The sequence below is a fragment of the Podarcis vaucheri genome (genome assembly GCF_965113315.1).
Source record: "Podarcis vaucheri genome assembly, chromosome: 16".
Lineage (NCBI taxonomy): Eukaryota > Metazoa > Chordata > Lepidosauria > Squamata > Lacertidae > Podarcis > Podarcis vaucheri.
In genome coordinates, this window is record NC_138754.1 from 38,793,080 (window position 1) to 38,902,350 (window position 109,271).

Below are 109,271 nucleotides of genomic sequence, written 5' to 3' on the forward strand. Positions count from 1 at the left end.
AATTAAAAAATAAAGTGAGAGATTGGCTTCATTATTATCAGATAATGGAGGCTTATAACCTGGATAAAAAAGTTGGCTTCCAGGTGGAAAAATCTAAACTGAAAACAGAACTGTTAGAACCCAAAACCAAGATTTTGTCAAAAATGTATAACTTGCTGTTGAAATGGAATACTCAGGATGAAACGGTTAAATCCGTTATGATTAAATGGGCACAAGATGTTGGACATAATATTATGTTTGCTGACTGGGAACAATTGTGGACCACCGGGATGAAATTTACAGCATGTAATGCCTTAAGAGAAAATATTATGAAAATGATATATAGGTGGTACATGACCCCAGTCAAGCTTGCAAAAATTTATCATTTGCCCAATAATAAATGTTGGAAATGTAAAGAAACTGAAGGTACATTCTTTCACCTTTGGTGGACGTGCCCAAAGATTAAGGCTTTCTGGGAAATGATATATAATGAACTGAAAAAGGTATTTAAATATACCTTCCTGAAAAAACCAGAGGCCTTTCTCTTGGGCATTGTCGGCCAATCGGTGTTAAAGAATGATAGAACTTTCTTTTTGTATGCAACGACAGCAGCAAGAATACTTATTGCAAAGTATTGGAAGATGCAAGATTTGCCCACTTTGGAAGAATGGCAGATGAAGCTGATTGACTGTATGGGACTGGTAGAAATGACTGACAGAATCCGTGACCAGGGAGAAGAGTCGGCGGAAGAAGATTGGAAAAAAATTAAGGACTATCTACAAAAATACTGCAAAATTAAGGAATGTTGAATGATGTTGGTTTGAAATTAAGCGGTTTCTAGCTGTAATGGTAAAGGGAATTTGACCTTTGAGATAAGGATTTGCTGTATAATAATTTGAAATGGGTATACAAGAAGGGCAGGTATGAGGAGGTCGGGGAAATATGTTATGAGAAAATAAGTTGTGAAATTTATGTGTTTTTTGTTTTTTATGTTTGCTTTTTTCTTTTTGTTTGTAAAAATTGGAAACTCTAATAAATATTTTTTTTTAAAAAAAGACAAGGGAACCCTAACCGTAACATTACCCCAATTTAACCCTACCCCTACCCCTACCCCTACCCTACGCTAAACCTAAGCCTAAGACTAAGCCTAAGACTAAACCTAACCCGCCTAACAACTCTCTGTCCCCTTAACCACCTACAGTTCCCAGAATCCCTGAGGGGAAGCCATTCCTGTTCAAAGCGTCTTCATAGCACTTCCAATGGACGGTGCACCTAATGTGGCCTAATGTTTCCTCCCTCATTTTCTTCTCTCTCCCCACTGCCCCATCACTTGCAATGCAGCAGATGTCCGCCTGCAGTCTTCCTTCAAAGCTCCTTCTCTCAGGTACGGCCACGGCCTTGTCCATTGTTCGCTGCCAGTATTTTACATTCATTTCTCCGTTGTAAATAGGGACGTCCTGCGCTTCTCTTCATGACTTTGGACTTGGGGAAAACCTCACCGGCTCCGGACATCCCTGTAAGGCAAAGGCAAACAGGTGAGTGGGATGGCCCCCATCCAACAGCGTCCCCCCAGACTCCTCCTCTGTTTGGCTGCCTGTTAACAAACAAGGCTTCCAAACCACTTTGCATCCATCTCAGCCAGCATAGCCTCACGGCATCCACTAGCCTGAACGCAAACTCTCCCAACAACCACCCACCAGCTGCAGCCTTGCCAGGTCCATTGCCAGATATCAACCAGCTTCAGAGCTGAATATCCGTCGCCTTCTGGTAGCGATCCCACCAGCAAGTCAACTTTGTACTTGCCTTCTCCTTGCTCCACAGCATCCCAGCACCAGGCGATTGCCTCCTTCCGCTTGTCAGCTTGCTGCCACGGGGCAGGAGGCCACCAGGGCTGAGTGCCACAGAGCTGCCCATTTCTCTCTGGGGAGGGCAACTGCCGAGGCTTGTGCCTTGACCCACATTTATACCCCCTCAGCTGCCAAATGTGTTTGTGGCATCACAGTCAGCCCACAGACAATGGCAGCAGCTGGGGAGGCATCACCATCACACCCTCAGCCCTCCCAATGGGGGGGGGGGCGCAGCTCAGCAGCCAAAACACTGCCTCACATCCATCAGTGAAGGACACCTAGGGGCCACTGGGAGGCAGGGAGCACATGACGTGGTTTTGCGGGGATGGCAGTTGTCAGCACCAGGCCAAGGGCTGATCCTGCCCTGAGGGGTGGCACTTACCTGACATCAGGGTTGCGAAGAGCAAGGCGCATGGTGCACAGGCTGGTCCCTCCGATTCCAATCAAGACGAACAGAGGAATCAGCTGTGATAAACCGAACGTTTTGAGATCAAAAGCCAAAGTTGACAACCGGAATAAGTCGTCTAAGACATTGTGCGTGGGAGAGGTCAACTACGAATGACACCAGATTCAGGTGGAAGGCCATGTTGATCTGTCATAGTCATAATAAATAACAAGATGAAAAGAACTTTTTAAATAATTCCAGTGGCACCTTAAAGATCAACTCAATATAAGTTTTCAAGGTATGAGCTTTTGTGTGTAATACACACTTCGTCAGATACTTCAGCCTTATAACTGTTGAGGAATGTTATGGCCAGTTGGTTCCACAGGGAAGGGCAAGGGATTCTTAAAGGGATAGATGACCAAAATTAGCTTCTAACTGCATTCTATACAGGATCTTAAAGTAGCTGTCTTATTGCAGAAGAATTTTAGAAATACACTTGAAAGAGAAGTTGCTGAATTACAACTCATTACCAAACAAAAAACTATGGAGAGACCTGGTCTGAATGGATATATTGGAAAGCATGCCTTGGTTTAAGAACTCTTTGGTGTAAGAACAGACTTCTGGAATGGATTAAGTTCGTAAACCAAGGTACCACTGTAGATGTTTGATGGCCACGTTGTCATTTATGATCTAGTTGAGTTTTGATGACACTCAGAGTCCCTTCCAACTCTACAAATCTGTGATTCCATGACTCTACAGAAATCGAAATTAAGATTAAAAAAGAAGAAGCTAGGATAGCATGTACGAATCAAACTGAAATTTGAATCACGATTAAGAATTTGACAATTATACAGTGGTACCTCGGGTTAAGTACTTAATTCATTCTGGAGGTCCGTACTTAACCTGAAACTGTTCTTAACCTGAAGCACCACTTTAGCTAATGGGGCCTCCTGCTGCCGCCGCGCCGCTGGAGCACGATTTCTGTTCTTATCCTCAAGCAAAGTTCTTAACCTGAAGCACTATTTCTGGGTTAGCGGAGTATGTAACCTGAAGCGTATGTAACCTGAAGTGTATGTAACCCGAGGTACCACTGTACTGAGTTGTGGGAGGATACTAGGATGAAAATGAGCTTCGCTTTTCCCCTGTAGGTGCTACTTCGCGTGTCTTCTCCAGCGTTCTGATTTAATTTTGCCCAGAGATGGAAATGGTGGTTTCTTCCTCTCAGAATCAGTTCCTTGAAATCGTAGGGCTGGGGTGGGGGTTCGGGGATAAGGGCATTTTAGGCTCTGACGGAAGGGGGCATTTTGGTGCTTATCTGCTGTGGGGGGAGTCCAGGCGCCACCCTCACATTCCAGCTCATTGAGGGGAGGGGGAACCCCTAAGGATGTGGAGTAGGCTGGTACCTTCCTCCTGGCCTCTGAACTTTCTCATATTATCAGGACATCTGGCCTCAAAGCCGTCATGATTCCTCACATTATCAGCACATCAAAGCCAGTCACTTCCTTCAGCATTACTGACATGCTACTGATTCAAGGTGAGGAATAAGAAGAAAATATTCTCCGAACTTGGTGTGTTGCCAGTTGGAAACTTTTGGTGTGTGGAAAAGCATGAGCTAAATTTGAATTTAGGACACACACACCCCTCCATAACTCCCAGTGCATTGCATGAACTTAGAATGAATTATTTTGTTTGAATGAAGTACTAGTAGTACTGAATGGGTGTGAAAATCTCTGAACTATACCTGAAAGCAGTCCCCAGCATTGATGGATGACCCAAATGGGAATTGAATTTATTGGGGGGGGGGGGAGCACTGCACATATTTACACCTGGAAGTCTTCAGTGGAGAGGGTGCAGAATATCACACTCCAAAAGTGTCTCTCATTAGCTTCAGGAAGTCGGAGTCCAAAGCAGCCGTCAATTCTGGCTCCCCATCTCCCAGTGCCGCCTCAGCCGCTGCCAGCCAGAGCCATAGAGTTCTGACCTGCCCAGCAGCTCATGGAGGGCTGCTTTTGCTCTCCTCCTTCTTTCCAGCACACCTTTCTCCAAAAACTCAAGCCTCCTGTAAAACAACACTTTCCCCCCTCTGGGCACAGCCTGCCTGCTCACCTGTTTTCATACTCATGGAAGCTGGAATTCTACACCTTTCTCCACCCTTTGATAACCTTGGGAATCTCTGTTTTGCACTGATCCCATCACCTCCTGGCAAATAGAAGGGGAAGAAATGGAGGCAGTGAGAGATATTCCTTTCTTGGGCTCCATGATCACTGCAGATGGTGACAGCAGTCACAAAATTAAAAGACGCCTGCTTCTTGGGAGAAAAGCAATGACAAACCTAGACAGCATCTTAAAAAGCAGAGATATCACCTTGCCAACAAAGGCCCGTATAGTTAAAGCTATGGTTTTCCCAGTAGTGATGTATGGAAGTGAGAGCTGGACCATAAAGAAGGCTGATCGCCGAGGAATTGATGCTTTCGAATTCTGGTGCTGGAGGAGATTCGAGAGAGTCCCATGGACTGCAAGAAGATCAAGCCTATCCATTCATAAGGAAATCAGCCCTGAGTGCTCACTGGAAGGACAGATCCTGAAGCTGAGGCTCCAGTACTTTGGCCACCTCATGAGAAGAGAAGACTCCCTGGGAAAGACCCTGATGTTGGGAAAGATTGAGGGCACAAGGAGAAGAGGACGAGATGGTTGGACAGTGTTCTTGAAGCTACTAACATGAGTTTGACCAAACTGCGGGAGGCAGTGGAAGACAGGATTGCCTGGCGTGCTTTGGTCCAGGGGGTCACAAAGAGTCGGACACGACTAAACAACAACAAAAGGACTTTGATGTGCTCATGACCAACAATCCACACCTTTGTCTGCCAATGGCCTTTCCCAGGCTAGCTATGTGAACTGGCTGGGCTTGTGATCCTAAACTTTAATGCAAAAGTGGCTGGTGACATGGATTTCCATTTTAAAACAATCTAAGTCAAGATGCATTGAGGGAAACAGAGTCTGTTTTGGGAGAGCCAGCATGGTCCCAGTTGCGAACAAGCAGGGTCCTCAGGGCTGGCGACAAAGGTTGGCACAACTGGGCCTCTCCCAGCAGGGCAGGGGACACTGCCAAGAGCGCCTGGCCCTCCTTCTCTTCACCACTGACTGCACCTGGCTTCAGTGGTGTAGTTCCCTTTCGCTCTGGTCTAGATAATGGTGGTGGTGGAGAGGGAGAGCAGTGGTTGCTGCTGCCTGCCTGGTCATTGTCTTCCTGGATGGCAAGCAGGGGTGACAACTTGAATAAAACATTGGGGGGGCAGGTAAGCTCTACCCTGCATCATCATCATCATCATCAAATTTTATTTGTATCCCGCCCTCCCTGGCCAAAGCCAGGCTCAGAGCGGCTAACAAGAAGTGAAAATAGCATGGTGCACATAAAATCACATAGTCAAATAATTAAAATACATTCTAAAATCAATTCAGAATCAAATTCATGGCAACCATTGGGCTAGAGGTCTATGAGGATTACAGAAGGAGAGAGGGGGTCAGACTGTGCTTGGCCAAAGGCCTGGTGGAACAGCTCTGTCTTGCAGGCCCTACGGAAAGATGTCAAGTCCTGCAGGGCCCTAGTCTCTTTTGACAGAGCGTTCCACCAGATCGGGGCCATGGCTGAAAAGGCCCTGGCTCTGGTTGAGGCTTGCCTAACCTCCCTGTGGCCCAGGATCTCCAAGATGTTTTTACTTGAAGACCATAAGGTCCTGTGTGGGACATACCAGGAGAGGCAGTCCCGTTGGTACGAGGGTCCTAGGCCACATAATCGCTCACAAGACTTGGTGCATGCCCATTAACTCTGAGGGTGGTGGCCCTTTCAAATATTTGGGGGGGGGGCTGAAGGGACCTCATCCCCCAGGAGTTGGTTCCTATGATGGCAAGCTGGGTGTGTGTGTTGCAATGAGGAGGAAGTTGGCCACAATGGGAGTGAGAGGCACTGAGAGGGCGTGGTGGGTTCCCTGCCCAAGTTCTCTCCAAAACTTGCAGCTGCCACTGGAGAAACTGAGGCCAGATGCCCAGCGAAGCCACAGATTGCCTGGGTAGGGAGGGCCATCCTTTCAACACCCACCTGCTCAAATCAGAAAAGCACCACTCTAAACCAAACAGGAAAGTTAGAAAAAGGAAACTAACGATTACAAACGCAATAGGAAATGATCCTAATCAGCTTTGACTTCCCTGGTCACTGTAGCAGCAGGTCGCTTGCAGGGAAAGACCCCGGTCCTCTTTCAAGAGAAAGGAATCCTCTCAGCCCCCACGTAAGATCTTCCACACTTTTGGTGGTGCTGAGTCAAAACTCCCATCTCTTCAACATGTATAAATTGGACACTATGGCTGATCCAGAAAGACACAGAAGCGCGACACTCAACAGCAAAATTGGAGAGGATTGCTCAATCAGTCATGCAAAGTCACAAAGGTGAGCACAGTATATTTTTTATTACTTATATATCATAGATGTATGCATGTATGCCATATTATTATTATTATTAATAATAATACAAAAAATAAGATCTGGAGAGGGATGAAGAAGGCAGCATTGCAGTGTTAATGTCCGCATTTGAAATGAAGCAATGGATGGTGACAAAATATTTCAGAAATATTTCATGTGGATGTTTTTATTTTATTTTATTTCAATGTAAGGGGTCACGGAAGTTGTTCCATTATATTACATGTCAAGAATGATAACTGTATAAGGGGGAATGAGGAGGCAATTGGCACCAACAGCTCTAAAAGAGCTTCATCAAAGGGGAAAATTATTGGTGACCTGATTTTCTGGCAAATATGGCTTCTTCAACTGATCACGGAGATAGAGAGCAAAGCTCTCCAAGTGTTCTGCCTTTAAGGAACTCTTCCCGCATCAACTTGCCTTTCCCAGAAGGCCATGCACGCTTTGGAGGATGGTGGGTGCTGGGGGGGGAGGGACGAAGCCCTGCAGCCCTTAAGCTAGCCAGCTGCCCACAGATGTGTTGGGGGACCTGTCCTGTGGCCAGGAGCAATCTGTCCAGTCATCTTCTGAGAGTGACGCTTTCACCTCAGGCAGAAACATGTTTTCTCTGGCCCTGCAATGTTGAATTGGGGGTGGGAGAAGGCGATCTTAGCCTCAGGTAGCAAAATGTCTTGGACCAGGCTTATTATTCATTTATTTATTTCATAAAATTTATATACTGCTTGACTGTAAAAAACAAAACAAAAAAAAACCCCACACCCTTCTAAACAGTTTACAAAAATAATAAAACAATCAGAAAAAAAGTTTAAAGGAGCGATTTAAAAGAATTGGAAACTAATTAAAATCAACAATAAGCTCAAAACACATGTCAACATGTCTGGTTAGGCTTATCTAAGCAAAAAGGTGAGGGTGAAGGTTTTTGCCCGGTGTCAATAAACAGGGAGTTCCAATGTTTCTGCCACACTAAAAATTGTCCTGGCTGAATGGTGAGTGCTGGACAACTACAGATGAGCAAATCTGCCCCTTTTGGCTTCTCTCCGTTTCCCATCTTTCAAGTTCAGTTCATAATTCCACATCCGTTTTGAATTTGATACACACAAAAAAGGTCTTCATGAAAATCCGCCACCAGGATCCCATGCTTGTCTCAGTTTCTCCTTATATATGCATTCCTGCAAAGCCATTTCCCCCTAGCGTAATGCATTTCTGTGTGTTGTTTTCACTCACGCATGCATTTCATGCACATGTTGTCCCAGTACACGCAATTTAATAAATGTAATAATGTGCTGTATTAATGAAAACAACAGCAATCATTTTTGCACACAAGCATTGCAAAATTCACAGAAGGGCTGGATTTCAGTTTGCATATTGTTTCGTTGAGAGCAAATTGGTAGGTCTACCTTCCTGTGCACGCCACTTTGATGACTTTGTGATGTGAAACATTTGTAAGACAAACAACAAGGGTAATAATATTAATACTCAAATACAGGATCAAATTTTCCCTCCCCCCCCCCAGCTCGCCCCTCTGCATTGTGGCCTTGTAAGTGCAGCTGTGGCCGGGAAGGGGTCTTCCCAGGAAGCCTCCCTGTGCTTGAGGACCCTTCCATTGATGAACTTCCACTCCATCCTCAGGGTCGCCATCCCCAGAGCCCAGTCTGGAAATCACTGATGTCGAACACACAGGGAAGGGCAAACCCCATACTGCCTAACTCTGCTCTTTGTTTATCTCCTCCTTTGCCCCCCTGAACAGGAATCCATGCCTTGGCCTTTGTCCTCTGCTGGGCCCTGGCACTCGCAGCTCCCCATGGAAAGCAGAAACCCTGGGACAAAGATTGTTGTGGGAAGTTGGGACACCAGGCAAAAGTACTTTTTGATGCCTATGTAAGTATGCCAAATGGATTTTTACTATTAATTAAATGTCTATACTGCCCTTCATCCGAGGATCACGGGGCAGTTTGCAATATCAAATGCTAGGAGCATTTAGCTCAGGAGCAAGGAGCCTCAGGCCCTCCAGGGATCTCCATCAGGCCCTTGGGACTCTCCCTAGGCCACGTGGCCTTCCCAGGCCCCACTCTGACTCCCCAACAAGCTCTCCCTCCAGCCCCCAGCGTGGCCACGCATTTCTGCTCCTACCACACCTGCAGCAGCAACGCCATACCCTCCAACGTTTCTCTGATGAAAATAGGGACATCGTAAGGAAAAGTGGGTGGCACTGTGGTCTAAACCACAGAGCCTCTTGGGCTTGCCGATCAGAAGGTTGGCGTTTCGAATCCCCGCAAAGGGGTGAGCTCCCGTTGCTTGGTCCCTGCTCCTGCCAACCTAGCAGTTAGAAAGCAAGTCAAAGTGCAAGTAGATAAATAGGTACCACTCCGGCAGGAAGGTAAACGGCATTTCCATGCGCTGCTCTGGTTCGCCAAAAGCTGCTTAGTCATGCTGGCCACATGACCTGGAAGCTGTACGCTGGCTCCCTGGACCAGTAAAGCAAGATGAGTGCCGCAACCCCAGAGTTGTCCACAACTGGACCTAATGGTCAGGGGTCCCTTTACCTTTACCTTTAAGGAAAAGCGAGACATCCCAGGACAAGATCAGAAACCAGGATGGCTTCTATAAATCTGGGACTCTCCCGGGAAAATAGGGGCACTTGGGAGGGTCTGCAAAACCGCTTTCTGCCCTCCTCACCAGCTCCACAGACTCCCGTTTCCACCGTGGATGGCTGTCAGGGCTCCCACTTTGCAAAGGGAGCCAAGCTGGACTCTCATCCGCAGTGACCACCCACAAGTTGAATTGCCCCCACATGTAATGCTCAGGCCTATAGGTCTATGGATCCCCAGTCAGGGCCCAACCTGACCAGCTGCTGGCGCTAGGCCTGTGTGTGCCTGTCTGAACGTGTGTTTCTGCAGCGCATTTGACTGCGTGGGCGTTGGGTGTGTGGGCCCATCTAGGGTTGCCAACCATCGTGCATCATAGAGGATTGTCCTTTACTTCAGTGTAAAATGCTATGTCCTGTATTGATTCAGTACAGGGCGCAGGTTGTCCTGCATTTCCCCCGTTTCTGCTCTGCTGCTGCACTTTCTCTTTCTCCCCGCCTCTCACTTCCTTTCCTTTCCTCTTTCCTTCTCTCTCCCTCTCCTCATCTTGCCCCCAAGGAAGAGCAAACCAGGCCAAGGCTTTCTTTCGTGTTGTCGCTTCCAGTTCCCTGCAGCTTGGGCTGGGTTAAGGTGGTTCCTCAGAGAGGAGCAGGTTCTGAGAGTCTCTAGAAACAAGCGGTTTTGTGTTGGTATCAGTGGCGTAGCGTGGGTTGTCAGCACCCGGGGCAAGGCAAGTAATTTGCGCCCCCTAACCCGTGGATTTGCGCCCCCTAACCCGTGGATTTGCACCCCCTAACCCTAACCCCCAGATGTTGCGCCCGGTGCGGCCAGCCCCCCCTGCACCCCCCACACTACGCCACTGGTTGGTGTAGCTCAGAAGTCCCAATTCTGAACACAGATATCTTCATGATGTTTGCGAGAGGAGGGTGGGGGAGTAGCTCCTTGCAAGGCTTATTCTCTCCCCCACCCCAATATTTTTATTTCTTTCAGAAATTTAACATGTGGAACAAAGCTTGTCTCCTCATCAGAATATGCCCCCACCCCATTTATTTTTTTGCCCGGCCTGCCTGTATTACTGTACAGTACTGCATGTCTGTGTTAAGTGTCATATATTTCAGCTCTGTATAGCAAAACACGAAGGACGTGGGTGGCGCTGTGGGTTAAACCACAGAGCCTAGGACTTGCCGATCAGAAGGTCGGCGGTTCGAATCCCCGCAACGGGGTGAGCTCCCGTTGCTCCGTCCCTGCTCCTGCCATCCTAGCAGTTCAAAAGCACGTCAAAGTGCAAGTAGATAAATAGGTACGCTCCGGCAGGAAGGTAAACGGCGTTTCCGTGTGCTGCTCTGGTTCGCCAGAAGCGGCTTAGTCATGCTGGCCACATGACCCGGAAGCTGTATGCTGGCTCCCTTGGCCAATAAAGCAAGATGAGCACTGCAACCCGAGTCGGTCAGGGGTCAGGGGTCCCTTTATAGCAAAACACAGGCAGATTTACAAGTGTGTGTGAGGGGGGGGGCACCCAGTTAGGTTGCAGTAGATTGGTTGCTTTGAAGTTATTTCAGCACCGGGCTGGGGGGAGGGGGGCTGTGGATTTGCCCCAATGCCCCCTCCTGCTCCACACTGTCCTGTCCTGTATTTTGCCAGAACAAAGGTGGCATCCCCTGCCTGTCCCTGGCACGCGGCCCAGAGGAGTGGCAACAGTCCTCGTAGTAAAGGTAAAGAGACCCCTGACACCAGTCACAAATGACTGTGGGGTTGCGATGCTCATCTCGCTTTACAGGCTGAGGGAGCCGGCGTTTGTCCGCAGACAGTTTTTCCAGGTCATGTGGCCAGCATGGCTAAGCCGCTTCTGGTGAAACCAGAGCAGTGCACAGAAACGCCTTTTACTTTCCCGCCAGAGCAGTACCTATTTATCTACTTGCACTTTGACATGCTTTCGAACTACTAGGTTGGCAGGAACAGGGACTGAGCAACGGGAGCTCACCCCGTCGCGGGGATTCGAACCGCCAACCTTCTGATCTGCAAGCCCTAGGCTCTGTGGTTTAGACCACGGTGCCACCTGCGTTCCACTTTGGCCCAAAAAGGTTTCCCAGCCCTGGCAGGACATGTCATTGTTAACAAGGCTCTGTCTTTGTTTTAACTTCCACAGAAGAATGATTCTGGGCCAATTGCGCTTCCCCACAACATCCGTCTCAACTTCACAGGATTGCCCAACTGCACTTTCTCAGAACCGCCGAAGGCCGAGGAAGGCTGTGCCGCCATAACAGCATTCCTTGGACTGCTGGAGCAGTTTAACAGAAGCCACGATCCCATCCTGAAGATCGCTGGCAGAGGGATTCCAACAAAGATCACGCAGCTAGCCGAATGCCGCCATTGCTTTGAGCAGCAAAACGCCAGATGCCCCGATGAAAATATTTCTTACACCAAAAATGCCTCTTTTACTAATCGGAAAATGATATATTACTATGCTTTCCAAGAGTACCAGAGTTGCATGCTAAATTTCACTAGTAAAATACAGTTTGTTTGAGAGAAAGATTTTGTAAAGGGATGGCTGCACAATAAGGAGATCAGCTGGTCACATTTTTGTATACAGAAGACATTTCCCCTGGAGAAACTAAGGGTCCTATGAGTTAAGTGTCCCTGAGCTCAGTGGGGCCGACTTCTGAGTAAGGATCTAAGGGAATCAAAACGTCATTTCAAAACACGAATAAAATGGGAAGGAGACAATTCTTTACTGTGGAAAGTCTATTCCTGCCAATAAATGTGGCTTTTTAATTTGATTTATAAACCCAAGAAATTCAACTGCAGTATGTCTAAATGTTTTTAATGCATATATTTATTCTATTTTTAAAAAAAAATCTATTTATTTTTATATTGACATTTGTGTGTGTAATTTATAAAGAGTAATTATACTAAAGAGAGGTTTATACAATAATATATATTTTATTGATCTCAGGATGAAACTGGGGGGGTGCCTTTAAATATTTAAATATATATTTAAAGTATTTGGAAGATCTGTTAATATGTATTTCTGTATTTATTTATGTATTTGTAAGCCACCTTTTAAGATTCACAACAAAATAAAATCATACTATTTAAAGTTAAATTGTATGTTTAACATTTTATAGGTTAGCATTCAAAGGTTTCTGCACTGCCTGTTATGCACAAGCCCAGCTTCCCAATGCGCCGGGAACTCACCTGGGACCTTAAAGCACCCAAGAGTTCATACCCTCCCACATTTCTCCAATGAAAGTAGGGACGTTCCCATTCTATAATGATAATTTTGCTATTTATACCCCACATATCTTACTGGGGGTCCCCAGCCACTCTAGGCAGCTTCCAACATATATAAAAACATAATACAGTGGTACCTCAGGTTAAGAACTTAATTCGTTCTGGAGGTTTGTTCTTAACCTGAAACTGTTCTTAACCTGAAGCACCACTTTGGCTAATGGGGCCTCCTGCTGCTGCCACGCCGCCAGAGCACGATTTCTGTTCTCATCCTGAAGCAAAATTCTTAACCTGAGGTACTATTTCTGGGTTAGCAGAGTCTGTAACCTGAAGCGTCTGTAACCCGAGGTACCACTGTAAAATATTAAACATGGGGGGGGCTTTCCTATACTGGGCTGCCTTCAAACAGCTTGGGGGTGGGATAATTCCATACCCTCCAACATTTCTCTAATGAAAATAGGGACGTCCTAAGGGACGCGGGTGGCGCTGTGGGTTAAACCAAAGAGCCTAGGACTTGCCAGCAAGATGGTCGGCGGTTGGAATCCCTGCGATGGGATGAGCTCCCGTTGCTCGGTCTCTGCTCCTGCCAACCTAGCTTTAAAATGGCAGGTGGGAGAACTTGCCTAAGGATTTGGGATATGTTTAGCCTGGAAAAGAGGAGACTGAGAGGAGATGCGATGGCCATCTTCAAATATCTTATGGAAGAGGGAACAAGCTTGTTTTCTCCTGCTCTGGAGGGTAGGACTCAAGCCAATGGCTGCATGTTGCGAGAAAGAAGATTCCAACTAAAGCTCAGGAAGAACTTTCAGATGGTAGGAGCTGTTTGACGGTGAATCAAAGTGGAGGATCTACAGGAGCAGCTGGTAAAAATAATACTACCACCTTCAGCTTCCATGTTTATTTTCTTTAGACCCTGTAGACCTCACTTTGGATAGTCTTACCATCTGAACTTTTTGTTTCTGACGTATCATGGTGGTTTTTTATTGGTATTAATATTTTATTGAAAGAATTTCAATTATAAAGAAATAAAAGTGTTATAGAAAAAAATAAGAAAAAAAATGTAGAAAGAAACAAGTCAAAAATAGAACGTAACATGCACACTGAGTTTGAGGGGTTTGAGGAGAGTAAACAGGACCCAGAATGACTGCAAAGGTTCCTTAATAGTCACTGGTAAAGTTGCCAGGAACATCTTCTGTTCGGGAAATTACTGGTACATTTACATATAGGTTTCACTAAATCTCTTGCAAAGGTCAAGTTTCATTCTTATTTTACAACAACTTCTTGAATCTCGGCATAAATCTTGACTTAGGTGTCTCCAGAATGGCACTATTTTGTGGGAGTCAAGTGCATAATGGAACTTGTTTTCTGCTTCTGAATACTGCTTTTTCTGTGTATTGAAGTGTTCTGTTGCCCTAATAGTGTAACAAATCCTCTACCACACACTGAACTCCGTGTGGTTTGGATATTGATGGGGGAAATGCAATGAAAAGCGTGGGATAATCTAACAGATTAACAGGAAGATGTGTAAACACCCTGGAAGCAAACCAAACCAAATGCTCAATGAAGGCTGGACAGATGAAAGCCAAATAAAGAAATCATCTAGAAGAGTCTCTAATATTTGATGGTTATAAGAAAAACACTGCTCCTTTTCCCTTATGGGGTACCCAAGGGCCCATATAGAGTCCTTTTGTAGGTTCTCTATCAGTAGGAGAAAATAACAGAGGCCAACCATAGCTGGGGTAGGAAACCTAAGGGCCGCAGGCCAGATGCAGCCCAATTGCCTTCTCAGTCTGGCCCATGGACGGTCCAAGAATCAGCGTGTTTTTACATGAGTAGAATGTGTGCTTTTATTTCAAATGCATCTCTGGGTTATTTGTGGGGCCTAGGAATTCATTCATTCTTTATTAAAGCTGTTGCAACAGGGTGCTCCCCAGAACACACAGGAGAACAAAGGTGTGCAAGCCCTTATATAGACTTTGAAACTGCCCACCCTATGTAGCTCAAGACCACTCCCCAGAAACATCATGCATACATCACAGAAGGGGTGTAGCCCAAGACCATCCCCTTTCAATATTTTAATGCTGTATTTTAATGTTGTATTTAGGTTGTAATCATTCAACTTGTTTTTATTATTGCTTGTAAGCCGCCTGAGCCGGACCTTGGCTGGGGAGGGCGGGGTATAAATAAAAAAATTAGTAGTAGTAGTAGTAGTAGTAGCAGCAGTAGTAGTATTAATACATCAGAGAAGGGGCGGACTACAACAGAAATCGGAGCGCGTTGTTTTTTCTCCTGTCTGCTAGGTTACTTGATTGGATTACCTGGGCATCCTGGCCACCCTTTTGTTTTCCTGAATCCGGGTGACAGGCTCACCCTATTCATAGCTTAAATGTGCCCTTAAGACATGATTCGTGGAAGAGACAATGGGGATATCTCCCATTTCCTTCGACCTTGCAGAGAAATATTTGAGGTCATTTTGGGAGAGAGAAAATGGTTTCAGGATTTTTCTGTGGGTTTCAGACATGTGGTTTACATATTTGTATGTGTTTGCTTGGTACATTATATATAAGACAAAATTCTTATAACAATGGTAAATTTCAAAGTTGCACACAGAAACCTGCTGGTCCTTAGAGTCCCTCAAAACTCTTGGTATTTTACTTCAGTTAGCACTAGCTTATTTGTTTTAAATTATTGTAAAGTAAGCCTTTACAATGTATCATCACTATAATGAGCTGCACAGCATGGCTTTTTTCACTCCCCATTTATCTGGCTAGCAGATCTGCAGTCATCTGCAAGCATCCTACTCACGCACACTCAAAATAAGTGTGACCTGCAGACCTGCAACTCTGAGAAAGCTCGATAGTGTTGATTTGATTATTCCGATTCTTTGTTGCTTACAAAGAAGTTGATGCAGCAAGTTTGTCTTACGGAGGAAAGTGTGGTTGCCCGCAGATTCTTCCAAGCATAAACGTGATTTATCACAAAGAGGCACAAAACCACCTTGCAGAAACTTTTTTTAAAAAACAAAACTCCAAGGCAGCAGAAGGGGGGGGAAACGCACGCAATAATACTATAGGACTGCTGGAACTGTCCAGCTTCAAAATGCTGGTGACATCGGCATGGTTAGCTTGGCTTGCTTAAAGCACTCGTCAGGGGAAAAACTGGTACTTATTCATGACATAAATTCTTAAAAGAGAAGAGTGTCGTACTTTATCGGTTTCCCCCACCCTTTTCAATTACCGTATTTTTTGCACCATAACACTCACTTTTTTCCTCCTAGAAATGCCTACGGGTGGCGGGGGGATCTGCTGCAGTCGTGAGCAGAGGATCCATGGTTCCCCTTCCTTCCCTCCTCCGTGGCTCGCTTTGCTCGCTTTGAAATAGCAAAGCGGGAGAAGACCCGCTGAGTGGGGAGGAGAGAGGGACAGAGAGCCTGCTTGCTTTAAAGGAGCAAAGCGGGAGAGGAGAGAAGCCTTCTCCTCTTATACCCCTCTTCTGCATTATTAACAGCATCCTTCTCCACCTACCCCACGCGTGTTCCTTGTCCCTTGAGTGCTTTTCCTTCCCTCCCCACTTAAAACATGGTTACAAAGCACGGATCCACATGGATCCTCAGGATTTTTGCACTGGGTCACCCCAAATTCACCATCAGATCACATAGCATGTCCATGGCTACAAGTTGCACCAAAAAAATCACGCACCCACTGTTGCCTGGGGCCGCAGGGGTGCAAAAACGTGGTTACAAAGCATGGATCCACATGGATCCTCAGGATTTTTGCATTGGGTTACTCTAAACTCACTGTCAGATCACATGTCTGTGGCCACAGCATGAACCACAAAAATCATACATTCGCTGTTTCGTTTAGAATATTTTTTTCTTGTTGTCCTCCTCTAAAAACTATGTGCGTATTATGGTCGGGTGCGTGTTATAGAGCGAAAAATACGGTAAGCCTTCCAAAAGAACTGGAAGAATTGTTGTTCATCTGCGTAAGGACATCAGAAGAATTCTGTTGGATCGGGCCCATCTAGTCCTGGCCTCCTCTTCTCAAAGTGGACAACCAGAAGTCACTGGGAAGACTGCAAGCAGGACCTAAGCGGAGCAGTCCTCTCCTCACTTGTGTTTCCTAGCAACTGGCTTTCAGATGCATGACCTCTACTACAAAGCCATCATTGCCCGCAGTCATTGATAGCCTCATCTGTGAATTTGTCTAATCTCATTTTAAAGTCATCCAAGCTGGTGGTGATTACTGCCTCCTGTGGGAGAAAGTACCGTAGTTGTAACTATTTGCTCTGTGAAGGACTCTCTTATGTTTCTTGAATCCTCCCAAGATTCGGCTACACTGGATGTTCAGGAGTTCTAATACAGTGGTACCTCGGGTTACATATGTTTCAGGTTACAGACTCCGCTAACCCAGAAATAGTGCTTCAGGTTAAGAACTTTGCTTCGGGATGAGAACAGAAATCATACTCCGGCAGCGCAGCAGCAGCAGGAGGCCCCATTAGCTAAAGTGGTGCTTCAGGTTAAGAACAGTTTCAGGTTAAGTACGGACCCTCGGAACGAATTAAGTACTTAACCTGAGGTACCACTGTACCTAAATGAAGAAAGTGGATCAAATGGTTGCAGCAGAGAGGAACTCTGGATGCATAGTTAGGGTGCATGCCCCAATCCCTAGAATTTGATGGGGGAGCAGTATCTGTTGGGATGTGAATGCTGTGACTGCACCTATAAATATTTGCACCTACAAACAGTTAAGAAACCGCTGATCACAAAATGCTTTACCTCTCCAATGCTACATCTCTGAAGCCTCACAGCTTGGAGAACTGGGCTGTGGAAGCAACAAGATATTGTGTTTTCATGGTGCTTGAGGTTGAAGAAGACGGATAGTGCATTACCTCCAGAAATCAAGCGCTCTGCCCCGAGTCCTGGAGTTTTTTAAGACCCCAGAAAAAGATTGGTTTTACACAAAAAAGCATGAGATGGGGGGTGGAGCTCATGTTATGCAGTGCAGACCTGTCTTCTCTTTGCAAAAATTTAAGCATCAAGCATTCTGTGGAACTTCTGCAAGACCTCGCCTTCAAAGAGGCTTGTCTCAGACTCAGCATCGTAAGACGCAACAGCCACAATTTAATATTGCATCTTAATGGCTTGGAGCTCTCATCACACTTTGCAGCTCCCTAATCCTCTGGATGGGGCAGAGCAGAAATATAAACCAGATGCATTATCACAGAGACTCTATTCCTCCACTGAAAGCTGACACAATACAAGACACGCCATGGAATCCTAAAAAAGAGAGAATATTTATTTTGGTTGTAAAAAAGTGCAATTGCATTGTTGAAAGAGACCAACCCAAGAGGTTGCCACGGAGCACCATTTTCATGCAACAAAAAATCTTTCACAAGGCTGAAAGGAGGGGCAGGTCTGAGATCCTCCCACAGCTCATTAAAAAGGAAAAGAAAGACAACCAATTAATTATAAAAGCTTTTATCGTTTGTAGTTGCAAAACAAGCAATTTTGCCCAGAACAATAATTGAGGAAATATACAATTATCTGTACTACTTACAACCCCATTTATTAAGCAAAATGCAACTTTATGAGCATCATTCAGATTAAAGCAAGTCCCAAAATATCCACAACCTTCCAAAGTACAATCATATGGAAACTACTTCTCTGCAACGCTGGTACCTTTTCAAAGCCATACAGAATCTTGATTGCTCACCACCTGTCTGGCTGAGGAAAATGATGGTAGAGTTCAGAAGAAAAAGGTTCACCTGAGCAAAGGGAGGCAGTGTTAAGCATCTCTGGAGTGATACCCTTAGGAGACTAGATGCCAAGGAGAATGGGTTCTTCAGCTCTTAACAGTCAGTCCAAGACACGGGTGGGGAACTTGTGCCCTGCCAAATGATGTCACTGGCCAGGCTGTCAGGGGCTGATGGGAGCTGGAGCTCACAAGTTCTCATCCCTGGTCCAAAAGGAAGTTTTTTCTCTGGTTCAGCTCATGAGGTGTGAAGACAGCTGTGATGAAACTACTAAACCAGCCTTCACGCAGCCTGGTGGCATTTATGCATTTTGGACCAACTACTCCCATCACCTCCAGCCACCATGACCAAAATTCAGTGGCAATTGGGAGCTGTAATTCAAACATCTGGAGGGCACCATGTTGGGGAAGATGGTCTTAAAGGGAAAAGGATCCTTGCCATGTTCACATCTGGGTCAACCAAGCCACTGTATGCTAAGAGAAACAGCCAAACCTTGGGACACCCAAGGAGGCTCAGGCAGAACAGAACTGTGTGCATGTGTCTATTGCAGAGCTCTTTTCCACACAAAGAACTCTCACGAACCCAACTCCATCTTTGCACTGAAGGCAAGTACCTGAGAGCAGCTTCTGAAAAGCAAAGAGGCTGACCTCTTTATGGTTTGCAGAGCAAAGATGAAATAAAAAAATTCCTTCCAGTAGCACCTTAAAGACCAACTAAGTAAGTTCTTGGTATGAGCTTTCGTGTGCATGCACACTTCTTCAGATACACTGAAACAGAAGTTGCCAGATCCTTCTATATAGTAAGAAGGTGGGGAGGGGTATTACTCAGAAGGGTGGTGGGAATGGTCTTACAGGAAAAGGCTAGGGGTGAGAAGGTGAGAAGACATAGAATTAGAATCATAGAATCATAGAGTTGGAAGAGACCACAAGGGCCATCGAGTCCAACCCCCTGCCAAGCAGGAAACACCATCAGAGCACTCCTGACATATGGTTGTCAAGCCTCTGCTTAAAGACCTCCAAAGTAGGAGACTCCACCACACTCCTTGGCAGCAAATTCCACTGTCGAACAGCTCTTACTGTCAGGAAGTTCTTCCTAATGTTTAGGTGGAATCTTCTTTCTTGTAGTTTGGATCCATTGCTCCGTGTCCGCTTCTCCGGAGCAGCAGAACACAACCTTTCTCCCTCCTCTATGTGACATCCTTTTATATATTTGAACATGGCTATCATATCACCCCTTAACCTCCTCTTCTCCAGGCTAAACATGCCCAGCTCCCTTAGCCGTTCCTCATAAGGCATCGTTTCCAGGCCTTTGACCATTTTGGTTGCCCTCCTCTGGACACGTTCCAGTTTGTCAGTGTCCTTCTTGAATTGTGGTGCCCAGAACTGGACACAGTACTCCAGGTGTGGTCTGACCAGAGCAGAATACAGTGGCACTATTACTTCCCTTGATCTAGATGCTATACTCCTATTGATGCAGCCCAGAATTGCATTGGCTTTTTTAGCTGCCGCGTCACACTGTTGGCTCATGTCAAGTTTGTGGTCAACCAAGACTCCTAGATCCTTTTCACATGTACTGCTCTCAAGCCAGGTGTCACCCATCTTGTATTTGTGCCTCTCATTTTTTTTGCCCAAGTGCAATACTTTACATTACATTTAGACCTATTACAGTCGTTAAGAGTCATCAACAGGCTCATCCGAGCTATCTGCCAATCTCCCATTCCCACCACCCTTCTGAGTAATACCCCTCCCCACCTTCTCACTATATAGAAGGATCTGGCAACTTCTGTTTCAGTGTATCTGAAGAAGTGTGCATGCACACGAAAGCTCATACCAAGAACTAACTTAGTTGGTCTTTAAGGTGCTACTGGAAGGAATTTTTTTATTTTGATTATGGCAGACCAACACGGCTACCTATCTGTAGAGTAAAGATGGTCAGTGCTCCTGGAAAAGGTGGATGTTCCGTTCTCAAGCTAAATGCTCTTGCGCACCTCAAGAGCAGAAGGTAAACTGAAAACATTTCAGCAAATGGGGAGTTTAAAAACCTCTCTTGTTTGCAGAGTGCCACAACCTGACGAGAGCAAGGGAATGACAAGGGACAGCTCCTGAAACAGAGGAACACCTGCTGCTTTCAGAGCTGTTTAGGTGTTGGACAGGCATGAAGTCTCCTGTCCAGGTACCCACAAGAGTTCGTTCTCCTGCATCAGCCTCTTTCTCAGAGTCAGGAAGTGGCAACACTTGCAAATTCTGCTTGCTCAATGTGGTCAACGGAATTTGCAGAGGCCCAGAGCCAATAGGATGATTGGAGGCGGGGATTGTGTATGTTCCCCTGCATCAATCTTTGTTCACTAGGCCAGTTTCTGGAGTTGGTTGCAGATCTTAGGAGGAGACGGCAGTGGATTTTCAAAGTATGTTTGAAGAAATGGGAGAGTAGAGGAACTTGGGGCCACAAACAGAGACGGTTCTGAGCAACTGCCCGTCCCCCACTACAGCTTGAGGTTTAGTGTCTTGGGTTTTTTTTGGCAAGAATCCTCTTCAAATACTGCTATGGCTGCCAATGTCTGAGAAAAACACTGAAATAACAGAACTGGGTGAAAGGGAGCTCATAGTTCTTTCCACACAACAACAGGTCAACTAGTGGCCCAGAGCCTATATCTGGTCCGTGCCAGGAAGCTTTTATTTTATTGTCAGGCTTGTATGAAATGATATGAGATGGTTCAGGAGCCTTCCTCACAATTTGGGGGAGAAAGGTGCTTGCTAGCTCTGCAGCCCCCTGCCTCCAATGCCACCAGAGCCAGCAGAAACCTCCCTGCCAAAAAGAAATCACCTTGTCAGCTGCTCTGCAGATGCTGGCCACTGATGCTCTACTCCAACATTAGCTGGAATTCTTGGCAGGTCACAGGACAAAACTGTTGCTACGTTTTTAGGTAGCCTGCGGTCATTCTGATGCAGAGAAAACCCAAATTTCATTGAGCAGGTGGGTTTTAAAATACTCCTCAACAGATATTGCATTGTTATGTGCACGGCTGTGGCTTCAGGGACAAGGTCCACTAAACAGGATGCTGAGGGTAACCAGAGAAAGATGACCCTCCAGAGGCAGCCCACACTGTGGAGAAAGCATGTATGGGACCAGTCCCTGTTACACCCACGTAGGAGCTGGAGGGCTGAGAGAAGAAACCAGGAGTTGGGAAAAGAGCTGGGATAGCTCAGTCAGTAGAGCATGATACTCGGGGTCAAGCCCAATGCTGGGCAAAAGATTCCTGAATTGCTGAGGATTGGACTAGATGACCCTCGTGGTCTCTTCCAATTCTATGATTCTAATCTGGTCCCTCCTCCTGCAAATGCAGCTTACTGAGAGACAGCTATGGAGGACCAGTTCCAGGGAGGAGGTAGGGCCAAGGAGGTCCTGGATTATGCAGACCCCTGGTGAATTTTTAGATTTTAAAAATGCAGACTTTTTAAAAGCACTTCAGATATTATTATTATTATTATTATTTAAAAGGAGGGTGGAGCAAAATGCAAAGTGCAGAGACAACTGGGAGAAGAAGAGTTGGGGAAGAAGAATGATTCACAGTATCAGGCCAGCCACCTGCACAGCTGCATGGAGTTCTTCTGGAACAGATGACCAGACAGACAGACAGACACCACTATTCTAAATGAAATGCAACAAGCTGAAAAGGGCCTGAAAAGAGGAAGCAGAATGGGATCTGTGCCAAATCTGCATTGTACATTCAGCAGCTATAAAATTCAAAAATACTTATTAGTAGGGCTGCAATGTTTAATCAATTAATGGGTTATATTAATCGATTAAAAAAAACCATACTTTTTGACAAGCGAAAAAATTGCAGCAGACTGAAATGCATCTGTAGCTTGTTATAAATTATAAAAACTGCAGATGACAAGCAGAATCTTAAGAGGCATTTCCTTTATACCCCACACCCCAAGCATACGTTCTTTCTAGATGTTGTCTGCATATGTCATCATCTTAGTAGAGGTAGAGGCAGGCTGTGGGATACGTGTCCCCCCCCCCCAAGCACAGCCTGCTTCTCAGGCGTAAATTCCCTCTGCTGGCCTTAAACCTTGGTTAATGTTAACCAGAGCCTGAAGTGACCTCCTGGCTTAGGAATATTATAGCTGAGCAGGGTGGTAGGAACAGAAGTGGCTTTTAAATGGCTAGAACATATCATGTTTCTAGGGACGTATTTCCTAAAGTTAAAAAGACAGTTCACATCTCTCTGGTGGCACTACGTCATTTGTGTTGGGTTTTCAGGGACAGGCTTGTGGCCTGGGGCAACCAAGAAGCCACTGAAGGTGACCAGGCAGGCAAGTTTTGTTTTGGAAGCCATTAGCATGCTATTAAGATGTGTGGGCAGGCAGGCTACTGAACTTTTTGCTGGTGGGCTAGTAACTTTTGTGAACCCCTTTGCAAGGCTAACACACAGCCTAGAGCTTAAACTAGCTGCACAGGAGTTAAAAGGTTTCTGTTTAAGAACAGAATGAGCAAAGCTTAAAGAAACACTCTCCTGTGTAAAGGGGACGGGCGTGTCAGCATATCTTGGCTTCCCAAAGGCTACAAAGCTAGAGCGGATTTCACATTAACAAAATACATCCTGCATTCTGGGTACAGCTGTGAAAACTTTTAAATTTTCACCTTTGGTTATAAATGTATTTCCCACCCCAGTCACCTGTTAAGGATCCAAAGGACTGCTTCTGATGCACCTGAACGTCTGCCAGGGTCCAGTGGGAGACAAGCAAACACTATGCCCCTTTCCCCTTCCCAAAGCCATTTCAAAATCTGCAGGGGAAGAACAGGAGAAGAGCTGGTCTAGTCCAGCATCCTGTTCCCACCGTAGCCAACCAACATAGCTTAGCTCTGGTTCAAAGGCAGTTTGCCTTTTACTACGGCAGCAGGAAGGAACTTTATGCTCTGCTCCCTGCCAATATGGGTCATGTGGGTGCATAAGTCTTAGCCAGTGAAGGCTGAAGCCAGAATCCCAAGTAGAAGGGAGACCAAAAGTCCAGTAACAAAATATAAAAGCAAGTTATATTTCACAAAGATGGAAATGCATTTCCCTTTTAACACATGGCTCTGCCCCCTCCGTCCTCCTCTCTGAGCCATGATGCCTGAGGTCAAGTTGCAGAAAAACATCAGTACTGCATATATTTTCAGTATGTTGCATTGAAGGAGTGCTTCTATTGCTGGGTGCAGATATCTCACTCTGCGTAGTTACCTGAGTTGGCTTTCCCGTTTGACCAAACCCAAGCACAGCATTTAACAATTGTCCCCCTTGGCTCCCCCCACCGCCACACATCTTTCTCGGCCAAGTGCCAAGGCCCCCCCATGTGCTGGAAGTTGAATCAACCACAAGGAGGTCTCTCTGGGCCTCGGTAAGGCTTGGGCGTCTGTCGCGGCTTGAGGTCACGCTGTTGCCTTTGGTTAGGTTTCTGTTTTGTTGAGCTTGCGCATTGCCTCGGTAGCTTGTTCTGGCAAGCGAGACGGGTCAGAGAGAATGGAGGTGGTTATGCTCAAGTGGCGAAGAGTGTTCAAAACCACTAAGGATGGGAAGAGAAGCAAAAGAAAGAAACCAAGATTATTTGCCAAAAGAAGTGATGTAAGCTCAAGGGTGCTTTGCAGTTAAATTCCAACAAAGACACAAGTGCACATACTAAGTGTGATCACAGCTGCAAAGGTGAGATTCTTGCAACGGAACAAGTCTATCATAAAAGTACTGTATTTTTCGCTCTATAAGACACACTTTTTCCCTCCTAAAAAGTAAGGGGAAATGTTGTGTGCGTCTTAGGGAGCGAATGCAGGCTGCGCAGCTATCCCAGAAGCCAGAACAGCAAGAGGGATTGTTGCTTTTGCTGCGCACCGATCCCTCTTGCTGTTCTGACTTCTGGGATAGCAACGCAAAGCCTCCTCAGGGCAGCGGGAGGAACGTTCCCCCTACTCTGAAGAGGCTTTGCGTTGCTTTCGCAGAAGCCAGAACTGCGAGAGGGATCGCTGCGCAGCGAAAGTAGCAATCCCTCTTGCTGTTCTGGCTTCTGGGATTCAGAATCTTTTTTTTCTTCTTTTCCTCCTCCAAAACCTAGGTGCGTCCTATGGTCCGGTGCGTCTTATAGGGCGAAAAATACGGTGCCCAGCTTGGGCTGTAATGGACCCTGGTGTATTTTATGCAACACAGAGGGTGTTGTACCTCACTGAACTGTGTATCACTCAAAACTATTGTGGACTGGTGGTTCCCCAGTCTGGAAGGTGGGCACACTACCTTTTCTACCGGGGGTTGAGCTCCCCGCAAAGGAGCAGCTGTACAGTCTGAGGTTGTTGCTTGATACCAACTTATCCCTAGAAGAGCAAGTGGCTCAGTCCTCTCTAAGTTGTGCCATCTTCTACCTCACCCCACATCCATTTTCTTTCCAATTACTTTTTTGTACTTCTGCCAACATTGGAGTTCCTCCAAGCATGATGATACCCTCCCTCTTCTTTAGTCTACATAAGGATCCACAATCAAAGAATGAGCTTGCTTTTGGCACACGGGATCCTGCTGTTCCATGGGGCTTCCAGTTTGGTTAGTTTCAGTAATGTAGTAGGATCCATTGTTCCCCACCATTCAATGGGTCTCGGAATGTATACATTTTTGAAAAAAATCATGTCCATCTGCTAATCCTTCAAACTCATGTTCTTACTCTCAAAAGCAATTTCCTTTTGACAACTAATTTGAGAGAAAACTTTGAATTCATAGATATTCAGAATCATTTGACCAGTATCTTGCTTTTAATCGCCTCAGATTTTGACCCAAAAAAGCCCAAAAACCCTGGGAAAACATGCGCTCCATTTGTCTGATCTCTTCTATCTCTCCCAACCACCACAGGGCAAAGAAGGAAGTAAAAAATGATCTCTGTTAGGATATCTGAATCTGCAGTGTGTATAAAGAGGTTTGGGTACTGATTCATTGTGTTCGGATTAGTGAACTTTCACATACCAAATGTTGATAAAGCAGGACCTGTGTGCATTCAAGTTGGCTTATTTTTTAAAAAGTGCAAACAGAAAAATCTCCCCCTAGTCCGGATGCTGCTAGACTAGGAACTTCCAGCTTCCGTGACCATCGGACATGCTAATTTGGGCTGATGGAAGTCGTACTCCAAATCAGACTACACCAGACTGGCTGAGTTAACAGCCTTGACTGAGACTCTTCACTGATGTTTCAGCTGCCACTATGATGCTCCAGGAGGGAATCTGTGATAAACACCCCCTTGGAAACTCCCAACTCCTTACTTACTTGGCCTCAGGACAGGCAGGGAGCAGTGCTGGTCCACCCACGCCAGTGCTGTCTGGTTCAACTCTTCTAAGCTGGTTGTAGAGACCATTCCGTTGAATGTTTCAAACAATGGGTTAATTATGATGCTGAACTGCACAGCAATGTGAGTTAAGGGGAAAGTAAATACACACTCGCATTTTTGCAACAGAAAAGCACAACAGGGACTGTTCTAGAATTCATCGTGCATCTGGCAGAGGGCAGTTCTGGCAGCTAAGTCTTGACAAAGGAAACACATTGCTTAAAATGGGGCACTGTGTGATCTGCTTTAGAAATCCCTAATGCTCATGTGCTTTCAGAACTCTGTCCAGAACCATGAGGACTAGGATAATGCTCTTTAACAAAAATTAAAATTCTGGGGTTCTTTGGAAGCCACTAAATTTTCCATTAGAGGCCTGCTCCACTTCCTCACTTGCTCTCAAAAGGCCTTCATGCCATGCAGAATTGACTCATCTGAATGCCTTTTTATCTTTGTTATGAATGGTGGCTAATCAAATAAAACTGCTACACTACACATGGAATTCACGGCTATCAGATGTGCTGTCAGCTACTGGTGGCTTTTTAATGGGGTTGAGCAAGGTGATGGGCAGATCAGTCAACAGCGAATAAAAGCCACAGGGCAGCTGAATGGAACCTGGAAGCTCAGAGGCCTGATAATTCAGAGCACCAGGCACAGGGGACAAGCCGGGGGGAAGGCTGGCAGGGTCAGTGCCTGAATGAAGAGTTCGCTGCCTCCTGCCAAAATGGGATGCTGGGCTGATGGTTCAACCCTGTATGGCACTTCTTGCACAGTCCACTACTTTGTAGTGGGGCACCCCCAATATGGGAAACGCAACACAATGAGGCTTGGCTGATGCTTACAGCAAGAGCTTTTGGATATGAGGCAAACACCCTTTTATTCTCCCAGGCCTTTTAGAACTATGCTATTTGTCCACAGAATGGATTGTTTCTACTGGACTTTAAACTCTGTAATTGATACCTTGTGCTGGTTTGGGGGCAGGAAATTGAACTGCTCATTTCAATTTATGTTTTAACGTTTGTACTTTTAGCATTTTTGAACTTGGTACAAACCACCCATAGGACTCTGTTGACTGGGCAATCAACAAATGATCTAAGCCAGGCATGGCCAAACTTGGCCCTCCAGATGTTTTGGAACTACAATTCCCATCATCCCTGACCGCTGGTCCTGTTAGCTAGAGATGATGGGAGTTGTAGTCCCAAAACATCTGGAGGGCCGAGTTTGGCCATGCCTGCTCTAAGCAAATAAATAAGAGATTACCCATTAGTTAACTTTCCAGCCATGTTTGATGCTGATGTCTCTGCAGCTGTGGCTGGACCAATCTAACTGGTAGAAGCAGGAGCTGCTTGGGAAGCTGTAAGTCAAGAAGCAGCAACTGGGGACAGCAATATTAGTTTCAGGCCAGTCCTGTACGTAGCTATGTTCAAGGCTCAGACACAAACAAGGTCTTGAAATAGAAAGAAAAGAAAAGGTCTTGAAATAGAAAGAAAAGAAAAACGCTCCCTTCCTGCCAGAGCCTTCCTGTCTGATATACATCACAGGAAATGAGAAGTTTTAATCTTAAACTGAACCCTGGAGAACCCCCTCCCATCTCTCCACTATGTCAAAGCATCAAGGCTTCCGGTGAGTTGTCTCTCCCACTGACTCAACAAAATCCTCCTGGGCTTTTAAGGGAGTTCAAAACCTAGAGAGTGCAACACATCCTGCTTGCCAAAGTGGTTTCTGGATGACATGTTGCTTTCATTTTCAGGACGGGTGACCCCTTGCCACGAAAGATGCCGGCCTACTGCCGTTTCCATTAAAAAGAACCCCAGCAACCTATAAGTCACTTTTGAAAGTAGGAAATGCTGGCAAGGCAGAGAAGGCAGGTTCACATGACCCTTAGGCTTGGGTGGATTTAAGGGACAATCTAGTGGCATGCCTTGACTGCTAAAGTTAAGCTATAAATCTGCATCCTGAAGCAAGTGGCCTTTATCGCTAACTATGCACAAGACGTGGGTGCCAACAGCTGGCTGCCCTGGAAGCTCAATGGCCCTTGGCTTGATGCAACAACGCAGTTCTAAGGGCTCTTATGTCATGCTAAGATTCTGCTCTTAATTCAGTAGCAGATCACATGCTTGGCATGCAGGTCCCAGTGGCTGCAGTTGAAGCCTTTAAAAGACACCCTCAAGGAGCTGCCTGTCTGAGTAGATAGTGCTGAGATCAGTGAACTGAGATCAGGGTCAGACCAACAACAAGGCAGCCACTCATTTGCATGTATGGGAAAAGGATACGATCCAGAACTTCCAATTCTGCAGGGTCCTGCTCCTGACGTATTCCTCAAACATGCTCCGCATCTGATCAAACCTGTGCCGTGTGATGGGAACACCCGTAGCAGGGAGCTGCTGCTGACAAGAACTGAAGAATAAAAAGAGAAAACTATGAAACGCTTCCCTCCACTGTTAGGTCTGGGGGCTTCCAGGCTGATGTTTATTGCGGGGTCTGTGCTGCTCATGCACACAAATTTTTCTGCAGTGCTCACACAACACTGCCAGCCCATATTCCCCCATCCCCTTAATCTAAACTTATTCTTTCCATAAAAAATTCAATAGGCTTAAAAAGTCTGCAGCCAATGACCCATTTGTGGTAGTTAAGTCCCCGCCTGGAAGTACCAATTGAAAGTAAAATATAAAACCAATGATCAGATAGGAATAAATAGCAAGAGATTGCTTTGTTCTGTTTTTCACCTGATCCAAACGAGGCCTTTTCAGGGGTGGCTCCTTGCTTACAGAAAATTTTCCCTTTTCAGCCATCAGAAGACCCTGCTTTTCTTCTCTGGGCTCAGAATGATTCTAACATTTTTACTGCTGTTGAGTATTATATACACTCATACCTCGGGTTGAGGCAACCCAGAAGTAACGGAGCGCGTTACTTCTAGGTGTCGCCGCTCGCGCATGCGCAGACGCTCAAAATAATGTCACGCGCATGCGCAGAAGTGGCGAAAAGCGCCGCGTGCGTGCGCAGACATGCCGTCGCTAGTTACGTTTGCTTCTGGATGCGAACAGGGCTCCAGAATGGATCCTGTTCGCATCCCGAGGTACCACTGTAATCAGATCAGTTTTAACAGTGATTGTGCCTATGCTGGTGAGTTTGAGGTGGCTCTGAGTATTCTGGCTGGGACAACCCAGCCAGAAGGGTGGGGTATAAATAAAAATTAGTAGTAGTAGTAGTAGTAGTAGTGTGGTGATTTCTTTCAACAGCTTTATTCATTTGTTTGAAAACACTTTCAGGATCCTTTCTGGGCAAATGCCCATCCAAAGTGGCTTGCAGACAAAAGAAAAAATAAAAATCGGACAAAATTTAGAACCCTTGACATAAAATTACAGAACTGGAGAGAACATTAATTGAGCCAGACAGTTACCCAGCTAACAAACATCATCCCTGCAAGGTCTCTTGAAAAAGATCAGTTTTCAGAGTATTCCGAATGCCTGCAATGTAGGAATTTGGCAGAGTCCCAATGGGAGGGAGTTCCATAGCCATGAGGCCCCCGGAGAAGGACCCCTCCCTCGTGGACACCCACCTCGCCAACCTGGAGGTGGGTGGAAGAGCAGGCACCAGGCTGGGAAGGCCAATGCAGCTGGAAACAGTTGCTGCGACAGAGAAAAGGCTTTTGGGTTGACCCAGCAGGTGGTACTACTTGAAGACAGAAGAAAGTGCTGCTACCCCTAACCCCCAGCCCATGCTTGTGTACCAGGTAGCATTTACTGGGGTGTGCACTGGGACCAGTTAAGTTTCTGCAGAAACACAGCTGTGGGAATTCACTTCCTGGATCCCTCGTTTAGTATTATTCTGACATCCTTTTGTGCCTATGCTGGCCCTGATGGGAATGGTCCCCTGTCTCTGGTAGAAAGGGAAAGAGAGAGCCCCTAAGGCTTTCAACCCTCACATGATGGCAGCATTCAGATCCTCAATCTCTTCCCGGAGGCGCTTGGCTTCTTCTTGCATCTGGGATCTCTCCTGTTGAAGCTTTGCGATATATTCCACCGTCTTCTGGAGTGTGAGGGCATGGCTGATCTGCAGCAGATACAAAAAGGCGCCCATTGTGAGTGAGCTCAGCAAACGTGAGAGTCAATGCAGTGAGGAGGGCAGAGTGTCAGTTCAAACCTGCACTCAACCAGGCAGCTGCCTAACCTTGAGTCATTCCGTCAGCTGCCCTCTCGGCCTGGCTTAAACCTCACAGGGTTGTTTTGTGGATAAAGGTGTGGGGAGAGAACTATGTTTACTGTGCCCTAAGGCTGTGTGCCTACAAAAGTTCAAGGAAAAGGAAGGAGGACGAGAAACCACTGGTGTGCGTCCATTTGTGTGTGTGCGTGCACACACACACACACACACACACACACGCACACACACACAGCCATTTCTATGCCATGATTCTGTGGGAGTGCAGGAAACTTGCAGCATGTAGAAATGGGAGGAGATTTCAGGATCCTGAGAAGCATGTAAGAAAAGCCTGCTGAATCAGGCCAATAGCCCATCTAGTCTAGCAACCTGTTCGCAGTCGCCAACCAGATGCCTGAGGGAGACCCTCTAGGTAAAGGTACCCCTGACTGTTTAGTCCAGTCATAGAATCATAGAGTTGGAAGAGACAACAAGGGCCATCGAGTCCAACCCCCTGCCCAGCAGGAAACACCATCAGAGCACTCCTGACATATGGTTGTCAAGCCTCTGCTTAAAGACCTCCAAAGAAGGAGACTTCACCACACTCCTTGGCAGCAAATTCCACTGTCGCAGATGACTCTGGGGTTGCGGCGCTCATCTCGCTTTACTGGCTGAGGAAGCCGGCATACAGCTTCCGGGTCATGCGGCCAGCATGACTAAGCCGCTTCTGGCGAAACCAGAGCAGCGCACGGAAATGCCGTTTACCGTCCTGCTGGAGCAGTACCTATTTATCTACTTGCACTTTGACGTGCTTTCGAACTGCAAGGTGGGCAGGAGCAGGGACCAAACAATGGGAGCTCACCCCGTCGCAGGGATTCGAACCGCCGACCTTCTGATCGGCAAGCCCTAGGCTCTGTGGTTTAGACCACAGCGCCACCTGCGTCCCGTTCTAGTCTAGCAACCTGTTCTCAGTCGCCAACCAGATGCCTGTGGGAGACCCTCTAGCAGAACAAAAAAACTCTCCCCCACACCCGTTTCCAGCAACTGGTAGGCCAACCATGAAGGCAGAGCACAGCCGTAATGGCCAGAAGCCATTGAAAGCATTCTCCATGAATCTGTTGAATCCTCTTTTAAAGCTATCCTTGTTGTCAGCAACCACAGTCTCCAGTGGGAGAGAGCTCCACAATTTAACTCTATGCTGTGTGAAGAAGTACTTTTATCAACAGCTTTCATTAGCAATACAAAACAAGCTTCTAGCCCTCACAGATGTAAATATATGATTCAAAGTGTGTAGGCCATGGCTGTTCAAATCACAGAAGCTAAAGGAGTGAGCCAGAATAAGATAATCAAGCGGTTAGGGCAGGGCTCCAGTTGCCTGAACAGCTCCTGCTCTTGTGACTAGCCAAACCAAAATAAATTATGTTAATGAACTGGAAGAACATGTGAAGACAAAAATCACTCCCATCCCAAATGATGCACATTTGCTGAATTTATACAGGTTGCCAGACTGTATAAGTTTATACAGAACTTCACGATTTGGTGGATGCTGCCCACAGTAGTAGGTGAGAGAGATGGAGCAGGAGATGGAGGATCCCAGCACACAGCTTACCGATTTAGAGTTTGCTGACACCAAGCTGTTCAGGGTGCTAAAGCCAATCTTGATATTGAACCTTCGCTTCTGTTCTGCTGAAATATGCTTCATCCTGCGACTCTGTACCAAGTAGAAATTGTGGGATGTAAACACAGGAGCAGTCAACGACAACATTCCTAGAGTGTACATGTTAGAACATGGGGAGGGATGTCTGTCCAGCAAGCAGGTAAACTTCCTGGGGATGGACTTCCTCCGCATGTGACCAGAGGTGGGTGTGGTCTCACCTGTGCAGGTAATGACAAAAGCACAGGGCAGGCAGCCATCTCTCTCTCTCTGCTATTTTCCTTCGATGAGGAAGCATCTAAAAATGCTCTCTTGGCTCTCAGCCAAGAGAGGAGATAAGGTCTATCTTGCAACAAGGTAGATTCTAAATATATGTAACCTTTTTAAGCCTGTCTGCCTTCTGGGATCATGTTGTGAACAGAACATGAGTAAACTCTTTTATACTTTTATAAAGACTGTGTTGTGTCTTGTATTTTAAGAGGGAACAAAGGGGAAATTACCAGAGTAATTATTATAGAGGTTCTAGCGAACCTGTGCACACGTTACCGTTGCGAACTTAAAGGGGAATGTCTATAAACTCTGCTGATATTTTGGGAACTTGTTAGCACAAGTTGGATAAGGATATAATTAGTCAATATATCCTCTCCTGCACCCCAGAACATTCCCACAGAAATGCGGCTCTTTTAGTTGCTTCCATAGATGCTGCCTTACTTTCACCATCAACCTCTACAGCGGAGCTCTGCCACAATACCAAGAAGGGCCCCTTCCCAGTGCCAACGCCAACCTCTTGGCACAACAAGGTTAATAAAAGACCAGAGACCAGCAGCTGTGAACGAGCCAAGGAGCAGCCAGGCCACAGAAAAAGGCTGGTTAGGAAGGTTCAGGGTTCGCTGGACTCCATGACAACCAGGGCGAAGACTCCAAAGCAGCCCTGTCACCCTTTTGGCTTAAGGCAGCCTTTGCCAACCTGTTGCCCTCCGGATCTCTGGCACTACAGCACCCCTTAGACTGTGCTGGGTGGCGCTGGTGGGAGCTGCAGTTCAAAACAACCGGAGGGCAGCAGGTTGGCAAAGGCTGCCTTAATGTAACTAAGACCAGGGATGTGTAAGAAAAATAGACCTTTCCCTCCACTTCCTCTGCAATCTTCATTGCACTTTTATTTCTATACTGTAAGCTCCTTGAGGCAATGACCTGCCCTCATTCTTTGTAAAATAATCCTATTACTATATAAGCAACCATCCTTCAACCTATGCCAGGCTATCACATGCAGAACAGTGGGTTCCACTAATGCTGTGACGGGTGAATAAAGGAACCACAAAAGGCCAAACCACCAACCTTGAAAGCAGTCATCTGAGGATCAGTTGCAGTTTTCCCTGAGCAGCTGTTCTGTGGGGACTGAGGGCTGGCACTGAGGTCCGAAGGGCATGGCGAGGCCTGACATTCTCGGCCTTTGAAAGAGAGAGGGGGGGGGGAGACAACCCACAATCATTCAAAGGGAATTCCTGACAACAGATTAAATGATCAAGCAGCAACCTCTCTAGGGATTTTTTTTGATACTCTGAAGAGCATTCTTTATAAAAAATCAATCTATTTTGTTTAAAATATTTTTATACCACCTTTCAAAGCAAAAGCCCTCTCAAGGTGGACAAGGAATAAAACCGTAACACAAAATATACAGATGCAAGTGCAGTCAACTAAAGGAGCAGCAGCACTAAAATACCATTTCAATGCAATGGTCTGGCTCAGACATAATGCTAAAGTGAAGTTAATGTTAACCATAGTTTCAGATGAGGTACCTGGTAGACAAACACTTAACCCTTGGTTTATTACATCGCAGTTAAAAACACCAGCCAGTTCTTGAGAGTGGTTTGAATTTGTTGCTGCTCTTTACTCTGTTGGGGAAGACTCTTTAACCAGAGTTAAGAAGAAGGACCACATTCTCACATAATCCTATGACATTAATTAAGGTTTACGAACCAACTACAAACCTTGGTTAATGAGCAACCTTTAACCTGGGCCAGTCTGATAAACCGTGCTCTGGCATTATGTGTGAACCAGGCCAATCTGGGGATCCTTGGAATGACTTCATTATTTTTTTCTGTGTGTCAGTAATAATGAACAAGTTTCCTCTAAAAAGGCCACAATAACTGTCCTTTCCTCTGCCAGTGCACAGCTCTCCCTCCCCACCTCTCTTCTCCCCCAACCTTAAACTGTCCACAACATCAATGTCTCACATTGAATATAACTAATCTGTAGAAAGGACTTTGTGATCTGAAAACAGAGATGATGTACTTTTGAAACTCAAGAAAATCTTTAATAAAAGCAATAAAAAGGCAATGAGTGACTGCTGGGTGTGATCTAGGCGCATTCTTAGCTGACTCAGAGCAGAGGGAGAGTTCACTAAGCTTGCACAGAATGAACATGAGCCTGAGAACATGTCCAAGAATCCTCTATCATTTTTCAGGAGCCCAAAGTGGATGCACAGGGGATAAACGATGCGGCAGAGTTTCCCCAAGACATAAAGCTTGAAAGCCACTTGTTCTACAGCAGCCATGTCACTTTATTTTTATTCACCAGCAGGCAGTCTGTGAGCTACAGCAGTTCCTTTCCTCTGCTCCCCATTCTCTGTTGTCCTGAGACCCCAGTCCTGGCAAGCAAGCTCTTTTAGAATACTGAGCATCTACACATGCTTGCACGCACATAGTATCCTACTAGAACTCAAGAAACAAACCAAAGTCCAACAAAGTACATGCTGTTCACACAGAAAAGTTCTATGTTCTGTCCCTGCAGTCTCCAAGCAAAGGAATCTCTGGGAAAGGTTGCTCTCTGTCCCAGATCCTGTGTAAGGCTGCTACCAATCAGAACAGCAGACAATGCCGGGCATAAGGCAGTTTCATACAGTAATGACTGCTGTGTCTGGGATGGTCCTAGCAGTCAGAATGAACACGTGTGAGAGGGAGACCTGGCCTGCCTAACGATTTATACACTTATCCAGACATTGATATCACCAAGAGCAGCTTCACAGCACTTCCCCCAGTTTGGTTAGCTGGGCCCCGACACTACCATTCAGGCTCCAGTCAAAACATTTGAGCTTATCTAGATATTTTAAAAGATTTTGCCAATTTAGCCAAAGTTAAGTCTACTTAAAAGTGTTTTCATGTTATGGTTATTTGTTTTCTTTATCTATTTATCTATTACAGTCATACCTTGGGATAAATACGCTTCAGGATAAGTATTTTCGGGTTGCGCTCCACGGCGGCCCGGAAGTAACGGAGCGCATTACTTCTGGGTTTCACCGCTCATGCATGCGCAGATGGTCAAAATGACGTCACGCGCATGCACGAAAGTGGCGAAACGCGACCCGCGCACATGCGCAGTCGTGTCTTACATTCTGTTCAGGATGAGAACGGGGCTCTGGAACGGATCCTGTTTTCATCCCGAGGTACCACTGTATTTTAAGGACCTTTTAAATCCACCCTTCATCAGTTGTTCCTGGGGTGGATTACATGTTTTAAAACAATTTAGAAAAAACAGTCCAACCAAAATAAGACTAGACCATAATCTAAATTCAATATAGAATAAAAATTCCATCACACCAATTCCTGCAGCGGATTTAATACATTGCTATGCACTCTACTATGTAATGTAATGGGCAGTATTTATTTCAGAATGTTTTAAATAAATACACAAATATGTAACTCTTTCCACCCATCATTCGTAAGTTGATTTCTGCAATTGCCTTGTGGGATATCAATCACTTCATACTTGTCAGATAGTGCCTGCAGAAGAACCATTTCAACAGATGGACACACCTTGAGGAGCAAGGCTCCCCACCACACACTGTGGCTTGAGGGCCTCTCTCTGTCTGACATGGGGCACTCATGAGTGAAACAGAGCATTGCTGCAGGAAGAGTCCAGTGCTGAAAACAGAGGCTGCAGAGCAGGCCCTCAAGTTTCCCTGGAGCTGATCAAGCGCCCTCTGAATCTTTGCAAATGCCCATGCCCAAATCCTCATGACGCACATTTGAACGCAGCAAGGGATGCTTCCATTCCAGGATTTACATTTCTTCAACTTACTGGGTGAAGGCGAGGGGACCTGTGAGCAGGTCTTGTGGGAAGGGGCCTGCTCGCCTTTCACCAGCACTTCCTGGATTGCACTGGAAGAAAAAAGATGCGGAACAGCAGCTTGGACTGGCTGGGGGCTTGGAGCCTGCTGGCCTGGGCTGCTGAGCAGAATACCGCTGTGGAATTCTGTTGCTCTGGGTGCCTGGGAACAAAATGCAGAGAGAAAAACGCAAGGCATGTCTTGTACGTTGGCACCTCCCAGCACCAGATGCCCTGCCTTCCCCCATTCCCTGCCCCAAGACAGACATTGTGCTTCTTACTCTGGCCATTCCAGAAGGTGCAATTACAACATTGGGCTGAGACATCCTTGGGGCCCAAACCCCTTCTCTTTTCAATGGCGCTGGAGTTACAATCACAGCTCTGGACTGTCCCTGAAAGGCAGCTGAAAAACACAGCAGAAGGAGGAACCAGGAGAGGAAGAACAAGAGAACCACAACCTAGGGAAGGAGCATCCTTTGATGGAGCCACATTGGGCGTTTCCATCCAGCATTTAAAAAGCACCATTTTAAATATGACATTATTCTTATGTTTTCAACATGTCCACACATAAGCTTATCCCTGGCTAATAGTGAAAATTTGTGGTTCTGGAATTAGAACAGACCTGTTGAAATCATTGAGACTATATTCCACCTACTCTAATAGTCCACCTACTCCACGAGGAAGTATTGATCTAGCCCAATGATTTTTGCCTCCTGTGCTCTGCACTGCCCTTCAGAACATGGAGAGATGGAAGTGGAAATAACTGGATTACAGTCCATGGCATGGCATGGTACACTTGATATATGGGCCAGTTTATTTTGTGACACATGTGGTCCAATCCAGTTCAAGTGTATATAGACATAGTGTGAGTAGTAACCCCGATGTGTGTCAGCACTCATCATTTTTTGGTCACACATGTACAACCTTAAGAACTGAGCTCAGGAGCAAATGGTTATTTCCATTTCTAGCAGACTAGCAGTTGGCTGCGCATGTCATTCTGCGGAATTGTTTTAGTATGTTTGTCACTTGCTACCCTGGGCTTCTTTGGGAGAAAGGGTGGGAAATTGATTAACAAACAAATCAATAACAAAGAGGAGCATCTTCAGCACACATCAGAAACCATACAGTATAACCAAGGAGCGGCCACAGGGAGTTCTCTCTTATGGGCTGCTTGCATGATCTTCTGAGGGTGGTAGAACTACCAAGAGGATTTCCCTCTGCTGATCTTAACACCTGAGAAGGTTTTAAAGGAGAGAGTTGGTCTTTCAGGTATTGGGGGCCTATGTGTGTAATTTAGACAAGTAAAGGGGTGTGTGTGTATGAAAGGAGAGCTCACCCCACAGCAGGGCGGGAGGGAAGCTCTGGTTCCTGATTGTACCTATTCCTGACTGCAAGATCTGAACACAGGCTTATGTATTTATTTATGTGAGGCACGGGGACTACAGACTAAGAACATGGGGTAGGTTTGCCATTTTGCCACAATGGTGCTCTATGGAAATCCCAACACAACGCATCTACCCCCGAATGCACCCGTTTGGAAACTAAAGCCATTACTGAAGTACCAAAACCATCACACTTCTCTAGGATAGTTGCAGTGACACTCTACATGAAAAACAAAATAGCAAATGAGTGTTTGAACCGATACGTCAGTCTTACTTATCTACTGCTTTAAAGTATGCACTTTAACATTGTGAAATCTCTGTTATTCTCAATTATCCAAAACAGTCTTTTAAAATAATACAAATAATGTCAAAATTACAAAAAGAGAAGAACAGCTCCAGCTGATTAGCTGGCACCATCCTGTGGAGAAAGCTGAGATCTTAAAAATTATCTCTTTCTGTTCAGTTCAGGCTTTCAGGCCCATTAAATAATTAAGCTTCAGAATGTATCAGAAGCAGGTCAGTAGCCTCATGTTACAAGAGGGGGAAACGAGTCACAGACTGGGAGACTTGCTTGCCCAGAGCTCTTGAATAACAAGAAGGCCAGCGGTGGCATCCAGGAGCTGTTGGAGACCCCCGGAGAGGCTCAGCGGTAAAGGCCCTGTCCCATTTTCAATGCCTGCCAGCTGCAGTTATGGGCAAGGGCAGAGAAAGGCCTCTGCAGAGACAGCTGGAGGACACTGCCCTGAGCAAGTTCGACTAATGTGGCCCCTTAGCATACGGCAGCCTGGTGGCACCAGGCACCCGCGCCTATATGGCAAAAGGAGGTTTCATAAAGGCAGCATCTAAAGATAGCCATGCCTCATGTTATCAGAGTTACAGCCCCACACTTCTTGCAGACAGCAAGAAATTGGCGAAACTTGGCCATTTTAAGAAAAGTAACAAAATTGGACTATGAAATATTTATTTTTAAAAATGACTTGCTTTACTCTTCCTGCATGACTGTGTTTACTCTTTGTTCCTTCTTCATGAACAATTTTACATAGAAGCCAGCAAAATGCATTTTTGTGGGGAGGGGGTTATGTCCCACCCCAAGTGGCTGGGCTCAGCTACTCAAGGCCCCAAGCAGCAACGCCAAGAGCACTCCTGCCTGCAGCTCAGCAGAAAAGTGGCCTCCCTGCCCCTCAAGGGCCCTCACTACTCTGTCTCTTGGCATTACAGTGGTACCTCGGGTTACAGACGCTTCAGGTTAGACTCCGCTAACCCAGAAATAGTACATTGGGTTAAAAACTTTGCTTCAGGATGAGAACAGAAATCATGTGGCGGCAGTGGGAGGCCCCATTAGCTAAAGTGGTACCAAAGGTTAAGAACAGTTTCAGGTTAAGAACGAACCTCAGAATGAATTAAGTTCTTAACCCGAGGTACCACTGTAGTTGCCCTAGTGTTATTTTTCTCCACGCCTGATGCCACGCTGTTAGTTTATAAATCTGGAACAGGAGCCAAAGTTCCATGTGACTAGTTGCACATGGCCAAGGAGGCTTTGTGTATCCTGAGAAGTGGATTACCACCCCATAATGTTGTGGGGAGTTTCATAAACTGTTCGATATGGAAGGGAGGGAGATGCCCCCGAAGAGTGGGTTCTTCCTTTCATGGCCTGCTTGTGGGATTCCTGGAGGCAACTGACTGACCTATCTATATATGGCTTTCTCATCTTTACCAAGGTCTGCTATTTAAAAGTCAAACATCTCACTGTCTCCACACAGGCCCTTTTGCACTCACCTAAAACAGTATGCTAAGTATCTGAGGAATATTTTTCAGGATGAAGGTTTGTCCCCAGACTTGCAGGGTGTCTGACACACACACACACACAGACAGACTGGCAAGCACCCAAACACCGTAACCCTTGTTTGGTAGCACTTGTGATGCCTGACTGCACCTGGCCCCAACCCAAGGGGGCATTCCAGGACCACTCACCTGGGGCAATGAAGGCATCTTTCAAGACCAAGGAGACGGTTTCTGGCTTTCGAGCAGGCACTATCTTTTGCAGCTTCTTGGACCTCGTCCCGCCACTGGCCACTGGGAGTGCAAAGGTGGGACGTGGCTGCAGCAGAGGCTGTCTTTGTGCCACGGCAGTCTGAAGGGTCAGGCTGCAAGGCACTCCTCCCCCTGGCTGCTGGGTTGCCAGGAGGCCAGCCTGGCTCTGGCTGAAGGTGGTGGCTGGGACATTGTGCGTCGGAGTGGCTGAGGCTGTGTGAGTGATCACCGAAGATTTGAGCCCAAACTTTGGGACCTCTGAAGCAGCAAACATGGACCCCTGAGAAGCCATGCCGGCATTCAGAGGCAGCGCAGTCTGCTGTGGCAGCGTCTGGGGCAGCACGCCTGGCTGAAGGAGCGGCACCAGAGCCGGGAATGGAGACAGGAACTGTGGCTGGCTGCTCAGAGGGGGTTCAGAATTGAAGTTGGAGGGCTGCAGGAAGGAGTCCGTCCCACTCCTCAGGCCAAGGCACTGGTCGGCACCAACGTCCGTTGCAGAGGGAATGATAGGGGCAGGAACTGGGGTGGTGACGAGCCCTTCGCTGAGGTTCACTGGGGGAAGCGTGTTGGGCAAAGAACCCGAAGAGAGGTCGGATGTCTGAAAAAAGAGTGGGAAGAGGCACGTTAAATGTGGCCAGATACCAGGTGGGATGTTCTATATTTCTAAACTGGTAAGTATTGGGGGAGAGAAATAGGACCCAGATCGGACTCCACTGTTGGTGTTACCCACCATCACAAGTAATTCTTACTAAATTTACATGCTCTTCCCCATTCCATTAGCCTGCGGGAGTGAATAGAGCAGAGCTAGTCAAACTGTTGCCCGTCAGATGCTGTTGGACTACAATTCCCAGCAGGCTTAGTCAGAATTACAAAAGGTAAAAGATGATGGGACTTGTAGTCCAACAACACCTAAAGGGCACCCATTTGTATTACGTCAGTTACTCAGCCTTCGACTGGGGAGATCTGGGTTCAAGTCCCTGCTTTATATGGAAACTTGTTCGGTGACCCTGGGACACTTGATCTCTTGGCCTCGCCTGCCTCACTGGATTGCTGTGTAGATAGAATGGGAGGAATGGAAGAAGGGCAGAACAAAACTGCAAGTAACAAGTAACTTGTGGTCTGAAAGAAAAACGCACACACCCCTAACTTGAGTTACAAAAATGTCCCTGCTTCATCATCTGCGCCTGCTTTTCATACTCACAGGTGATCACAGTTAGGACCAAACAGCTAGAGTCACACACACACCAGCTCATGTGGTAAGATCTATAGTTATATGAGTCCAAAATGGGCACCAACTCATTCTGAATTAAGAGAAGCCATGCTGCTTAGAGTTACCCTAAGGATATTTTATAAATTCAGATAAATAAATAAAAGTCATCTGGGAATATTTGTTCAGATAAATATGCCCAGCTGTGGTGCTGACCGGCTGACAGCCCAAAGGCATGGAGAATGCACATGAAAATCAAAGACCAGACTACCTTGACTCTAGGAAGACTTCTTAGGAAACTGCTTCTACTTAGGTGACTAAGATCTACCTCACACAGTATTATTTACTCACTAGCTGTCAGCAACTATCCAGGGTTTCAGCTGGGGGACCTTACCCAGCCTTGCAGGGAGACTAAAGCTTCCTCATGCAAAGCACACACTCTAACTGCCACAGAGCAACAATTCTTCCCCATCCTTACCTGGGAAGAATGGCTGCAGGTGTCTTCCAGGGCAGAGCTGGCAGCAGGAGTGATGGGGGTAGCATTGAAGTAACTAGGACGACTGGAAGAGAAAAGATCTGGGCAAAGATGGGGGGGAGGCAAATATTACAATCACTTCTGGATACTCCTATTCATTTTACAGCTGCACTTTGCCAAGCTGGATTTAAATAAACAGAAAACCTTTGTTACGCACCAGGAAAGAAAAAAGAAAAGAGCACCTTCCACACTAAAAACAACAATAAAGAAAGGGAATCTGCTTAATTTACATATGGAAAAGCTGTGTTTAGTAAGGAGGGACCTCTCAGAAAGACACGAGGACCCAAATACCTATTTTAATTTCATTTCAGTTTATTTATTTCAATAAATAGTTGCCCTACTTTTAATGCAAGCTATCCCAAGTAGCTTAACCACTCTTACATATTTTATTAACACTTTTACTCTGCCTTTCCAAAGGCTTACAATCCAACAATAAAAACCCAAGTAAAGGTGGTGATGACGACGACCACAATAACAACAACAGGGCCATTCTACCCCTTCAGCATTCTTCCACATGTGCAGACCAATCTAGAGAGAGGTCCACTGCCCAGTGAGGGTACTGCTGCTTTGCCTACAGACGGGTCAATATTCATACCTCTTTAACTCTGAATAGAGGAAATGATGCTAAATGAAATGCACCTCTATTCTCAGCACGGCGGTGTTGCTGGTGATGTTAATCACACCCAAATGTTGACTGCCAGTCTAAAACCAGTGGAACAGTACCTACCTCCTCTTGGAGGAACTACACCTTATAGGAACAAACTCTGGATACTCCAAAATCCAGATAGCAGAGGGCAATGCAGCAAAACATTAGCATAGCCTAATACTTTCAATATACAGCTTCATAAACGATACCAGGGGAAATCTGTGCTGGCAAACAAGAGTGTTTTAACCCCTGCAAAATTCTTACCTTGAAAAAACTCAAAAGTATCCATACAGTTTGGCTGGAGAGGGCTGAGTCCTGGCTGAATCATGTCAGCATTTCCTAAGTGTGCTGGAAAATTTCAAAGAGAAAAAGAGTGAGAAGGTGTACTGGAGAGCTTCTAGACCAGGGGGCTGGCCAGCCGCAATCAGCATGGCCAATGGTCAGGGATGATGGGAGTTGTAGTCCTGCAGCATCAGGAAAGCACCAGTTCAGCTAACCCTGTTCTTGATTTTCTGTGGTGCCCTCTAATGCTTTGCAATACAGTTCCCATAAGCCCAAGGCAGTATGGCCAATGGCCAGGGATAATAGGAATTGTAGTCCACAACATCTGGGCACTGTGTTGAATACACTTAATATGGATGACTCTGGGAAACTGAGGTTGAGGGTGGTACAGGCATCACCAATACTGCACCAGTGTGCCCAACTGCCCAAAAGCAAGGTGTGTGGGGATGGGGGGTGGGGAGCAGGAAATCTGGAGCCCAACACCTAATACCTGGAGTTTGGGTCCCCTGGGATACAGCAGCAGAGCCAGGCCAACTTCTCTGTGTTTTCTGTCTCCTATTGCTACCCTCCCCATTTGCATAACAAGAGCAACATTGTGATCTGAAAAGCTGGGAAACTGATGGCAGCATGGTACAAAACATGGTTGCTTCCCCTCCGAGGCAGCGATGATCAAACTTCCTATTTTCAGGAAACAATTTCTACACTAATGTCAGATGCTGGTAGTGGTTGCTCGTGAGTAACCAGGCAGGGCTCCAACCTGTCTTTAACAGGTTTTATTTGGTGCAAATTATTTACAGTGCAGAAACACAAAGTTCATGTCCGTTTTAGTCACTTGCAGATTCCAGGAGTGGCCCCTTCCAGTTTCTCCCCTAACAGAAGAACTTGGGACACCCCAAATCTCCGCCTCCCCTCCTTATGTTTCACCCCTCTGCGTAAGCTGGGCGACAGAAACGGCGTCTCTGCCTCCTGCCCAGCCAGGCTAGGTGAGGCACTTGGGCTCTCAGTAGGATCTTCGAGCCCTCCCCTCGCTTGGCTCCCTCCTTCCCACCACTGTGCTCCACTGGAGGTGTGGCTTTCCCCACCGCTGGACAAGGAGCTGCTCCTCAGAAGCGTTGGAGGCTCTCTGTACCCCCCTGGCCCCTCCCCTGTTCCAACGGCAGTCCCCTGACAACTACCTAATATGTCCCCCAAACCCAAGGGGTTTCTGAAGATTCGGCAGGGTGTGTGGAAGACCGCATAAAGTAGAGCAGCTCACACAGGGCATGGGAGGGTTTCCGGACACTTTCTACCACCTCACATCAAGTGAGAGCATGTCCAAGAATACTGCCAATGCTCCCCTTGTGCCTGCGTGTTTTGTGGGTGGGTTGGAAGTAATGGGTGTGGTTTGCTAGGCACAAAGAAAGCTGCCTTTCTTTCCATGGAATCAGACCACCATCTGGGTGCCTGGAACCACAGTGCCTCCCCCCAGAGCCTCTTTCACTGAACCTCTCACCAAGGACTATTCTCTGGATTAGAAACTATTCCTCTAAAGAAAATAATCTACCTTGACCTCTAGATTCAAGACAAGGTTCTACCAATTTCTCACCTTTGCCCCCTCCCCCCCCCAACTTAAGGAATGGAAAGAAACAAGTGTTTAATGTCTAAAGTGAGTGGGATTTGCCTGGAAGTTCTTCCCCTAACCTCTGACGCCGACATGGGTGGGCCTGTGATCAAGGAAGATAATCTTTAAAAATAATAATTAAAAGCTTACTGACATAAACTCATACAGAATACAATAAAAATGATGGATATGGCAAATAAAAAGAAATGTGAAACTAGAAAAAATAAAACACAGATACAGAAGAAATGTAATTCTATGTATAGTCAAGAGATAAACCTTTAAAATGTTCCAAGACAAGATGCTATGGTCTTTTTTTAAACTATCCCAATATTGGTGGCTGCCAGGAAGCACATTTGGAAATAAGACCGCAAGTTACTTCCTTGCCCACCAAAACAGGAAAGAACTTGGAAGTACTTGGAAGCCTATCCTGTGGAATTCCTTCTCCACAGATGATCCAGGAAAGGGCAAGCTTCTCTTACCTATCTCTCTGGGATTTGGCCAAGAGAGCGGCTGGTGAGACGACAGTGTGGAGAAGAGGGTGTCTGGCAGCTCTGACATAAGCATGTCTGTGCTGAAGAGGCAGTCCAGCTCCATAGGGACTGGTGTTTCCCTGCCGTATGTTTCTTTGTGCCAGAGGAACGTGTCATCATCCTGGTCAGGGGAGAGAGGGAAAAGTTAAAACAGGGCCCACTCTGGTTGTCAGTATTTGCAATTTTAGTGGGGACTGTCATGTTTTGTATTACTGTCTTTGTCTGTTTGGATTGTACGACACCTTGAGTTTCTTTGAAAATACATTTTAAAACAAAAATAATACATTAAAAGCAGCAGGAGTGTCTGGAGCTGCACCCAGCTAGCAAGGAGTCCACAAGGCATAAAACTCAGCAATTTCCTTTCTCAATTGAGAGGAGAGTCACAGATCACATTCTGCAATGAGCACTTCTTTGGCGATATGGTTTCTTTCAAGGAGACCTTGAGGCACATCTCTCAGTTAAGTCATGGGCATCCTGGTTGGCTCAGCTGCAGCTGCGAGCAAGAAAAACCCAACTCATAGTGGATTTTCTATAGAATAATCAATAGGACCATTAAAGAACTTTGGAATGCAAAATGGTGCTCAACTGTAGCAATTCAGGGATTTTTACTGGTTACAGCACCCCTCACTTCCCCTCTGACCTGCAGAATGCCCTGGTTTCACACCTAATTTTTAAGCAAAAATAAGAAGAGGAATACCTTCTTCTTAACAGTGCTGGGATTTCACTTTTTAAATACTTTCAGGCCTAACCAACAACAAACAAAACAAGAGCTAACTCAACACCTACCCGAACCAAGCTGGAGAGGTCTTCATCTTTATGTTTCTGCAACTGAAGAAGAAAAAGAGATTTTTCCCCAACAGAATTACAACACAGTTGTAGAGTTACCATGAACTGGAGCTCCTATCTGTGTGAGGGATTCTTACTGCCTTGAAGCAAAGTATTTTATCATTCAGAGCTGGTCTGCCCATGAGGTAGGGTGAGGCAGCCACAAAGAGAGGCATAAGCCCAAGAGAGGCTGATCCACCACAGGCTCTCTGCCCAGCTGGCTGCCAGCAGAGAAACAGTTCAGGCAGTGGCACCAATTTCCAGCGAGATCTGGGCCATGAACAAGAAACCCTATCTAATCCTGAAAGTGACCCTCTAGGGATGTTATTCCAAGTCTATCATGAGTTTGCATGAGTTAGGAGTGTAAAAACAGCTATCCTTGAAGTTTCCTGGGAGAAAGGAGAAGGGAAGTGAGATAAAGGAAGCAATGTCAACAACTCGACAAAGGCCTGGTTACCAGGGAAACAGGGATAGAAATGTGACATTAGAGGCTCAAAAGTCCTGGGCACCTGGGGCACCCCAACGTACTGTATTTTCCCATCTATAAGACACCCTCATGTATAAGACGCCCCTTACTATCCGTGTATAAGACGCCCCCTAATTTTTGACATTATTTTTCAGGGGGGAAACCTAGTCTTATACACAGAAAAATACGGTAATTGCGGGGGAGCAGATCACAGTATGGAGCCATGCATGTTTACCATCCTATGACCTGCAATCTTTCCTGATGTAAGTAGAAGGATGTTTATGTTTTAAGAATATTTAGATGTTTTAGGACTCTCTTTGTGTGCTTTACCTATAATTGTTGTTGTTTAGTCGTGTCCGACTCTTCGTGACCCCATGGACCAGAGCACGCCAGGCACTTCTGTCTTCCACTGCCTCCCGCAGTTTACCTATAATACCCTTGTTCTAATTCTTATTAACTGGCCGTTCAGATAGAACAACCGCATTGAGTTGAGCTCTCCCCTATTGCAATAGCTACAATTATTCTGGGTTCTTCCTGCTTACTGGACTTGAATTCATTTCCTTGGTTGCATGTTTTATTTAAAAGGTCCCTCATCTGGGTAACGAACAGTGTGGTATAGAAGCAAATTCTTACCACAGGTTGGATGACCACTTGTCGTGTATGATGCAGTTGGGATTCCTGCATTGCAAGCTAGATGACCCTCAGGGTCCCTTCCAACTCTACAGTTCAATGATACTTGGACTATTCAGGTGAACCAGGACAATTTGAGTGACAACAGAATGCACAAATCAGTACAAAATTAACATTTTATTGATTGGGGCCAGCATATTTCTACTAATACAGTTGAATTACCAACCCTTTTCATTCTTAAGCCTTCATAGGTAAGCTGAAACTTTTCCTTCCTTTCTGGAGGCAATTGAGAAGATACTGGTCTACTTCCAAATAAAACCTGGGTGTGAAAAAACATACCCTTTTTTTGAAGTAGGTTCTCCACTTGTGGTACTCTCGGATTACTACTTCTATCCGCCGTTTCCAATACTTCCCTTCTGTTGCAATAGCCTGAGGAAGAAAAATGTTTAAAAAATAAAGTGGTGGCGGCGAAGTACAGTGGGCCCATCACTTGTGCTCACTTTACACACACGATTGCAACCTTACGTGGGCACAGGGGGCAGGGAGGAATCAATAAACAAAGAGTGGGAGAAACCCATTCCCCACTCTTCATTTATTTCCCTCCCACCTACCCACTCAACAGGTTTTCCTTGTTTATTGAGCTCTGGGAAGGTTACAATTCCCAAAGAGGTTTAATAACCAATCCATTTCCCCAGGGAACTGTGGGAATTGTAGCTCTGAGGGGAATAGGGATCTCAAAATAACTCTTAGCACCCTAAACAAACTACACCACCTGGCCTCTAGCATCTGACACACCATCTGCCTGATGGCGGGACCCACCTGCCCACCCAGAACTGAAAGGAAGACTACAATCAAATATGTGCATTTGCTTATGTACTGATTTGTTGTGCTCCTTACCCCACTCTCTACCCCAGTGTCAAAACACAACAGAGAACTATGGAAAGACAGGAAGGGGCAGATAAGCAAAGGCAATTCAGGTGAAAGCAGCATAAAATGAGATTAGCCCACAGCATGAAGAGATATCCACTGTACCACAGTCACATTTTTCTCTGCCTGATGTACCTCAGGGCGCCGGTGCTCATCTACCTCCACAGAACCATCCAGGGGAGTCACAAAGTGGCACACAGGGTTCTTCCGCTTCTCCAGATCTGCAACATGAACCAGAGCATTAGCAGTGCACATCTCTAGGGGGAGCAAGTCAGGTCAGATTTGACTGCCATGCTAAGTAAGCCACAGAGCTTCCACTGTTAAAGAACCAGGGATGTGCACATGCCAGATTCTGCGCAAGTGTTAAGAAAAAAACGGCAGTGGCAGTGGGCGGCGGGCTCCGTGCCGGGAGGAGGCTGCCCAGCGAAGCCAGCTTAGCATCGCTGGGCAGCTTCACCAGGCAGCTTCCTTTCAGCGCGGAGCAGAGCCCACCACCCACTGCAGCCATACCCAGCGTATAAGACAGGGGTCTGCAACCCGCGGCTCCGGAGCCGCACGTGGCTCTTTTAGACCTTTGCCGCGGCTCCGGGGCGGATACTAGCGAGGGGAGGAGGCGCATTGTGCGCCCCGACACTCCCCACTGTGGCGGGCGCTGTACTGGCTGTGACGTCGCATGGGGGCGGTGCGTGCGTTAGTCACGCACCGTCCTGACATCACCTTCCCGCCCGCTACATTGTAAGGGGCATGTATGCTGGTCACTGCATTGAAAGGGGGCATGTACACTGGTCACTGTTTTGAAGGGGAGTGAAGAACACACACACACAAAAAGGTAACTTGTTAATTTAACATTTATTTCTATGAGGAGGAGTAATTCTGAGGGGTCAAACAAAGAAATAATAAAAAAGTGACAAAATAGTTATTTTTATAATGACGAGTTTTGCGGCTCCCAGGTTTTTTTTCTTTGGAAACGGGTCCAAGTGGCTCTTTTTGTCTTAAAGGTTGCAGACCCCTGGTATAAGACGACCCCCGACTTTTTAACCTCTTTTCTGGGGTTAAAAAGTCGTCTTATACGCTGGACTCTACGATAGTGAACAATTGAACTAGGGAGACATCATGTCTGGGGGGTTTTCAGGTTCAACCATCCCCTTTTAATTTTATTTTAAAATGAAACCTCACCATTCAATTAAAAATGTTCAAGGTTACTTTCAATAATATTAAAATAAAAAGAACAGAGATGCTATCCACAGAGAAGAGAGGAACCAAAGGAGGGGCAGATGGCCTTGTTCTCACCACGGGCAAATTCCTAGGGAACAAAGAATGGGTGAGCAGGCCTTGGCCCCGCATCCCACTGCCCTCTAAAGCATGGAGGGGGTTAGAGGAGACAGAACCTTTCCAGTGGTGGAGCCTAAACCATGGAGCTTTCTCCAAAGGGAGACTTCCCTGCCGCTGGCATTACTGGGGTTCCTAGGAAAGGCTGAGATTCTGATTTCAACTGGTATCTGACACAACGGAGAAGTTGCTCCCTCTGCCTGATTTGGCTATGGGGTGTTTCTTCCTGGTTTTGTGTGACAAGATTGCTTTGTTGAGGCTTTTATATTGCTGCTTATATTGCCTGCACACCCTGAAAGAGGACAAGGCATATGGTATGTAATAAATAAACAAAAGTCCCAGGCTGGCCACGTACTAATGTGTGGATTTTCCCAAAGCACCCAAACACATTTAGGATGGGCAGAACTTACACTGAATGTACCAAGCCCTCCAGATGGCGTTGTTGAGCCGGATTTTATCCCTACACTGAAGCTTCAGGCCTTTGAAATTCTTCCACTTGGGTGAAACCAACTTGCCGCTGCAACAAAGCAGAGAAGGTTCAGATTTAAACAACAATAATAAACAATGTATTCTGAAGCAAAACAAAGCAAAAATACAGCACACCAGGCTGACAGCTTTGAAGGCTACTTAGTGTCCTCTGCCTGGGCCTGAGTTTTAATTCTGACCAGGCCTGAAAGCAGAGCTGAAGGGGACAAGTTGTGACTCATGGGGATACTGAAACCCCTTACTATAGTCTATCTTGCTGCCAGGGCAAACCCATGTTTCTACTCCAGCCAGCCCTGCTCACATACAACTTTTTTAATTAGGCAGCAGATATTTAGATATTCTGTTCTGTTGAGGTGAATATATGCCTTAAAAGAGCCACATCCCTTTTGATCACTGTGCTAGTTTCTGGATTTGGGGTATAGTCAGTGCTATTTTTCTAGAAAAAGAGGTGCCGGAACTCACAATGAACACCTCCCTTGTTCTCCTATAGGTAAGAGTAAAGGTAAAGGACCCCTGGACAGTTAAGTTAAATCAAAGGAGACTATGGGGTTGCAGCGCTCATCTCGCTTTAGACCAAGGGAGCCAGCGTTTGTCCACAGACAGCTTTCCGGGTCATGCGGCCAGCAGGACTAAACCGCTTCTGGCGCAACAGAACACCATGACGGAAGCCAAAGCACACAGAAATGCTGTTTCCCTTCCCGCCACAGCAGTACCTATTTATCTACTTGAACTTTTTTGCGTGCTTTCGAACTGCTAGGCTGGCAAGAGCTGGGACAGAGCAACGGGAGTTCACCCCGTCACAGGGATTCAAACAGCCAACCTTATGATCAGCTAGCCCAAGAGGCTCAGTGGTTTAGACCACAGCGCCACCCACGCCAATAATGGCAATGGTGTCCACTTGAGAGGTGTCAGAATTGAGTTCCAGCTAAAAAAAGAAAAGCCCTGGATATAGTACTCTGAAGCAGTGGCTTTAAAAACTGCCTTGTATAAGCTTCCTATAAGCCTTACAAGGTCAGGCTACTGCATTTGTCATTTTAACCTAATAGATGACAGCTCTCCAGGGTCTCAAGCAGGGAGGGATTTCTCCCATCCCATCATTTTTCTTAGCTGGAGATGCCATGAGTTGAACCTGGGACCTTTGCCCACAAAGCATGTGGTTTTCTGCTGAGCTATGGCCCCTCCCTAAGGAATGCTGGAGAGTCCCATGAAAGCCCATCAGGTCTTTCTTTGTAAGGTAATTGCTAGTGAGGACAAGCTTCTCTACGAAAGGAAAGACAGCTCACCCACTACTGTGGATTACCATATTTTTCGCTCCATAAGGCGCACCGGACCATAAGGCGCACCTAGTTTTTTGGGGGGAGGGGGGGAATCAAGGGAAAAAATCTTATTCCCCCCCCCCCAGGCCCAAAGAGCAAAGAAGCCAAGACAGCGAGCGGGATCCATCCCGCTCACTGTCTTGGCTTCGTTTTTAGCCGCGTGCAACCTCTCCTGGCTGGAGAGGTTGCGCGCGGCTTTGGCAAAAGACTAGACAGCCAGCGGGATGGATCCCACTCGCTATCTTGGCTTCGTTTTTAGCCACGGGGCTGGGGCGGGGAAGCCTGAGCTTCCCCCGACCCCAGCACCCAAAACAGGTCCAGGAGCGGCGGCAAGGTTGCGAAGGTTGTGAGTTCCAGCTGCGCTCCAAAGCCTTCAGGGATAGCCGCCTGAAGCCTTTGGAGTGCAGCGGGACCTCGCGCTGCACTCCAAAGGCTTCAGGCGGCTATCCCTGAAGCCAGGTCTCCCGGCTCTCATAAAAGGAACCCAAAGCCTTTGGAGCGCAGTGCAAGGTCCTGCTGCGCTCCAAAGGCTTCAGGCAGCTATTCCTGAAGCCAGGAGAGCGAGAGGGGTCAGTGCTCACCGACCCCTCGCTCTCCAGGCTTCAGCGAAAGCAACGCGTAGCCTCCAGAATGCGGAGGGAGCGCTCCCTCTGCGCTTTGGAGGCTTCCCATTGATATCGCTGAAGCCAAGGAGCCTGCATTCGCTCCATAGGACACACACACATTTCCCCTTAATTTTTGGAGGGGGGAAAGTGCGTCCTATAGAGTGAAAAATATGGTATCTCCTGTAACTGCAAGCCATGGGGTGAGCGTTGGGATGTTCTATGACACACCCAGTTCATAAAGGGTAATGGTAAGACCCAAGAGCCTTAGAAGTTAGAACATACCCAAGAACCCTTTGCAACATGAAGGGATTCAATGGTTGATGGACAGAAGTTCCTTCTCAGCTATACTGCTGAAAGCATTTCCTGAGAGACTACCTAAAAAATGAAGCCAATGCCCTGAGAAATCAAGCCCATCCAGAATCATCTGCAACTTTAAAAACATCTTTTGCGTTTCAGGATTGGTTGGGTTCGGGAATTTTTCCTGTGTTGAAAGCTGGTGAAGATCAAGACTGAGAAAGTTTTTAAGTGCATTCCTGCAGGATGGCCTCATTACATGAGCCAAAAGTAGCCCTGAAGAGGCTATAAGGGAACTATTAACTCTGGCACAGCACAGATGGGGCATGCTTCAATCTCTCTCTCAATGCTGCCTTTCACAAGCAAATTCTGTGCAAAAAGGTTTTAAAGGTCACTGGCGCTTGCAACAGACAGCAAGCCAAGAAACAAGGAAGAAAAAAGAAATAATCACGTGGAAAACAACTTGTACGACAGAGGATAGACTTAAATATTAACCTCTTGACCATCTCGCCACACTTACCAAACACTATTGCAGATAGAGGTGAAAAAACATACTTAAAAAACGAACAGAGGAGCGTCTGTTCCAATCTGAATTTAAAATGAGGAATGTGGTCGCTAGAGCATGGAAGAGACAGAATTAAGTGACGCCAAATGACCTCAAATGATCAGTTCATTCAAAGACAGCAGAGGAAGTCCATGTTTTGCTGAACCGCAGAACAGCTGATGGGGTTCATTGAAGAACAGCTATTTTCAAACTGTTTGTCATCATGAGAGGGACTGAAATGTGCCTTGAAACATCCAGCCATGATTCTTGATGCACCGACCACTCCCTGCCCCTTAGAGCAAGGAAACCACATGTAGTAGCCATTACATGCACACACATATATGGGCAGTGACATCATTCTGAAGGAGGAAGCAAGCACATGTGGGGATTCACTGATGCTGGCTACAGTGCAGCTAGCACAAGTTACCACCACTAGCCAGAAAGCACAGAAAACTGCCTGGACAAATGAGAGGGCAGGATGCCAAGAGGCAACAAAAACTGTGCCAGGATATCCTGGGTTTCGGAAGCTGATCTAAGCCTGGGGTAGGCAACCTAAGGCCCATGAGCCACAAGCGGCCCATGGGGGTCGTTTAACCGGCTCCCGAGCCGCCCCCAAACCAAGCTGCCTGCTCAGCGAGTCCCCACATGCTGTGCTAAATCGGTGCAGTGCAACATGGGGACACGCTTCCATGGTGCCGGAAATCACATCTGAGCAGATGCAGACACTGGAAATCGTTTCTGCGCAGACGCAGACGCCATAAATCACGGCTGCGCACGCTCATGTGCGTGCACAATCCGGCCCACAGAGGGATCTCCGCTGGAGTGAACCAGCCCAGGCAAGGCAAACCTTGCCAACACCTGATCTAAGCTGATTTAAAGGATGTGTGTGTGTGTTTGTATACTGAAGACAGTGTTCAAAATCAATCTGGAAGAAAATCAATGCAACCCTAATGAGCACTACAATCGATGGTTTCCAAGAGCGGGAGATGGATGGGCTTTTGAACTGAGTTTACAAAAGCCGCATGGGATGTGGGACCCAAATGGGCCCTGCAGCTCTTGCTCCTTTGCCACCCGCCTGGCTGTATGCAACGTGATTTAGTGAAGCAACTGCAGGCATGAGAAGGCCCGCAGAGGCTTGGAAAAGCGACAGCTTTCCCTGCATCTAGTGCAGGGACAAAAGCCCTGATCTCTCACACCTGCTGGCCCAGTGACAGCTGCTTGCTTTTCCCTGGGACTGCCAGAGCTGGCATTATTCCCCAAATAATCCTGTAATGGCTCATGGCGACAACTGTGTCTGTGACGGGCTTAAGTCTAGACAGGGTGGACACGGCCACCTGGCTTCCTTTCTGGTCCACTGCTTGGGAGGGGGTGTTTGGCTTTATCTGTTTTTAAGCACTTTGAGCAGAATGGCTGATGACACATAGGACCTCTTTAATCCTTGCCATGCTTTAAAAGAAAATGCCTCGCCCGATCGGGAACACAAATTCACTAAACACGAGGCTCTCCCTCTGGGTTCATTCTCTGATGTTACATTCCATTTGAAAAAACCACACACAAGGGAGCAGCTACAATTTCTGGGTCAAAACAATGACATAGGAAATCCATAACCAGACTTCTTGCTGCCTTAATGTAAAAACTGTCTTTAACTTAAAAGTTGCGCTCTGTCATTCTGACTTAACGGGTTGGTTAACTGCATTCCTAGAAAATATCCAAAGTGAAGTTCATGCCCCTTAAACTCAAAATCAGGGTGGATAAAAATCAATGATTTTTTAAAATAAAAAAAATAAAAAAATGATATTTTTTTTTATTTAAATCAGATTTTTTTGATGTAAATCGGATTTTTAAAATAAAATGCCTTTGGGGGAAAAATATTTCTAAAGATAGCTTTCTATTTAAGTTACATTATAGTCCAAAGGCTATTCATCAGGAAATAAGGATTTGATTTAAGTTTTTCATGTGTGCTAAAACTCAGTCTAAGGTTGTTGGTTTTTTAAAAAATCGTTCAACCACATCAGTTAACAAACTGATACATATGCTATAATGTTATTGTTTTAGTTAAACAAATCGTTTAAATTGTTATTAAGGAAATGATTATTTTTCTCCTTCCAATAAAGTAAGCAGGAAAGCTGTCCAAATATAAACAGTTAACTTATTAAACCTCACAATAGTTTCATAATTATCTGTCTATGTATAGTATAACCAAATTAGTAATTTTTGATATACCGTATTTTTTGCTCTATAAGACTCACTTTTTCCCTCCTAAAAAGTAAGGGGAAATGTGTGTGCGTCTTATGGAGTGAATGCAGGCTGTGCAGCTATCCCAGAAGCCAGAACAGCAAGAGGGATTGCTGCTTTCACTGCGCAGCGATCCCTCTTGCTGTTCTGGCTTCTGAGATTCAGATATTTTTTTTCTTGTTCTCCTCCTCCAAAAACTAGGTGCGTCTTGTGGTCTGGTGCGTCTTATAGAGCGAAAAATACGGTAACTGTAAAATCTACTCTGAAAATTTATTATTCCAAAACTGAAATCTTCATTATTAAGATTATACCAGCAAGAATGAATCTTTCTGTAAAAAAAATGATTTAAATCAAGTCTTACTGACTCGTGATTTAAATCAATTTGACTTAAATCAAATCCACCCTGCTCAAAATAGGTTCCTAAATAAGATTTTAGTGACTTGCTGCTGCACATTTTACAGCCAACCCACTGACAATTGCTTTGTCAAAAGTGGGTAGTAAAAACCTGCGGAAGGAGTTTGACTGCATCGAGATGAATGTATACTGGCTTCCCCTCGCAATGATATTGTCAGGTAACTGTTTAGCTTCTTCTGTATTATGCTATTACCACAACACCTGACCTATGCAGCTCCTGTACTTGCTTCCCAGCTTCCCACCCGTTATTCCAGCCGTTGCCAACCTGATGCCCTCCAGATGGTTTGAACGAAAACCCCTGAAAGGCACCAGATTGGCAAAGGCTGCTCCATTCCATTATATAGCAATAAAATATATAGTACAATTTAAAACAAAACACAGCAACCACCAAACACACACCATCCTGCTGGACACTGAAAAGCACAGACTTGAATCATCTGCTAAAGCAACTCTTTGTCTCCTGAGATTTCCAGGGCTTTCAAAAGAGTGAATGGCCAAGGTAGACATAATTCTTCAGCTTCTTTTGTTGCCTTAAGAAGAAGAAGAAGAGTTTGGATTTGATATCCCGCCTCTCACTCCCTTTAAGGAGTCTCAAAGCGGCTAACATTCTCCTTTCCCTTCCTCCCCCACAAGAAACACTCTGTGAGGTGAGTGGGGCTGAGAGACTTCAAAGAAGTGTGACTGGCCCAAGGTCACCCAGCAGCTGCATGTGGAGGAGCGGAGACGCGAACCCGGTTCACCAGATTACGAGTCCACCGCTCTTAACCACTACACCACACTGGCTCTCTTAACCCCAATTGCCTAACATACAATGAAACTGTGGCTACAGGGGTTCAGATATTCCTGGTGTCCAATGCTCAGTTTCCTATCAAGCAATACCGGCGATGACAACCTCTGCATCATGTGCATCCAAAACAGCAGGAAAAGGTTTGTGCAACAAGGGTATCTGTGTCTCCCACTTTCACAAAGTAAAATTGCATGGGATTGTTTGGGATTGCCTTAGCCAGCAATCCCAAGACACCAATCAACAGATACGGAGGGCCCAAATATATGATACAGTGGTGCCCCGCAAGACGAATGCCTCGCAAGACGGAAAACTCGCTAGACGAAAGAGTTTTCCGTTTTGGAGGTGCTTCGCAAAACGAATTTCCTATGGGCTTGTTTCGCAAGACGACAATGTCTTGCGAGTTCCTGCTGGGTTTTTTTCCCTTCCCCCCCTTTTTCTAAGCCGCTAAGCCGCTTATCAGCTGATCCGATCAGCAGATAAGCCGCTAAAAGCTGCTAATAGCGCTAATCCACTAATCTGTCAATGGGCTTGCTTCGCAAGACGAAAAAACCGCTAGACGAAGAGAATCACAGAACGGATTCTTTTCGTCTTGCGAGGCACCACTGTATTTCAAATGCATAGCATGCAGCTTTGGCCACAGGTTTTTCTCTTGAATACAAAGCATGTGGGTGGGGGGTCCCTAGGAATGCAGAGTGTGGGGAACCCCTCCCTCTCCAGCTGCAATCTTGGTGACACCCCCAGCCCTGCATTAGCCTTGGACAGAGAGGTTGAGATATTTATTTATATTGTGGCTTTTTTCCTTTCAGGCCACAGACATGGTATAAATGACAAGCAAATGTATTTCATCAGATTTACACCCACACCATCTTCAAAGGAGCCCAAGGTGGCAAACATACCAATACTAATAACAATTAAAACGTCTAGTAAACAACTGAAGACAACCTTCCAAAAATCAGTTTAAAACTCCAAAAAAAGGCTCCAGTATGTAGTTAGGGTGGGCTAGTTAGATATTTTTCTGTATGTAAATGTTATTAGGAGTTATTAGGAAGGCTGGATTTAACAAATACTGTAATAGTAATCAAATATTGACAAACTTGTTTAAAAACAAAAGTAGCTCTACAGTCTGGATGTGTATAATGCACTCTGCTCTCTCTTGGCTGAAATCCTGGAGGGAGAGATTCAAGTTCTCAGTCCAAGTTAATGGTAGGTCAGATAATAATTAATCCCCAACCCAAGAGGCAGGCAATACTTTAATTAACCTGCATCGCATGAGGTGACTTTTTAAAGCTGCTAATTCCCAAAAGGTCGTACTGCCTCCCTTTAATCCTGTATTTCCTAAGAGCAACGTGTTCTTAAAAAAAACCCACAAACCTCTTGTGCCATTTATTTACAACCCCCCAGGGAAGATAAAACAGCACGGGAAAGATATGAAGAACATTCGATTTGAGAAAGCAAGCAGGCAAAGCTGAGTTCATAGTAAGTTCTGAAAGCAGGGAACCATCCATGGGCAAACTGGAGCAAATGCATCCTGGAAGATCAAGGAATGATCAACCTATGCAGCAGTGGAGGGAAATGTAGCTCTGCCCCCCAGCCTCAGTTTGTTCTCAGCTATCCTCCCCACCAGTATACCTGAAGGAGCGTCTCCACCCCATCATTCTGCCTGGACGCTGAGGTCCAGCGCCGAGGGCCTTCTGGCGGTTCCCTCATTGCGAGAAGCAAAGCTACAGGGAACCAGGCATAGGGCCTTCTCGGTAGTGGTGCCCGCCCTGTGGAATGCCCTTCCAGCAGATGTCAAAGCGATAAACAACTACCTGACATTCAGGAGACATCTTAAGGCAGCCCTGTTCAGGGAAGTTTTTAACGTTTGATATTTTATTGTATCTTTGGTTTCTGTGGAAGCCGCCCAGAGTGGCTGGGGAGGCCCAGCCAGATGGGCAGGGTATAAATAATAAATTATTATTATTATTATTATTACTACTACTACTACTATGGTTTTCCCAGTAATGATGTATGGAAGTGAAACCTGGACCACAAAGAAGGCTGATCGCCGAAGAATTGATGCTTTTGAATTAGGGCACTGGAGGAGACTCTTGAGAGTCCCATGGACTGCAAGAAGATCAAACCTCTCCATTCTTAAGGAAATCAGCCCTGAGTGCTCACTGGAAGGACAGATCCTGAAGCTGAGGCTCCAATACTTTGGCCACCTCATGAGAAGAGAAGACTCCCTGGAAAAGACCCTGATGTTGGGAAAGATGGAGGGCACAAGGAGAAGGGGACAACAGAGGACGAGATGGTTGGATAGTGTTCGCGAAGCTACCAGCATGAGTTTGACCAAACTGCAGGAGGCAGTGGAAGACAGGAGTGCCTGGTGTGCTCTGGTCCATGGGGTCACGAAGAGTCAGACATGACTAAACGACTAAACAACAACAACAACAACAACAACATCCCCCCCCACCTGCCCACTTTGCTACTTAGCTACCAATCCAGGGGGTGGCACTGTCAGATTCCTCTTCTTCAGCCTCAAAATTGCCCTTGTAGAACTCAGAAGGGAGGAAGATGGGAACAAATCTAGAATTTATTGACGTTACCTCTGGCTCCACCTGCTGTTGGCTTCCTGTTTTACACCTCACCAGCCCCAATGAGCACCAGCCACCACTGCTGCACAGGACACTTTTCTACTAGTGAGGCTTCCTTGTGCTACTTTGTCTTGCAAACTGAACTGCTGCTTGGTGGTCACATGTTATGGTATAATCTGACTTTTTGTACTGATGTGTTACCTGCCCTTCACCATAATGTCCCAGGGTGGGTTAACCCTTCCCCCCCCCCAGTACATCAGAGGACTGTGGTGGCTCCTATTAACTAAATCTAGGTGTCAAAGGCCAGGGAGCTGTGCCTTCAGCATACAGCAAAAGCTATACAATGAAGGTGTTAGATGCTCCTCTGTTGGGGGTGGGGGAGAGCGAATTTCACAGCTTAGGGGCTGCCACAGAGAATGCCCTCTCCCAGGCTGCCACCCTGAGGATGATGGTATAATTCCCCTAAAATTAATCTGGAATCCCTTGCCACATGCAAGAGATTACAACAGAAGTTGTTTATTACTGGGTGGCATTTGTGTCTCGTGTGACTTTCTATTTAATTTTATCAGGTAAGCACCTGCGCAGCATCGCAGCTGTACATTAGGAGCAAAGGGGGGTAAATGCTCTGTGATGCTCCACAAGGTGCAGCAACACAGCTGAGTTCATGAAACAAAAGCAATTCCTTACAGCTACACTGCAGCAAAGGTTCGTCTTCACTATTTACCCAACGGCCATGAAACAGAGGGTCAGAAATGAAAATGGCAGGCTACTATTTCCCGCCCAGAAAGCCAGCCCCAGCGTTAAAAACAACAACAACGCAGGTTTTCAGGTTTAAGAAACCTCCCACCAGTGATAATAGCACAAAGCTAAAGCACACAAGCACTAATACAGAGACAGTGAAATAGCAGAACAACAGTAACAGAACAGCTCTGAAAAGGCACAGGACAAAGAGGCCGCAGATCGCTGGCCCTTAAAGTACTACCTGCAGAACCGCAGCAGGGGGAAACTCTTGTGTAGACTGTCTCGATGACAGAATGAAAATTGATGTTTACTGCTAAACCAAACTTCAAGCAGTAAAAGAGCACATGAGCCTTGCAGATGGCTTCCCCTCTTTGCCTTGAAACAAGTGGGGAGAGTGATGCTACTGCACTTAGGTTCTGGACATCTGGGTGGCCATTCTGAGGACAGGATGCTGGACTAGAGGGACTACTGGGTTGGCTGCCTGATTCAGCAGGCTATTCTTACGTTCTTCATGTTAACTAATGCTTTCCTTCCCTGATCTGGTGCTTTCCAGTTGTGTGCTGGGCCACAACTGCCATGATACCTGAGCTGTGGTCAAGCCGGCTGGGACTAATGGAAGTTGGAGTCAAAAAATAACTGGAGGGCGCAAGATTGGGAAGAGCTGCTTAGTGCATTGCACATGCTGCTTCAGTGGACCACAGGCCCTGTGATTTGGCTGCTATATGCTCATTGCTCCTTTGCCCTTGAAAGCAACTATGCTCTGAATGACCGTGTGCATCTCATGTATGAGAATTTTCACACACCATTCCACCTTGAAGCAGACACAGACCAAGTAGCAAAGCAGTGATAATCATAGTGAAAGATTATTTCAGAAAGGGGTAGCCTGAATAAGGGAAAGGCAAAGTACTGTTGACAATACTATGCTGAATCAAAAGGCTGGGTTGTACAGTGGAGAAACCTGACTGCCACAGTTCAGACTGCAGCATGGGGTGGGGGTTAACATTTTGAAATGCTCCTCTTTGCTTATACCATTTCCAAACCTCCCAATTAATAAAAATATATCAGAAAACTAAAGCAAGAACAGCAAATGTTACAAAAATACACAGAAGAATTAGTAACACAACTTATTAAAGAATGCTTCCTGGTATCAATTCCTTCTCCTTCTGACACAAAACCTCTCAGCTTCCTGGCTCTTACCTAGGACACCACCCACTGACCTTGGCTCTCACCCAGAGCCTAAATGAGTTCAAAGATCACCCACAAGATCTCACAACAGAGAGGCGTCATGGAACGTGGTGACCTCACCCTGGGTCGCCCACAGCTTTGACCTACTCAGCACTGTCAGTTCCAAGCTACAGAAGATTTGGATTGGTGAGTTTCCCAGAGGGTCCAAAGGATGGTAAATAGGGCACCCATCCGCTTATAGTCCTCTGCACTTCTCTCCTCTTCCAGTTGTCTATTAAAAAACCCATAATAAACAAATGGCCCCTTATGCCTGACCCTACTCCCTGCTCAACCGTGCATTATTTTCACATGTTAACACCCTTAACTGCACTATAATTATAGCTGATGGTTTATTTTATAATATCTGCATTATGTAAATAATTTTTATGTTATATAATAAACATTATATATATATAGAAAGTGCAATATATTGGTTTTAAAAAGAAAACTAACTTTTACTCTTAGTATGCTAGTTTTTATAACTCTTAGTATGCTAGTTTTTATGGGCAGACATGGGGAAGTATGAAAAAGTGATTATCTCCCACCTGTAAATCTGAAGTGGTACAGTGCATTCAACCATGTTGGCATCTACATTCTGTATGTAGAAAACACAGCCAACAACTAATTGTATTCGGGCAGTGAGTCACTGGTAAATCCTTGTAAAAGATGAGTGGTATCTTTTTGTTGCGACTTATTCAATTCCTAGTTGGAACTCGGTCATAAAACCGTTAAGTGATGATACCCATATTCTGCTACACTAACCAGACTTTTAAAACAATTAATCTGAATGCACAATAATAAAACTGAGCAACTTAACACTCCTAAACCTAATTCTCAATACACATTCAGTTACCTAGCCTTTTCAGTTCAACTGAACTAAACAAACCAGTTTTGACAACGGCTCACACTTTCTCCACATTTCTTTATTGTTAAAAGAAAATTAATCTAATCTCTTTTGTGGGAAACTGGACGCGTGAATTCAGCTCTCTTCAAGCCAAAACTAACAATATTTTCTCAAACAAAGGTTCATTCAGAGCATCAGATAAGAACGCTCACTTATTGTGCTGCGGAGCAAAAAGGCAGACATGCAGGACAAAAACATTCCTGTATTGAGCCAATAAGAATTGTTATTTCCCTCCTGTCTGGGCGGCTTCAATGAAGTCCAAACTCACCCACTGACTTGTTTGTATACAGTTTTCAAAATGGCTAGAAAGCAAATCCCCAACTGCCCTTGAAAGCTTCAAGCACAGCCATCGGCTCACATCAAGGAAGGACACATTTAACTCTGGCCTAGTGCCCTATTGCCATGAAGAGGAAAGAGCTAAATTGGAGATCATATTTAAGGGTGTTTTTGCAATCTTATTCCCCTTACCAATAGGAGTGGTTGAGGTCTTGTGAGACTTGCTGAAGCCAATCAGGAGTGTGTACAGTGCATTTCATCAGTCTGTGGTGGTACTCTAGCTGTGACCCTACCTGCATAGAGACAGGCTGGCTTTGGTAATCCAGTCTCTGGTAATGTGCACAACATTGCGGCACCATAAAGACTTACATCCCCCTCCCCCCCCCCACATGTTTTTTGTTATCAGTGAGCTGCCGAGCTTCCTGTGTCAGTTACGGATATTGTTTGCTCTCCTTTTATGGTATCATGTATTTATATTGATGTTTTAATGCGTTATAAGTTGCTTGGAGACTTTTGGGTAATAAGCATCTAACAAGTCTAATAAGCAACAGCAGTGGTGATAGCTATTATTATAATAAGAAGTGACTGAAGAACCTGCAACGGGAGACTGCAACATATAACTGCAATCATCAATGCTGTGACTTGACTCAGAGCAAGAACAATTATCCCTTCGGAAACCCATATTTTAAAGCAACCTGATGAGATCAAATTGTTATTTTTTATTCCTATGGCAGAGGGAAAGCAAGGGGAGTTATGCCATATTGACACTTTATTTGGCAGTGCCATAATTTCTTCTACATATTTGACAAGCTGGTGGGGTGTAAGGATAGAGAACAGAGAGGATGCCCTGGAAGAATTTTTTATTTATCTCACTTCCTGCCTCTAAGAGAGCCAGTGTGGTGTAGTGGTTAAGAGCGGTAGTCTCGTAATCTGGTGAACCGGGTTCGCGTCTCTGCTCCTCCACATGCAGCTGCTGGATGACCTTGGGCCAGTCACACTTCTTTGAAGTCTCTCAGCCCCACTCACCTCACAGAGTGTTTGTTGTGGGGGAGGAAGGGAAAGGAGAATGTTAGCCGCTTTGAGACTCCTTCGGGTAGTGATAAAGCAGGATATCAAATCCAAACTCTTCTTCTTCTTCTTCTTCTTCTTCTTCTTCTAAAAATAACCTTTGGGATGCCTGCACCCAGTGCTTTTTTCCCACCATGAAGTTGTTATAGTAAGGGCCACACTTTTTAACAACAAAAAACAGAGGTGCTGGTACTGCGCACCCCTGAATACCCCCCAGAAAAAAGCAAAGCTGTTTTCCTTCCTTTTCTGCACTACCTTGCTAGAGCTTCATGAGTGCAGAAGAGGATGAAGGTTTAAGTGAGGTGCAACAGAAGTCTGTGCGGAGCTGGTTTAACACAGAGCACTGGACTACAAAGGAATGTTACACGAGATCAGATACAACTGGGAGCAAACTCTTGTCCTCCTTTAAGTTATCAAGGGTTCCTTTATTGCTTTTATTACGGCTGGGATGGACACGAAGAGAGGGGACGACGTAGCTCTGCCACTGTTACCATAACAAGTTGCAGTTAACATGCTCAGCTGCATTTTGCTTGCCCCACCAAAAAGGTTCAGCCAGGGGCAAGAAGACGCCAGCTGGCCACAACAAATGAGCATGGAAGACGGGACAGAGAACTGGATTGGAGTTCAAAATCCCAGTTCAACATGGGCTAAACTGGGACACACTTATTTGTCAGTTTGTAAAATTGTGACTAAAAAACGACCCAAGTCACAGGGGTGGTTGCAAGAGACATTAGACTTTAAAATGCAAAGCCAATCTGGTTTAGCAAGTACAGTGGTACCTTGGAAGTCAAACGGAATCTGTTCCGGAAGTCCGTTCGACTTCTAAAACGTTCGGAAACCAAGGCGTGGGACTGGATGCAGGAATCCGTGTTGGATGTTCGGGTTCCAAAGAACATTCGCAAACCAGAACACTCACTTCCGGATTTGCGGAGTTCGGGAACCAAAACATTCGACTCGCGAGGTACGACTGTACAAAGAAATGGAAGATTTCAGAAAATTCAGCTTCTCTCCTGCCGATGGTATTGCAAAGGCTGGGAAGATTCACCTGTCAAAATTAACTCAGCTATTTGGCTATTGCATTTCCAGGAGCCCTGTTATCCTAAAGATGCGAGAACTGTTTAACAATGTGATGTGAGTCATAATTCCGGCTGAAGTTGAAGCATTTCCAAAAATAACTGCCAAGCTGGAAGTGTCACCTTATGGTTCCTTCCAAGTATTAAAAATGACCACCCAAACCAAGTAACGGGTGCTGGCAAATAATCAAATGCTTTGGGATTCTGGAGGATTCCAAATTCTGCAAAGCCTTTAAGTCTAAGCAGCAACTCCAGGTTGAGATGATGTTTTGTTTATCAGCAGAGCTGACCAAGATGGCTCTTGTGAAGTACCTCAAAACAACCTTATTCCAATTATTTATTAGCCTGTCTCTTACCCTAGATGAACAGGAGCCTGGGGAAGGTTTACTGACTTCATAGAACAGTGAGCTGTTTACCACATACAACAGGTGGAGAAACCTGAAGCTAGGCTCTTCTGTCACCAAGGATAATGTAGCATTCCCCACACAACACGACAAGCCTATAAATACCCTGAAGACTACAAGGATCTTATTCTAAACAGTCTCCTCGGTGTTCCAGAAAAGAGCATTTTGAAGAACCAGCTCACCTCTCCCACGCTGAACCTGTCCACAATGCAAACTCTCTCACACAATACAAAAACAGTCCTTCAGTTACAGCTCAAAAGCTCATCAACAGCACCTGTTTACTGTTGAAAGCATTAAACTGAACAGAAACCAGGCAAAACATTAATCACAGAAAAAGTTAGTCTAGAATAATAATAAGTTATAATAAGTTAGGAAACCCTGTGAAAGCCAAAAGACCTCTTTCATAGCCTAAACAGGATTTGCAACAAGTTAAAATGAGATAAATTTTCAAAGTGACCTGTATCACAGCAGCCAGATTTTAAAAGTATGTCCTTGGAATGTGTTATCTGAATTCTAGAAGTTAGAAAGCAAAAGCAAACATCTCTCTTTTTAAAATTCATATCACTGGCTGCAGAAAAATCACAGCACTTGCTTACAGGGTAGCCCTTTTACGGAGGGTAAGGAATGTGTTTTAAAATGCTTTGCATGTTTGGCTTGCCTCATCATATTTGCCACTCCTGTGTTGGCCAACAAGGCCTGAAAAAGCCACGTCAGTTCCTGGTTATTTAAGGGCATGTAGCAGAGGGAGGGGTCATCCTTTTGGCACCTCTTGCTGTCCTGCAGTTTGAAGTTTCCCAATTTATCCTCAGCAGTGGATCTGGGGTGCCATTAAGGGGAGCGAAGTTTCACACTGATGGATCTGGCCTACATGGGACAATCCATCTGTGTGTTCCCAATAAGACAGGATTAAGACCAGGAAATGGCAGCAAAAAGGATTTTAAAACCATCCTAGCATGGAGATTTTTCAGTCCCCCAAACTTTTCCACGGGAAAGCTTTTGCATCACCATCTCTCTAAGCAGCACAGGAAATAGTATTTTACTGCACCAGACTCGGCTGATAAGAAAATTTATTCTTTCAGATACATAGATGTCTTCATCTAAGGCAGAGTTGCAAAGGTTTATTCATGTTGTTGTTTTTTAAATGCTTTCCAGTTCATAGCTCATGAGTTTAGCCACTACACACTTCACCAAATAGCCAGGCATTTGGAAAAAATGAGTCTACCTGGAAACAGATACAGGTTATTTTCTCCCATACCCCTGATTCATGTCAGGAGTAGAAATAATTCAGGAATGGATTGTGATGAAAAAGAACAGCTGCTGCAGGTTTATAAAAGACAATTAGGTCAGCTTGACGGCTTCTCTAGTAATGTAATGATATGCATATACATGCATAAACACACACACATCATAGGTCAAGAACAGCTGCTCCTGAGCCATTCAGAGCAACCTCTGATCATTAAAACAAAATGTATGGTGCGAATGCAATTGAAATACTCACAGTTCTGGTAACCTCACTTCAAAAAAGGATACTGTAGAGCTGGAAAAGGTTTAGAAAAGTACAACCAAAATTTTCAAGGGGATGGGGCAAATCCCCTATGCGGAAAGGGCTTATTCAAGGCTTTTTTAGTTCAGAGAAAAGACAAGAGAGAGAAAACTTGACAGAGGTGTATACAATTATCCATGATGTAGAGAAAGGGGACAGCAGAAAGTTGTTATCCCTCTCTCATAACATTCTGGAATTTGCTCCCACAAGAGGCAATGGTGGCAACCAACTTGGAGGGCCAAATTTATGGAAGATAAGGCTGTCAAGGACTACTAACCATGCTGACTATGTACTACCTCCACTGTCAAAGGCAGTATGCTTCTGAATACCACCTGCTGCAAAACACAGGGGAGCAGAGTGCTGCTGTGCTCAAGTCAGGTCAGGTCAGCGAGCTTCTCACAGGATCTAGCTATCCACTGCGAGAACAGGATGCTGGACTAAACTGGCCATTGGCCTGACCCAGCAGGCTTTTCTCATGTTCTTAAAATGAATATTTAACAGTAGAAAGTATACACATAATGTTACTGCAGTAATCATCTACCTACAGCATCTTAAGAGTTAACACAAAGCTGGCTGCCGTCTTCTTTTTCCACTCTGAGCAGCTGTACACAGCCAAAAGTCAAAGGCATCTCATCTAAACATTTATCCATATTCCGTAGACTGATGCCAAAGGAGATGAAACGAAGAAAACAATGAAAAAGAGGGACCAGCACACTGGAGAAAACATGAACCATCTCATCCAAAGACACAAACTAGCAGACAACAACAACAACAACAACTCTTCAAATAATTATTCTTTTACTGAAGACTACCGGTATATTCTCTTGCTCATATAGAATAACAGAATAATATATTTGTAGAGTTGGAAAGAACCCTGAGCGTCATCTAGTCCAACCCCCCCCCCCATAATTTGTGACAGAGGGCTTAAAAACCTCCAAGGAAGGAGAGTCCACCACCTTACAATGAACAAAAGTGTCATTCCGTAGTGTCTCTCGTGTTTTTGGGGGGTGGAAGCCATACCTGACTGACTGTATATAGTGAAGAAAACAAACCATGTTGCATAAAAAGCAGTGCTCCCCCCCCCCCACCACCACTTCAGCGTTCTTGTTGCAAAGTATTAAGTGTGTCTATAAGTATTAAGTCCAAATCTGTGTGATCCAGGTTTCAAAGAGGTCCACATCTAGGCACTTCCAATGTCTCGTGATGACTAACTTTGCAGCTGTTAACAAGTGTAAAATTAAATTCTTATTAATTAAATTCTGGGGGTTGATAATTAAGCAACACCACTTTTGGGTCCAAAATGAACTTTTGTTTTATAACCTGATTGGTCAAATGTTGAACTTTTCCCCCAAACCTTCTATCATTTATTATTTTAACTAGAATAATTTTTTATTTACATTTAAATTGCTTGGGAGAAAATGTAAGTAAAGTACTAATTGCTGCTCATTTAAAAGAAAGTTTTTGTAAATGTGTGAATGATATTTTACACCATATTAAAAAAACCACAGATTAACAAGTTGTCTCAGGATAATTGTTGATGTTGAAAAATTTACACAGATTACTTTTGAAATGTGATTCCTAGTTTTCAGTGGTTTGTGTTGCATTATATTAAACAGATGACTGGCTATATCCCAAATGAACCAAATGGAATACCAACTGGGATGCTACTGAATTATATGGAATGATGTCTAGATAGTACAAATGTTGAGACGGTAACTAACTTATTAGTAGTGGCAAAAATGTTAATTCCCAAGTACTGAAAGAAGAAAAGTAGAACCTCTGTTATCAGAATGGCTTATGGAACACAGCTATAGCGTATAAACATATCATATAAACATATGATATTTGGGTTCAGGATTTTCTACAGATATAGATAAATTTGTAAAGAAATTGTCACTATCAATTTTTTTAAAATGATATCATTAGGTGATGAAGTGCAATCTTGTTTTCATTGGTTTAATGAACTGTTTGGTTGATGGGTTAAGCAAACCAATTTTTAAAATAATGTGATGAATTATTTACAGTTTTTATTTCCCTTTTTCATTGTGTTTTCTTTTAAGAAATGTTATATTGTTTTATGTACTGTATTTCATAACCATTTTATTATTGCAAACCACTGTGGGGCCAAATGATGGGCAGTCCCTACATTTCTTAAATACGTAAATAAGTGCTACAAAGGTGTTTGGAAACTCACGTAACAGGCAGGTAGATTTGTCAAAGACAGGGCTTGGGGAAAGGCTCCCCCATTCATGCCTCTGCTGAGTGGTGAAAACCACATTTGTGGCTGGCATTCATCTAAAGAAGACATACAAATGCTCAGCAGAGACGCCTTGAAATTGCTGCTCTAAATGGAACATCAGGGCTCAGCATGAAAAGTCTCCAACCTGGAGCCATTCTTCAGCCACTGGGACAGAACGGAGTGATGAGAAGTCAAGTGCTACCTCACTTAGCACATCAGAGCAGTTCGCCTTATCAAGTGGCACTTAATTATCCTACAATGTGGCGAGTGCTGGTGAAAGGAGTGCAGTCAGTCTGCTTGTGCCCATGACTGACTCCCAGGCTGCCAGCAGAGAAGCGATGGAATCAAGCTGCAAACATCGACACCTCTGACAAGCTTGATAAAAGGAGCTGCCATTCACTTATCTGCTTAACAAAGGCCATGTAAAAGGATTATAAATACAAACTTTCCCTTTGCAGAGACACTTTGGATTTTATAAGCCTTCCAGCTAAGCAGCCAGCTTTTGATGTGGAAGCAGGGGTGCTTTTGAAAGGATTTTTGGTCTAGTACAGAGCAAAATTAAAAAATTAACAGATGCAGCTTTCGTTTGTTAGCATAGGATTGCTGGAATACCAAAGGCAAATCTTGAGCAGTATCATGCCTGACAGGCAAACTACATATTATATCAGGGGTGGGGAGCATGTGCCTCTCCAGCTGATCTGCCTGAGATGACTCCTTCCATCTCTACAGTTCTATGACCATGGTGGCAGAGACTGAGGGGAGCTAGAGTCCAACAGCATCTGGAAGGCCACAGATTCCCCACAACTGCATATAACAGCCCTCCAACTATTCTATTTCAAATGAAGAGAAAACTTGGAAGGCTGCAATTTTGAGCTAAGGAACAGCAGGTGGGCTGGAAGAACTAGGGGTTTTCCTCCCTGGCCATTTCTCCCCATTCATATATATCAGGGGTTGGCAAACCTGGGCAGGTTCATGGTCCCACAGACGTCACAGTGGGCTGGAGTGTACGCGTGCACACGAATGCGCAAATGCTATTTCCGGTGCTCCTTCCGGCACGGAGGAGGCACGCGCAGCTTCCCATTGGCTGCAGGAGCTTACTGCAACCAATGGGAAGCCAGTCAGCTTCACGGAAGGCAGACCCTGCTCTGCTCTGCACCAGTTTAGCACGGTGCACGAGAGCTGACCAAGCGGCCGGCAGGGGTCCATGGGCCAGTTAAACAACCCCCATGGCCGCATGTGGCTCATGGGCCTTAGGTTGCCAACCCCTGATATGTATGAAGGCAGCCCTGCTTAGCAAAGATTTTAATGTTTGATGTTTTATCGTGTTTCTACTATTCTGCTCAGAGCTGTCCAGAGGTGGCTGGGGAAACCCAGCCAGATGGGCAGGATATAAATATTAATTATTATTATTATTATTATTATTATTATTATTATTATTATTATTATTATTTCCTGCCAAAGAATTTTAGATGAACGTCAACAAGTGTAATTGTGCATCTGAAACCCCATGTTTTCTCTCAACTGTGGCTTTTTACAGAATGATAAGCTTTGCAAGAAACAAACTGTAGGAAAAAACTTAAGGAGAGCTCCTGTAAATGCTTCAGCAACATGAATTTTGCAAGGGATCAGCAGCAAGTGGGTGGAAGGCAGGTGGAGAAAAGAGAAGACATTTAACATCTATTTACAGGCAACTATTTGTTTTGGGTTGGTTAAGTCTGAGATGGTAAAGTTTGAGAAGTCCTTGCTTAAAGAATGCAACGCAGACCTCTCAGCCTTTGTTGACCTGCTGCTAGGGACACAGCCCATTTAGTATTGTGAACTTCTTGCCTTGGTTTGTTTTAGCATAGCAGCACAATCCACAAGCACCCTATCAAGAGCAACACTTTTCTGCCATTGGGAGAGAGAGCAGGCAGTTCTGTCAGCACACAAACAGGTACTTTCACAAAGGATTCCAACTAAGAACATATGCAGACTTTATATGAAAATGTTAGCTATCTGATTCTATACCCACTGAAGGGTCTCTCTAACTACCCATTTTGGATTTATTTCTATTAAATAAATCAAGGCATGGTGGAATGTGTTGTTATTCATCTGAGGTTGTATTTACCTAATTTTAAGACCTGCTAAGGAAGAGATGATTGTCATTATGCCCTGATACGTAAAACCACAGAATTCAAGGAGGGTGTACTTTCTTTTTTCCTTTGCAAGAAACAAACTGTAGGAAAAAACTCAAGGAACGCTCCTGTAAATGCTTCAGCAACATGAATTTTGCAAGGGATCAGCAGCATGTAGCAGACATGTAGCAGACATGTAGCAGCAGCATGTAGCAGACATGTAGCAGCAGCATGTAACAGACATGTAGCAATAACAGTCAGATTATGCTTATTCCAATTCTAATAGTAATCATCTGTGTAGCTACAGAAACCGAAGTGCCTATATTTTCACAATATGCCAGTATTGACTGAGCCCTCCTCCCAGAAGGAAATGCAAAAAAAATTGCCTGCTAATAGTTCTGGGAAATAACTATTGCACAAGCAGGAAGAAAACACTTGGAGCAGCCCCAGCAATGCAAAATGGAACTCAGCAACAGCAAACCCCGTGGTACCAGACTTTGGGGGCAGAAGTCCAAGACCCTACTTAGGGGAATGAGCAGGTGGGACCCCAAACACAGCAAGGCTGCCATTTTGGAGTAGGTGAAGTCAGCATTCAAAATTCCCCAGGCGCACTTTGCAACCAAATGAAGATGCCCGGGCCTGACATCTCCACCATCTGGGGATACATGCCTGGCCTGGGGATCCTTGGATCTTGACTGTTCTCACACAATAGCAACACATCCTGTAGAATTTTATTCATTTTATTTTATCTGCACAATCAGAATGAATTTCAGGAACCAAAAAGTTGTATTGAAAAATTTAACTTTTGAGTCGTCTGGCCAAAAAATGGGAACGAGGCATTCCATTTTGGTGACTGAAACCCTGGTTTAAGGAGCCATTTGCTGCCTAGCTTATATATCTGAGTTTCCAACAGTGGTGAAGTAATACCCACCTACTGTCTGAAGAGGGGCATTCCAATAAGGCAATCAAATCCAGAGTCTAAAATTACCTAACTGCACCATTTTCATTTACTACTGTTTTCATTTCATACTGTAGTCTGAAAACAGATGGGCTCTGGAATGATATGGAATGACAAGCTCCACTAGAAGCAAACATGTCCATTACAGCGGATATAACAGCTTCAATAAACAATGCTGTGATTCCTGTGTTACGCAACTTTTTCCTTTTCAAGCAGCCACTTCATCCACAGGGAGGATACTGCTCAGAATTTTGATGCTGTGTTCTCATGCCAGGGATTCAATCCCATCAAGCGCAGGAGGACTTGGTTCCATGTAAAAGGTAAGGTAAAGGTAAAGGACCCCTGGACGGTTAAGTCCAATCAAAGGCGACTATTGTGGCGCTCATCTCGCTTTCAGGCTGAGGGAGCCGATGTTTGTCCGCATGTGAAGTCATGTGGCCAGCAGGACTAAACCACTTGTGGTGCAACGGGACAACGGGATGAAAGCCAGAACACACAGAAACGCTGTTTACCTTCCCGCTGCAGTGGTACCTATTTATCTACTTGTACTGGCATGCTTTCAAACTGCTAGGTTGGCAGGAGCAGGGACAGAGCAACAGGAGCTCACCACCGTTGTGTGGATTCAAACCGCCAACCTTCCAATTGGCAAGCCCAAGAGGCTCAGTGGTTTAGATCACAATGCCACCTGCGTCCCCTTGGTTCCGTGTAAAGAAGCATAGAAACAGGATGTGCATGAGGTATCTAGAGTCTGCAGGCTGAAATCCTACTTTAGGATTCTCTGGATGATCGGGCTGCAAGGAATTCAGGCATGGAACTGTCAACAGCACTTCATCCTAGGCAGGATGCAAACTGATCATCCAGTGCATGTCTCTGTCCTACACAGGACCTTCTGTACATAAAGCATTTTCAACAAACGGGTGTCCAAATTGTCCATGGAGATCGCTGAATGAGATTATGCACTGTCTCTAGGAGGCTTAGCCCATTGATGAACTGCTCTTACAGAAGGACACAATTTCTGTTTAATAGAAAACAATCTTTCTGAAGCATACAATCATTTCTTCTTGTTCACTGTTGCCCCTTCTTGGACCCTAAACCACAGAAACGCAGGCCTTTTCATTTCACATGCACTATAAACAAGTCCATAGTTCCAGCTCTGTAGGAACACAGAAACAAGCCTGACCCACAGCTGGATGAGACAACTAAAGAATCCCAATCTAATGCTCTAAGCTCTTTGGTGAGAGATTGGTAGGTACAAATGTACCCAAAGTAAATAAATGCAACAATAAGGCTAATGCTTGCTTGGCACAGACTCCAACCACTGAAAGGTAGAATGATAACTTTCTCATACCCCCAAAATGTAATATGAACAGTGCAATCAACTTTCTTTCCTTTTAGTCAGATCTGCTGCTTTCTATTATCTTTTTAAAAATATTTACTACAAATAAAATGCTCTGCTAGTCTTTTAGGCTGCTTCCCAAACCACTTCCTGTGAAAAACTGCCCACTTCAGGGGTTAATGCTTTGTCTGTTAATGACAGATTAATCTCCCAGAGGTAAACTGGCTAATCAGGCAGGAAAAGTGTCAGTCAATTTTTCCAGCATTACCTTCACCTTCACCAGAAGGAGATAACAAACCACATGATCCAATGGTTGGTTTCACAGAGACCATTGTCCTTGCTTTTCTACTGCTGAATCCCCCTTCTGTACATTTTACAGGGCTGAGGTTGGTAAGCTGCTCCTTTTACAGGGTAAAAGATGCAGCATACCAAATCCAGCCTTGTTCCTAAACTGCACACAGGAAAAGGAACAAGAAGAGACTGTTCTTTTTTATCTTACCTACTAGCCCCAAGCTGTAGCAGCCTTACAAATAAGTTCACAAAAATTAAAGGTAAAGGTACCCCTGCCCGAACAGGCCAGTCTTGACAGACTCTGGGGTTTGTGCGCCCATCTCACATCTATAGGCCGGGGGCCAGCGCTGTCCGAAGACACTTCCGGGTCACGTGGCCAGCGTGACAAAGCTGCATCTGGCGAGCCAGCGCAGCACACGGAACGCCATTTACCTTCCCGCTGGTAAGCGGTACCTATTTATCTACTTGCACCCGGGGGTGCTTTCGAACTGCTAGGTTGGCAGGCGCTGGGACCGAGCAGCAGGAGCGCACCCCGCCACGGGGATTCGAACCGCCGACCTTTCGATCGGCAAGCCCTAGGCGCTGAGGCTTTTACCCACAGCGCCACCCGCGTCCCTTCACAAAAATTACCACACACAAAAAAGTCACTACAGTGGTACCTCGGGTTAAGTACTTAATTCGTTCCGGAGGTCCGTTCTTAACCTGAAACTGTTCTTAACCTGAAGCACCACTTTAGCTAATGGGGCCTCCTGCTGCTGCCATGCCGCCAGAGCACAATTTCCTGAAGCAAAATTCTTAACCCAAGGTACTATTTCTGGGTTAGCGGAGTCTGTAACCTGAAGCGTATGTAACCTGAAGCATATGTAACCTGAAGTACCACTGTAGTTCTATTATTCCATATAGTTCTAAATGCTAGTTATTTATTAACTAGAAGAAAAGGGAAAAGAGACACAATCAGCCTTTGTGATACTTCCCTACCAAACTACTTGAAAGCAATTCTTCTTTGCTCCAAGTGGCCAGCTGTATGCAAGCAAAACTATCCTACACAGCTTTCATACTGAAAACCTCCATAAAGTTGAAGACTTCAGACCAGGACTTCTAAGGCCTGGAAGACCAGATTTGTTTGTACCTGATGGGGGGGGAAATGTGATATTTTCATTCTGTTTATATATTTTATTTAAGTACAGGATTCAGCTTTGAAATCTACTTCCTTGGAAATTATGTAAGGATAAATTTTAAAAGAATAAGCATAACCTTGAAGCTTCTGTGGGCAGCAACAATTGGGCATGACAAGTTATCAACGTTCGTTTCGGAGCCATTGGCCTTTTAGCTCTGAAGAATTTGTTTCCAAATAAAAATGTAAAGGTAGCGGGGGGAGGAGTAAGAGTAAAGTAAATGTGCCTTTTTCTGCACATGTTGAACAAATAAAAAACTGACATGGTAATATTATATTACAACAATGTCAATGGTTAGTATGCAAACCTGTGAAGAGTCTACATATCCTTACCCAGTGAATGTTGATCTAATTAAAGTATTTTACCCATTTTCTAATTTCCTGGAATACGACAATAGAAGCTGCAACAGCAAAGGGTCTGTACTAAGAAACTATTGTGGCATATGCTTCTGTGGACAACAGGCCACTTCCATAAGTTGCATGAAGTGTTATCCTGAGTGATATATATATATATATGGTTTGAATTTCATTTTCTTATGACCATGGCTATAAGCAATTAGTCTTTAAGGTGCCCCAATGCTTGTTCCCGCCCTGCCCTGCCCCACCCCCAATAAGAGAATTTTCTGGGAAGTTATGCATTTCATTTTTTTAACCCACCCTCACAGCACTGAAATCAACAACAATAATCATAAATAATAATTTCACACATCATTTTAATCCAAAATTTATAGGAGCTACGTTTTGTTGATATCCTGGTCTGGGCAACCTCAACAAACAAGATTCAGAGGGCTTACACTGATTAATCCCAGTGTTAACATCATTCCTAAAATATAACCATCAGCCACACATCTATCTTAAGCAAAGTCTCCTTAACAGATAAGATCGCCTCCAAAGCACGCAAATAGATCAACAAAGTAATTTCTGCTCGCTATATGAACCTGGTACATTACTCTAACTCAGTATAGGCTTCTGTTTGCTGCATATTCTAAAAAGAGCTTACACAAATCACAAACAATATTTACACACCTGTGTTAAGAACAAGAAGGAAAAACATTCTAACAATATTTTGTGTCACTTAAACATTACTTTGCCTCTAGCACTCTTTTTCCATAATAGGAGGGAAGGAAGTAGTAACACAGTTTCTATGCATGCACAGTTTGGGTAAATCTGAAGTTAACAGAATCCGTCACAAAATATCTTGCAAGTTTTCATTTAACTGAGGGAGATTCACTGTTGCAACTGTTGTGAGACTGTGCACGCCTACAGTCACCTATCTAATCCGAATCAGTCACAATCTTTGATCCTGTTGTGATACTTTGATCTTTAGGCAGTGAAGGCAAGGAGAACAAAATGTTCCTGAAATACTTTGTAGAGGTAGATAAAATACTTTCTAGGTCTCATTACTGTAGCAGAATGAATTTAGCACACAATGCACAATTTGTGTACTACAGTACTAGCTTAGAAAAATGAAACATGTTTCTCTTCTGAAATACTAGCCCACTTGGAAACAAAATTCAGCTATAGCCCTAATGGTCCACCTGACACACTGTATTTTGGTATTATTGAAAGCAAGTTTGCTTTGTAACTCACTGCCTGGAAAGCAGCCCCACAAACTGGTCTTGAACATCAGAGCAGCACTGCTGGATCAGGCCAAAGGTCTACCTAGTCCAGCATCCCTTTCCCCATAGTGGTCAGTAAGGCAGCTATGGGAAGCCCCCAAAGGGACCATGTGTGCAACAGCACTCTCTTGCTCATGGTCCTCAGCAACTGGTATTCAGAGGTAAACTGCCTCTAATGCGGCGCACAGCCATTATGACTAGTAGCCATTGATAGCCTTATCCTTCCTGAATTTGTCTCGTCTCTTTTTAAAACCACCTCCATATCTTGTGCTTGCAATGTGTGAAGAATTGCTTTTTGTCTGCTCCGAATCTCTTGCGGGAAGAGCAACTTTTATCCACTTCCTTCACACCATGCACACAGACCTTTATAGTGGCTGCACACATTCCGTAGTTCTCTTTCTCCAGAGCCCCAAACATAAACTTTCCTTGAAAGGAAGTTCACCAGTCCCTTCGTAGCCCTTTTCCGCACCCTGTTTTTCCAGCTAGATTACTGGTTTATGCGCCAGCTCCAACTTCTGAAACAGACAGTCTAATGGCAGGCTTTAAAAAAAAGCAAGCAGACACTGTTTTAAAGTTATAAAAAGTTTGCTCATAGTAGTATGACAACAGACCTTCTGTGCAGGCAACAGAATGCTGAACAAGACAGGCGTTGGTCTACTCCAACAGGGCAGCTCCTGCGTTTGTTACCACATCCAATTAGCTTAGCACAAATTTACATTGCAATGTTGAGCAAATCATGTTCCTGAGGCAAGACGAGGAGAATTACCCAAGAAAAAACAGACTGTAATGTAAATTCCCAAAAGTTGTTTCCATTCTCTCATGGAATTCTGGACCTCTATCAATGTAGCTTTTGACATTTCAATCTCTCAATTAAAAGAATTAATGCATACAAAGGAAAAAGCATGGTAAAGAGAAAGCACACTCTTTTCTTGCAATGGGCAAAATAGGAGTGGAAACCAAAACAACATGCTGACTTGGAGGAGCTTGAGATTTTCCACCATAAACTTACTTTTATAGCTCTTTCTGCAAAGAAGATTTGCTGATAACTACTTTGGCTAATTTGGGGTCACACCCAAAGACAATTGTTGATACGTACTTGAAAACTGCTACCATGCAAAAGAAGACAGAATCTCACATTCTTTGCAACACAAATTCAGTACATTTTTTTAAACGTCTCCTGCTACACTAAATCAGCCCCCACTTGCCCCTCTCACAAGCCTTCAGAGCAGGCTTCCTCAACCTTGGCCCTCCAGGTGTTTCTGGCCTACAACTCCCATGATTCCTAGCTAGCAGGACCAGTGGTGAGGGATGATGGGAATTGTAGTCTCAAAACATCTGGAGGGCCGAGGTTAAGGAAGCCTGCTCCAGAGAATACAGGCTTCCTCTCCAGTGCAACACATCTTCCCCTCACAGTTCCTGGGTAGTTAGAGCAGGCATAGGCAAACTCGGCCCTCCAGCTGTTTTGGGACTACAACTCCCATCATCCCTAGCTAACAGGACCAGCGGTCAGGGATGATGGGAGTTGTAGTCCCAAAAAGATTTGGAGGGCCGAGTTTGCCTATGCCTGAGTTAGAGCCTTAGACTTGAATCTGAATGCCCCTACTCAAGCACAATTTGAATATGATGTTAGGACAGGCACCATCTCTATAGGTCTCCGTCCCTTACTTTTTATGACATGCATTGTTTTTATGTGTCTATATAGGGAGGGTTGTTCAGCTAATAAGGGTGAGGGGATTATGGAGCTGGGGACCATGGATTTTATGAAAGGCCCCCCATTGCCTTCTCCACTGCTCATCAACTGCCACTGCTAACGTACCTCACAGGGTTGCTATGAGGATAATCCTACCTCATAAGGGCTGAGTATGGGGCAACCATGCTCCAAGTCTTTGCAGAAAGGGTGGGATTTATTTTTTAAGTATTTATATTAATAGCATTAATCAATGGTGCAGAAGAATAGAAGCACAGGTCCATGACTTTTTTCTGAACACGGCAAATGATATCATGTGACAGAGGGCAAGGGCAATTGGCAGGCAAGGGAATGAGGTGATGATGAGGCTTCCAAGTTTTAACTACTTTTTGTAACACATTAGCACAGAGGAAGGGAGAGCATGAGAAAAATAATCAAGCCGAGACTGGACTCCAATTCCCATCAGCCCTAGCTAGAAAGAGTAACAGCTCAGGATGGTGGGGATTGCAGTCCCTGGCGTTCTTTGTACAGGCAATCACAATGTGCTCCTACGCTGAAAATTTACAACAGCATGGCATCTGGTATCCATTCATAACCAACGTTTTGATACATAAGCTCTCTATGAAGTAGTGAGCACCCTATTAATACAAAAAAGCACACTCAATCAATCAGAACAAAAAACCCCAGTAAAATCGCTTCCCAAGATTAGGACACCCCATGCCCAGTGCTTGCCCAGTGACATGGTTAACTCTTCTCCACGGGAGTTGCATGCAGGGCGGCAGCACTCTGGACTCTGCGCTGAAGGGGTGGCATTAGGAGGAGATGCTCTCACCAACCCTACCTGCCTCTTGCACCTTCTGCACACGCACCCACTCACAAGCAAGCCCCATTATCTCCAACTTTGGTGGGCCAGTAACCGTTTCTCAGCCTAGCCTACCGCACAGCTGCTCATCCAACCACTTCAATTGGCACTACTGTAGGTGCCACTTAATACTTGTTTAAGGCAGCAGCACCTAAACTCTGGAACTCCCTGCCTATTGAGATCAAGCAGGCGCTTTGATCTCTGACTGCGGAGGCTAATAAAAACATGGCTGCTTAGACAAGCCTATCTGGATGCTTAAAAGGTTGTGGTGGTTTTAATCTACTTTTAGGATTTTAACTTTTGTACGTTTTCACTGTAGCGTTGTGAGTTTTCCCTCGGTTTTACCGTTTTACCTTTCGTAAACCGCTTTGCGAAAGAAAGAAATTTAACCGTGGAGCTGTGCTGAAATCTTATGAGAGAAATAAATAAATAATCACCACCAGGTTGGGGCGCCTTGGAGAAAAGGTGGCTGGAAACTAGACAACAAACAAACCGAAGCTTGCTCCAACTAGCCAAAATAAGATCAGTAGCAGTAGTAAATAACAGACACTCCGAGGGTCCCTATTTTCCCAGATTTACAGAAGCCATCCTGATTTCTGATTTGATCCTGCAATGACCCTCTTTTCCTCAGGACATCCCTATTTTCATAAGGAAAACGTTGGAGGGTCTGGAGTTATGGGACCCCCTGAGCCAAGGCCATAAGTAACTATGCACCCTTCAGAAGGCAGGTTTCTCTCGTTTAATGTTTTATTAACATTTTATATGTGTTGGAAGCTGCCCCGAGTGGGCGGGGCATTTATTATTTATATTTATATTGTTGTTGCTGCTGCTGCTGTTATTATTATTATTATTACTATCATCCCGCCTCTTTCCATCCGATGAGGGTATGCAATGCGGGCGGCCTTCCCCGGGCGCCCCCTCCTCCTCACCTGTAGGCGAGGCTCATGCACTCGAAGAGCTTGGTGAGCGAGGCGTCGATGCTGAGGCGGCCTCCCCCGCCGCCCTCGCCCGCCGCGCCGCCTCCCCCGCCGGCCCCCGCGGCCGCGCCGAAGCGGTACGTCTGGCAGGTCTGCTCGTTGACGGTGTCGAAGTCGTAGCCCTTCTTGGGCGGGTGCTCGCTGTGCGGAGACGACACCATGAAGTGGCCCGAGTGGATGATCTGCGCCGCGACGCCCGACCGCTTGCCCGGAGCCCGACGCCGGCCCACCACTCCGCAGCGCCCGCGAGGGGCCGACACGGCGCCGCCGCCGCCGCCAACCTCGTCCTCGCTGTCCTCCGACGAGGAGAGCCCGGCCGCCTCCGCCCGCCGCGACAGGGGCGCCGCGGCCCCCGGGGAGGGAGAGGCCGCCTCCAGCCCCGGGAAGCGGCCCGCCCGGAGGAACACGCCGGCCGCCATCGCGGAGCAGCTGAAAGAGGGCCGCCGCCGCCGGCTCTGTCTGCCCCGTCAGGCCCGGCGCGGCCGAGTGGAGCTCCTCGGCCGGCCCGCCCCGCCTGGCCCCGCCTGCCGCCTCGGCCTCGGCCCGGCTGGGAAGGGGCGGAGCGGGGCGCCTGGGAGCCTCGTCGGCGGTGCGCGCCCTGCTGCTCGGCCTCGTTCCTGTCAGGCGGCGAGTCCTCGCCTCACGCGGCAAGGCGGCCGAGAGGGATTTGTTTTATTTATTAGACTTGTGTATGCCGCCCTTCCTCCGCGGGTCTCGGGGCGGCTCACAGCACACGAACACATGAGGGAAAGACGAACAAAGCAGACCCACCACCTCCCCGCCCCCAAAGCCAGCCAGAAGCACATTTGCAACGCCCAGAAAAGCGACTGTAGGTGGAAGCAGGCGGCTGGAAGCCACACTTGCCAGCTTGGGGGGGGGGGCAGCTTGAATAAATTGTTTTTTGGGGGGGTAAACTCCGCCCCACATAATCGAGCATATGAAATGGTGCACACACCCCATTTGAACGGCAAGGTCCATCAACTGTGGGGGGGGGGAGGCGGCCCCCTCAAATATTATACTGTATTGGAATTGGCTCCTATGATTGCCAGCAGCCCCACTGAAATAGGAGGACACGCAGCGTTACAACCTTTGAAGCATATTCGAAGCAATTCTTTACCGCAGAGAATCCTGGGCACTGTAGTTTTCCCCTCATGGGGTCGCAGCTCCCAGCAACCCTTAAGCAAACTACCATGCCCAGAGCTCTTTGAGGCAGGGAGGGGAGAATGTGCATGCAGAATGTGCTAACTTAGCGCCATCAATTTTAATGGGTCTGCTCAAAGTATGACTTGGCCCCATCCGCATCATACATTTAAAGCTCTGTGATTCCACATTAAAGTTACAGCTCTCTTTCTCTCCCCTCCCCGCCCCCCATAATTCTGGAAACTTTGTGAAAGGTGCTGGAAATGGTTAGGAGACCATTTCCCTCCCAGAGCTACAACTTCCAGAGTGGTTTAAGTGTCAGCCCCACGTTCCAGGAAACTGGGAAATTAGCCCAGGAAAGGAACTAGGGGTGTCCTAATCACTCTCAGCACCCTTCACTACAGCTCCCAGAATTCTCTGGGGGAACACTTTAACGTGGAATCATAGCACCTTTAATGCATGGTGTGAATGTTGCTTTAGTAAGACGCAACCCAGCCAGATTAAAAAAGACACCAGCTACAGTAAATTATAACACAGGAAGGTTGTTGGCCTAGGGCAGAAGATCCTATGCGTGGGGGCTAAGCTATCTTGCCTGGCCAAAGAATACCATCTATTTTATTTCTGCTGTGTGAATAGGTCCTGGTGCCATTATGAATGTGGAAAGTGCTTTTATTTGTAGTATTTAAATTATCGTTATTTTATTGTATTTTTTATTGTGAATCACCCTGAAGTATGCTTGTGTGAAGCATATAAAACTTATAAAACATATAAAACTTACATAAAATATAAAACTTAAATAAAATATTTAAGTGTCTCACTAGGAGTGGTGGTGTTGGCAAAGCAACCTCTTCCAGTTGTCAAGAAGTTTGTGCCACAACTCATGGGACAGTGTTCCACAGAAGTGGCCTTGTTAAGTCTATTTGCAACAAAAAGGAAAGGGACATTGTGGCTTAGAGCACCTCAAAGGATAATTTATTAAAACACTTATTTTAGTCCCCCAAAGCTTTCAACACAAAAGACTTGTCAGCCTGCCAAGGTGCCACAAGACTTTGAGTGATCTGTACCACCAACCTACAGATAGCCTTATAGGCCTGGTCAACACTGAGAACCTAGGTATGTTTACTCAGAAGTCCCATTGGGATAAATGGCTTACTATCAAGTGCTTAGACTGCAGGAAACTGCCTTAATGTAGCTAGACCACAGACCCATCTAGCTCAGTTAACCATCCACAGAATGGCACCAGCTTTTCAGACCAGGTTCCTTCCCAGCCGAACATGCCAAAGGCTGAATCTAGGACATTCTGGATGCAAATAATGTTGCTGTATGTTGCTTTCTACAGTCCTTTCCTAAAGCACGTGAAAGCTATCACACTCAAACTTTTGAATCAACTAATTTCTTATTCAAAAGATTGTTCACACAGCATTTTGTGTTGTGACTTTAAAGTTTATTTTTTTAATGAAACCATTGTACATTGTACAAACCATAGCTACTGATGGAATAAATAAGTGAAAAATGATACTGCTGTACAACACACAAAATCATTAAGATGGAAAAACAATTAGGTAATGAAATAAACCCACAAAATTCTTTACACCTTCTAGCAGGGCTTTCGATATAAAGAACATTCTAAAACATGACAATGTTTCTGTATGAAGCAAGCTACCACAAAAGCCAGTAATTTTTATGCTGCCTTACTGATTGATTGATTGGTTGTTGTTGTTGTTAAGTGCCAGCACTTTTTGGAATGTTAACAACTATTCCCCCACCCATAAGAACTCCAAAATGAACAGTTCTGCTATAAAATGTTTTGACTGTGTAAATTGCCCAGCTAGAAGGCCTCCCTCCTCACCCCATAACCCACAAAGATCATTTACCTTGCGAGCTTATGTATACAGATGTAGTTTGAGAGTAACTGAGTGTCCAAATGCCCAGTGTGTTGATAAGGAAGCACTTCTTGATATTCACGCTATTTCTAAAAAAAATGTCAGATTCAACCCACCAACCACTGATGTTGCATGACCTCCACTGAAATGAGCAGATTGCACAGCTGTGTGTGTGGTGGACACCGTCTATTGCCTGCCTGAGAATTTCCAGTCACTGAGATGCAAGATGTGTTGACTCGCTCTCTCTCCTCACCTCTTCCCCACTGCTATCAATACAGGCTTTTCCATGCAAGCCCATAAAACAAAATCCCTAAAGATGGCAGCAACCCAAGAAGCTGGACCCAGTACCAAATCTCAAAGGTTGCAAGATCCCTTCCTTGCTGGTTGAATTTAAACTATAACTTTCAAGCATTAAAAATGTGTTTTAACTGCACATCCAAATGGCCTATCAAAAGGCAGTTACAGTGTGCACGTTTTTAAATTTCTGCATACCAAAGAGAATCAAGATCCTCCTCCATCCTGATAAATGGGTGCAGACTGACACTAATGGGTGCAAGGAGTCCAATTCCATTTGCTTTTTCCAACCCCTATTTGTTGGCAGAGGATTCAAATATCTAACGTTGCAAATCAAAGCAGAGCCACTAACCACTGTGGTTATGCTGCTTTTCTTTTTCTTGAGTCATGGAATAGCAAAATGATTGCACACTTCATCAAAGGCTACTGCCACCCATCTTTCATTTGCAGGTCTCAATTCACAAGTCAAGCACAAGCAAGCCCAACTGAAAGACACTGGGAATTGTGTGACGGCAGCAGGCCTTAGGGAATGGCTGACACATAACTGAAGAAAGAAAGTACAGTAGGAATTAAGAAGCCAGTTTCATCACGAAGCTTATCAGTGTCAGTAATGCCAATAAACATTTCTACCTAATGAAAAAAATTGAGGTATTTTAGTGCTATTTATATTTTATTAAGTACAGGATTCAGCTCTGAAATTTAAAAAGCCTATCTACTTCCTTGGAAACTGTGTAAAACAAATCAAAAACACACAACCACAAAATTGAAGCTTCTACAGACAGCAACTACTGGGCATGACAACATATCAACAGTGGTTTCCAACCCACTGACATTTTAGCACTGATCAATTAAAAGCTACATAATTACAATTTTTTAAAGTTCAAAAATATATTTGTCTATGTCATAGATCAGCCAATATGTTTTCAAAAAACGAACCCTGGTTAAATATGGTTTTAATGTCCATACCGATTGCCATTTAACCAGTCATAACCCACATTTCTGAAGCAGATACACAATTCAAGGGGTGGGGAAATCAGTTTACCATTTATGTATACTGTGCAAATATAACACCTCTTTCTGATATTAAATGAATTTTGTGATCGAAGCACAAAGAGACTTTGGAGGGAGCACACTGCTTTCATGAACAATTTGCAACCAATTTTAATTTTGATGAGATGTAAAATGTTTATTTCAACATAAAAAATATATCAGCCTTGAGTGTATCGCCAGTTTCTTTGCAGCTTAACAAATGTTGTGGTGGAAGGTCAGAATTGGCACCTCCACCTCTTCTAACTTTTCTCGGAATTCATTGCAAATGCAATACAGTAGTTAAAGCTCAAGCCATTTTCACCGCTGGAGAAATCAGAAATAAAGCTTAGTAAGTGACTTTTATGCAGTGTTTTGATTGGAGGCAGGTTTGTTTTCCTTTAAAAAAAAAGGTCACCTAGTACATCCATTATAAATTAAACGCAACTACATTTACAGCTGCAGGTTGCAGTTTCATAGTTATCAAGACGCATTGCTTCCTTATGCCACCTCTGTTTTCCATTCACACACATATTTTCCCCAGCCTTCAAATGGAGGTTTAAGGGCTCAAAACCTCTTTAGATGTGCAAAACATAATAAACGAGCCCATCAAGTTCTAGTCACAATTAAGCCCCATTGGGAATGTCTTAAAATGTTACAACTAAAGCTGCACTGATTTCAAAAGGAACTAGTCACGACCGGTGATTACAAGTAGCATCAAAGCATCTGATATAGATAAGATGGTTCAGCATATTCAATGACCATGTAGCATGGATAAGATTGACACAGTGCCTCCTGCCAAGTCAAACATGCAAGAAATAAAACTGAACTTTTCGAAACTGAGAGATGTCTGAAGTTGTTATGGAAGTAACAAGACTGCATTTACAAGCTACTCTTGAAACAAAAGTAAGCCCCTCAAGTACAGTATTGCCTGGAGTATCAGTAAACTAATTGTAAAAGAACAGTACAATGAAATTCATTTCAATCAAGACTACATCTGTCATAACACATATGCCTATTTGTACCTGTATTTATAGTTGACCCACTTTTTAAAAAAGACTCTGATAAAGTTATCTAGATCTAGTACTTAAAACGCATAATTTGCTTCAATACTTTTCCAAACCAGCACCAATTTAAGTAAACAGCAGAGCATGTTCACTTTAGATATATCTGTTTTAAAAGTCTACATTATTCAGCCAAGGGGAGGCATGCCATCAGGAAATTATTCAAAGCTATGTTACTGTGTAACTTGCATGCATTTCTGTGGAGGTTGCCAGAAGAGGGTCTTGGTGGCTCAAGTTGGTGCATTAAAAATAAGTCATCCCTGTGGATGCAGAAAAATCAAGTGTCAGCTGTATGGTTCTCTCTGGACTCCAACAGTGAAAATGGCTTCCTGATTTCTCTCACAATAGCTCTTATGTTAAAATAGTAAGCACCAGGGTATAAAATAGAAACAAACAAACACAATGAAAAGTTTCCTATATGGCATTGTACAAACCGTAGGCCACTCTGCAGAGGAGAGAACTGTCAAAAACAAGTTAAAAAAATTAGCACTGGTTTTGTTTTGTTTTTGTTTTGGAACACAAGGCACACACAAAAAAAGAAAAAAGCAGACATCACATCAGAAGGATGAACTTCACATGAGAAGACCTGACCTGTACCATCCTTAAATATCTTATAATGTTAAATAGAGAATGTGATAAAATACAGCAGCAACATAATTGTAATTTTGACATTAGAAACAGTGCGTAGACCCCTCCTGAGTTGTTTACTCCAACCATTTCAGAGACAGTAACTTAAATTCTCAACGTTTTGCTTCACAGAAAAGAAAAGTTTTCAGTGTCTGAAGAGATTATGCCTTTGCTTGGTTTCTTGGATTTTTGCTTGGTAACTTGAAAAGTTTATAGGAGTTCTGTCCTCATCCAAGAGAATATACGTAAATATGGTTGTTCTATATAATTTAGCCCACTGATGTACCTTACATAAAAACTGGCCAGGAAAAATCTAGTGTCTATATTTCATCAATGTTTTGTTGAGAGGGAGCCTCTACTTTCATCTTTTTAGAAGGTGGCACTCCTTCAGAGTCCTTAACAGGAGGAGAAAGAAAAGAAGAATCAGCATCAGTACTGAATAAAAGCATAATAATGTTATTGTGCTCCAGAGGTACAAGAGAACCCCAGGAAGCAAGTGTCATGGCCACAAAGCAACACGAAAGCTGCCATCATAGTTACCCATGTAAGTCCTAGTTCCCAAAATGGCAACACACATTTACCTTATAGCCCCACCCCGTAAGATCACACACACCATGTGAGAAAACATTCTGACAATAAGAGCTCCTTGATCATGGAACAATCCCCCCTTGGGAGGTTGTGGACTCTACATCCTTGAAGGTTTCTAAGCAGAGGGTGGATGGACATCTGTCATGGATGCTTTAGCCAAGATTCCTGCATTGCATGCAGTTGGACTAGACATCTCTTGGGTCCCTTCCAGCTCTACAGTTCTATTATCCTTGCAAGACATACCAAGACAAGTAAGCACCTGGAAGACATATTTGCAGCTTGTGGACTGTTAAGGCTATATCAATTCCCAGACACATAGGGAAAGAAGGGATAATGTGAGGACTCAGAAGATAATCAAGGCTGGAGTACAACCTTCATACCTTCTGGCTGGGATTTTAGAAGAAAAGGAACATGCTGCCTTACCTTGCCATAATTTGTTCACTTCAAACTGGTGGCATTACCATCTTTCCAGCCTATTAACACTTTACGTGGAAAGGAACATACAGTCCTAAAAGGATTACCTAGCAATTTACTAGAAGGATCATCACGGTTTACTACAGAACATACTTCAAATATTTTAACAAGTTCTCCCATATTAATGACAACTTGCTGCTTAGACCAAGTGCAAAGCACAACAGCTCACTGTCAATGTTCAAGTGCAAAGATATCAAAGCATTCACAGAACTAGAAAGCATGAACACATAGATGTTAATCCAATGGACAAGACAGGTCCAACTTTCATTCACACTCTTGACGATACCTTTTCGCTTATCTATGATTTTGAATTACCTGAGAGTTTTTAGATGCATCTGTGGTTATATCATTTTCTGCCAAAGGTTGAGTTTCCACTTTCTCTGAACTATTCATGGAATTCTCCATTGAAGATTGTGAGTTCTGTTCATCAGAAGCATCTGAAAGAGTTAAGAAGGTTGCACTGAATCACCAATGTATTATAGTACTTCTCATTAGGGTTCTCACCAAATTAGAGATTATAAGTAAATTAATTTATCATCATCAAACCTTTTATTGGCATCATATACAAACCTCCATAGCAAAGTAAATTAATTTTAGTTTATTTAATCTGCATAAATTTGCATGCTGCCAAACAATAGTTTTGAAGAAAAAGATGCACTTTACTTGTTCTTAGAAGATGGATAGATACAGTGGTGCCTCGCAAGACGAAATTAATTCGTTCCGCGAGTCTTTTCGTCTTGCGATGTTTTTCGTCTTGCGAAGCACGGTCAGTTGCAACTGCGCCTCTTCAAGCGGCTTTAAGAAAAAAATGAACACACTCGCAAGACGTTTTCGTCTTGCGAAGCAAGCCCATAGGGAAATTCGTCTAGCGAAGCAACGCAAAAACCGAAAAACCCTTTCGTCTAGCGAGTTTTTCGTTTTGCGAGGCATTCGTCTTGCGGGGCACCACTGTAGATAGATAGATAGATGGCATATTTTGGGAAGCATTTCCTTCTGTATAAGAATGAAGATGGAACACCTTTAAGGCATTAAAAGTGCAGATAGCAGGCTTTAAGTATTGCTATTAAATTATGTTTTCCAAGATGTGCTGGCCCAACTTTAAAAAGGGCTTTAAATTCAATTAAGCTAACCAAGGTTGCTAATCTGTTTTCCACCCTGCCATAGACTACTTACAGATTTGTTGTCTTAGCTAGAAGGGAGACATAATGATTTTGGATTAGAACGCAAGGACACTTGGGCATTGGAGCAATCTATGGACTTTTAAATGGGGCCTGTTATGATTATTTTATTATGATGCTGTGTATTATGTTGTCATTATGATGCTGTGTAAATTATGTTCTTAATGTTGTACATAGCTCTGGGATCTTTAGCTAAAAAGCAGTATAAAAATGAATTATAACTATTATCAGTGCTTTTTTTCTAGAAAAAGAGGTGCAGCAACTCCCACCTTCTTTGACAGACAACCCTAAGTTGTTGAGCTTCTTTCAGGATGATGCCAAACTTGTTGAGAGCGCACGCTTTAGAGAAAACATGCACCATGTCTCCCCCCTTAAAGGGCTTCTTTCGGAAGAGAAGCAAAGTGCAAAAATCGCTCCCGGTCCATCCAAATTCCTGCACATAGAAAACGTGCCACCTGCCCAGGATGATGTACACAGAGAGGGGTTGCCGAAGAGGTTCCGGCTGGGGGAAAAAGGCCTTGATTCCTCTTCTTCAAGCAACATACAAATGAAATCTTGAGCTGGCCACTAGAGGGAGGCCAAGACCACATGGATATGGGGAAGGATCCAGACAGTATTTATGGGACATGGAAAAGCCTTTAGCCGAGCACTGCAAGGTGTGGGTGTAAGCCCCTCCAGTATTCACAAGGCTGCAATGTAAGAGCTTGATCTGAAAGCACACCTAAGCATACCTGATCACACTAAAGGATAGATTTGCATTAAAAGGGTTTTTAAGTACACACTGTAGTATCTCATAACATGAAAGGCTTTTGTATTTCATGCAGCTTGATAAAACACACGCTCCATAATTGGATCTACGCAGGAATCCAGCCACAGCTTATAAACTTATAAGCAACTGTCATCCTACTATCACATACAGGAGGAATCTAAATTCAGAATCTGAAACATTATGTACAGAAGACATAGCCTAAGTAGATGCAGTTTTGTACAAGTTAAGAAAAACTGCGTGGATTTCTCTGCCAAAACCTGAACAAGGTGTCTTTCCTTATTTTCAGATTAAAAACTTGATAATTTAGACCTTTCCTCTGAAGAGGAAGAATCAATCTACATCCATATTATCTGACCTATAATAAATGTTGAACTATGAAAGTTAAAACAGATGTCACAGCTTACTATCTGAATGAGTGCATTTTATAAGGCATGCTTTAAGGTTCAATTTAGCCCCCAATCTGATGATAGGAACCCCGCCTATTGACATGAGGCAGGCGCCTTTACTGTACTCTTATTGGAGCCTGTTAAAAACATTTTTGCTGAGACATGCCTAGTCAAAAATGTAGAATGTTGATTTATTATTTTGTTTTTTATTAATGCTTTAAACCAGGGGTCAGCAAACTTTTTCAGCAGGCAGCCGGTCCACTGTCCCTCAGATCTTGTGGGGGGCCAGACTATATTTTTTTGGGGGGGTGAACAAATTCCTATGCCCCACAAATAACCCAGAGATGCATTTTAAATGAAAGGACACATTCTACTCATGTAAAAACATGCTGATTCCCAGACCATCCGCGGGCCAGATTTAGAAGGCGATTGGGCCAGATCCAGCCCCTGCACCTTAGGTTGCCTACCCATGCTTTAAACTGTGTTTACAGCCATTTTTTATCTTTAGAAACTGCTCTGAGGTTGTTGTTTTTTACAATCAAACATTGTATACATTTTATGAAATATAAATAGAATGGGAAAGCTGGACCATAAAGAAGTGCTGGAGGAGACACTTGAGAGTCCCATGGACTGCAAGAAGATCAAACCTATCCATTCATAAGGAAATCAGCCCTGAGTGCTCACTGGAAGGACAGATCCTGAAGCTGAGGCTCCAATACTTTGGCCACCTCATGAGAAGAGAAGACTCCCTGTAAAAGACCCTGATGTTGGGAAAGATGAAGGGCACAAGGAGAAGGGGACGACAGAGGACGAGATGGTTGGATAGTATTCGCGAAGCTACCAGCATGAGTTTGACCAAACTGCAGGAGGCAGTGGAAGACAGGAGTGCCTGGCGTGCTCTGGCCCATGGGGTCATGAAGAGTCGGACACGACTAAACGACTAAAGAACAACAACAAAAATGGAATGGGAATGTTAGCTGAGAGGAAAGACAAGATGTTCAGTCCTAGGCATCTTGAGACCCCTATGAAGCATCCAAGCAGAAACAGAAAAGCACTTGGAGAATTGGAATTGGATGAAGGAAGAACGTTCTGAGCTAGAGTGGAAAAGCTTGGTACCATCAGCATAACAGGCACCATGGAATATTGTGTGCTTACGAATCTAGAGAGACAAGCATACAGGACTAATAACAGAGCCCTCAGGGATCTCAACCAAGAAGGAGAGGACAGATTAGAACAGCAAACAGGTAGGAAGAGAGTAAGTCAATGGAATCAGTGAGTTCTTAGATATAAAGGTAATCATGTAGAAAGTAATCAACTGAATTCAAGACAGCAGAGGAGTCAAGAAAGGTGGAGCAAAATATATATTTTTGGAACTAGCACTAAAGCAGTCAGGTAATTTAATAAAGCTATCTGAAATTAAGGGGTAAATGTGAACAGCTTTCAGAACTGAGCTGTGCTTTACATTCAGCTCAGCGAAAATTTATCTCCAACAGTAATTACACAAAGAGAGAATGACTTATTGTTTGCATATACAGTATCACTAACCTAGGGATAGGGAACTTCTAGGCTGTTGGTCAAATATGAGCCAGCAGTCCATTTTACCCCCAGCCTTGCCCACACCTGACACCATATGATACCAGGTGTGAGTAGGTAAAGCTATGGCTGCAAGCAGGCAAAAGCCTTAACGTGAGTGTGCTCCCAATTGTTCTTCGGCAGGCAGCACTTGCATTCAGCATGTTTTCAATTTAAACTCCTGATTGGAGTAACTAAGTGGAGCTGATGTCTGCTGAAATTTAAAATTCAGTGCCAAATGCAATTCCTGCTTTTGGCCAGAATCTTTGCCGTCGCAACCTGGATTCAAACTTAAGAAGGAAGAAACTCTAAGAATGCTCCAGATTTTAAAAATCTGAATGACCTGATGGCACATAATTTAACAGGCGGGTGGGTCAGGTTCTCCACTCTTGCATTAAGCCAAGGGTTAACAACAGCACTATGTAGACAAGGAGCACATCAGGAACAGTACAGTCATACCTCATGCTACGTTTACTTCATGTTATGTTTTTTCAGATTGCGTCCAGCAGTAACCTGGAAGTACCGGAAAGGGTTACTTCCGGGTTTTGCTGCTCGCACATGTGCAGTTGCACAAACACTAAATCACGCTGCACACCTGCGCAGATACCACACTTCAGGTTGCGGGCTTTTCGTGTTGCGAACGGGCCTCTGGAACGGATTCCGTTCGCAACCAGAAGTACCACTGTATTTCCACTGACTTTTGCTTTGCTTTCAAATTATCTATTCTCTGGTTAGTGAAATGTACAAACTCTGAATCATGGTTTATAACAAACAATGGTTAGTTAAACAAGCCAGCTTCATAAGATATGGTTTGGAGTTGTTTAGCAGTTAACCATTGTTTGTTGTAAATCACAATCCCTGTTTTGTACATAACACTAAGCCAAGGATTTGTTGAAAGCAGAAAGAATGCCTACACTTGACAGAAGTCCTTCCCTGACTGCATGGAAGGAAAGGGAAGCTTATGAGTCTAACACTTTCCTTGGTCTTATGGAGGCTCGTCCACATAGAACTACAACATGGTTTAGCATTGTGTGAATGTGGTCAATGAAAGCAAAAAGTAACTAAGTGAAAACGGAGTGTCAGTTTTCAAAGCAGTAGGGAGGGCAGATCTTAAATTATAGTTACAGTCATACCTCCGCTTACGTAAACTTTGGGGTACGTAAGCGGCAAACCTGGAAGTATATTTCTGAGTTTTTGCCACACACGTGCATGCGCAGAAGCGGTCTCTCCGGTTGCGAAAACCTCAAGATCTGGCCGGACCTCCAGAACAGATCCCATCTGCAACTGGAGGTACCACTGTATCTCCTTCTCAAGTGGGAGACACAGTGGGTCTGCTAACAAATGAAGTTTATGTGGTGCACATGGAATGCCAACTGTTTATCTACCAGTTATGAGTAGGAAGATTTGCACATGAATTACCTTCTGAACCAGGCTCCTCTTTTGCATCTGCTTGAGTATCATCAGATTTTGTTGCAGGGCCATCTGCCTGCCCTGTGGAGTTCTGCTCTGGCAGGGGGCTAGAGTTGCTGCTGTTCTCTTGTTTAATTGGTGAAGCATCAGCTATGGAACTCTGGTTGCTGTTATCATCTGGAAATAAGAGACAGGCTTGGTGAAAGCGACGAACATTCCCAAAATTGTATTTACATGTTAGGGGTGCTGACCTGCCAAGCCCTCCACCCCTTTCCACCTCACCCAACTCCCACAACCCCTCACTTCTTCAGCCTCTCATGGGTCCTTTTGCCCCCCCCATCCCTTCCAACTGCTGCCTCTCACAACTCCCCACACCCCTGCCTATCCACCCACTCACTCTTGTTGCTATTCCCAATCCCCTCACAGCTCACTCCGATCCCAACCACCACTCAGGGAGGAGAGTGGGGTGAAGAGTATAAAGTATTCTGCGGTAACCTCCTTTTTGGCCCCAAGGCTGCTGGCCTGCCAAGGCAGCTCCTCAACAACCATCTTGCTTTGCAGCTGCTTTCTTCCTCCCCAGCTGCAGATGCAGAGACCAAAATGGCTGCGTCAGGTATACAATGGCAGCAGAGGAGGGCAGTTTCTGGAAACAACCCCTGTCTGTCCTGACTGTTCCCCTGCAGCTCGTCTTGACACTTGCTTGTATGCCTGCTTGCTGTTCTGTTGTCATATTGAACTTGACATGGCCACCTATTGGCAGCCAGGCAAACTGCAGGATGACAACTTTTTTTCTTACGAAAATATTATACAGCAAGATAGTGCATGGCTACATTTCTGACACTTCCCAGTATTCCATATCAAATCCATACAGTGGTACCTCTGGTTACGTACTTAATTTGTTCCAGAGGTCCATTCTTAACCTGAAGCATCACTTTAGCTAATGGGGCCTCCCGCTGCTGCCGCACCGCTGGAGCACGATTTCTGTTCTCATCCTGAAGCAAAGTTCTTAACCTGAGGTACTATTTCTGGGTTAGCGGAGTCTGTAACCTGAAGTGTCTGTAACCTGAAGCATATGTAACTCGAGGTACCACTGTATCTATTTTGGCAACTCAAACTAGACCAATATAAGGGTTAATTACTTGAGAGATCTTTTTGCAGATCCTTTTAATGTCACAGAAAAGCAACCATGGCTGCCTCTGTTGCATCTACTTTGTACTTCAAGTATCAATAATCTGTTCACTGACTCTTCCCAGCTGTCTAAATATGCAGAGAAAGCTGAAAGAAGCTGCCTAAAGTTTGGGATTTATCCATTTTTTAAAAGTGGAGGCTTAAGTGATGTACAAGGTGTTCTAAATCTGTGGTATTGATGGGGACTTCATACTGGCTAACAGTCAGTACAGTCATGCAATACTTATTATTCTTGTCAAAAAATATGGCTATATAATATGCTGATGTCACGCTACTCACATTATAGCAAAATTCTCCAAGGAATGGTGGAGGGAGAGAGCAAACATTGTGCGAGCTGGCTCACAATTACAACAAAGGAAAGTGAAGTACTTTTTCCACCCACAAGCACATGTCCTACCTGCTCCACTGCCACAGAATCTGGACATAGAACCATACAATTGAAGAGTTGGGACCCAAAGCTCCAGTGCAGGAATCACAGATAAAGAATCCCTGACAGGTGGCTATACAGTCCCTGTTTTAAAACCTCCATTGACTGAGAGTCCACACCTTCCAAGTTAGACTTGTTCCACTGGCAATCAGCTCTTACTTTCAGAAAGTTCTCCCTAGTGTTTAGAAGTTTAGAATCTACTTTCTTGTAATTTGAATCCATTGGTTTGGATCCTACCCTCTGGAAGAGCAAAAAAACAACAATTCTGTTCTATCTTCCATGTGACAACCCTATAGATATCTGCAGATGGCTATCGTGCCTCCTATCAGGCTTTTCTTCTCCAGGCTAAACATACCCAACTCCTTCAACCGTTTCTTAGATGAGCATTCTTTCAATTCCTTCATACGAGTAATTTATAAAGATGTTGAACAACACCAGGCCCAGCACAGAACCCTGAAGCAACCCACTTGTCACTTTTTTCCAGGATGACAACCAACCACTAGCAAACACTCTTTGGGTTCAGTCAGTCAACCAGGTTCTCCACAAGAATATCATGGGGGACTTTGTCGAAAGCCTTATTAAAATCAAGATACACTACATTCACAGCATTTCCTTGACCCACCAAACTTTTAGATCATGACTTGTTTTTTCTAAGTGCTCATAGACCAACTGTTTGATTATCTGTTCTAGAACATTTCCTGATATTGACATCAAGCTGACCATCCGGAAGTTCCCCGAATCTTCTTTCTTCCCCTTTTGGAAAATGGGGACAACATTTGCCCACCTCCAGTCTACAAGTTCTCCATGAATTCTCTAAGCTTATAGTCAGAGGCTCTGAGATTACTTCTGCAAGTTCTTTTAGTTTCCTTGGAAGCAATTCACCAGGTCCTGGAGATCTGATTTCATTTAAAGTAGCTAGGTGTTCCCTTTCCCCCTCTCTGCCTATCCTGGGCAGTTCCCTCTCTGCATCCTTTATTTTATTCCATTAACAACACCAGGTTGGGTACTGACGTTGAGCGGTTCTGCCTTCACCCTGTCCCCCAATAGCATTTTCTCCATATCCTTCATGCAGAGGACCCACTCTTGCTTCAAATATAGCCAAAAAAGTCACTAATTATTATTTATAACCTCTCTTGCAAGCCTGAGCTTGTTTTGAGCTTTAGCCGCCTGAACTTCTCCCTGCAAGTGTTGGCTAGTCCTTCTTTCATGATTTGCTCCTTCTTCCCTTTCTTATACATGCAAGGAATGAACTGCATTGACCATTATTGACAAAAGGACAGTCACAAATACTGGGTTGCACAGGAAACACAGCTGCTACGAAAGTTAGTAGCTCCTCATTCATGGGGCAAATGCTTCAAGCCACTTGAAGGAGATCACAGCTGCATCTCCTAAATTGCATCAGACAACGGCATGCACCTAAAATGGCTAGTTCAATCAAATCTGCACCAAGGTAAAAGCAGGTAATTAGATTTCAGGCAAATTCATCCTTCATTCATGCCAATAAACATCTAGTCAGCACTACATGGCTGTGTATGGATGCATTTAGCCAGAAAGATTTAGACCCATTCCAGATGCCTTAACTTGCTTATAGGAAAGAGGACCAATTCCATTCCACCCTAGTTATGCAGACCCTCTCCAAGTGCAGCTCTCCTAGGGAAAGGATTCACAACTGAGTATGGGGAGACCCATATCTCAGTGGCAGAATACATGATTTATTTGTACAAGGTCCTAAATCTAATCCTAATCATCGCCAGCTAGAAAAATATGGTAGCAGGTGGTGGGAATGGCCCAAGGGTCTGAGATCTTAAAGAGTAGTTACTAGTTATGGGAGACATTGCTGGGTGAGATGGACCAATGATTTGACTCAGCATAAGGACAGCTTCACGTGATGCTCAAATAAAATACAGGGCAACTTAATATGGGTAAGAAAGAGGCTTTGGTCACAGCTACCAACTGAAAAACTCCTCCATGGAGTTTCAACGGTTCCCTACACTCTTGATGAAAGATGCTGGCTAATAAAAGCTATCGCCTTACCTACTTTGCCTCTCACCAAGACATTCAGAATTGGAAAATTACAGATTCCACTGATGGTAGCCATGGTAACATTTAATGACTCACTTTAAGTGTTAATCTGTCAAGTACATGCTTCTGGAGAGAAAACCTTAATTCTCCAGACTCTCTTTTGTCAGGTTTGAAGGCTTTCCAGGGACACATATTACAGCAGGAAAGCACCCCCATGTGACCTAGAATCTCTTCTGACATCAGATGAGAATCTGAAGCAGTATTATTCACAAGGTAACAAAACTGAACCAGAGTGAAACAAGGGCATCAAGTGAGATGAACTGCTGTGTTTCCAAAAACGGCATTCCATGTTCTTTAGAACATTGCTACGGTGTGCTTATTTAACTGTTTTTCATGCAAAAAAGGAAGAGGAAATGGATATAGAGTACAGAAAGACAGATTTAAGGGGAAGCATTATCCCCTTAATTAGTATCCAAAATAATCTAGAGGGACCGTAAATTCCGCTGAGCTTTTATTGCCAGTCAAATATTGCAGCTCCTTCCAGTGCTCCTTCCTGAGAGAGGGAGTGGTTTTGCCTGTGTTGGAAGAACTCAATAGTGCCTCAGAGGCCCAGCATGATGGAAGAACCAGCCCTTGCTCTCTGCTGGACAGAAGAAAGGCAAATGAATCTCCCAGGTCTCACAAAAGAGCAAGACAAGATTCTCCCAAGCTCATAGCAAGATCGGGGAGACATCCCCATCCTTCTTTTAAGCGAGGAAAAATCTCTCAGCCTCACACTGACTTTGGAAGTGCCTGAACCCATGCACTGCCTTGCTGCTTTCAGATCTTATCCAATGTTTTATGTTTAAAGAAAATTGGGTATGGAACATATGAATTCAGGAATGTGGGAGATCAAAATTAATTATCACTCAGCAAATGCTTTATTTAATTTGCTTCAAGCTTCATTTCAACTTATGGAAACAATGCTAAGATTTCCTTCCCTTACACCTTACTTATCAAATGATATTTCCCCTTCCTACTGCTTCATTTTCTATGCCAGACGAAAGCCAACCATTACCAAACCTACCAGCACCAATTCAACACAAAGCCAGCCTGAAAAATTCTCTCTCTGAAGCAACCGCTGCCCAGCAGCCTTTTAGATTATACTGTTTAATCTGCTAAACCAGGCGTAGGCAAACTCCGGCCCTTCAGATGTCTGGGACTACAATTCCCATGATCCCTAGCTAACAGGACCAGTGGTCAGGGATGATGGGAACTGTAGTCCCAAACATCTGGAGGGACGGGGTTTGCCTATGCCTGTGCTAAACACTTCAAAAAGTGGTCCACAACTGCGTCTGCTGATACCAGTATCAGTAGGGACCCCAGATCTCAGCCATGCCCATGTGGGTTCTATTATATAGCCAAACACTAAACCAATGTTGGTTATCAATCCATGAGGAAGTCAAGTGGCCATGTCTGGAGGCCCCTCTCTGCACCACACCTGCAGCTGCTGAAGCTGGTACTGTCTCCTTGCTCCACTCACCATTCATATCCATCATCCCAGGAGAAGAGCTGTTCTCTGGAGTAGTAACCTCAGATCCACACTTTTCATCTTTACCTTTTTTCTTGTTCTTGGTTTTCTGAGAAGGGGAAAAAAATAAGTCATGAAATCGTGTGGCCTCCACTGCAAGGTCCAGTGATCAGGGATTGGTACTTTTACCCATTCAACCAAGGTTCAATTCCCAGTTACTATATGTGGTTTGTTTTATGAACTGAAACTTTAGTTTAAGCATCTCTTGTATAACAGTGCAAACCAAGCATCCCTCAGTGCCACTGATTTTAATCAATTAATGACATACTGTGGTACCTCTGGTTACAAACGCTTCTGGTTACAAGCTCTGCTAACCTGGAAGTAGCTGCTCCTGGTTGCGAACTTTGCCCCAGGATGCGAATGGAAATCGTGCGCCAGCGGGAGGCCCCGTTGGTGAAAGCACGCCTCAGGATAAGAATGGTTTCAGCTAAAGAACGGACCTCCAGAACAAATTAAGTTCATAACCAGAGGAACCACTGTATTGATATCAAAGAAGCAGGATCCAAAATGGTGTTGCCCAGTAGTTTTCAACCAGTGTGCCTTGAATGATGGTCAGGGGTGCCGCAGGCAATACTGGTCTGTCCCTCTGTCCTTCCCTCCCTCCTCTGATGCCCTCTAACAGCTCTGCCTCCCAAAAGCTTGTGCAGCTGTTTGTTGTAGCAGCCATGGCTACAAGCTCCCCAGGCAAATGGTGCCTCTGGGGCTGGTTCCCAGGTCCCTGTGGGTCAGTTTGAGGAGGCACCTCTATTTGGGGCGGGGCAGCTCAGAGACCAGGGATGGCAGCATTAGCTGCCCGGAGGACTCCCAAGGAGACGGAAGGGGAGAGGAGGGAACTGGACTTAGATGTCCCTCAGAGTCCTTTCCAGTTCTACAATTCTATGATTCTATGCAAGTATATGAATTCTCCTTCAACCCTGAAAGCTGTGGAAAAGGTTGTTCAATTACATCCTGTTGAAGATGCTTGTGATTATCAATGCTGATTTTCCAGTCTGATGAGACCAAGGTGTATTAATTTAAATTTATTTAATTTAAACTGAGTAGGAGAAACCTATTGATGGCTTCTGATCTGCACTTCACACAACTTTCTAAGTTAAAAGTAGAATTAACATATTTTATTTACAACTGGGAAAATCCTAGTAAGGAAGGTATGTTTTAGCTATACGATGTCATGTGTGTGTGTGTGTGTGTGTGTGTGTGTGTGTGCATTCACTACTTTAGAAAATGATACAGAATATTTGGCTTAGAACTCTTTGATCATAATTTGAGTTAAACTGCATGTGTCGTACCATAGTTAAAATACATATGCAGTCATACCTTAGTTGATGAATGCCTTGCGACTCGAACGTTTTGGCTCCCAAACGCAGCAAACTCGGAAGTGAGCGTTCCAGTTTACGAACGTTCTTTGGAACCCGAACGTCCAACGCAACTTCTGATTGGCTACAGGAGCTTCCTGCAGCCAATCGGAGCCACGCCTTGGTTTCACGTTTTGGAAGTTGAACAGACTTCCAGAACAGATTCCATTTGACTTCCGAGGTACGGCTGTAATCATTTCAAATCATGGATTTCTGATCATCTCATTGTATTTGCAAAAAGACCTGGACAATGTCACTTTCCTGCAGACTAATGCCAAAATATTTTGGGTCAAGGGCCATAACTTAGAAGTTACTTTGCATGCAGAAGGTTCCAGATTCAATCCTCCACATCTCCAGGTAGGACAAGAAGAGAACCTTGTCTGACATCTTGGAGAGCAGCTGCCAGGCAGCATGGACAATACTGAGCTAAATGGACTAATGATCTGAGTCCGTATAAGGCAGCTTTCTGTATTCCTAAAACTCCAAATACTCTTCTCCACTGTGAGATGGGAAATAAAACTACACATTTTCACAACTCATAGCAAAAATTGCAGAGCTTGCCTCATTAAAACATATATTACTATTTAAATCTCTCTTCTGCTCTTCCTCCAAATAGTTCAGGACAAGGGACATGGTGCTGCTTCTTTTTTTCCTCAAAGGCTGCATCAACAGAAGTCTAGCATCCAGATCAAGGTAGTAATAGTATCACCTAAGTCTGCCTTGGTCAGACCCCACCTGGAGTACAGGTAACTCCCCATTTATGCACTGGTTACATTCCAAGACACCACATGTTTAAGTGAAATTGTGTATATTTGAAACATCATTGAAAAAGCCTTCAAAAACCCTGCCCCGCCCCTTTCTCTGATGTATTTGTGTTATTTTCAGGATTGGCACAATGCACACATGCATAGTCACACATATCTTGGACGTGTCTAAAATAGTCTCTGCCTGTACTGTGTCCTGTTCCGGGCACCACAATTTAAGAAGGATATTGACAAGCTGGAATGTATGCAGAGAAGGGGAACCAAGATGATCAAGGATCTGGAAACCAAGCCTTATGAGGAACAGTTGAGGAAACTGGGTATGATTAGCCAGGAGAAGAGGAGCCTAAGAGGAGATATGATAGCTATCTGATGGGCTGCCACATAGAAGATGGCACAAGCTTGTTTTCTGCTACTCCAGAGAGGAGGACCCAAACCAGTGGATTCAAATTACAAGAAAGGAAATTCTGCCTAATATTAAGAAGAACCTTCTGAATGTAAGACCTGGTCAACAGTGGAACCGACTACCTCAGAAAGTCAATGGAGGTTTTTAAACAGAGGTTGAATGTCCATCTGTAAGGGATTCTTTAGCTGCAATTCCAGCCTTGGAGGCAGTTGGACTAGATGAGTCTTGGGGTCCTTCTAAATCTACAATTACTGTATATGATTCTGTAGTCATCCAATGAACTTTGCAGCAGAGAGGACACATGAAACTGGCTTAAGAAAGGAATGTAAGACTAGTAAGTTCAGAGAAATAAAGGACAGCTTCAATGTGCTTCTGAAGCTAGATCTTACACCTGCCATAGCTTTCTTGTTCTTGGTTTCAATTTCCAAGCCCACAATTTGTTGTAATCCAATCTCTCTCTCACTGGATTTTAAAAATAAAACATAAATATACTTTTTACATACTTTATGAATGTAACTATATCTATATCTCACAGTCTTTTGAATGCTAGAGTTCAAGCAGCTTGTTCCTTCTATGGGAAAACCACTTTTAATGCACTGGTCAATATGTTTTACAGAAAGTTGTGGATTAAATTCTAGGAGGTTATATAAAATATACTCTATTTTAACATGTTTGTATTTAACTCAGATTTAATTTACTCTTTTATAGTTCATACCATTACACAATTTTAAATGAATAATTAAAGATATCCGATTTGGGGCAGGGGGAGTATTCTTATATACGCTGGTGCAGACAACAATAAGATCAATGTGAAACCACAAACCTAATCAGATGCTACATGGAGCACCATCCATTCCCTCAAATGCTAACAGCGCTGCAGAAGCTAAAAAAACCAAGTGAGGGATGATAACATCAACTGTGTGAAAAATCCATGTATGAAAAAGGATGCTGCATTTTCAATTAGAAGGTGACGTAATTGGTCTCCTAGGAGAAAGTGACAGATGCACTGCTCTCAAAGCACACTCAGTGCCTGCGGAGAGAATGAGAAGCCAGATGCTTGAAAGGGGGCAAAGAGAGGGGCAGGGCTCAGAGATGAGAGCATTAGGGTCAGGCAACACTCTAAAAAATTACAAGCAGATGGCCAGATGACAGCCTATCGCTACAGAAGGCATTGACTCCATGTTGGGGGTTTTGCTCTTACCCGCATTTGTGTATGTCTGTTGAGACAAACAGGTGAAAATGTTGCAGTCACACAAGCACCATAGCTATGCAATCAGTATTGTAGACACAGCCTACAAAATGATTAAAGGACGCAATTTTCAACACTGCAATTGCTAAACGCCTCTGCATAGACAGAATAGCAATAATGAAAAATGGAGGGTATCTTTCCAGGGAACTTTTGACTTTAAAATAAACTTTCCATGATGCTAATGTATCATTAATTGTAAAGTTGCATGTGAGGTACCAGTTCTGGAGATCTCATAGCCAGTTGTTTTTTTTAAAAAAATACATTAATAAAGTGGTTATAATTACAGCAAACAGTCATTCTGATGCAAGCATTCCAATTAAGCGCTGACACTAGGCAATACAATATTTTGCAAGTTTCATTCAAACAGGAATTCTTTTTAGCTTCTGATATTTTAAAACACATGATTAGACAGAAGCCCAAAAGGAAGGGGGAAATGTGCTCCCGTTTTCCTATTTAGACACACGCACACTCAAGCCTAATCAAGAGGCTATGTGTTTTCTAGCTTTTTTTCACAACTTGGTCAATATTCTTGTTTTCTGAAGATTATTATGCATTTCCTCCAGTTATATGCAAGGCATATTGAAATCAGTGTTCGAAATTAAGCCGTCGCCAGTAGTTTTTGCAATTCAAGAGTACCACCTAGCGACCAAGTTGTGATTTCCAGTAGCCTGAAATAAATCTCCACTGCAGAAGAGCTAGGGCAGCTGTTATCATCCCCTTTCTCTATGCTACTTCCCTGAAGCCTTCTGATACACGCAAGAGACTCCATTGTGGTACTGCTTTCATAAGTAAACAAACTGTAAAGTATCCCACCCACGCCCACCTCTCTTAATTGTGGTGTCCAATTAAGAACTGCTATTAAACATGTGAAATTAACAATGTGTCACTGAACTGTGTATTAGTTCATGTATTTAAAAATAAAAAAAATAAGAAGTGCTGCTGCATTTGGAGGGGGGCAGATGGCAACTAGCCATGCTGTTTTTGCCCCTATAAGCCAGGTTCCAGGAGCTATTTGCCTCCTGGATTTTATATCTCACTTTCTAACACTTCTTGAAATACTTACATCATCTACTTTGGGCTCTGTTACTGGTACCCATTTGTAAATCCTGAGGGATGTGTCACCAACTGTCACCCATTTCTTCTCCCTACAAAAAGATAACACATGTTAGTTTCAAAATAGCACATTAAAAAGTGACATGGTAGTATATATTATGGAAGGTCTGTAACAACCTATTCAAATTGGTTGTATGTTCTCTAGGGACCTGAGAACATACGATGATGTGTAGAGTTGTCTGCATACAGGAGACATGTTATCTTTTAAAACCAGCAGATACCTTTGCCATTTTGTGGGTTCTTGTTGGCACAGCCCAACAAGCAAAAGTGACAAAGCGAGCGAGAGAGAGACCTACCCATCCAGAGAGCACATGCACTGAACACAATCTTTTGGTCATTTAGTATGTCACAACAGCAGATAATATCTAATTTGAGGGGAAACGTAACCGAAATCAATTTTAAGTGTTTCTCAAAGTATAAAGGTATACCAACTAACTCCAAATTCCTAGAGACAGGAATACCACATGGCAGCATATGTATGTCCTCCAATCCCCTCTGCAAAATCCAAGCAGCTGGTGGCAGCTGGAGAGCGTTTCTACAATGGGAGGCTGTCAGGCTTAGAAAGGAAAATTTTGGAAGGATACATGACACATGAAACTCAAATGCTAAACCAGAGCTTGCCAGTTCAGGCAAATGAGCAAGACCTGGTACGCCTCAAACCAGGTAATCACTTCACGTGAGGCACCCAAACCCCAAACTGCTCACTCTTCACTCACTCAATCAATGCCAAACCACTGTCTTGTGTTATGTCTGAAGCACCCCGTTAAATTTCCGCATGATATAGCACACATACATGTACAGTTAGCTGGAACTCAACTCCTTGCAAGTCCCAGCAAGTATGAGTAACAAAAGCAGCTACACTGGAAGGGGAGAAACAAGATTCCCTGGTGGGCCAGAAGTATTAATCTGTAGAACAGAATGTGAGAGGTTTAGTGGAATTTTAAGAACAACAATAGAATGGAAAGAGGTCCAGATTATCTTTTTATCATTTCTGTGATATCACATAGCTTGTTTTTGTTTTGAGAGACACTATGAAAATTAGCAGGAATCCCTCCATAGGGAGAGATTTCACCTACTAGCTATTCATCATAGAGAAAAGGGTGAAGACAAAGACTATCTAGAAACAGGGGCCATCCACATCATAAAAGTGTAGTGTCTTACAGCAGCATTTCTTACAATGGTATTTCTGAAAACATGTAGTTTATATATTATATCAACATTCTGATCCAACAGAGCCATTCTCCATTCCTAAAGCTCAATGCTCTGAAATGCTTATCAGTGCTCTGAAATCCAATGCACTGACCTACTACTGAAAGAAGGAAAATCACTAAAGTAGAACGCACTTTAAATTTGAGTTCTAAACGTAATTTGTTATTTAACAAAATTTATAGACCGCTTAATCAAAAAAGAGCTCTTCAGCAGTTTACATAAGCCTGCATGTGTAATGTAATTAAGCAATTAAGCCAATGGAAGAATGAACCTATCACTGTTCTCTTGAACACAAGACACCTGTGTGTTTCTAGTTATAAAAACAACATTTAAACGGAATCTGTTCCACAATGTATTAGAGATGCTGCATTTGAAAACCAAAAGTTCAATATACCTGTTAGCATCTCAAAGCAGCCACAAACAGCATCTTCACTCGATCAACTGTAGAATACAGGAGGAAACCTATGTTAGTATTTTTTATTTTTTTAAAAAACCTAGAGTGAAATTTATCCCTGATATTTGAGAGTCTTCATTTAATTATGTAGATTTGACTCTATTTGGCCCAAGAGACACATTCCCTTGTGGGCAACAATCTGGGGGTCACCTGCCAGTGCAAGGGGGAGCTATTTTACCCATTGGCTAGTCCACACACTCACACATCCCTCTCTATCTTCCTTCCAGGTAAGCAGAGGACATTATCAGAGCTCCAGGACACATTCCAGCCAGGCAAAAACACTCCAGAAGGAGGTGAAGAAGGGGCGGTGAAGGGTGTGGTAGGAAAAGTGACAAGGGCATGGAGGGTCACATTTGGCCCCCAGGCTAGAGGTCCCCCACCACTAATGTAGATCAAGAGCACTGAACTCATGCCTCTCAGTACAAACCTCTTATGAAACTTCCTTAAGATTCAAAAGCAGTTTCCCATTGCTTTATTAAGAAATACAAGTCCAAAGTCCCCTTGAGCATGCAGTGTTAGCTGCACGGTTCTTTGGGTTTGGGCCAAAGGACAGAACACTTGAAGAATTAGGGAACCTGAGGGAATAGAGATACTGGTAAGGATATGAAATAGAAACACTATGTCCCAGGACAGGCATACCTCGGAAGTCTGTTCAACTTCCAAAACATTCCACTTCCAAAGCATGGCCTCCAATTGGCTGCAGGAAGCCGCAGAAGCCCTGTTGGACGTTTGGCTTCCGAAAGAACATTCAAAAACTGGAAAACTCACTTCCGGTTTTTGATCGTTAATGAGCTAAAACGCTTGACTCCCAAGGTGTTTGGGAGCCGAGGTACGACTGAACAGTATGTCCTATTCAGCCACTATGACAGCTTACAAACTTTAGCAAATAGATAATTAGTTCCTCCAGTTTAGCAATGCTGCTTCACTGACCTGTCCTTCCAAAAGCAGTATCTAATTGGAAGCACTCTATTTTAATTACAGTTCCGCATTCCACAAACATTTTTGATATACCAAAATCTGCATGGGGTAGTATGCATGGAATAGGGCATGCTCAGCGCAATATGGATTATAATTTGTATGAATGATACTTAGGGACGCATATGCCTTCTGTAATCTTGAATAATAAAGAAAAAACAGGGAAAATCAGCAGTTTCTTCAAGCAGGATTAGGATTCTACTTCACATAGGCTGCTATCATCTGATCTGTTTTACTATTTCCCATGACTACTTAAGATTTGTATTTCTTCTTTTTACCTACCATCACCATCAGTATTTTAAAATTAACACTTTCTAATATTTTTTCCTCCCTGTAAGCGTTTCACTTGGCAGTAGTACCTCTGTTTCTTAGTTTATCTCGACCTTTCTCTATTGTGTTGTGAATGGCCTATAAGGGGGCACAATGACATTTGTTTTCTTCCAGGGAAGCTGGAGGAGGCCAGCTAGGGTCAGGGACTGCTACACTTGTGGATAAAGATTTTGGGGGGTGTCCTAGGATTATGTATGCAGCAGTGCAAACAGATCGGGTTGCACCTCTTTTGCACAGAAACTGAGCCCCATAGATCTGGCTAACTGCACCACACCATTTCAGCAGACTAGTCCAATAAGTTTTCACATCTTGGTCAAATTAAGCTTCTTTAAAACCGGGGCATGTTTTAATCTCAAATTCAGTTATGCATAAAAAGCGACATACTTTTCTAGTTTAACACATTATCTTAATATGGACCTAAGCAAAAGGTAGATTAATATAAAAATCCTTCTACAAACTGGTTATGGACACAAGCCAGAGTAAATTAGATATGCCTAAGTATCACTCATATCAATATGATTAAGCACACTGTTAAACACAACTATTTATACTAGTAATAGGGTCACCTGGTTTCTCTGGCCTGCACCATGCATATACATATCAAATAAAAAGGTGAACATAACACATACACATGAGAAATACTCAACAGGCTTTGGCACTGAAATAAATCATTTTCATCATAGGTTGCCTTCAAGGCCCTATTTAACCTCATGCCTAAGATACGACTTTAGAGTTTTCAAAGGTATAGCGTATCCATCTGATAAACAGAAGGCTGCATCGCCGACACAGATGCACACCTTGAACAAGCAGAAATCCAGGTGCCTCAGAAGGAAAAAAATATTTCTCTAATCATCAAGCCACATACAATCAACAACACCATCAAACCACAGGAATACTGAACAATAAACCTTTCTGTCTCAAGCAGATGTTTGGCTGGAGGCTGAAGAGACCAGTGTCAGTAGCCAGGCTGATCGAGAAGGACCAGTCTGTTTAGGACTGAATGAATGCAGAGAGCGATCCAAACACCTGAACCATCAAAGGTAGCCAATGACTGCTGAAACTACTGGGTTCCCCAAGTTTGCCAGCATTCATTAATCACACTTGGTAACAGCAATGGAATAACTTTTTGTAGAACATTTTGCCTGCAACAACCTTCCAGTGAGAGATATATGTCTATGCCTGGTCTATTTTGCTATTTTCCCATGACTGCTTCAGGCAGGTTTTTCTTCTTCCAGCGCCATCTCTCTCTCTCTCATTCTACATACACGTGCGCACATGTGCATGCATGCACAGAACTGTACCCAACGTATAATAATAATAATAATAATAATAATAATAATAATAATTTATTTATTTATACCCCGCCCATCTGGCTGAGTTTCCCCTGCCACTCTGGGCGGCTTCCAACTGAATATTAAAAACAATGCAGCATTAAATATTAAAAACTTCCCTAAGCAGGGCTGCCTTCAGATGTCTTTTAAAAATAGGATAGTTGCTTATTTCCTTGACATCTGATGGGAGGGTGTTCTACTACTGAGAAGGCCCAACGTATGTTGGGACCCAGTGCCATACCACGCAAAGTGTCTTCAGCAATAGCAAGCTTGAAGTCTTCAATACAGTGCAGCACACAGAAGGCATGTAAAGACATTACATTTCATGCCAACAATCTTTCATCTCAGAATACAGAAATATCCACAACCTATCACTGTACATTAGTAAAGGTTTGTACATTTCTTCTTGTTCTTGTTTCCCAATGGGAAAAAATAGAGGGGGGGTCCTACATTGTTCATCTGAAGAACAAGATCTACATAAACTTGTGACATGAACAATCCTTTTAAGGATCTGACTAGGTTTCCCACAGCAACTGGAAGGCTGCTATGTCAGGATTGAAGTCTGCAAAATTTCTATGGCTTTCCCCATCACTCTGCTCTTGGAGGAATGAGCCAGTGTGATCACCTGTGCATAGTTGCTATGACAACAGAAGATGCTGGCAAAAAAGTTTCACTTGACTTATTTGTTAAACAAGAAGCAAGGCTCCAATTTTCTCTTCTCCACACTTTTGGCAAAGAACGACAAAAGGAAACAAGACGCACACTTGCCTTGAAAAAACAAATGGAGCATCAAGCACCCAGGTACAATGATGCTGACAATGAGCATCACCATCTCTCCCTGCATTATGTTAGGCTCCTAAAAGTGCGTGCCAGCGAAGTGCATTTTCTTAAGCGCACAACAAAAGCATTATTCCTAGAACTTTGTACTATCATTAAGACTACAAGGCTGGCAGTGTTTCGGCTTTTCAACACAATGGCTTGGATTTCTATTTTGAATTCCTCTTCTCAGTCTGCATCAGAAAAGACACTTTTTAGCTATTTGCCCATTGCAATTTGAACTGGACTGCTCACAAACATCACAGCTTTTAAAACTGCAAACACCCACTCTGGGAAGAAAAGGATACTAACTGATTTTTCTGTATTCTGCTTGTTTATAATATATACCTATAGAAGAACTATTTTATCCAACACAAAACCCTTGAATCCAATGATTTCTGCTTTTTATGAGCTGTGCATTGGTGTAACAAAAACTCAATCACATTGTTTTACAAAATAAGCCTGTCTTGAATTACATTCATACTATGTTATCTGATCCAAAAATACCAAACTGCACACTGATTGCCTATTGTGCTTCAATAACCATTTCGCTGTATTGTTTAGCTGTGCCACAATGATTTTCACAATAAAAACTACACAAAAACCCCACAAAAGAATAAAATGCTAAAACGTTGTAAAGATTTAACAAAAGAGGGCAATTCTACCAAGGTTACAACCTTTAATTATATAATTTCAAACAAATTCAAGTAGCAATTACACCCTCCCTGTATAGCTCCACTCAGTTTTTAGAATTAAACAATACAAGCTGGAACCAATGTGATTTGTAGCACAAAACTAAAAGTCTTTAAAATACGTTCATTTGGTTGACCCATTCCCATTAAAATATCAGAACACATACGCATTCTAAACTTTACCTAGGATTTCAAGAATTATCACTTTTAAGATTTTCCTCTGAAATGTGCGAAAAACATTTAAAACAACCATTCACACTTAAAGGTGCATGAGGATTTTGAAAGAAAGATGAAAGTCCAAGTCACTTCTGATGCCTGCCTATTCACCATAATATACTCTCCCTTCTGAATTAAAAATAAAATAAAAAAGGAAATACCCACAGATCACAATTCACAAAGCACATTGTTCTCTTTCTCACCAACCAAACAAAAGCACAAGGGAGCCAAGCAAAAGCAGTACTACACTTCAGGGGGTATCAGAAAGAAGGTGCACAAGGAGAAAGGGAGCTACAACAGCAAATGCTCATTGGAGTGTGCAGAAGATGGATCTGCCCCCCCCCCCAGTGAAGCAGGAGACAGCTCACCAAGAGGATATTGGGAAGGTGCTGCCATGCACATTCTAAGAAATACAGTGGTGCCTCGCAAGACGAATGCCTAACGCGCAAGACGAAAGGGTTTTCCGTTTTTTGAGTCATTCCGCAAGACGAATTTCCCTATGGGCTTGCTTCGCAAGACAAAACGTCTTGCGAGTTTGTTTCCTTTTTCTTAAAGCCGCTAAGAGCCGTGCTTCGCAAGACGAAAAAACTGCAAGACGAAGAGACTCGCGGAACGGATTAATTTCGTCTTGCGAGGCACCACTGTATGTTGTGTGAATAGCCACAGAAAACAGTAGCGTACACACACTGAACAAAGTGATGGTAAAGAGTGTCTGTAAAATTCATGGTAGGGAGAAGAGCTCACGAGATACCCGCAAAGGCTACAGCAGAGTCACGGGCCCCAGATTCAGTCTCTATCCAGTTAAAAGGATCTCAGCTACAGGGGGAAAACCTCTGCCCAAGACACTGAAGAGCCTGTCCTGGGCTAGATATATAAAAAATCGAATGACTGGTCTAAGAATGCTTCAAATCTAGGTCAAGGGGCAGTTGGGAGGGGAAGAGGTCATATTGGGTTCAAAGAGGAAAGAAGAGTTTGGAGAGAGAAGTCCTCCTCTGCCTCCTGCCAGATTCAGCCAAACAGGATGTGGAATGGTGAGAATATCGATCTATCTCACACAACAGGGAGCACGCACAGCCAGTGGGTGTGGGAAGCATCACTTGGGGACAAGAAGAAAGTTGACAGGAAGAAGATGCCTGCATGGAGGCCAACCAAGGAATCCATCCCAACGCATTTGCCAAATGAGTTTATGGCTAAAGGGGCAAGGGAGAGAAGAGAGACAGGTGGAAGGAAATACATAAGACCAAGGGAGAGGTTTAAGAAGATCTAACAGTGAAAAATTGGGAGGGGGGGCTAGACATGGGTAAAGAAAACCTTAAAATAATTACAATGGAGGAAGAAATTAGGAAGGGGAAAGACCCAGGTATCTGTAAAAGAAAAGGCACCCAAATTGCACTAAGATATGATACAGAGGAACAGGGATAGCTCAGTCCGTAGAGAATGAGACTCTTAAACACAGGGTTGTGGGTTCGAGATTCCTGCATTTCAGGGGGTTGGACTAGATGACCCTCGCGGTCTACTTTGCCATTCTATGAAGTTAATCAAGGAGTTGAGGGTGGGGTTTCTGAGCAAAAACCATCGAAGGGTAAGAGGTGGGACAAAAACCCAAGGGACTGGGGGGGGGGAGAGAAGGACAAAGAAATATATGCATAAGAAACTGAAGTCAGAAAAAGAACCCAAAAAAGAGGTGCCTGGGGGACTTCTAGCCGACCACAAGGGGAAGACCACAACAAAGGGGAGGGGGTCCAAGCAGTAAGCCTGCAAGGCTGCCTTGGAGGGAGTCTCACTGACCAACTCTAGGGGGATCTATAGAAAGAAGACAACCAATAAGGGGCACCAAGAGGCGAAGGGGGAAAGCCAAGGGGAAAGGAGATGGGAGAAAAGCCCTGAGGATGTGGGGGCGCTGCTGCGGTGTGTGCTCAACTTGTGGCAAGAGGGGAGAAGCCTCCCAAGAGGACGGAGGTGGGAGGAGCCCCCAAGCTGCCTTGGGGGGAATAGATGGGGTGGGAGGAAGGCGGCTCAGGAGGGGAAGAACTAAGGGGTCTGTACTAGGAACTGGGGGGGGGGGAGCCTGGGGGTTCAACCATGAGCGGGCGGAGGGGCGAAAAGGAGAAAGCCCTGAAGGGTATCTGGTGGAAACTGAGGGAGGGGAGAGATAGAAGACATGTTGGAGGGGGGGAGAATGTGGGGGGGGGGAGAGAAAAGATGAGGAGGCCACATGCGTGGGTGTGGGTGTTTTCACAATGGGACTCCCACCCACCTACTCGGAGGCAAGGAGAAATGTTGGCCTGTCTGGGAAGGGAGGGGGGCGCCGACACCCCCGCGCCGCCCCTCTTCCTTTATCCCCTTTCTCCTTCCCTCACCCCACACCCCCCTAAAAATAATAAATCTCGAGACAAAAACAAAGCCTCCTCCTCCTCCTCCCTGCGGCTCAGCCTCGCTCACCATTTGCGCACTTTCTCGATGGCCGCCATCACCCGCTTGATATCATCCTTGGCGCGGCTGCGGGTCTCGGCCCGCACCGACCGGCCCGACATGCTGCCGCCGCCGCCGCCGCGAGGGAGAGCCCGGACTCCGGCTGCCTGGCTGGCTGGCTGGCGCGCTCCCTCCCTCCCGCGCTCGCTCGCTCGCTCCCTCTCGCACTGCTGGGCCCGCACCGGCAGAGGCTGGGAGCGGGAGGAGGAGGCGGAGGCGGAGGCAGCTCCGTCCTCGCTCGGCTCGCTCCGCGGCAGCGCCCCCGCACGCACGCACGCACGACGGAGGCGCCTTGGCTGGCTCCGCCCCGGAGGGAGGGAGGGAGGAGGAGGAGGAGGCGAGCCGAGCGGGGCACTGCGCAGGCGCCAGCCCGGCGGACGCGCGCCCGCGCGCCCTTAGCTCCACCCCCGAGGCGAGGGGGGCGGGAACGCGGCTGGGGCGGGGGGAGGGGCGTTCCCGCGCTTTTGTCCTCTGAGGGAAACGGCGCTGCGCCGCAGTTTGGCATGAGGCGAGCGTGCGCTTTCCTACGAAACACTGGGGCAGGCATAGGCGAACTCGGCCCTCCAGATGTTTTGGGACTATAACGCCCATCACCCCTGAATACTGGTCCTGTTAGCTAGGGATGATGGGAGTTGTAGTCCCAAAACATCTGGAGGGCCGAGTTT

The 109,271-nt window shown here is 44.7% G+C and overlaps 3 protein-coding genes and 1 long non-coding RNA gene across 5 annotated transcripts; 1 reads left to right on the forward strand and 3 right to left on the reverse strand.

Annotated features, from left to right (window-relative positions):
- Positions 1-1,262: 1,262 nt before the first annotated feature.
- On the reverse strand, positions 1,263-2,071 carry LOC309521567. Its single transcript, XR_014214719.1, has 2 exons — positions 1,783-2,071; positions 1,263-1,493 (listed from the first exon to the last, which is right to left on the reverse strand). It is a non-coding gene; the product is annotated as an uncharacterized lncRNA (long non-coding RNA).
- Positions 2,072-6,182: 4,111 nt separating this feature from the next.
- On the forward strand, positions 6,183-12,301 carry LOC309521292 (uncharacterized protein). Its single transcript, XM_082203628.1, has 3 exons — positions 6,183-6,652; positions 8,430-8,560; positions 11,414-12,301. Exons 1-3 carry the CDS (start codon positions 6,637-6,639, stop codon positions 11,789-11,791), a joined length of 525 nt encoding a protein of 174 aa, XP_082059754.1. The 5' UTR covers positions 6,183-6,636; the 3' UTR covers positions 11,792-12,301.
- A 10,961-nt stretch (positions 12,302-23,262) lies between these two features.
- On the reverse strand, positions 23,263-78,072 carry MLXIP (MLX interacting protein). Of its 2 annotated transcripts, XM_082204125.1 has the most exons (17): positions 77,565-78,072; positions 48,276-48,382; positions 46,672-46,757; positions 45,949-46,038; positions 44,475-44,516; positions 43,638-43,809; positions 41,541-41,624; positions 40,574-40,671; positions 38,829-39,486; positions 35,757-35,878; positions 35,449-35,638; positions 32,707-32,819; positions 31,327-31,428; positions 29,506-29,633; positions 27,854-27,977; positions 25,526-25,655; positions 23,263-23,798 (listed from the first exon to the last, which is right to left on the reverse strand). In XM_082204125.1, the coding sequence occupies exons 1-17, from the start codon at positions 78,029-78,031 to the stop codon at positions 23,683-23,685; spliced, it is 2,829 nt and encodes a 942-aa protein (XP_082060251.1). In that variant the 5' UTR covers positions 78,032-78,072; the 3' UTR covers positions 23,263-23,682. The 2 variants fall into 2 exon arrangements, with proteins under 2 accessions (XP_082060251.1, XP_082060252.1); XM_082204126.1 differs by lacking the exons at positions 35,449-35,638; positions 35,757-35,878 and having other exon boundaries at positions 77,565-78,071.
- Positions 78,073-80,174: 2,102 nt separating this feature from the next.
- Positions 80,175-108,849, reverse strand: BCL7A (BAF chromatin remodeling complex subunit BCL7A). Its single transcript, XM_082204198.1, has 6 exons — positions 108,577-108,849; positions 100,062-100,143; positions 95,183-95,279; positions 90,033-90,200; positions 85,024-85,145; positions 80,175-84,041 (listed from the first exon to the last, which is right to left on the reverse strand). Exons 1-6 carry the CDS (start codon positions 108,666-108,668, stop codon positions 83,967-83,969), a joined length of 636 nt encoding a protein of 211 aa, XP_082060324.1. The 5' UTR covers positions 108,669-108,849; the 3' UTR covers positions 80,175-83,966.
- Between the last annotated feature and the right edge of the window lie 422 nt (positions 108,850-109,271).

What these genes read in the sequence shown, in the direction of transcription:
- LOC309521292 (XM_082203628.1), top strand. An exon ending in AAGTACTTTTTGATGCCTAT is followed by an intron (nt 8,561 to 11,413) that starts GTAAGTATGCCA and finishes TAACTTCCACAG; the next exon opens with AAGAATGATTCTGGGCCAAT.
- MLXIP (XM_082204125.1), bottom strand. Translation starts at nt 78,031, where the DNA reads ATGGCGGCCGGCGTGTTCCTCCGGGCGGGCCGCTTCCCGGGGCTGGAG. An exon ending in TGCATGAGCCTCGCCTACAG is followed by an intron (nt 48,383 to 77,564) that starts GTGAGGAGGAGG and finishes GCTTTGTTGCAG; the next exon opens with CGGCAAGTTGGTTTCACCCA. An exon ending in ACCTCTCCAGCTTGGTTCGG is followed by an intron (nt 43,810 to 44,474) that starts GTAGGTGTTGAG and finishes TCCCCTGACCAG; the next exon opens with GATGATGACACGTTCCTCTG.
- BCL7A (XM_082204198.1), bottom strand. Translation starts at nt 108,668, where the DNA reads ATGTCGGGCCGGTCGGTGCGGGCCGAGACCCGCAGCCGCGCCAAGGAT. An exon ending in AGAGGAGCCTGGTTCAGAAG is followed by an intron (nt 85,146 to 90,032) that starts GTAATTCATGTG and finishes TAACTCTTTCAG; the next exon opens with ATGCTTCTGATGAACAGAAC. An exon ending in ATGCATCTAAAAACTCTCAG is followed by an intron (nt 84,042 to 85,023) that starts GTAATTCAAAAT and finishes CCTCCTGTTAAG; the next exon opens with GACTCTGAAGGAGTGCCACC.